At 41.6% G+C, this 129,293-nt stretch overlaps 4 protein-coding genes across 7 annotated transcripts; all 4 read right to left on the bottom strand.

Moving 5' to 3' along the window:
- Nucleotides 1-34,214: 34,214 nt before the first annotated feature.
- On the bottom strand, nt 34,215-36,855 carry socs3a (suppressor of cytokine signaling 3a). The gene is made up of 2 exons (XM_028599449.1): nt 36,660-36,855; nt 34,215-36,046 (listed from the first exon to the last, which is right to left on the bottom strand). Exon 2 carries the CDS (start codon nt 35,911-35,913, stop codon nt 35,296-35,298), a length of 618 nt encoding a protein of 205 aa, XP_028455250.1. The 5' UTR covers nt 35,914-36,046; nt 36,660-36,855; the 3' UTR covers nt 34,215-35,295.
- A 14,795-nt stretch (nt 36,856-51,650) lies between these two features.
- On the bottom strand, nt 51,651-95,923 carry cyth1a (cytohesin 1a). Of its 4 annotated transcripts, none has more exons than XM_028598859.1 (13): nt 95,623-95,923; nt 65,665-65,747; nt 63,373-63,437; nt 62,226-62,292; nt 62,011-62,129; nt 60,327-60,407; nt 59,690-59,802; nt 58,743-58,891; nt 58,533-58,645; nt 55,176-55,254; nt 55,000-55,068; nt 54,421-54,575; nt 51,651-53,684 (listed from the first exon to the last, which is right to left on the bottom strand). In XM_028598859.1, the coding sequence occupies exons 1-13, from the start codon at nt 95,639-95,641 to the stop codon at nt 53,606-53,608; spliced, it is 1,191 nt and encodes a 396-aa protein (XP_028454660.1). In that variant the 5' UTR covers nt 95,642-95,923; the 3' UTR covers nt 51,651-53,605. The 4 variants fall into 4 exon arrangements, with proteins under 4 accessions (XP_028454660.1, XP_028454658.1, XP_028454659.1 ...); XM_028598857.1 differs by lacking the exon at nt 95,623-95,923 and adding an exon at nt 89,810-90,179 and having other exon boundaries at nt 55,176-55,252; nt 58,534-58,645; XM_028598858.1 differs by lacking the exon at nt 95,623-95,923 and adding an exon at nt 79,388-79,648.
- Nucleotides 95,924-96,913: 990 nt separating this feature from the next.
- On the bottom strand, nt 96,914-118,875 carry usp36 (ubiquitin specific peptidase 36). The gene is made up of 20 exons (XM_028599510.1): nt 118,733-118,875; nt 114,734-114,999; nt 114,390-114,611; nt 113,229-113,339; nt 109,908-110,010; nt 109,222-109,289; nt 108,652-108,722; nt 108,457-108,539; nt 108,242-108,353; nt 108,008-108,148; nt 106,869-106,969; nt 106,639-106,777; nt 106,163-106,525; nt 101,638-101,862; nt 101,064-101,188; nt 100,276-100,956; nt 99,816-100,048; nt 99,383-99,571; nt 99,170-99,285; nt 96,914-99,066 (listed from the first exon to the last, which is right to left on the bottom strand). The coding sequence occupies exons 2-20, from the start codon at nt 114,984-114,986 to the stop codon at nt 98,935-98,937; spliced, it is 3,468 nt and encodes a 1,155-aa protein (XP_028455311.1). The 5' UTR covers nt 114,987-114,999; nt 118,733-118,875; the 3' UTR covers nt 96,914-98,934.
- Nucleotides 118,876-119,822: 947 nt separating this feature from the next.
- On the bottom strand, nt 119,823-128,089 carry LOC114570106 (metalloproteinase inhibitor 2). Its single transcript, XM_028600332.1, has 5 exons — nt 127,726-128,089; nt 121,944-122,044; nt 121,738-121,843; nt 121,315-121,439; nt 119,823-121,178 (listed from the first exon to the last, which is right to left on the bottom strand). The coding sequence occupies exons 1-5, from the start codon at nt 127,853-127,855 to the stop codon at nt 120,981-120,983; spliced, it is 660 nt and encodes a 219-aa protein (XP_028456133.1). The 5' UTR covers nt 127,856-128,089; the 3' UTR covers nt 119,823-120,980.
- Nucleotides 128,090-129,293: the final 1,204 nt, after the last annotated feature.

Genomic DNA, 129,293 nt, shown 5'->3' with positions numbered 1-129,293 from the left:
GAGCCTTTTATACATTGTCGTGTTTCTTTAGAAATAAACAATGGACAAATAGAGTCTTTAAATGCTTCAGATGTAAAGTTATTTGCGGTCAAGTGACGTAAAAAAAAAATGCTAGTGTAATGGTGTAATGGTGTAATTAAAGTGTAATAGTGTAATGCTAACAAGAGGTGATCGCTTTGTAGCAACAAAATGGCGCCATCAGAGGTTCGCGTTCTGAAGTGAAGCTTACCCCCTTGCCTCATACAGCAGCAAAGCAAGTGCATTCTGGGATTTGGTGTCTTTCATCCATATGAGCCAAAAAAACATTTTCTGTCTTATCTTGGCCTAGAATGCACCATTGTTTTCACATTTCTACTACATTAGTGACCCAATTTAAAGATATATTCAGCTTTCCAGCGGTGAAATTTCCCTTTAATTTAATACACCAAGATATATCAGCACTTCCTCTGCTATGTAAATTGAGCAAGTGTATTTCTAGTTAGAGCCATTTTGCAAGAGTGTACTGTACATTTTAGCATCTTTGTGCCGGGATATACGGCAAATGATGTGTGTAGCAATATTTTTTCCTGTTTTGAGCAATTTTTGTCATTTATTACAACAGCTCCAGTCTTTCTGTAGTTGCACTTCCCATACGATATTCATGACAACTAAGGATGGAGAACTCATTTGGGTATAAAGACAAACATGATAGCATGATTTTAGATAAGATAGATATTCAGGCAGGATGTGTGTGTGTGTGTGTGTGTGTGTGTGTGTGTGTGTGTTTGCGCAGATTATGGGAATAGTGATCCATTCCTTACAGTCACTGTGTGTACTTTGTGACTCAACCTCCAGGATACTAATAATCAACTTTATTCATTCTATGATTTTATGAGATATCTCGCCATGTTAAGACTGCAATAAATAATTACCAATTATAGTCACAGACCCATTAGAAGCCTTGATAATAGTGTCCTCAGGGAGCTATTTATTAACTACACCTCACACTCAATCCATGGTGTTTTGTGTAAGCTGTTCCCCAAGCTGATGGATGCTATTGTGGTAAATACACAGTGAGGTTTTGTTTGTCTAAGAAACAGGAAGACTGTGCACTTTATTCTTGTGACATACTGGTAAACCAGCTGGAACAACCACCAACACCACAACACAAACCAGCGGCAAGACAAGAAACAGCATTATGCCATAATGATAATTGCCTAAGTATAATGCCATGTAATAAATGAAGAAAGTTATCATTACACTGAGAAAGATTATTTTAAAAAGAGAGATATAAAGAGGGAGAGACGGTGTGTTAAATCCAAGTTTCCACATCTTCTAAATCTCCATATATTAAACATGTGAGTCAGCCCAGTGAAAATGAGTCTGCCTGCGTTCATCCTGTCCTCTTCTGACCTATGAGCTCATTTTTCTAAACTATGTTTACTTACCATCACCGCCGTGGAAATGGCATTCAGCAAAGTTTAAATATTCAACACGTATTGCTTGCTAAGTTCCATCCATGCTTTTATTTTCTCGAAGTATGTTACTAAACATTTCCTCCTGTAGGAGCAATATACCTCACTGCTATATTTTTACTTTAATATGAGGCTCACTTTCCTCTCCAGAAAAGACCAAATTCCTAGAAGCTTACACTCAACAAAGCCCTAAAAGCATTTCACAGAAATCTCAGCCCAGTTCATGCAAACCTTTCAGCAGCACAGTCACGCTGCAAATATTCCACCAGTACCCAAGGGAGCTCATTTTATGCTGGAGGCATGTCACTGACCCACCGACGGATTTATATTCACCGAGGTGGGACCCAGCACAGTCAATCGGACAACAGGGCCATGGATCACACCGTAAAACAAAGACCAGGAAGCGGGGGCGTAGAGGAGGTGTTCGTCTCAGGGTGAAAAGCCAATCACTCTCGTGCATTTCCCTGCCGTCTATCATTCTTTCCAAGATCCAGTCTCTGCGGAATAAAACTGATGAGCTTCAGGCGCAGACTCGTTACTCTCACAAGTTCAGAGATGCCTGTATTATTGCGCTTACGGAGACTTGGCTGTCGGATAGAGACTTAGACAGTGACCTAGGAATATGCGGGTTCGGGTCGCCCATTCGGTTGGACAGAGATGCAACAACTACCGGCAAGTCGACAGGTGGGGGGTGTGTGACTCTATGTGAATGAGCGCTGGTCCAAATTGGCCATTGTTAGAGATAAACTCTGCACTCCCGATGTTGAACTGCTCACGGTTTCACTCTGCCCTCACTACCTGCCCCGTGAGTTTCACCAGCTGTTCGTCACTCTTGTATACATCCATCCTAAGGCGAACAGTGACAATGCATGTGAACTTATATTTCAAGCAACTCAAAAGCTCCAAAAACGTTTTCCAGACGCCCCAATCATCATTCTTGGGGATATGAATAACTGTTCATTGTCCAAAACACTTAAATATTTTCACCAGTACGTCACATGCCCTACCAGGCACAGTGAAACTTTGGATCTGTGCTACTGCACAGTTAAAGAAGCATACAAGTCCATCCCTCTCCCACCATTAAGGTGCTTTTCCATTACATGGTACCTACTCGCCTCGCCTCGACTCTACTCGACTCTACTCGCCTCGACTCGCTGTGCGTCCGTTTTCCATTGCAGATTTTAGTATTGCGTCAGCGTGGCTGGTCGTCATAGCGACTGCCGTGGGCGTGGCTTAGTAGCTTGCTTTTCCCATTGACATCCCGCATATCCCCGACGCATTTCCTGGTTCTCCGTCTCCGTAAACAACATGATATCAAAGAGATAGTTAACGTTTACTGCTCCAGATTTCCCACCGTGGTCACATATATATGACTCTAGAGTCGCTATTCGCTTTGTTTCTCTCACATATATATGACTCTAGAGTCGCTACTCGCTGCGGAGATAATCGCCGTCACTCTCTCACTTCTCCCTCGCTCACTAGCTCCCCACACACACACATACGGCGACTCGACACACACACATCACACATGCACACACCAGCGCACCAGTATAACCATCAGGCCACTTGTATGCTACGGAGAAAGCTCTGCGTGGAGCCTCCGGCAGCAAAAAAACACCGCTGGCTAAACTATTTAAAAATGCCGTTTCTCGCTAGCAATGCAGTGATCAGTGACGCTTCTTTCCGACCAATCAGCAGCCTGCAAGGTTTCACGTCACCTTCTCGGCTCGCCTCAGCTCGCTTGGAACCTCGACTGAGGAGGTACTAAAAAAAGTACCTGTTAGCAGGTACCAGGTACTTTTTTTCGTAATGGAAAACCAAAAAAGGCAAGTAGAGTCGAGGCGAGGCGAGTAGGTACCATGTAATGGAAAAGCAACATTAGACTCATCTGACCACAATTGTGTACATCTCATCCCTTCATATCGCACTGCCCTTAAGAGGGGTAAAGTGCAGACTGTGCACGTAAAAGAATGGTCGGAGGACGCTTGCTTGGCTCTCCAGGGGTGTCTGGATTGCACGGAGTGGAATATGTTCAAGGAGTCGAGCTCTGATATTGATGAATTGACAGATGTTATCAGCAGTTGGATCTCATACGAGATCAATAATAAATAAAACTCATGTGAGAGTACTGTTATTCCAACTAAGGTTATCAAAGTATATGCAAACAGTAAACCATGGGTTACAAAGTCCCTGAAGATGTTATTGCATGAAAAGTATAGGGCTTTTAAGGAAGGAAACTTACAGATACTACAGATACCTTAGAGCAGGTAAACTTAAGTACAAAGATAAAATAGAAACACAGCTCAGGATGAATAACCTGGGCTCTGCCTGGGACAGTATGAAGACAATTGTGGGGCTTAAGGGACGGGGGAGGAGTAGGCTTGAACTAAATAGTTAAAAGTCTGACTCACTGCTGGCACAGGACCTTAACAGGTATTTATGTCAGATTTGACAATCATGACTTCAGCAATAAACATTCTGAACTCAGAAATAGTCTTCTGGCATCTTCCCCATTTATCCCTTCCTTCAATGAACGTAGTGTCATCAACTGCTTTAAACACTGCAGACCTAAGAAAAGTCCAGGCCCAGATAATATTAGCAGCGACCTGCTGAAAGTGTGTGCAGAGCAACTAGGTCCAGTATTCTATGATATATTCACCTTGTCACTCTCCCAGAGAGTGCCATCTCTAAGGAAAGGTTAGCCACCCCCAAACCCTTAATGATTTCAGGCCTTGACCTCCTTCGTCATAAAATCCTGCTAGGCGACTCTTTGTTGATTTCTCATCTGCTTTCAATACCATACAACCTCATTTGCTAGCGGAGAAATTTTTAACCTTGATCTGAGCTTGGTAGGCTTGATATTGGATTTTCTCACTCAGAGATGTCAGAGAGTGAGGGTGAACAGTGAGCTTTCCAGTGAGTTAATATCATCCACTGGATCCCCACAGGGATGTGTCCTGTCCCCTCTGTTGTACATCCTATACACCAACGACTGTTGTAGTCATCATGATAAAAGACACATTATTAAGTTTGCAGATGACTCGGTTATTGTTAGCCTTCTTAGTGCACATGAAAATGACCATGGACCAGTGATTGATGATTGTGTTGCCTGGTGTGAGAATGCTTTCCTTCATCTAAACATTACAAAAACTAAGGATATGTCCATTGATCTCAGACGTCATCCCAATGTTTCCTGTAGTAGTGTCATCAAGGGCCAGGACATAGACATGGTGCCATACTACAAATACCTGGGCACCTTGATTGACAACCACCTTAAATTCCAACTGAACACTGTGTGCAAGAGAGGCCAACAAAGACTCTTTGCACTCAGGAAATGTGCTAAATTCCAGGTGGATAAAACAATAATGACTTTGTTTAACTGGCGGTTTGGAACCAGACAGTTTGAAATCGAGCACAGGACGGATGCCCGGATCAGATTCTAGTGCTTCTCTTATCCTATCTTTTGGGATCGAACTGATTGTTGCAGAGGCTGTCTCACCTTCATCTGATACTGACCTAGATGCAGCTGAAAGTGACCAAGGTGCAACAGACTCTTTCTGTACCTCAACTGCTTTAATTGTGGCAGCAATGGTGTCTGGTGGAAGCTCCTCAGAACATTCTCTCATCAGTGACTCTACATCCAGTGGCATCCGCGACAAAGTATCTGCATCACTCTCTGCCTGGCCTGTACTTTATTGTAAAGTGGAAATCAGCCAATTCTGCAGCCCACCTGGAAGTGGTTTAGTGCTGCCACTAACAACTAATTTTCCAACGACTACTCTTTCGACAAATTTTTTGATTAGTCGACTAATCTAAACGATTTAAAAACAAATCAAGTGTTTGTTATTTCGTTGTGTCCATTTTATTTTGAACTCAACTGAAGGGCCAAAACATAAAATATCAACTGTGCCATAAACAATATAAATAACCTAAATATTACCAAATAAAAAATTGTGGGATGTTTTCCCTCTCCGTGAACCATCACCTTATCGTGGTGGAGAGGTTTGTGTGTCTCTGTGAACCTGAGGGCTGTGTTGTCTGGAGCTTTGTGCTCCTGGTAGGGTCTCCCAAGGCAAAGTGGTCTCAGGTGAGGGGCCAGACAAAGAATGGTTCAAAAACCCCAATGAAAAAGCTAAGCAGAGATGGAGTGACCCTGCCCGGAGGAAGCCCGGGGCCCCGTCTGGAGCCAGGCCCAGACGGTGGGCTCGTCGGCGAAGCGCCTGGTGGCGGGTTTGCCACGGAGCCGGCCGGGCACAGCCCGAACAAGCTACGTGGCAACTCCCTCTCCATCCCATGGGCCCACCACCTGTGGGAGGAACCGTTGGGGTCGGGTGCGATGCCACATGGGTGGCAGTGAAGGTCAGGGGCCTCGGACGGACCAGACCCGGGCAGCAGACGCTGGCTCTGGGGACGTGGAACGTCACCTCTGTGGGGAAGGAGCCGGAACTGGTGCGGGAGGTGGGCGCTACGGTTAGATCTGGTGGGGCTTACCTCTCACGCACAGTCTTGGTTCTGGAACCATACTCCTGGATAGGGGTTGGACTCTTTTTTCTTCCGGAGTTGCCCAGGGTGTGAGGCGCCGGGCGGGGGTGGGGATACTCACAAGTCCCCGGCTGAGCGCGCTGTGTTGGAGTTTACCCCAGTGGACGAGAGGGTCGCCTCCCCACGCCCTGCGGGTTGTGGGGGGAAAACTCTGACTGTTGTTTGTGCATATGCACCAAACAGGAGTTCGGAGTATTCGGCCTTCTTGGAGACCTTGACTGGAGTCCTGTATGGGGCTCCAGTGGGGGACTCCATTGTTCTGCTGGGGACTTCAACGCACGTGGGCAATGATGGAGACACCTGAGAGGCGTGATTGGGAGGAACGGCCTCCCTGATCTAAACCAGAGTGGTTGTTTGTTGTTGGACTTCTGTGCTAGTCATGGATTGTCTATAATCTAACACCATGTTCGAACATAGGGATGCTCATAAGTGTACCTGGTACCAGAGCACCCTAGGCCGAAGGTCAATGATCGATTTCATAATCGTTTCATCTGATCTGAGGCCGTATGTTTTGGACACTCGGGTGAAGAGAGGGGCAGAGCTGTCAACCGATCACCATCTGGTGGTGAGTTGGGTCAGAGGGTGGGGAAGACTCTGGACAGACCTGGTAAGCCCAAACGTGTAGTGCGGGTAAATTGGGAACGTCTGGAGGAGGCCCCTGTCCAACAGACTTTCAACTCACACCTCCGGGCGGAGCTTTTCGTGCATCCCTGTGGAGGCTGGGGGCATTGAACCCGAGTGGACAATGTTCAAAGTTTCCATTGCTGAAGCTGCAGCGAGGAGCTGTGGTCTTAGGGTCTTAGGTGCCTCAAGGGGCGGTAACCCACGAACACCGTGGTGGACAACGGTGGTCAGGGAAGCCGTCCGACTGAAGAAGGAGTCTTTCCGGGATATGTTATCCCGGAGGACTCGGAGGCAGTTGCAGGGTACCGAAGGGCCCGAAGGGCTGCAGCCTCTGCCGTGAAAGAGGCAAAGCAGCGGGTGTGGGAGAAGTTTGGAGAAGACATGGAGAAGGACTTTTCGGTCGGCACCAAAGTGCTTCTGGAAAACTGTTCGCCACCTCAGGAGGGGGGGGCGGGGAACCATCCAAGCTGTGTACAGTAAGGATGGGACACTGTTGACCTCAACTGAGGAGGTAATAGGGCGGTGGAAGGAGCACTTTGCAGAACTCCTGAATCCGACTAATACGCCCTCTATGTTAGAGGCAGAGCTGGAGGATAATGGGGGATTGTCGTCGATTTCCCAGGCGGAAGTCACTGATGTAGTCAAACAACTACACAGTGGCAAAGCCCCGGGATTGATGAGATCCGTCCAGAAATGCTCAAGGCTCTGGGTGTGGAGGGGCTGTCCTGGTTGACACGCCTTTTCAACATTGCGTGGAAGTCTGGGACGGTGCCAAAGGAGTGGCAGACTGGGGTGGTGGTTCCCCTTTTTAAAAAGGGGGACCAGAGGGTGTGTGCCAATTATAGGGGTATCACACTTCTCAGCCTCCCTGGTAAAGTCTACTCCAAGGTGCTGGAAAGGAGGGTTCGCCAATAGTCGAACCTCGGGTTGAGGAGGAACAATGCGGATTCCGTCCTGGTCGTGGAACAACGGACCAGCTCTTCACTCGCAAGGATCCTGGAGGGAGCCTGGGAGTATGCCCAACCGGTCTACATGTGTTTTGTGGATTTGGAGAAGGCGTATGACCGGGTCCCCGGGAGATACTGTGGGAGGTGCTGCGGGAGTATGGGGTGAGGGGGTCTCTTCTCAGGGCCATCCAATCTCTGTACAACCAAAGCGAGAGCTGTGTCCGGGTTCTCGGTAGTAAGTCGGACTCTTTTCAGGTGAGGGTTGGCCTCCGCCAGGGCTGCGCTTTGTCACCAATCCTGTTTGTAGTATTTATGGACAGGATATCGAGGCGTAGTCGGGGTGGGGGGGGTTGCAGTTTGGTGGGCTGGGGATCTCATCGCTGCTCTTTGCAGATGATGTGGTCCTGATGGCATCATCGGCCTGCGACCTTCAGCACTCACTGGATCGGGTTCGCAAACCGAGTGTGAAGCGGTTGGGATGAGGATCAGCACCTCTAAATCTGAGGCCATGGTTCTCAGCAGGAAACCGATGGAATGCCTTCTCCAGGTAGGGAATGAGTCCTTACCCCAAGTGAAGGAGTTCAAGTATCTTGGGGTTGTGTTCGCGAGTGAGGGGACAATGGAGCGGGAGATTGGTCGGAGAATCGGCGCAGCGGGTGCGGTATTGCATTCAATCTATCGCACCGTTAGACGAAAAAGAGAGCTTAGCCAGAAGGCAAAGCTCTCGATCTACCGGTCAGTTTTCGTTCCTACCCTCACCTATGGTCATGAAGGCTGGGTCATGACCGAAAGAACGAGATCCAGGGTACAAGCGGCTGAAATGGGTTTCCTCAGGAGGGTGGCTGGCGTCTCCCTTAGAGATAGGGTGAGAAGCTCACTCATCCGTGAGGAGCTCGGAGTAGAGCCGCTGCTCCTTTGCGTCGAAAGGAGCCAGTTGAGGTGGTTCGGGCATCTGGTAAGGATGCCCCCTGGGCGCCTCCCTAGGGAGGTGTTCCAGGCACGTCCAGCTGGGAGGAGGCCTCGGGGAAGACCCAGGACTAGGTGGAGGGATTATATCTCCAACCTGGCCTGGGAACGCCTCGGGATCCCCCAGTCGGAGCTGGTTAATGTTGCTCGGGAAAGGGAAGTTTGGGGTCCCCTGCTGGAGCTGCTCCCCCCGCGACCCGACACCGGATAAGCGGACGAAGATGGATGGATGGATGGATGGGATGTTTTCCACATTCCAAAACAAATATTGCACAAAGTTGCTATGTCAATGTAAAACAAAATACAATTTCCAGTGCAAAGTATTTGCTTAACAGTGCAAATATAAAAAATAACTCAAAATTAGAGAAAACATTAGTTTTTCAAGGTTTTCTGTTTTCAAAAACCCAGTTTAAAGCTGCTCCATGTCATGAGTAACAGAAAGTTGTAGGCTTAACTGAACACAGTCCATTACAGCCAAAATGGCAAGAAGAAAAAAAGAAAGTAAACTCATTACACTCTCCAAAGTGTAATTTTCCAGTCTTGTCTGACCGTTAGAATAAACTCAACTATGTGCAATCATGTAGAGTACAAGAGAGTATAGTGCCCAACTGTGGCCACTTCAAAATGTCCACATGGTCTAGACTTAAAGTGATGGTTCGGAGTAATTCACTCTAGGCTGCTTTGCAGCTTGACCGCGAGCCAAACAACCCCCAATCAGCTGTCTCCCCCTTCTTATTACGTTGGTCGAGTTAGCTTTATCAGCTAGTTAGCTTACTGTAGGCGCTAATGGACCCACGTTGGTTTGTCGTAAATAATAATAATAATAATGCCCGGATTGATACCAAACGGCTACACTAGTACAAATATGTTATGAATTTATAAAACGAGACATTACAAAGTTTGTAACTACACCGGAAGTATATTTAAATAACACTTGCCTGATAGATACTCCTCACGGCTGCTATAGCACGCGAGATCACGCACAGAGCACATATATTGCCGGAAGAGACGAATGGTAAAGAAGAATCAAGAAGCGAGTGAACAGCAGAAGCAGCTACTGCAGCGTGAGGCGATAGGACAAGATGCCACGCAGTTGTATATATCCTGGCTGCGGTTTAAAAGCTAAAAAGTTCAATCCAGAGACGTTCCATGATCTGCCGTTTCGATACAAAGATCCGGAGCTTCTACAACAGTGGCTTGTCGTTCAAAATGGACATCACAACGCCACTCGAGACGCTAAAAAAGAAGCGCTACCGTGTGTGTAGCAGACATTTCGATGATGACAACTTTTATCATCCTAGTAAAGTCAAGGAGCCCAAAAAGTCGACTACAGTACTTCTGAAAAGGAACGCTATTCCACGAGTGGGACCACCGGCAGCGGACATAGATGAGGTAAGTTAGTATTTTGCTGATAACGTGTTTGTGTAGAGGTAGATTGGGGGAGGGGGCATAATGAAATACCTGGTGTTTCTATGCAGTCACAAGTAACATATAAAATGTAGAAAGTTTTTGCATTACCATTTTCAAAATGTCCTCACAACTGTAGATTTGTCTCTTTTGAGTCATTGGAAAAATCGAGCAAGCTTATTTTGTTGTTCAGGAAAGTAGAACAACCCTGATCTGTTGTGTAAGCTCAGATGGTTGGGGGGTGGGGGTGAACGTGTGTGTTGGACATAAAGATATACTTTGTTGGCATAGCACAATAACTGTGTCCTGTCATACCACGTCAATTTTTTTTAATAGTTTTTATTTATAATACATTGCTGTGTAGAATGTCCTTCACATTTTAGGCTGGAGAGCAACAGTCTAGCCAGGTGGTAATTGACAAATCAGACATGATTGGACTGCCTCAATCTACCCCCACAAAGAGCCAGGACACCAGTGTGAGACAGTCCACATCTAAGAGCCTGTCCTTTGGCCTACCATTATCCCTGTTGAGTCCGGAACCAGCTGTAGTTAGACCACGTACCCAGCGTTCTCTGTCTGGCACATACATGGCCCGCCCTCCAACATGGAATCTTTCTGAGGTAATACAGGCTATCAAAGTAATACACTACACAAGCTTTGCATTGCAGGTTTTGTCACTGTAATTGATCACTGAATTTATTGTATGCTGAATTGGGGGGCTACATTAGCATCATGCCCTCCCCTTCATGCTGGTCCTGTAATCATTTCACAAGTGAGTGCATCATTTGCTTCTCTCTTCTCTCATTGTTAAAAGGTTGAAGTGGAACCTTACTTTTTTGTCATAACTCAACTATCTTTATCCCTGTCGTTCCATAGGAAGAAAAAGAGGATTCTCTTTAAGAAATGAGTACTAGTTTTGGAGAATGTCGATTAGACGACCCTAAGGACGACAGCTACAAGCCACCAAGTGACCCCTCCCCATCAGACTCAGGCTCGGCCTCTACATTCAGCCATGGCTCAATAAATGGATGGTCAGAGAGAAAGTGGATAGTGGATGAATCGAGCATAATGCAAATGTTTCAGACATGCTGCCTTTGTGGAATCTCCATGGCAGAGAGCAAATGGACCAAACACGGTAGCCAATTAAAAATACGCTGGACCTGCCTACAAGGACACAATGGTTTATGGCAATCATGCCCAGACCAGAGGAAGATGGGCAGAAATAGTTTACTCACCTCTGCCGCCATATTATTCACCGGAGCCACGTATACAGATATCAGAGACTGTGAATTTCTGCTAAACCTCCAAATCCCTGGCAAAACTCAGTTCTACTCTGTACAGTCAAAGTATCTCATTCCAGTCATCAACCATGCGTACAAAAATCAGCAGGACCAGGTAATTGAACGCCTGAAACAATTCGCTGACACAGAAGAAAAAATTGCCTTGGCTGGAGATGCGCGGTGTGACAGCCCTGGTAAGCATTTAGAGTAATGTGAGTAAACTTTAGAAAAACATTTATATTAATTTGCATTCATCTGTATTAATGTCAATACTTTTTTGTTATAGGTTTCAGTGCAAAGTATTCAACTTACTCCTTCATGGATGATGCCACAAAGGAGATTGTCCACTTTGAATTAGTTCAGGTAAACCAGCATACATCAATCATTTCCAAAATAATCCACAAAAAGGTGTGGGTATTTGATTGCTTCACAGCATTTATGGTCTGTCAAATATGAAAATTTTATTCCATAGGTTACGGAGGCTTCCAGTTCAGTAGCCATGGAGGCGATGGGATTCAAAAGAGGCCTCGATCACCTCCTGACCATGGGTGTGGATGTCGGTGTCATCACTACTGATAGAGCACCATCGATACGTAAAATTATGAGGGAGACCTACAATGGCATTCGGCACAAGTTTGATGCATGGCACGTCAACAAGAGTAAGTGTTATGCCTACCAGAAGAACTAACAATATCACACCATGTTTTCTAACTTGTGTGCATTTGGTAAAATGCTGATCGTAATAAATCCATCTTGTTTTTTTCATTTAGGTGTCAAGAAGAAGCTAGTCAATGCAGCAAACAAGAGGGAAAATAAAGACCTAATGACCTGACTGAAGTCTATAAGTAATCACTTATACTGGTCTTGTAGCTCCAGTCACGGAGATGGTGAGGATTCCCCAGCATCCCGAGCTTTAAAAAGTATAGTCCTGGAAAATAACCTACTGCGAGACTTGCAGATGGCACTGTTCAAACACACAGGTATGTCTACAAAATTTGTTTCCCCCTAAAATCTATTTTATTTTAGATCTATGACAAAAGTTATTTTGCAACACAAGCATTGCTGCACTTTCACTCTAAGACATTTAGGTACACAATGTAAAGAGGCTCCTGTAAATATCATTTTAAAAGTACGTTATCATGTTTATGGCTAATATTTGTATGGGGTTGCATTGCACCTACACAGGGTCCCTGGAAGTTTTTCATTCGTCAATGCTGAAGTATACTCAGAAAAGGCTTCACTTTTCATACGACGCAATGCTGGCCAGAACACAACTTGCGGTCATGGACCACAACGCCAATGTTGGCAAGGAGCAGGCCAAAACAAAAGAAGGTAAATGCCTACATCTTCTACTAAAATCACTGCTATCCTAAAATGATCTGAATAAGACCTGAAAGTGAAATTGAGTGAATTTTGGAATGTCAGCTATAGAAAAAAAATATATAAATCTGTTGTGCTTTGTGCAAATACTTGACCATATGTACACCTACACTGTTATTACCTAATTTGTTATTACATTTTGTTTTATAGGACAACCCCAATTTGCATTTGCATACTCAAAGGCCAGTCATCAGTGGATTGCTAGGCCCGTGTATGAGAGAGGTGCGCAACTATTCCGCCAAGACCTCATGGACCACACTCAGAAGATGAGGGATGAGATTAATCTTGAAGATTGGCCCCGTCCTCCGCCTCGCCGGAAAAGGCTTCTCTTCTAAGGAACGTTGCCCCTGTGCCTAGGCCTGACAAGTCAGAGCTGTTGAAACAATCCACATCGACACAAGTCTCTCAATCCATTGTTTTGATTTATTATTCCCATGTTTTTTGTAGTTCTGTATATAATTCTGTCAATAAACAAGTCTTTATACATCTTACCAACTACTTTTATTTATAACTTCAAAATTGACATTGACATCCTTCTAGGGTACAAATTTACATTATTTACATAACATTATTTGCAAAATCAGATAATTCTCAATAATTCCTCTGCTTCCTGAAAATCTCTGTAATCGCCGGTGGGGAACGGGTACTTGGTCCTAATTGTGGTCACCACACAACTAGGCATGACTCTCCTCTCCTTGTGCCCCAGACGCTCACCTTGTAATCCCCACTTCAAGACGATCCGATATGCCACCAATCTACACTGTCTAGGAGTGGAAATAAGAAAGCAAGAGCAATAAAGGGGCAGTCATATTCTGTAATTTGAGATTCACAAAAATTTATTAGAGCACTGACGAAAATAAGTAATTGTGTACTTTGCAGATAATTGTCCGTCGGGTCCCTCTGGAACAGGTCTTCTCTTCCAGTTGATTTTGGGTACGTTAAAAAATGTCTGTACAACAGCTGGGTTTATTAGTGCCGGAAAGTCATCCATTGCTGTGACACAGCATGCCATTTTCTTGATCTATTCTGCTGTTCTTTCGCTTCCTGCTTGGTAGTCGCTTCCGGCAATATATGTTGTGATCTCGCGTGATGTTGCGGGATCTCGCGCTATAGCAGCCGTGAGGAGTATCTATCAGGCAAGTGTTATATAAATATACTTCTGGTGTAGTTACAAACTTTGTAATGCCTCGTTTTATAAATTCATAACATATGTGTACTAGTGTAGCCGTTTGGTATCAATCCGGGCATTATTAGTGGGTTTATTTACGACATACAAACGTGGGTCCATTAGCGCCTGCAGTAAGCTAACTAGCTGATAAAGCTAACTCAACCAACGTAATAAGAAGGGGGAGACAGCTGATTGGGGGTTGTTTGGCTCGAGTGAATTACTCCGAACCATCACTTTAAGCTGGCTCTTTTCTTTGAAACTATGTTTCCAGCTGAGGAAAACAGGCGCTCAGAAGGTGTAGATGTGGCCGGTACACCTAAAAAAGACTTCGCAAGAGATGCCAGGCAAGGAAATCTAGACTGATTGGACTTCCGCCACTGCAAAGGATTTCTGTTTTTGGCTGAAGGCTGTTCCCCAATATATGTGAAAAAATCTTCTTTCACTGAATGCATGTCATCAGTTTCATCATCCTCACTGTCCATTTGGTGGGATGACCCCAGCAATGTCTCCAACATTGAAACAGGGGCCTTTTCACTTGTGTCATGCTGCTGTACTACAACATCAGACTTCTGCTTTTCTTCAAGTGCAAGATGTTGAATCTTCCATTGCATTCTCAAGATGCCATCTGCAGATAAGAATTTCAGCCTGCGGAATCTGGGATCGAGAGCAAAAGCAATTAGGCTATTTGGTGAATTGAAGCTCATTTTGTCACCTTTCGGTTATTTCATTTTCTGCATCTTTCTGAAATGCCAGTATGTGGGGATTCTCAAATGAATAAGTGGTCTGTGCACTTTTTAGAAGCCCTTTAATGAGTGGGGCTAGGCTACAGAGTGTCACATATGACTCCTCACTCAGGTACACTGTAGTACATTCGAAGGGTTTTAGAGCTCTCTCAAGCTCTTCCAGGAGGCTCCATTGTTCTGGTTTGAGGTCATGGTAATGCTTTGATCTATTTGTGACCCCTGGGTCCGACAGACATGCCGTTACAGGCCATCTTTGCTCCAGCAGACGTCTGATCATGTAGTACGTGCTGTTCCACCTGACACTTACATCTTGAATGAGGCTGCTTGCTGGCTGTCCTCACTCTTGTCAAAGTGCACCACCTTGCAGCTCCAATGGCCTTTTGAATATGGGTATTCTTCGTAGCATGGTTCACAATTAGCTGCAGAGTGTGACCAGAGCAGTGGACAGAAGAGATCCCACGTCTTTCTTCTAGGATTTTGAGGGTACATACAACGTTTGATGCATTGGCGTGAACTATGGCGAGTTTTTTAAGCAGAGGGATTTCAAATTTGGCAACTGCAGTTTCAATCCAAGTGTGTGTGTGTGTTGTTGGTTAGAATAACACTGGTAACACTTTACAGTAAGGGTACACAAATTAACATGAATTCATGCCTGAATTAATTGATGTATGCATTATTATGCATTATGTAATTAATGATTTATGTATTACTGCATTCCTTAATATCCCATGAATCATCAGGAATTGTCGTGAATTCATAGTCTGTCAATCGTGACTTCATACATGAACAACACAACTAAAGCATTAGATACATGGGCACATCATTATGAATATTGATTTATTAAGCATGAAACAAAATGTGGTCATCACTGCGCAAATTCTGATTTGAACACAACTTGTGCATAATGATGTACCCACCTTACCTAATGCTTTAGTTGATGTGTTGTTCATGCCTGAGGTCATGAATGAGAGGCTATGAACTCATGTCAATTCCTGATGATTCATAAGATATAAAGGAATGAAGTAATGCACAAATCATGAATTAATTCATGTACCCTTACCGTAAAGTGTTACCATAACTTTAGTTCAAGCCTGTAGCAGCAGTTCCAAATAATTTGTTTAGTGCCATGCAATAAAAAATACCTTTTCACAAAGTTTTTCACAAGTTCAGTGGGTGCATTTTGCAAAAGAATGCTTTAATTCTGAAAAATAAAGTTGATCCCACACAAAACTCACTAAATGTCTTTTAATATTATTTCTTAGATATGTTGGCTACATATCAAGACAATACATGAATATTAACTGAGATACCCTGTTATGTTTTAAGCTGTAGGCCTACGTGTGCAGTTGGCAAAATTGTGTCTAATCTGACCTGGGCTGGCACACGTTCACATTAAAAAGTGTGTGCATGCACGAGCACTACGGTCACACGCAAAGTATCCCGGTTTTAGTTCCGGGAAATCTGGTCACCCTATCTTTTCCTTTTCTGTGGGCGCATCTTGAACAACTCCTGTGTGTTTCCTTTTTAGGTGCTTGTGCATCGTGGTTGTGCTCCCGTGATAAGCAAGTGAAGTTTGACAGTGTACAGACCACTCTTTTACCAGATGGCCTGAAATACTTTCATACTTAGGAAGCTTTTGATCTAATTCTCGTACTTGATTCAGAGGACTCACGTGTCTCCGCAATTTTTCAAATCAAAGCAGTGAAGGCTGGGGGAGGGGGAAGAAAGAGGATAGCAGCAGATTAAACAGCAGGGCGCGCACAGTGCACAGACTGGTGTGGAGGTGAATTACAGTGAGCCGTTTGAGACGGGAAACCAAAAATAAATAGGGGGTCAATAGTAAAACAACACGTCGACTACAAAAATTGCCATTGACTTATTTTAATGGTGGATTACGTCCACTAAGTCGACTAATCGTGGCAGCACTAAAGTGGTTGTGTTCAGTTTTGCAGTAGACAGAATGTAGCTGAACGGGTTGTTATCGCTGTACACAGTGAAGGTTGGAGCATAGTACAAATAATCACGGAACTTATCAGTGATTGCCCATTTTAGAGCTAGAAAGTCTAGCTTGCCAGAGTGGTAGTGACGGTTCTTCTCAGCTGCTGTTAAGGTTTGAGAGCCATAAGCAATGACCCTAAGCTTCCCATCTTGCTTTTGATGCAGAACTGCTCCCAAGCCTTGGTGTGACGCATCAGTGTGTACAACAATTGGCTGAGTGAAATCAGAGAAACCTAAGACTGCTGGGTGAAGCAAACAGTCAATCAGCTGTTCAAGTGCCTGTTCATGCTGGTCAGGCCACAGGATTGGCTTGTTTGAGGGCACCACATGACTTACTTTCTTTTTTTGTTTTCCATGGGTGGTCAGGTACTTTCTCTGAATCTGCTTTCAGGAGGTCATACAGGTCATACACCCCAGCCTCTCCTCCTTCCTCCAGAAATCAGAACGAACACGTCTTTTAGATAATTTCTTAACATAAGGGAGTAAACCAAGCATTTTACTGAGCTGGCCCACAGTCTCTGGTCTGATTTCTTTCAATGCTCTTACTGCTTCAAAATCGGCTGGGTCAACGCTGCTGCCCTCTGCAGACGCACCTGGGGTTTAAAGAGATCACACTTAGGCCACGTCCACACGTACCAAAACAATCTTTTTTTCCCCCGTCTTCCCTGGCATCGTTCCAAGAATGTTTGGGTCCAAACGGATCCATTTGTAAATGACTCAATATGCTACTTCATATTCCAGGCCTAGGTGGTGGTGTTTCTGCTACAGAATTTCACCAAAACCAGAGAAGAAGAGGCAGAGCATGCGCATAAATTGCACGCTGTATACAAACAGACAGTAGAAGAAGAAACCAAACAGCCCTAGTAACCCTAATAGGCTTAATATCTTTTCCGGCAGGAACACAAGCATGTAGTCCACCGTTGTTGTTGTTATGAGACGTCGTTACGGGGTAAGAGGTCGAAGGCTCGAAGGCTAGAGGTCGAGGGGTGTGGCGATGACATCATCGATACGCAAGTATGCGGCTTCGCCGTCCAAACGAAAACTAGCCTACTGCTCCAAATAAGTGACAAAATAACGCCAACATGATCCTGTTTACATGTTGTGATTTGTATAGCCACAGGGTGTACAAATAACAAGGTCACTATGCTTTTACTATCTAGTAATTGTTGACTCTATTACTCCAACTCCAGGCAAAGTCTCTGCTCCTCGCCACAGGGCTTCAGGTGCTGCGAGCAAATCACTGCGCCCAAGTAGCAGAAGTAGCAGTGCTTCGTCTTTCTGAGAATATAGTTCCCAGTTTGTATACGATTAAAAAACGGCTGTGTCTCATATGACCTTGTTATTTGTACACCCTGTGACTACAAATCACAACATGTAAATAGGAACATGTTGGCGTTATTTTGTCACTTATTCAAAGCAGTAGGCTAGTTGGAACCAGTTACCTCCAGGATCTGTGCTAGGCTTAGCTAGCGCCGGGGGGCGTCAGACAGAGTTACAATACGCACGGAGATGAGAAGGGTATGTATCGACCTATCTGACCAGAAATTTTAAACTCTTTGCGCCAGTATGGGCTGGGCTGTGCACTGGGTGAGAGCTGCATGCTCCCCTGAAGATGTGCAGGGGGTTGGGGCTGGTGCAGATAATCACTGACTTTGGCTGCATTGACTGCAGGAATCTGCTCAGTTCCCACTCCTTGTTGTGGGGTCACAGGTCTCAGTTCCTCTATTCTGTGACGTGTTCCAGCTGTTTCAATATCATGGTCAGTTTGCCCGGTTTTGTTATCTATGCCACTGATCATCTCCGCCATTTTGTCTTTAAGTAGCAACAATTTCGACATACTGCCATCTTCCAGCTCTGCAACTTCCTCTCTTTCAAGGAACATCATTATGTGAGTCATCAATGATATGCAGGATTTGTCTTGAACATCTGTTCTCTGTTCACCTGATATGTCAAGGAAATCACATATCTCTAGTAACTTGTCTTTAGTCAGGGTGTGCAATTCTCTTACTACCTCTTTCTGTAGTTCTTCCAAGGCAGTTGTCATGTTGACAAGACAGGAGGAACTTTTACTGTGCAGGAGTTGTCTCTGAATTAGATGGTCTTTACTGTCTTTGATGGTCTCTTAATGGCTTCAATTGACACATACTTAACCACCAACTTCCAGCTCCCCTCAAACAGCAACACTTGCCTCACTGCAGCCTGCCTAGGTTGTGTTGTGGGGATTTAGCTGGCTCGGAATTCAGCGACCAGGATGTGGAAACCGGACATCTGAACAGCTATCCCAGCGCTGCTTCCAATAATGTTACGCCCCTGAAAAAGGGGAGAAATAATTCCGAGAGTGATACGGTTATGTTTCCTCACTGAGAACTTTAGTGTAATGAGAAAAAGACTGCGATTTCCCCGGGAACTTGGGGGGAGACCAAAGCAATCGATCTCAGGCTCATAAATTAAGCATTTAGTAGATCGCAGAACACTTTTACCCTTAAAGTAGGCACCACAACATAAAGTAATTAATATAACATTTACACATTCCTCTTACAGAACCATCGGAGGCCATGGTTCTCAGCAGGAAACTGATGGAATGCCTTCTCCAGGTAGGGAATGAGTCCTTACCCCAAGTGAAGGAGTTCAAGTACCTTGGGGTTTTGTTCGCGAGTGAGGGGACAATGGAGCGGGAGATTGGTCGGAGAATTGGCGCAGCGGGTGCGGTATTACATTCAATCTATCGCACCGTTGTGACGAAAAGAGAGCTGAGCCAGAAGGCAAAGGTCTCGATCTACCGGTCAGTTTTCGTTCCTACCCTCAACTATGGTCATGAAGGCTGGGTCATGACCGAAAGAATGAGATCCAGGGTACAAGCGGCCAAAATGGGTTTCCTCAGGAGGGTGACTGGCGTCTCCCTTAGAGATAGGGTGAGAAGCTCAGTCATCTGTGAGGAGCTCGGAGTAGAGCCGCTGCTCCTTTGCGTCGAAAGGAGCCAGTTGAGGTGGTTCGGGCAAGGATGCCCTCTGGGCACCTCCCTACGGAGGTGTTCCAGGCACGTCCAGCTGGGAGGAGGCCTCGGGGAAGACCCAGGACTAGGTGGAGGGATTATATCTCCAACCTGGCCTGGGAACGCCTCGCGATCCCCCAGTCGGAGCTGGTTAATGTTGCTTGGGAAAAGGAAGTTTGGGGTCCCCTGCTGGATTTGCTCCCCCCGCGACCCGACACCGGATAAGCGGACGAAGATGGATGGATGGATGGATGGATGGATGGATGGACATTCCTCTTACAATTTTTTGTAACAATTATTGCTACTTTATAATATTCTTCTATTATTTCAACTGCTATAATTATTTTTAGTGATATCCCTACTAGTATAGTTGGTAAAGTAATACTGTGGTTGCTTTGCATCTCTCTCTCTCTCTCTCTTTCTCTCTCTCTCTCTCACTCCAAAAAGTAAAGGCAGGCCGCCCACCTAGAGCCATGTGAGGTTTTTGCCTGTTAAAAGGAAGATTTTTCTTGCTGCCACCACACCAAGTGTTTTCTCATGGGAGAATGTTGGGTCTCTCTAATTATAGAGTTTGGTCCAGACTTTCTCTACATGAAAAGTGTCCTGAGATAACTTGATGATTTGACATTATAAAATAAAAGAAATGAATTGCTGTATTCCTTTCCTCTCATCAAATTTTGTGGTGCCACAAAAAGTACCACGGACTAGGTTTTTGTAATGGATAGCATCATTGCTATTAAACCTTTGCTACAGTAGTGTACATGAATACAACTTTACTTAACCCAGCACATCATGCACCAATGTTCAGAGTACCTTGAATCAAGTAAAGCTTAATTGGAAACTGAACCTCTTCACCTTGTCCGCATGCTTAACACTAAATTAAAGCCACAAACATGCAGTATGTGCACTGTACACTGTACTGTTTTTAAATGCATATCAGCATAAAATAAACCCTTTAGTGCTACTAAACCATTATGCTATAGAGCTCTACTTCAGCTGCACTTTTAATAAACAATAAAGCCATTTGTTTCTGAGATTCACAAATGCAGATAAAACTCCACTTTTCACAGCAAGTGTTTAAAGAGTAAATGGAATAATTTGTGAACTTATTGCCTTATTGGTACAATTACTGGTTAACATTTATATATTACTGGACACACTTTCAATCAAGAAAATAGCAGGGCCAATAATGGTGGCTTTTACTGTCATGGCAGTGGCATTTGAGGTTAAGGTTTGTTGTGTTGAGAGAGTCAGCATGCAGCGAGACGTGCTTTTGAGTTTGTGTGTGGGCTGTGTGAGGCCTGCTGGGACACAGTGAACAGTGTACAGTATCAGATTGTTCCCTGCTCGCTGTGCTGCATTTCCATGGAAGTGGTTTTCCTGTGACGTGAGAGGTCTGAGTGTCTTTAGCAGACATCTCAATGGCAGCTGGTTGTTGTTCCTGGGACTTCTTTCATGTCCTGACATAAAAAGAGAGCACAGGGATCTGCCTACATTTTTTTCTTAGTCTTGTGTTGGATTTTTCAAAAAGGATTAGTAATACAACACCAGTACATTTCGTCTTGTCTCTTTGGATAAGAAACCAGGCGGATTTCTCTGCAGATGCCTCTGTTGTGACTTATTGTGTGGATTACTTGTAATTGTGTTAAAAAGCTTGACAAATTACAAATTTTTGTAACCAAATGATTCCCAGATATTCTCAACTGAAAGCCCCACAAGTCTAAGTTTGTGTATTCCCAATGCTCATTGGGTAAATCTCCTGAGTTGCATAGAATGTTCAAAAAGTACCAGTGAGGACCTTGCCATAAAAAAGATATGTCAAAGGAAGTGATAAAACCTCAAATATAAAACAATATAAAACCCTAGACAGAGCGCACATCAAATCCCAAATTCCATGTACTGCAGGATTCCAGTTACAGAGCACTTCTCACACTGAAACTAAAATCAGAGTACACTAATGTTAAGCCATATGTTTTTTAACAATGTAATTTTATTGTTTTGAATGGACTACAGCACAACACTGCACAACACTGCTCAATATCTAAATACAGGCAAGAGCTGGGAATGATTTATAACAAGCATGCTTTTTCTTATGTTATACCACTGAAAATTCTCAACAGCTATAGGTGTTTCTTTGCAGTTCTAAATTAATGTGAAGGTAAAACTGTACTGATTTATTTAATGTAAATGCAAATATGACTTTTATGTGCTATACATCACTAATGGAATGTAACAAAGAACATTTACTCAAGTACTGTACCTAACTATAATTTATATGTACTTGTCTGTAATGTCTGTAATGTCTGTAATAAATTAATATAATTTCTCTGTATAGTGAGTACTTTTACTTGGTACTTTAAGTATGTTGATGCCCATACTTCTTCCAGTAAGTAAATGGCATTTTGAATGCAGGACCTTTCCTTGTAACAGAGTATTTCTACACAGTGGCATTACTATTTTTACCAGTAAAAGATCTGAGTTCTTCTTCCACCACTGCTGTCTGTCATATTAAAATCATGTAGTATAAATATGTGCAACTCATATGCTGCTGTATATAATGTATAAGAAAGTATAAAATTCATTGAATTTGTATGTTCATACACAAAATGGATCATCTGTAAACTTTTACAACAGTGATGGTGCTAGACTGCTATAACTCTTATCTTATGTGTTTTGTTTTTTGCTGGAGATCCATTTATTGGCTGCATTCTTTGCTGACACACCATCCCGGCACTCCTCAAGGGCATTCAGGATCATTTCTGGACACTGGATGACCTCTATTACAGGAAAGACCTGTTCACTCTACCTGACTGAGCTATGGTTTCTGGTTTTGATCTCTCATCGTAAAGTTCTTGCCTAATGTCAAAACGTGTGTAGAAGTCACACTACATACACACAGACACAGACACACACACACAGACACACATGCACACACACACACACACACACACACACACACACACACACACACACACACACACAGACAATTCCTTTCTTTATCTCTCTCTTTCTATCACACATGCACAGACACACAGCCACCGACACACAGCCACACACACACACACACACACACACACACACACACACACACGTGACTTCATGTATTGAATGGCTCAACTGTGTCAAATGATTAGACATTTCCAGTAAAGCTGATTCCTGCTTCTGGCTTATGATCCACACATGATCCAAGAATGTTGCTTTGGATCATTTTTTTTATTTTTTTTTCATTTCAAATGGCCAAGTGTGTTTAGTCACATCATGCATCCTCACATCAATTTCCGCATTTCAGAATCAGTAACATTGTCTGCCAGAAGAAAAAACACACAAACAGAACTCTGTGAGAAAAGGGTTTCTCTCAATCCCTCAATATGAGGCAGAAGGTTTACTTTTTGCACAACACTGAGACATCAGCAGGGGGATAAAGGTTTCTCACATGCATAAAAACACAGTGAATGAGCCCGACACAGTGTCCATATTACCAGTCTGCGATTTGTGAAGAAAGCAGAGGGCTGATGTTTTTGATCGTGCACAACCAAAAAAACATGCAATAAGTAAAGCCCTCTTTCAATACCATGGATATAGTGCCACGTACTATGCCAAAACACAAAATTTATGAACTTAAATAGCCAATGGAAAATAATCTCAAAATGAAATAGCACAATGTGGTGTCAACATAAAACAGTGTGTACTAGCCAGGGAGCAGAGTTCACTATATGGGGCGAAAACAAAATAATCGGTGTGTTTACAGTTTAAAAAACAAATATATATTCAGGTTAAGGCAATTAGCCTGATTTCTCAAACGCCATTACCCCAGTTAAAATTTGAGTTCTCATAATCCGGTTCATAGAGGTAGAGAACTTCTTTAGCAACCATTCCTTCATGTATAGTTACACCTTAACCGGGCTACGATCGGTTAAAGTGTCTGTTCATGCTTCAACTAGCGCCCTATATATCAACTAAAGGGCACTAATATCAACTAGTGCCCTTTATATAGAGAGTGTGGCCAACTAGGGAATCGAATGTTCTGAGCTATCCTGTTATGCGGTTGGTTCCGAGGTGGTCACATATTTCGTGGACTCCATGTTGGATACCAACATTCATCTGATTCCCATTGACACAGTGCATGGAATAGTGGAAAAATTTAATAAATTATTTAAAAAATGATATAAATCACTGAAGAAATGGCCAACTGTTTTGCGTTTGGCTGCAATGAAAGACAGGGAAGCGGCAAAAGATTTCATAAGTCCCCCCGTGAACCAAAGGCGAAAAGTATGGACCACTCCATGTACCTAAATGCTTGTGATCTTTCCACATTCATATGGATTTTGGTCTCGACTGAGTCAAGGTGTCTTTATTATGTTCATAATAATATTGGAGGGAAAGTGAAACACAGGTTGGACAGGGTTTGTGTTGTTTGGCAACAGCGTTAGCCTAGCCTGCTAGGTAAATATTACGACAGCCTTCAGCGTTTCCTATATCTGCGTACATGTTGACAACATAAGATCTGTGGCGTCAGTGCTCCTTTTGTGCCATAAGTTTATTGAATGAAAAGCTTCGCTCCTACAAGATGGGTGGGTTTTTGTTACGTTACACACAAAGCTAGCTAACTGGCTATAGTTAGCCTGTACGTATGCTAGCCGTTTATATACTGTCTATGAAGCTAGCGGACATTAGAAAGGTAAACACTACTCAGAGACTTACAGTATTAGGCAACTGGTCATTCACTACAATGGGCATTTTTTAGAGGCCCATTTACGATATAGAAGGTACATATACAGTGAAATATTGGCCTTTTACATATTGACAAACATTGATAATAACATGTATATGCCCGTTTATGGTGAAAATAAGCAATTTATTTCAAGATAGCATATTCACCCCATAGGGTTACACTGTAGAGTCATGTGACATTGGTCTCCAATATGGTGCCCATGATTTGAGTTGGCCACACTCTCTATATCTGCTTGAGTGGTTTTTGAACAGAAAATAATCCGTCAGCGCGCTGTGAGCATACGTACTCAGCCCAGTCTCATGCCAGGTCGTTATATAGTCACGTTATTGTAATCTATTAAGTCGTGGACAGGTCACGTAAATGCCGTTTTTTTTCATGTGGCGATTACGAAATTGAAAGCAATGCATTTTAATCGGAAGCATATTTCGTGATCCCAGAATGCTGACGGTAGCGAGTAGTTGATAAGGCGAAAGTCCGCATAGGGAGGTTGGTCGGGGTGGTGGAAAACACAGGACTTTCACCGCGGAGACCGGGGATCGCGCACCGCGTGTGGCAGTACCTTTGTCCCGCGTGTTGCAGTTCCTTTGTTGGCATGTCCCGCGTGTGATGGTTCCTTTCCCCGTTCTTTTTTTTTCCTAACCCCAACCGTCTCGTTATTGTGGCGTTTCGTTTCCCCGTTAATGTATGCCCCTGCGGCCGGGGATCGTGTCCTGCGAGTGGTGGCCCGCGAGTGGTGGCCCGCGAGTGGTGGCCCGCAAGTGGCGGCCCGTTCCGTTGTTTTGGCCGCCATGCGGCGTTTCATTTCCCCGTTTCATTTAATTTATGAATCAAAATAACGTGACTATTACACGACCTGGCGTGAGACCGGGTTGACGTACTACCGGCAATACGTCATCCGAGGAAAGGTAAAGCATAAACGACAAAGGAAATGTAACTCGCTCCAAACTTTTTCTTTAAACAAACCGCTTTAAATTAATAACTATGCCAAAAAGTTGCTGAGTAGTTTGTTGCACCAACAATACATTGAAAAACCCTGGTCTTCGATTTGCCCTCTTGCCATGTTCTACAATAGATCCTGATAGAGGGGCTTTGGCTGCGGACCAGACCGGCATCCCCGAGGCTCCCTATGACATCAGGAAAGAAACAGGAAAATGCTGAAAAAGCTGTTGTGTAGCGGGTTAATCGAGACTTCCACACTGATATAAAAGGCTCATACGAAACGTAAATATTCTCAGTCAGTGTGGTAAATGATGCTGGTGACAGTTACTACTGATGGATAGCTAACATTAGCTTTAGTGGGAGGCTGCTAACAATTTAGCAGCATCAGACTTTCGTCTCCAACTAAATCTCAGCTTATAGATCGAACAGTTGGTTAGTAATAACAGGTTGATTAATTACAGACGACACACTGCCTAACAATAGTGATTTAATCAGATATGTATTTCTACATAAGCAGTATGCGGCCACCGTGTTGGGCCATTGATCTGATACGGGGGAAGACTGAGGGGACACGACGGCGATCAACCTTAGTTTATTAAGGTTTTGTGAACGCTCAGGTTCAGGCAAAGTCACATAAACATTAGACGTATATAAAACAAACCATCTGTTTAACAAGAAAATAATTCACACACATTTGTCAATATTATGATCCACATGTCAAATTGTATTGACTTCTATGGGATCGTCTGTTTAGATGTCCGATGGTTAGCTAAACCGATTGTCCATCTCTGGGGCTGTCAATGCTGTGTCTTGGCAAGAAAGTGCTGGGACCGAGCAGCCCCCGTTGCGGCCGTTGGCTAACGTTAATGTTAATTAGCTAGCTAACCACGAAGTTCTTGCTAATTCCACCTGACACTGGTTACAAATAACGTTATAATGAGCCGAACAAGTTGTCAGTCATCTGGCGGGAACACTGTGCTGTCCTACGCTGTGACAAGAGTGTGTAATTGTTAAGGCTGCAGGAGAATGGTGGACCCAAAATGCAGAGACGAAACAGTGGTTTGTTTGAAGATTTAATATAATGGAAAAATAACAAAAGGAGTCCTGAAAATGCAAGCAAAAGTAATCCAACATGAAGCCTGAGACAAAATAGAAAAACAAAGCAACCAGGAACAATAAGCATAATAGGGAGGACTAAAACTCATGCAAAACAAACAGGAATACAATACACAATGATCTGACACAAGACAAGGGGAAACAAAGACTAAATACAGAGTGTAACAAGGGAACAAGAGGCAGGTGACACAAAGCCTGGGAAACATCAGGCAATCACAAGAGCGGGAAAAAGACTATACCCCGGGGTTAGCTATAGCGTTAGGTCAGCATGAAAGCCTGCGGACATATGCACATGTTTTTAAAGCCTTGACTTACAAGGATTTGCAGCTCACACCTTGTTCTTTGGAAAATGTTTGTTTCTATTGGCTGATAAGGCCAGGACAGCTACAGCTTGCAAATAAAAATCAGAAAGGTAGAAGACAAAAAGAAGAAACAAAAGACAAGAGTCTTTGCATAGCACTGTTGTAGTGTACTGTGATTTTAGTAATGTTTTTGAATGACTGTTTTGTGGAAGCAAATGTGTGTCTACATGTCACAGTAACTTTAATGGCTTTACAAATGTAGCATGTCACAACACACAGATCAGCACATCACATCTATACAACATCAGTGAGAACACAATGTAGATACACGTATCTGCTATCTATTACATGCCATATTGCATCTACAAAAAGTCAAACTTGAAGAAAAATTCTGAGAAACTACTAGTCAGACAGTTTTTATTTTCTGTTTAATATGGTACGCAACACAGCAGGACACCCAGTCAGAGGCAGTCGTTTTCTTTCTAACCATACTGATACCCAAGAAAGGTCAGAGGAAATCCCTGAATATTGATGGAAGTATGCTAAAAAACTGCAAAACTATGTTTCACAAAAAGAAGTTCCAATATTATTTTTGTTCCTCTATTTGATATGCAAAACTGCCGAGTTTTCACTTCTCTCTTTAAACATTAGAGAAGTACTGTTATTAAAATCAAATTCCAGTTGTTGTCAATGTGGGCAGCATGTACCCTTGAACTTTTACTGCGTCGATGGATACATCTTTACACATAGAGCATATAACACAATATTTGGTTTCCATGGTAATGACAACCTGTGCTGAACAATGAATGGGGACACTATTAGCGTCATTTACGTCACACTACAACCAGGATCAAGCGTCATGACAGACGCACCCTGTTCCAATACACACACACACACACACACACACACACACACACACAGTGATGTCATATTATAGACCAACACAAGACAAAAATGTATTAACATTGCGCAACAACACTGTTTATTAAAATAAAGATGCTCATGACTCAGAAGAAAGTTATGTTTTTATAACCCCACAGCTTTCCCAACATTTGGTACAACAGAGAAAAAAGGTTTCTGACCAACCAAAGATAGTCAACATATGCTGATTGTTTGAAGTATTTTCCATTCAGATAAGATGAGCAGGAAGTAAGTCAGGGTATCACCACAGCACTGCACAGCAACAAGCCTAAAAACATCAAAAACATTTTTTTTCTCTATTTTACAGTCTGTTCAGTGTTATTTGATATCTGATTGTATTTCTTGTGAAGCTTGTAAAAATTCCCAGCCGTGTATGTATGGGTTCCCTGTGTTTTCCCATGTTGTAACTTATGAAGGTTATGTTTGCACAGTGTATCAAAGTATCTCGTGCAGTAACCATCCACCAGAAAGACGTCATTTCGCTCTGTTTCAGATTACTGCTATTGCACTGTACCAGGCTGCTTTTTACAGCAGTGACTCAAAGGGTGTTTCCCGGCAGTGCAGAAGGACTGCTAGGGATTTCTCTTCAGCTGATATTGTTTACATTTAGCGACCGCTTGACAGTTACAAGCATTACATTATAATTTTAGTTTCAGGAAATGCAGAAAAGAAAGGAAAACTATCATCGTTTCACCCGAACTTGCAGTACTTAAATAACTTTATGGCTTTTATTAAATGAAAGCAAAACAAACAGCCTTATCTGGTCACCCACCACTCTTTTTCCAGTTTATTTTTGCCCTTTGCACTAGCTTAATGAATGGTTTGTACCCAGTGTAAATCTATAATGTGCTGAATGTGCCAACTATTGTTAGCTCATTGTGTAGGTGTGTTGAACCAAGCTGTGATGCAGCCTAATTGTGGCTCTTGTGTGATTCAAAGTGGGATTTTTTAACGTGGATCGAATTACCAAGGAAATTTAAATATTTCAAAGTGGCCTGTTGGTACTTGTGTGGCTTGTTTCAAGTAAAACTTTAGTTTTATACTATTACACTGTGATTACTCAAAGCATTTCTACATGATTACATCCTCAACTGAGCACTAAATTACTACTTTTGGATAAGTAAAATATACAGTACTGTATACACTTTATCAGGTACACCTGTATTGCAATCCAATGTCTTCATCTTAATCTTAAAATCCAAATACAACAGCTCAGCCATACACTCTACAGACAAAGATAATAATGTTCAGTTTTGATTGACACTGTTACAGAGGTATTAATTTAACTATGTGTAGTATTGAAGTTGTAGTTTGCAGTGGTGTTGAACTGAACTGTGTTATACTGCGAGGTGTTTCCGTTTACATTAACATGAGAGGGAAAGAATTTTAGATACACATTTCAATATAATGCAGTCCAGTACAGCACATCTACTACGGCCTCAGTAAAAAACTCAAACTGGAGTCCTAATATTGTTGTGTTCTTTGTGTATTGCTTTCTGGGATCTGTGAAAGACTGAAATAGCCAAGGTCATTTTGAGAACTGCCAGAAGAGCTCATGCACAATACCATCAGTGGTTTCTAATTTTGAAGCATTGCCTCATATTTATTCCTGCTTCATCTGTTTTTCCTCTCCTAGGCTTGAAGACCCCCCCGCCACCCCTCCTTTCTGAAGCAAAGCAGATCTAGTGATATAACAGTCCACACAAAGCTGCTGAAGTGGCTTCAGGCTCAGAGGATTCAGGCTCAAAGAAAACCTATGCAGATTTATAGTATAACATCCAGGCAGTGGATTCGAGCACAGGGAAGTGGAGTGCTAACAGTAAATCTAGAGGCCTGGAGGAGGAACAGGAGGAGCATGCCCGGAGAAGAGCCTCAGAGGGCGGGACTTGCGGGCCATGGTGACTCACTGCTACTCCCTGGTTGGCTCTCATATCTGGCATCTGGAGCTCATTGACAAATGACTCCATGGCAACTAGCAGTTGTGGAATTGTAAACAGACTGAGAGACTGGAAAGCTGGAAGCTGGCTTTCGCTTTTTCTCCACCACACGCTCAAGAGCTCCTGTCAGCTGTCTGCTGAGGTCAAAGGGAGCAAATGCAGTGAAATGACCAGACGCACATACAGATAAAGGCCTTCCCCCTTGCATAGTGTAATATGCAACTTAAATATTATAAATAGCTGTGATGCAGCCTAATTGTGGCTCTTGTGTGATTCAAAGTGGGATTTTTACATCAAGTCCATCCTCAAAAAGGACAAATTGTGTAAGGTGGATCGAATTACCAAGGAAATCTAAATATTTCAAAGTGGCCTGTTGGTACTTGTTTGGCTTGTTTCAAGTAAAACTTTAGTTTCATACTATTACACTGTGATTACTCAAAGCATTTCTACATGATTACATCCTCAACTGAGCACTAAATTACTATTTTTGGATAAGTAAAATATACAGTACTGTATACACTTTATCAGGTACACCTGTATTGCAATCCAAATTGGGGTGGCTGTAGCTCGGTCCGTAGGGACTTGGGAACGGAGGGTCTAGTCCCTATGCAGACCAAGTATGGAGTGTGGACCAATAGCTGGAGAGGTGCCAGTTCACCTCCTGGGAACTGCCAAGATGCCTTTGAGCGAGGCACGGCACCCCCAACAGGATGCGTGTCATGGGCAGCCCCCTCACGCTGACATCTCTTCATTAGTGCATGTATAGGTCCTGGGCATGTGTGTGTGTTTTGAGGGCCTGTGTGTAATGTGTGTAACTAACAACAGAGTGTAAAAATGTATGGGAAACCAGTGCAGGATCAATAAAGTATGTCTTCATCTTAATCTTAAAATCCAAATACAACAGCTCAGCCATACACTCTACATACAAAGATAATAATGTGTGCAGATGTATTGCACACTTGATCAAATTCCAATAATGTTTTAGAATATTTGAGACGTGAAAAATAAAAGATAATACATCCTACTTCCCCTACATTGCAGAAAACTGTACATTTTTATTTATTTAACTGGATGTCACTGTGTGACCTGTTGTACGTAGTATAGCTTCTGTAACATTCCTCATTTCAATACCTAGAATAAGTTGCAAGAATTACTAGACACCCTAGCAGTTCCCTGGGGAACTACAATTTCAATTTTTCTCAGTAGTTCCCATCCTCCCAAAACTACCAGTAACTGCATATGAAACCGCATCAGTGTCTCAGTGGCATTTTGAGTGAGAGAGTGAGAGGGGCTTGAAGTCAGTGTGGACGGTCAAAAAGCCTCTTACCTCTCTTACAAAAATAATTTCTGTTTTTAATATTTCTTTAAAAACTGACAGACTATCAGGAGAAGAAGCTTCCCCTGTTTTATGAGCTTCTATGATTTTTTGAAAATACTTTACTTTAGGACTCAATTTTAGCTCCCATGTGTCTTTGACAAATAGGCATCCTGTCAAAACCTCATGGGAGCAGATGATGCAGCAAAAGATGCTTGCTCAGCCCTCCAAAAAAAACTACTGTATGTCTATGTAAATTCCTCAATGCTGAATCAAAATGTAGCTGGAATTGTTTTGAATATAAACGGTTTATCGGACAATGCAAAATTATCTGACCATTTACCGTCCCTTCTGGGTTTGTTTGGGTTATTTTGAACTGTATGCTTTCTGATAAATACATGGACAAAGTTCAGTCCAACAGACCGACCTATGAGCTCTACTTTATTGATCAATGCTGCTGAGGGAAAAAGTACATAAATAGGATTACAAATATATCTAAGTAAGTGGGACAAAGGGCTTAAAAATGCATATACATTTGTACTAGTTTTAACTAGTTTTTTACTAGTTTAAAGGCAACAGTATTTTGTATTGCTTGTTTCAAGAAATCTCCTCTACAGCCAGATGTTTTTGCTTGATACCAGCGAACTTCAGCAGATTAAAGATTATTTATCTTGTAAGGGGACTTTTTTTTACATCTGTTTACTACAGTTTGAGTGTTTGACATATCACACAGCCACGTTTAAAATGTTTTTTTTATTTTAAAAAGTAAAAAAAAAACTAGCATGAATGAATAACGGCAGACGTGACACTACTCAGTTTTAACAAGTAGAGTTAATTACATTTGTGTATAATGAGTTTAATTGTTAAAAATGTGTATATTCTTGTGTGTCTCATTAAACTTTAAGAAAGGGAACCCTGCTTCTGTTCTGTGAGCGCTTGTCACTGCTTTCAGAGCCATAAACCGAAGCCAAGCCAGTAGATGATAGGAACCACAAAACAATCGTGATTGGATTGTTTCATAACACTATTGTTCGTCTATTACTCATCTTTCTGTTGTGTCAGCCATCTGAGGAAGTGTACACTTCAATGTATGATGTCAACCTGGAGATATGAAGTCTGTGTGTCTAATTTTGTATAGAGCCTAAGTCTCATTTTGTACAATCATTAACATCTAAAATACAAAGGTTATTCTTAGGACTTCCCAGGAAAAACTTGATGTGGGAGCTGTAATGGTTTCACATGCAGCAACTGTTTGTAGCCACAACGACAAATATATGGCTTGTGTGAGCGGTGCTCTGACTCTGCAGCACTTTTTCTCTAGAATCACTTGACCCAGTGACTACCAGAGAATTTCTTCTGAGCCACGCAAAAAGCCCACATGCTTTTAATAGTCCTAGACTGGTTTCATCTTTAAATGTCTTTCATGTCTTTCATGCATAAATGCCTTTGAAAGGTTATTGATATTTATATATCTGATAACAACACTGACAGCTGCTCCAAACCACTCAACACATAATAAATTGTACAGAATCATGCACGTGTTTTCTTGTGCTTCTCCTTCTATCTCTCTTGAGTGTTGTGTATACATGGAGCTCAGGCTTACTGGGAATCAAGAGTAATGGGATTTTTTTTATTTTTTATGCTCAGCAGTTTTGCAGCAGCCTGCACTTATTTGGTATTGTTACACACAAAGTGATGTATTTAGTCCGGCACTTATCTACTTAAAATGAATTTGATGGGAAAAGTGATTCATGATGTTTCCCAATATCCTCACATTGTTTAGTTCTGAGGAGGGGGGAGGGGGATTTTAATGTTTTACAATTAAAGAAATAATTTCCAAATTTTTTGCGGTTATCTCTGAGACAATAATTACATATTATTAAAAATAATATATGACACTAACTCTGTATTTCAGTAGAACCACGGTGGTTTGATATCAAGGCATTATTGAGAAAAATAATAAATTTTCTAGACCACTCACTGAGCACAAATTACCTCAGAGGCCCCTTATCTCTCTGAAAGCTCTTCACTGAGCTCTGTTGACTGAGAGGAAACAATAAAGTGCTGTGGAAGCAGGTAGAGCACAAGCTGATTCCTGTAATTATGTTGGATATGGAGGTTATTGCAGATTCCCGTTCATCCCAAATTTGAGCTGTTTTCCGTAAATGTGTTCCTGGCTATAGTCGGTGAGGGATCTGTGCTTTCAGGGGAGTTGCAATAAAGAAGCCACAAACAGACCCCAAACAGAAGTAATTCATAATTTTCTGTTGCATATTTCTGAAACATGCCATCATTGCAAAATTATGTTCATAAGTAATTGTCATAGAATTAGTTAAAGTCATGAAGTACAGTATCAAGGGACCAAACACAACATCAGGGTTAGAGAAACTGCCAAATTAAATCATTTCTTGATCCAAAGATTTGACAAAGAAAGTTTTTTTTTTTTGGAAGACTATAACATGAAGGCACTCATACACATACAGATGAAAACAAACTTTTTTTTACAAAGGAAGAGGGCCATGGAGCACAGGATGTGTTGTTCTAAAAATAATCCTAACAATAATTCTAACTGGTTGGAGGGGACTTGACATATTTCCTGATTAGCACACTGTGGTATAGCTGGTTTAAGTCAAACTGTGTGCAGGTGAACAGACAGTATGGCAGACACGTTGTTGTTTAGGAACATGTTGTTCCAGTGAGCAGGCAGCACTCAGCTTGATTACTGGATAAGGTGCAACACATGCAAGATTAAGTTGTCTTTGAATGTGTCATCTTCTTTCTATTTCTACCTTAGTGTGTATTTGTAGACACAGGGCGGGGACCATTTCTGAGTAGTACCTGTAAGAGGCATTTATATGGCATCATTATGCATGTGAGAGCGTGTTATGTCACGCTAACACCTACAGGGAATCCAATGAGTCACAGCAGAATAAAGTAGTCACTTCTCTAGAAGGCTGCTCTAGGCTTCTGGTGTATTTTGTCTGAAGCAGCTGCCCAACTTCTTTGTTAGAGGAAACGGTTATAAGCTCAGAAAACAAAATAATGTTTGCTCTGGTTGAAGCTGAAAATAATAAGTGTGTAGTGTCTTCTAGGAAACTTATCTTTAAAAGAGAAACTTTAAAGCTCTTCATATGATAAATTGATATCATATTGACATATGTTTGGGTTTAGTGCGTCTCTGAAAATGCAGCGTCACACGGAGTGGTGGTTTCCCATCACTCGGGTTGAGGTTAAGTAGGTGAAAAGGTGACACTTAAAAATTCATGAGAAAAATCACAAAAAACAGTGAACTTGTGCCCTGACCACTTTAGCAGGTTCACAAAACTCAAACTTATGTTATCCAAACCTTAAGACCCATGTACTGTATGTCATGTGTAGTGCATTTCACTATTAGTCATTCCCTGTGGAAATAATGTTGAAGTCATAAAACAAATCAAACAGTGAGATCTCATTTCATAGAAAAATAGTGCTCTTTTATTATAAATTAATGAAATGTTATCATACAAATATAAATAAGTGCAAAGTCGTATCAGTCTGCTTGCTTCGTTAAACAAATGTCTTCAAGCATTCACAGCCAGTGGTTTGGCTGGCAAAAATACATCTTTATAAAAGACAGCATAAAAACATCTTCACTCATGTAAACTCATGAAAATAAGATACATGTTGACTCTTCTCCTTATTGGTTGTTGTTTAATACATTCATTTGCAAGCAATGGCAATCCTGTAGTACTACCACATCTTTTCCCTCACCCCTGAAGCCATATTAAGCAGTGGTACTGTTCTCTCAAGTAAGATCCTCTAGGATTCAGTCATGTTCAGGCAAGTTTGGCGAAAAAAAATATCAGGACTACATCTTCTTTCCACATTTAACGGTCTTAAAAAAATCTTATAAGATTCAGAATTGTTTTCCCATCGTGGCTGGTGCTTATATACACCCAGAAGGCCATCGTTGCCCACTCATTTGTACTCTTAAGTTTCCACTGTCTGTGAATGTCCAGCGTGGTCAGAGACTCCACAATGCTGGGCAGACGTCTCTAATATGTCCAAGATTATCACCCGAGGTCAACAAAAAAAAGCCAGCCTGAATGTAAAAGCCGATCCAGCTTTAATGGATGGATGATTTTCTGAGGCTGATGTGTGCAAGCTCGACAGCCTCACAGCACATTTGGTTGGCAGCAGCAGCAGAAGGAACCTGTGTGTCATCAGACTGTAGACAGCTTCGGTTTTCAGTAAGTTGTATGTCATCAGTGAGGCAGAGGAGGTTCTGCCTCTTTCATACCACCAGATAACAGCAGTGCTCGCTTTCTCTTGGCCCTGTTAGTGGATTAGTCCATGTGGGACTTAAGAGACTGATGCCCACTTTTCTGCGAGACGTACACACATCTTGTCAGTACGATGAACTGCTCCTTTACACAAGCACGATCTTGGGCTTGACTCTTTTGCCTCTGCTTCATCGTTACTCCTCAGATAGAGCTGAAGCCATCCCGTTTCTTTCATGTCTTTGCCCCTTCAAGAGCATCAGTCCAACACCTTTAGATAGGAGCGTCATACTCCTGGAGAAACTCCTTCAAAGGGTGAGGAAGTTGGTCTCTTTGAGAAGAAATGTCCAAATGTCCATTGACTGTTTTTCTGCACAAGTGCTGCAAGGTGGATAAGATACAGGGTAGAGGTTTGATGAGCTCCAGAGGGATCTTCTCCCCTCCAGAGTAAATGTAGTAGGTATTCCCACTGCGAGTGTTCCCTTTGCTCTGAGGCATGTAGAAATGGACTAGCTTGAGGATGCAGTCAAAATGGGGAACAGATTGAATGTTCTTAGGGTCTGTTTGCAAGTAAAAAGAGGAAGCGTCACATTGGATACGCAGGTTCTTTGTGCCCGACGCCGTCTTCACACTGAGGGCGAACAGGTGTCGGTTGTCGGAGCTGTCCCTGATGAGAAACGTGCCGGTGGTCTCGGTTGCCAGCATGGCGTTGGCCTCCTTCCCAGTGATGGCGCCCCAGTAGAAGCCACTCTCCTGGAGCTTGTGTAGCGTGGCGAGGACCATCTGGTACTGCGTTTTGGAGGTGAAAGTCTTGTAACGCTGAGGCAGCAGCATACTGGAGTCCAAGAGGCTGCTGCTCATTGCGGAGTCAAACTTGCTGTAAGTTACCATGGCGCTGTGCCCACTCTCTAGATAGCCTGGGGAGCACCGGGCGCCACACAGACAAGAGAAGAAGAGGTCGGGTCAAAGAGAGGGTCAAAGGGTTGTTGCTGAGGGCATGAAGAGGTCAGTCTGTCTGAAACACCTGAGGAGACAAGAGAAGGGGATGTGAGTTTTGAGTTCATTGTGGAAAAGATGACACTAAACATAAAATGCAGTTTAAAAGTTTAACACTGCCATGACATAAAGTAATAGCAGTTCTGTTTTATTCATGTTTAGATCGGATTAGAATGGAACAGCTGCAGCAGCTCTACGGGAAACTATTTTTCCAGATGTGGAAGCTCTGTATATCATGTGTTTAAACATCCCTGGTGATGATGGGGAAATTGTTCCAGAGCGTCATTGCTTTGTTTTTTGTCATCATAAAACAAAACAATATAGACACAAACTGCATTAGTCCTGTCCTCTGTTTGAGAGGAGTTGTGGCTTTAACACTGTGTTCAGATCAAATGCTCCCATGTAAATTCTAGCCATTTCGGGGAAACTTTTTGTGCAATCTGCCCTCGGGACTCGGCCAATTCCAGTAAAGACAACGTAATCTAGATTGCGCAATTTACACGCCATAACCCGGCTTCAGTTAAAAAAAACCCTAGCCTTCCTCACTCAGACAAAAGAGCAACATTATTTATCCACATTTAGCCTAGATATGGAATACATAGATGAGAAGTAGTTTGCGAAAAAAAAAAAAAGATCCTCACCTTCTCGCTCGTTTAAAAATAAATCCAAGTGTGAGTCGCTGGATAGATAGATAGATAGATAGTCTGTTCACAGGCCAGCGTCTGTCAGGGTGACACAAATGTTTCGAAGTTCTTTTGGCAATAAACTTCAGACTTCTAAAGTAGTTTTCTCGGTGTCTATCCCTGCTGAGCTGCGAGTTACTAGCGGAGCAGGAGGAGAGGAGACATTATAACTTCGAGTAGACTCCGCCTCCCCCTTCCAGTAAGCCCCCCCCCGCTGTTGATGAAGGAGTTCCAAGCAGTACGTATTTACCTTTGGTAACCTAGTAGCCTACCGGTCTCTTTAGGGTATTCTAAACACTTCAAATAATGCAGTCTTTTGTGGATTTATTGTGTTGTTGCTGAGAATTTAAGAACCAGCAATAGAAGATACTTGATTAGGCTATATGACTGAATTAATGAATGATTGCATTTTTTTTGGTAGAAGTTCCGCTTTTGCGTCAAGTATGCGGTAATGATTCAGTCTGTAGTCGGTTTCTGAGAAATTCACAGTAGAGCTATATCGTAGCTCGTATGTTGAGCACCAGTTATCCACAGAGGGCGCCACATTTTGGGAAACTTCATACAGCACAATATAACTTTATTTCCCTATGGGGAAGGGGAAGCAGGTTATTACTTACTCATTGTTGCAAAGTTGTGTGTCTGTTTTTCCCTGCAGTCATTATGAGCATATTTTTACTGTACTGACAATCCTTTGTTGACGTGTCATTCGATATCTAAATAATTTAATATAGTACGTAATTAACTATGTTATAAACATACTTTTTTCAGCACTGAAACATTTCTCAGACAAGAACATAACTTGTGACATACAGGCTACATTACAGTGCAAACAAAAATCTTTATTTCCTGCTCCGAGCTCTATGAATAAAACCTGCCACACCTTCCTAAGACCTTTTAAGAAAAACTAACCATAATGTAGTCTAGTTGAAGGCAAATGTAAGTTTGTCAACTATAACTCCTCATATAGGCCTATAGGGCACACAAACAGTAAGTGGAGGCTGGTGTGTACACGGAGTGAATGGAAAAATACAGTTGTAATGATATAAAGTATGTCTTTATAGGAGAAATTACAATTTTTGAACATATACTTTACATTTAATAAACACAACACAAAATGTCCTCATAGGTGCTGACAATTACATTACAGTGTGTTATAAACCATTTATTAAACATTTATATAATGATTATGAATGCTAAATTATTGTTTCCTATAATAATCCAATCAGAATTAATTAGAAATTAAGGACATTTTACTAGAAAGTAAAAATAGGTTTAAAAAAAAGTAGTAGGCAAAATCCTATTTAGTGTATGATCTGTTAATGCTAATTTAGGGATAGTCCATTGCTGCTCTACTCTTACCGTCAGACTTTTTTTTTTTATCATCACTTTCTGATACTTTGTATATCAGCATTAGGTTGTCTAAAGGAATGCAATGTCATGTTTTCATGTAAAGACAGTCTAATCTTTGGCAACATGTGTGTGACTGATAGAGTGCTCATACTGACTCAGCAATGATCACCATCAGCCTCAGGTGGTTATTGTACTGCAGATTAACCCCAGGCTATGGTATCATGTCAGGCTTTGCCTTCCTTTAAACAGCTCACTCGTTGTACTTATCATGTAGAAGATAAGTGAAAATCAGTCAGCAAACAGCTCTGAAACTTCTCAGCACAGAGCATCTGTTTTGGCGTAAGTTTTACCAATCCTCGGCTGGGAGCTGGTCAGAGGGAGGGGGTTGACGGGGATTGACGCCACAGAGCCTGATGGGTTTTTGGTAAAGCCAGCTGTGTCCACAGAGGTGAGTCAGGTGTTGATTCAGACCACCAGCAGGGGGGGGGGGGGTGGGGTTGATCACTAGGATAGCCTCGTAACAGTTCACTTGTTTCCAGAAAGTCTATTGTGTCATCATTGTGAGGCATGCATTTAGCATCCATCCATTTCTGGGACTATAATACAAGTCAATGAAAGAAAGAAGAGAAACCTTCCAAAACCATGTTTTAGCTCACCACCTCTCCATGGAAACGACTATGCACATTAGCTATTATAACAGCATGCTGACTTGACTTCTTAGCATGTATTCTGTAATTTCCCCAAGTCAGTTACACTTTTGCTAGAGCCCACAGATGTCAAAGCTTGTAAAAGAAATACAAATAAACTGAAGACAGTTTGTACTTAACCAGAGGTCAACCCTCAAATGGTTGGTCAGTTGAGGCAGCTGACGAACCAAGTGACCTGGAGCTGCAACTGGGAGCTGAGAAAGCTCCGTTGCTCCAGCCAAAAACATCTGAGGCTCAGGGTGTAAGGCTTGGCAATGACAGATTGGGCCCTGTAGATGATGCGTGTGTGAGCCTTTCTGTGTTTTTTATTTCTGGAAAGTTTACACAATCTAAATAGAAAACCAAGAATACCCTTTTGTCCATGTTTCCTTAGCTTTCTAATTGTGTATCCTCTTAATAATCAAGGCATGGCACATACAGCAAAAGAGTTTCAATTCACACGTAAAGTCAATGCTTTTGAATGTAGTTTTGTGCATGAGACAAGCCCTCGCATGATAGCGTGTTGGTCTAAACCACTGTTTAGTGAAAAAGGCAGCTGTTTAGGTTTTCCCACACTGACTCAGAAATTTACTCTAGCTCATGGTTCCCGTAAACCAGCTGGGTACAAGGGGGGAAAAGTGGATCTCTCGACAGGAAAGAGGAGTGATGAACAGAAAAATGTTATTCAACAAAATATTTTGGAGCTGCTCGGTCAAGCAGATTTTGAAAGCTCTTGAATTCTATGAAATTGTTTGCGGTGTTTGCAACAACAAAGGCACAGCTTATGGTTTGCACAGCTGAATACAGTGAGCCCTTAATTCAGGTCTAAAACATCAGCATGTTATTTGTTGAATATCATCTGACATTTTGGAGGCTTAAATAAAGAATAAAAATCAGTGTTTTACTGAAACCTTTAAACGATACCGAATGAATGAAAGAGTTGTAAGAGGAAACACTGTTTTGTAAAATTCTAATCAGATACTGTGGAACTGTCACTGATGATCTGAGATATGCCAGGGAGGTTCCTGGCATATCAGTCTAATTCCTGTTAGCCCTGTTATCATTATGTACAGTAACTTCACTTCCTGCCTCCACCTGCATGTGTCTACTATTGAGCATTGCAATTTACAGCTGTATTACTGTAAAACTTCCTTGTTGGTTGAGCAAGACTTCTGTGTGATTACCAATCACCACATATTAATTTCCTGGTAACTCTCTCTCTCTCTCTCTCTCTCTCTCTCTCTCTCTCTCTCTCTCTCTCTTCTTTGTGTAATTTCTTTGAAACCCAAGTGGCAACACTGTTTTTCACAATTCATTCTTAACAAAATGTAAACTATGTCCTTTTGGTATTGGTATAAAATGTATTTATGTATTTTGTGTTGACTAGAAACATGTATAAATAGTGATCACTGCTATGTGGAGTGACGCCATAAATTCTCTAAAGAACGTTTTGTTCAGGAGTGTCAAAGATTCTTTCTTCTGCTGCTTGCGCAACTCTACTGTAGAGAATTACTGTCAATTTAGAGGAAAGAACACTTTGTAATTATTCCTGCCCATTATCATGAGCAGGAAGTGAAGTAAAAAAAAATAAAAATAGCACCGTAGTTAAGAATTAAAGAAAGAAAAGAAAAATATAAAAGAAAACAAATTATTTAGCTCACACAAAATCAAAGTATATTAACCAGCAGACAAGGTGAGATTCTACTTATGGTATTCATTATTTTTATTTATACCATGATATGGGTTAATCTTTATGGGTGGAAATCTTTATATTGATTTGGGGGTAATGACATGGCTGGATGGCTAGCTGTTTGTCTAATATGTTTGTTTTATTGACTTTGAATATCGCTAGCATAATTTTAGCTTTATGGCTCATAGCTGGTGTTCTATGAGCTGAACGGACCAGAAAGATCTCTCGGTGCCAAATCGTTTCTAAGGTTCAACCTATTTACTGGAGCGGTGACCAAAAATTTCCATTGCACATGAACCTTATGGGAGGGTAACAATTGTTCTAGGTATCTATTAGTCAAACCATCGGGTGTTATGAAAAACTTTAGATTTGTATTGCAAAACACATGAAAATATAAATGAATGGTCTTAATTCTTCTTCTTTGGCAAGTGACCTTGGTGTAAGTGGGATACTGCTCTTGTGAGGGGCGTAGCACAAACGTCTTGACCCTGTCCAGGGTCACTCATTATGGGCCCCTTCCCACTTCCATGGCTATTCATTCCAGTATCTTTGTGGGGTCCCCACACATGAGGGCCCTGTATACTCCCCTTTCTCCGCTAGTCCGACGGTTCTGGCCTGCCCGTCGTCCTTTACAATAATTCCTAATGGACACCTCTACGGGCATTATGCCGATATATCATGCATAGTACTTGTGCACTCTGTATAAACTCTCTCTATTGTGTCTCTGTCTGCATAGTCTATATCCACGACGTTCCACTTCCGGGATTGCTCCCTTGCCGCCGGAAATTCCGCCAGATGTTGCTCTTTTCGACCGGATGTCCGTTAAGCTTACGCTTTCTTTGTGTTGAATTTTAAACTCTGGTGAATTTATCAGGATTATGGTTAACTGCTCCTCAGATCTCTGCATGGTAAATCTTGACAGCTAGCTAGACTATCTGTCCAATCTGAGTTTTCTGTTGAATGACTAAAACAACCTTTGAACGTACACGCTCCACCAAAACAAGTTTCTTCCCGAGGCTATTTAGCAGCGTTACCGAGGCTCTGCTCGGTGCTTAGCACCGCTCAAGACAATTGTGATTGGTTGAAAGAAATGCCAATAAACCAGAGCACGTTTTTCTCCCATCCCGGAATGCTGTGTGTTCTAGCCAGACCCTCCTCCGCAGCGCTATGGAGAAAGGTCTGGCAAAGCAAGACTACTGTCTGCAGGGCTGAAAAAAACGGTATTCACCCTTCACCAGACATGGGTGTTTTCATCTTCTATCAATACACAGGTTACTTATGATTGGATGATTTCCATTTGATGATCTGAAAAGGTGGGAAAACTGTCAGTGAAAGTTGTCAGTAAAATCCCACGTGCAACAACATGCTGGGCACATGGAGCACTTGGCATTTCTCCCTGCACGTTATGGCTGGCCGAGAGTACCCTCACTGTCACAGCTGCCTTCTGGGAAGAGCTAAAAGCAGAACACAGAGCCAGTAATGTACCTTTCACACCCACAAAACTATTCATAATGATATTTGACAATTGCAACTATTCTAGGTAAGTTAGTTCCTCTTGTGCAACTTGTGTCTTTCATAAGAATTCTTGTTTTACTTATTCAAGAAATACATAGATTAGTATTCAAATAATTTACTTAAAGTTACAATCTCGAAGATCTCCATTTCTTTTTTTTCTGTGGCACCTATGGCAATGATTACTTTAAGTAAAAGTAATCCTTCATTAAAATTATTTTTTTTTAAGTATTAAAGACAAACTTAAAGTGGCTATTTATAACTTTCAGTTTGTGTTGATTCTAGCGGCCGCTTTGGACAAAAGCAGTAGTGTTTTTACCACACCTACTGTCGTAAAGATCTTTTCTTTACGCAACATGACATCATGACTTTGCGTAAACATACACGCCCACTTTCTTAAGCCAAGTGGCGTGTTATCTGTACGCATTTTAAGTTATCCACCTGTATGTCTATGCTGTATACAGCGGACGTAAACATACACATCATTTTCGCCAAGTGGCGTGTTATCTGTACACATTTTGACGGGTTGGGTTTAGTAAAAGAAGAAAGCGACAGTTGAGTTTAGGAAACGTGACACGCAGGACACAAAGGAAACGTGGCACGCGGGACACAAAGGAAACGTGGCACGCGGGACACAATCCCCGGTCTCCTGGGTGAAGGTCCTGTGTTTTACCCATCCACCACCCCGACCAATCTCCCTATGCGGATTTTCGCCCTTTCATACTACTACGGCGTAAATTCAGACGCAATCGCAAGCTAATGTAGGCTAAGTCAATGGAGGCCAAATGGCGTTGATAGACAAAAAATCATTAATTTACAATAAGAGAATACTTTACAGATGCATCGTTGCATTTCAAGTGTTGCTTACGGTAACTTAGTCTACTTTGGATGTATCGTGAGCTAAACCGGGTAACGTTATCACTGTGACTGCACCACGAGCCAAAGCATTAAGAGTTTGTTGTAACAAACAAACGTCATAATAACTTAGATTCAAATAGCACATTTCATGGAACCCACGGACGCTTTACACTATTACAGGGGGACAAGGGGAAAGAAAATGTAAGTAGGCCAACACAAACACGGACTAAAAAGAAATAAAAACTGGGCGCTAAATGTAAGGGGGACTTGATTTAATGTTGGGTATTGACGTACAACCACAACGCATCGTTATTTTATGAATGAAATAGACATAGTACACACCTGAGGGCCAATTTGGGGTGGGTTTGGAATCATTTACAATCCCGTAATTGTCTTCACTTTCCCTTTCCCTTTTAGCTTTTAGTTGTTCTTCATTTGATTTCCTGTGTTACAAAGAAATTGGTGAACCATCAGAATGTGTTGCTGTAGCGCCATCGACCTGCCGTAAATCATTCTGTGACTACGTGGAAAAAAATTAAACCCAAAGCAACGGCACTAATAAAAACTACGCAAAAATAGTGTTCTTTTCACTGTTAGTCTCGTTTGCTGTTACAGGTCATTTAAGATCATTAAATAAAAAATTACAGAGTTTCAGAAACACTAAAGTATCAAAAGTAGGCTACTTATTATGCAGAATGATACCAATCAGTTTTATAATATAATATAATTGAATGATTATTATTGATGTATGAATATAAGCGACACCTTGATGTTGTAGCTGGTCAAGGTGGAGCTAATTTTAACTACTTCATATAGTCTTTATTTTAATATGTGATAATACAGTATTTGTTTTGAGCTGATCATATCTTTGTGTGTAATATCTTAATCTGAAAAGTAACTATAGCTGTCATTTAAATGTGGTGGAGTAAAAAGTATAATGTTTTTGTCTGAAATGTTGGAGTGTGAATGTGGATGTAAATGTGGAGTAAAAGTATAAAGTATCATAAAACAGAAATACTCAAGTTAAATAGAAGTATCTCAAATTTGCACTGAAGGACAGTACTTGAGTAAATGTATTGTCCACCAGTGGCATAGATTATTATCCCTCAAAAATGTGTCCATCTATCTCACAACAGCTGTGAACCTTCTTAACAGTAGCCTATTACATTGCCGAGAATGGTCTTTGAATAAATTATTTGATTCCTGATTTTATGACGTACTTTCTGGCATTGTTTGTCGTCAGCCCTGCCAGAAAATATTTTAACTCTGGGCACCGTTCCAATATTTACATTTCACCACAATGTGGCCCATTGACAGGGCCAGTTCCAATTCTGCTTCCCTCAAGGTTAAAACGAAGAGGAGGAGGAGGAACAGGAGGAGAGGAGAAAAGTTTTTCATGTGATAACAGGAAAGCTGTGATAAACTTAAGAGCACTTTTGCAGAGCGTGTTGTCTTTCCTTCGCTTGAAATTTTCCTGGCATAAGCCATTGAGACAATAATAGGAACGTCTAGTTCTGTTGTGATAAATTGCAACTGGAAGATCACGTGGGTCTATTACCAACATTTCAGCCATGTGACAGTGAGCTGGGAACTTCAGCTGGCGCTATCATTGAGACAGAAATCACAGGACTAACTCCTGAGAGACCTGCGCTGGAATTTCAAAACCCTTTCTTTCCAAATCACATATAGCTGACACAATTGGGGCAGTCACTATTTTAATTTCATTTAGTGCTAACTTGTGAAAATAGATACAGGAAATGCACACTAGAGGAACGTGTGATTCAGTTCAGTTTGACTGTGCAGTCATGGTGTTGAGGAAGAAGTCAAAGAAAGAAGTGAATGTCACAAACGTCATCAGGGCCTGGCATCCAGTGTGTCATTATGCTAGATGTGGTTGCTAAGGAAATGGCACCTTAACATTTACTGGAAAGTTGAAGTCAAATGCCCAAGATTATAGTGTGTAAATCAGTTCATCCACAGTGCACCATGTTATGGAAAAACTCAAGAGCAGCACAACTCATATTCACATACGTGAAGAAGGTTTGAGACTTTGATGACTCACACAAAAGCATTTAATGAACTCTTGATCAAGGAGAATTAGGATTAGCAGTACAGTTAACCACATGAAGTGTCATTTAGTGCCATCCCAACTCTGAGTGAATGTGTATTTCCAAGAGAGCTTATATGTCTCGCTCAAGCTGTCAAGTTTGGCTGTCAAGATGCTCACCTAAATCTAATTCAGTCTATCTCTCTCTGGGAAGAAGGCTAAGATGCGTGTGAGGCCCCTTTTACTCTGTTTTCGGCTGACCTTTAAATGGAGACGGTCCCGGCACACAACATTCCATTTTGCAACTGCCTAGAATCCCTCAATCTCTAGAGAAACACATATTCATACTTGAATACGGGACAGTTTCAATAGATACTGTATTTTCCAGATGTTCTCGTCCCCTGACTTGTGACCTAGGAGTGACCTGATGTTACCTAAGTTTCCTCCTTGTCTCATCTTATCACAATATGGTGTTTCTGGAAATTTCATTACAGACCAAATCTCATTCTATCTTTGTTTAAAAGATAGAAAATTATTAGTATATGAGCTAGTCTAGTTTGACGTTTTGGGTAACACATTTATTTTCTGTCTTGCTGAGAGAGGAGAAAAATACAAACACCACTCTCATGTCTGTATGTTAAATATGTAGCTGAAGCCTGCAGCCAATAAGCGTAGCTTAGTTTAGCATAACATAGCATAAAAACTGGAAAAAGGGGGGAAACAGTTAGCCTGGCTTTGTCCAAAGGTCCACCTACTATCACCTCTAAAGCTCACTGATAAACAGGTTATATCATGCTTGATTAATCTTTACATTAGTGTAAAAGACACAATTTGCTGTTTTACTAGGGGTTATGCCCCAGACTATTTTTTGTTCCAGTTACCAGACTCCTGGAAGTTACTGGTCCCAACCAAAATAATTGTCTGGCACATAACACCTCAGCTCAGCAGAGCTTTCCATATGCTATGTCCCCCTGTTTCCAGTCTTTGTGCTAAGCTAAGCGAACCAGCTGCTGGTCGTAGCTTCATATTTACCATACAGGCATGAGAGTTGGATCGATCATTTCATCTAACTCTCAGCAAGAAAGTAAATAATGTTTCCCACAATGTCAAACTACTCCTTTAATGCATTTCACAATGTATGAGTCATGTGCAAACAAGAGGGAAACCTAAATAACACCCTGAAGGAAACCATCATGTGCAAGAGTGCAATCGGCACCTCTTTGATGTCTGCACTTACCAACTGAATTAAACATGTGAGGTCATACCATCATAGTGGTACGAGCTGCATCTGGAAAATGCACATCTGCCCAGTTCCCCGAAACGGCCAGTGTCCAGATCAACTGCTGCCTCAAACATTCAGATTGCATCATGGCAGATAATATGATTGATCTGACGCTGCCCGCCTATCTCGGCTCGCCTGCCTCCATCTGTTTACCTCCATCCGTTTATCAGTATCAAATGTTTGGAGACAAAGGGAGCCAATGACATAATCGGGATGTTCAAAATGGACTTTGATTCCCACAAACCCCAGAAATAGCTGGCTGATGTCATTGGGCAGATGGTAATATATCTGTCTACACTATGATAGCAGGTTGACTGAGAGATGCTGTTACATGCACACACCTTGTCTAAATGCACTCAAGAGGGTGCATACTGCCAAAAAATACAAATTCATTGAGCGTCTTGTGCATGCATACAGTTTTCATATGCAAATAGTATAATATGCTGGTTATCCATATGCGTATACACTCATGAACACATGCAAACGCAGACACACACACACTTCCTCCATAACACAGTAGTAACTTGATCCTAAGCTGTGCCAGTAAGTCTGACATTTCCGGATAGATTTAGTGTGTATGTGCAACCTTAACACATACCGGTTTTGTGGTTACTGACTAGATAAGAGTGTTGATAGCGGCCTGCGATGTTTGACACGCAGAGTGCAGCGACGTTTCAAAGGAACAGAGGGGATTTACCTAGAAGATGTCATCCTAGAGGAACCAGATCTTAATTGCAAGTTATCATTAACTATAAATCACATTTTATTTCATACTCCACATTGTGTAAAGGACTGACTCAGTCACAGATGTTTGAGGATACTACCCAGGATGCATTAGTCACCCAGAGGAAACCTTTGATCCTAGCTATTCCCTCAATTCCGCGTATGCATGACTGGGAATTTGATGACCTTACATGAAATGTCTTCATGGCAAGCAGACGCAATGAAGTCATATCAAGGGACTATAAACTGACTGCAAGCCATTGGGAGTTTAAATATACAGCCTATTGTTACTGGTGCAGGTGTGTTTCTGCTCAGAGTGAGTTACAGGAGGGCTCTTTCATCATCTCTTTTTATCTTCTCTATTGCCTCTATTAAAATTGCAGCTGCTTTATCGGTCAGTATATATAGCCATGTATTTCTCATTCTTACAGTTAAGTTCTCTTTGTTTCAGCTGCAATCCTCCCATTTTACATTAAATATGTATCACTCCTACACTTTGAGGTTTGTGACCTCTGCAAACAGCAACTCAGTGTCCCTGAGAGGTCTAACAGAGGGGGCCCTTGTCTCCATAGCCTCTCCTACATATTTTAGATATGTATTCTGATTGTAAGCATCACACAGAGAAGCTCAATGGGACTTTTTACTTTGACTCTGACCATCAATTGTGCGGTAAGCTTGTCCTGAATCAGAGATCACTCCCTCTCTTCTCAAGGCATTTCCTTTTGTCCGCTTATAACGGGGCACTCCCTGTAGACAGGAAATTCTTCTGGAGACGCCCCAAACCACGGCCTCCTTTTCCCTCTTTTACTAGAAATCTTGGAAGGAGGGAACAGTCTGTTCCAACCTCCGACCTGCATGTAAACAAACAATCTGCCCGTTCCAGAAATCGCTCCAGCTTATCCATCTACCAGCAGTTCTCATCTGAGATTTCTGCAATGCCTGTAATCATTGAGCTGCACAATATACTGCAATCAACATGACATAATATACGGGACGCTCCATTAAGACATGAGATAAATCGTAAAAGTCCCACAGGAAAAAAAAAAGTGCTTCTTTTCACACCACAGTGAAAAAGTTTCCGAGAATAAGAGCCACCCACAGTTCAATGAATGTGCAGAAAAAAAATCCCACAATACCATTTTCCCGCTGGGACAAACAACCTTCTGTCTTGTTCACACAGTGTTTCTGCACCCCTACATCAGCAAGTTCACTACCCAAAAAAGTGAATTCTTCTTTTCCAGTAAATCTAATTGTTGTGGCACTCAGACGCCGTCTATCTCTCATCTTAATTCTATTCAGTCAAATTCAATTCAGGAACAAATACCTAAGGTGGCTGCATCATTTCTCAGTTGTAGCCTCATCCAAGAATGCCAGTCACTGCTGTTAAATTACTTTTAGTACTTTTTATTAGCTTCACATTACACTGCTTATGTTTACAAATGGGTCATAAATCCCAGCACACTCCAGTTAAACCAGAAGGATTGTATCAGGCAGTCTGCTAGAATCTGTTTGTTTTCACACTCCTTTATTATCTTTACACTAATACACTAATCTTTACTCTTATATCTTGGTCACCTATGGACAGGTCCTCTTAGGGAAAGGGATAGATGTAATGTTCAGATGTAAGTCGCATAATTTAAAATAAAAACTTAAATGAGGCCATAGATCTTCATTTTTTTCTTCTGCTCCAGCTAGTTTAAATTAGATGTTTTGCAAGATTTTGTATGCGGGCGATTTTCAAACATACACAACTGCATGTTTGTGGAAAAATACTTTGAACTAAATCAATAAATTATATTGGCTAATCCACATTCCAGCAGTATTTTACTCGCTGCCATGAACACAGGCCAACGTTTTACTGCTTTTCACTATCATGTGCTATAACCTTACTCTCAGATGGCTAAAATGCTGTGATACACTGTAAATGTGGTGTTCGCATGGTTATATGAGTGTGTGTGAGTGTGTGTGAGAAGCAGAGGGCGAGAGAGAAACATAAGGAGAGGAAGGTGAGGGAGAAACTCCCTTTCTCAGAAATCCTGCCCTAGGATGAATTCAGTGCCCCTCGGTTTCCTAAAGTGATTTAAACAGGATTTTTTCTTCCAGTAAAGTAACGATGCATCAGTCAACACAGCACCTGAAGTGTGCATGCGCCTAAAACATTGTGATATACAGTAACTCAAAGTATGAGCTGCACTTGGCTCCATTCTGTCTGTGTCTAGTGTTTTTTTGGATTTGTATAAACATGACAGTAGTGTTAAGGGCGATCTGATGGGATGCTGTTTACTGAATCGGCATTGACAGCTTGTTATTGTCCAAGAACAATGATTGACACCATTTACTCTTAAAACATCAACTTCAAAGCATCATGCTTCTTAAATAACCTTGGTAATTGTATGCAAAACTGAAAACCGAGAAACCTGTTGAAGCAAATTTTATGCAGCTGTGAACTGGTTTAAAAACGTCCACCATGGCTGTGTTTCATTTACGCTTGCGTGACAGCGTTTGTGCGTGCACACGCCATTCTTTGCCTGCATGAGCCCAATACGAGAAAGGGCCCGTCTCATGCCAGCTGAGGTCAGGTCCTGACACTGTGGGGTGCACCATTCTCCCGCCGTGGTGGGCTGAGAGGCAGGGGGAGGCCTCAGGCGCTTCTGGGAAACAGTCTGGGCCTAATTGGAGACTGACTGGTCTCACATGTCTCCACTTACTGGAGGAGACAGAGAATCCTGCCTCCTGGCCTATGAGAGCTGCTGTAGGCCCAGACCTTTCCCCCTTCATCAGCATAACCACACAGCAGTGAATTCACCAAGCAGGCCTGACATGACAGCATGACTGAGTGCTGTGGTCTGGGGTGTTTTAGTCCAGTGAGATCAGGTAGGATATACTGAGCGTTATATTATCTTTTGAAGTATATCTGACCTTGATACAACCCCTTTTGGTACAGTTTGTTCCAAGGATCTCCTTTCTCCTACAGTACGTGCACTCTCCTCCTATTGTTATCTCTTACCTCATTCTGGGTCAGAACTAATGAAACTCCCCCTCCAACTGTACAGTATATCATGTTCCCCTTCTCACGCACACAAACCTCACCCTCACAACAAAGACGTACAAGTACACCGTCTTTCCTGCATATCCACAGTGAGAAATACGAGAAGTGAAGACTGAACTGCTCAGATGGCGAAAAACAAAGAGTTCCCTGCTGCCTCACCACCACCACACATTCTCTAACTTTTTTTTTTTTCCTTGCCGTGGCAACATGCCTCTCATTTCCCATCAGCCACGGTCACATCCTTGGCCCTGCGCTGTAATTCTCCAAAAAAACTTCACTATCACACTGTTTTACAGCAGCGCTGTGAAATATTGTTTGACTGCAGCTGTGCAAACATTAGCACGGTCAATTTCCAATCCACCAAAATTCTACTCATTTAATATCAGAACGCACAGATGCACAGCAGGAATTTCGTTTTGCAAATGCATTGCTATTATGACTTTTAAATGCACATCTGGTACAAATTGTTTCATAATTTGTTTCATAATTTGTACCCCAAACACTTCAGGCTATGGCCCAGAGGAAAATAAAGAAATAAGCACCTATTCATTTAGCCTCGAGTTAGGGGCATAATTTAGTTTTGCTGGTAAAAAAAGATATTTTAATCTTTCACAGATTAAAGGGCTTTCGCAAGCAATTCTCTATGCTCAAATAAACACGGCTCAACTCGAATAAACTCTACTATTCACAAGGCAGGATTGTTGTAGGTTTTACTTTACCGCTGTACTTACTACCTGCTCAACATTACCCAACATTACCCACGGGTCTCGGCAACTCCCCTATTAGAATGTATGGGTCAGTACAATTTAGCATTAACTGTGAATGTTCAATGGGGAATGAAGCTGACTTGTTTTTTCCAAACTGCTCTGATTACCAGTCTTCCCTTTCTGTAAGTTACACATTTGAGATGCTGAAAGGCAGATGTGTTTCACTGCAAATTTGTGCAGACTGCTCAACATTTCATTGAAAATAATGTCAAATGGCAGAATAAAAACATTTCAGTCACACTTTCAACTTTTTACAACTGACCTTTTGGCAACTGCTGCAACCTGGTTGTCCATGTCCATCCCTCGTTCACATTGTAATGTCAAAACAATGAGTGTTTTTTCGTGTCTCAATGGGGTATTAACTCTTTTTCCGTGGTACTGAAGGATGACAGTAAAAGTACACAATCACAACTCTACACAAGGTTAAGGTCATTTCTATTCATAAAATCATTTAAGATAAGTCATAATGAGTCAAGCTCAGTAGACCGTAACACAAATATAAAGATATGCATTTGTATTTTCAACTGCATTTGAGTCCTTTTCCTGCATGGTCGTTCCATTGAGAAAAAGTCATTTCTATTGATTGCTTTTCCAGGCATCATTTAATAGGATACATATTCACTTGTAAATATCGACCTTTCCCTGCTGCCCCGACATTTGTGTCATAAATACTTTAAAAGCAAGCTTGTGAAAAGATATGAAATTTTATGAAGCCGTAAATAAAGGCTGGCTTGAAACAGTACCAAAGATTGGTTTCTTTTTTTTTTTATAGAAGCATAATTCTATTTGTAATTGATTTGGCATGACCATTTTTCAGCTGTAATTAATAAGCAGCATAAAATAAAAAAATTAAAATACTTCCTTCTCTGCAGCAGAATGCCTCATCAGTTTCTATCACATACTGCCACCTGCTGGAGTTAATTTACCACTGTAACATGAGCTGATGTTGACATGCAGTTGCGTAAAAGACATTTCACAGCCAGCGTTGTGACAAATTTGTCTTTATTTCAGCTTGATTAAATGGCAAGTATACAAACCTCAAATCAAACATGATACAACCGAATAACAAAAGAAAATGGCACAATACGAAACAAAATGAAGACAAAATACCCACTATACATTTACGTATATACAACTTTGATAAATAAACCAATACTGTCTAGAATTATGATTGTTTTGCATTTTTCCTTATTTCTCTATGATTAGTGCACAGAGAGGAGTAGAGAAAGGAAGGGAACCAGGAAACAAAACAGACAGGGAGTGAAGCTAATGACCAGCAGGCACAGATGAGAGTAGAGACAACAGACAAGAGTAGAAAAGACAACCGCTCGTTGCACAAATCCGACCGCGTTTGCAAAATTGTACCTCAATGTAGTTTTTGCTATTTGACTAAATGACGTGTCACTGCCTCAGCATGACCAATCAGACATCCTGACCTCCATCTTTTGGTTCACCACAGTACATTCCTCATAAAAGTAGTAGTTTTGTATTGTTTCACATCACACTTTGGATCCTGAGACCGGGACAACCCATTCTTTTCCAGGCATAGCTTCAATGAACCACACATGTATTTGTGCCACTTTAAAGCCTCTACAACAATATGTCATATATTATGTATTATACATAAACAACCTGATGCACACAGTATTGTACAACGATCAGTGAGGTTGGGTTAAGTAACCCTCTACAAAAGAAAAGAACGTTAAAGGCAGGGAACAAAGATTAAATGTTGTTCGACTGGGAGAAGAAAACTGATTTACTGTCACTAACCAGCAGCTTTTCTCATAATAGTTCACCTAGATCGCCAGGCACTGTGCAACAGTAAAGCCATTTTCCTAACAATGAAATTAAGTAACAGAAAGTGGTGTGTTTGGGAAAAAAAAAAAAAAAAAAAAAAAAATGGGAGAAAAATGTATTGGAAGAGAAAATGAAAAAGTTCTAATTTCCAGACAACCTAAAAGCTCAAAAAGAAGCCCAGGGTGATTAACTCTAATCCCCAAGATGCATCTCCAGGACCTTCGGGAAATGAACAGCGAGAGCCAGATCCAACACTGAGAGCCTGTCCAGACAAGCACACACCCTCAACTGCAGTGGTCCGTCCCTGCACTGCAGCTTCACATTTACAAAAACACTTCAGTCTGGGACACAGATGAGGCTTTTATTCCTCACATGGCTGTCGTGTTGTAAACAGGATCCATGTAAACTCCGACATGGAAAGTTTCAGAACATCTAAACAATCTCCTGAGTGGCAACTATTTAATTTTTTTTTTATAAAATTATCAACAGTTAGCAAATCACACACACTCCCTTCCACACCCCCCCTCTGCAGTTTCTGTTGCAAACCTTGTTTTTTTATTATTACAAATGCAAACAAACTAAAAAGACTGAAGAGGAATTTACATTTAAAGCTGTAAAAATAGACACATATTACCCTAACATTTTAAAGCACATCCGAAAAAGTCTTTTTCTTTCACAAAGCGAGAAATATTTTGGTTAGAGTGCCACACTTGGTCAGACCTGCTGAGTTTAAAACGATGTGTGCTACGGGGGACTGCATGAGTGTATGCACGTTGTGTATGTGTGCAATGTTTATGGAAATTGTGTTTTTAAATAATCTTTGAATTGAACTGAGATTTTGCTGAGTTATACAGCAAGATTTCCTTACAGCCTCACAGACATAGAGCACAAACAAAGCTGAGAGAGAAAGAGACAGGAGGTTAAGGACCTATTGGCCCTGACTCTTATCTAGAAACTTCAGCATGCTTCCCGTTTTTCTGACCTGTAGAGTCCCAAAGTCAGACCTAGAATGTGTCCTAGAAAAATCCCCTGAAGAGGTCCGAAGCAGACCCCAACCGCGGCCTCTGCACCGACCCAGACAGGGCGAGTAGATACCTGGACCCCCTGCTCGGTCAAGTGCAACATCTGGAGCACTGAGAAGATCTAGTGCCTCTTCATGGACGACACCTTCTTTTTCCTGGCTGCCAGCATCTCGTAAAAGGGGTCCCTGCTAATGGCAGCTCTGTGGACACAGAGGAAAATGTCAGTGAGAGAAACATTATGGCATAAATGTGCAAATTGCTGGACTTAAATTCTTAGAATTTATGTGGACGTGTGAGATTGGAACAATAACATCCGCAATACCCGATTCACGATTAACTTTTTATTGTTTTCAACAAATACTTAGGAAGAACTGCTCAGCATATCCAGCACGTGTGCTTTTAGTCTTAACAGTAAACCGTAAAATAAAGTAACAGTACAATCTTCTAAACTGTGATGAAACAACTTGTGGAAGTGTGGGGATATAATAAAGTGAAAATCTGCTCCAAATGAAAAGAAATCATGTATTTTTTGGTGAAAAACATTACAACTCCAGAACTTGACAATCATAGTAATCTATTGATAGTTGTCTTTGTATCCATGTACATTGGGCGGACACCGAAATGGCTAATAGCTAATTCAGCACAGTTTTAATGATGGCAAAATGCAGAAATGTAAACAGCTACAGGGCTCAAGTTGTAGCCACAGCTAATTTACTGACTCCAACGCAACATTATACTTCCTGTTTAAGTTCCCCAAAGCCCCTGAATTATCGGGGCTTTAATAAACCTCAAAGCAGGATTATCCCTGAAAATCGAAGCAAGACAAATATAAATAACAGGAGTAAACTTTGAAAACCTCAGGCATGTAACAGCAGTGAGGCTTACATGCAAGTTACAAACACGCATTGTATCATACTATTAAAAAAAAACATTTACTTGATGCTGTTCATCCATTCCTCTTTTTCCTCAGCAGTGGGGGCAGAGATACGGTAGAAGGTGTGGTTTCCCTCCACAACGCGTCCGTCAGCCTCGGTCTTGCACGCTTTTATCACCTGGTCCTTGTTGTCAGGAATGAAAAGCTCAAAGCAGTTCTACAAAAATGAAGTGGCTGGAGGTTAGAAATTATAGAAAGTATCGGGATGTAAAGACAAAAACAACGGTTTATAAAAAATGCTATAATCTATTAGCTCATTTACCTACAGTTCAATATGTGTACACTGTGTAGATTTAGAAATCTGTCTGTATGACATACTGTTCACCTCTGTATACGGCTTCATACAATGTTGTGAGGACGTAACTGCCACTAAAAATGTCGTCCTCAAATGTCAAAACGGTGCATGGTACACAACACAGCTGTGGAAATTCAGCTAAAATAATCCCAGTTGTGAATGTTCTAAAAAGGGCAACACTGAGGAGTCCTTCTTTATTCTTCATTTAAAAAATGGGTAGTCATAAAATCTTAGTGCTGACTGTGTGTAATCACAGAAATGAACCATTAGAGGGAGCTGTACTTACAGGCTTCTTATCCTCCACCTCCTTGATGCTCAGGTTCTCTAATGGGATGATTCCTCTGGGCTCTTTGTCCTGGAGATAATATCAAATATGTGAGTGACAGAGTGCTGAACATAGGAAACAACAAGAATAGAGTGGGCAGATTCCTCACTGTGACTGAGAAACTGAGCTGTACTCACTGTGGTGTACTCAAAGTAGTACAGACAGTTGTCCGTGAGGATAAACCACCTCCTCTTCCAGGTTTTAACTCGTCCCCCTGTGGAGCAAACAGCAAGCGTTAGAGAGGCTCAGCAAGAGAAAAGAGAGAGAGAAACGAGCACCTAAGCACCGGGTCGAGCAGCAGCAGACAGGCAGACAGATGTATGGGCAGACAGACAGATGACAGCTCCACGGGACTCCTTTCACCCATAACATCCCGCTATTCACCCTGATCCACCATCACACCATGCGCTCCCCATCACCACAACTGCATGGCCTACACCTATTTATTTTTCTTGATTTTATAACTACTTATTCCTTTCCCCTTTTTATGTGTTGATTATAATTTCTCGCGATCTTCACACTATAGTACATTTGAATTACCACTTAACTGTTAAATCCCAAATAGTTGATGAATGCCATATTAAGGCTAATTGGAGTCGATGTAATGCTACACGATAAAGCTACATGTCTGTCTAGAAACTGCTCACTTGGCCCAGTTTCTTTTTCCTTAGCTGCTGACTTATGGGCGCGCCGTCTTTCTGAACATGACCTGATAAAGACCTAAGCCTAGTCTAGACTAGGCTTTTCCACCACCAATGTTAGTAAAAAGCTGCAATGTGAAACCTATCTACCAGGATAGAGGAGGCTTTGAGGATGTTTGCATACAGACATGTAGAACACACTTGTATTATCATATAACAGCAGTAGCACTGTATATGATATCCCATCATAGGTCAATGATAGGTGAAACACTTCAGTCTATACGTGTTATAATCTAAAGACGCCATCGACACACGCTTCACTCGACAGGCAGAGATGGAGAGCCCCTCGCCACATCTCGACTCGTCAGCGTGTTGCAACACAAAGCGGACAAACAGAAAACACAGACGCGATGGGCAGAATCACACAGCTGACGGCCTGAGAGCTGATTGGGTCAGTTGGAGGTTGGGATTGGTTTCATGGTCATGTCAGTTACTGTGACTCCCAAGAAAGAGAGATGACCTCCTCCCGTGCAAGAATGTCTGGGACGAGGCGGGACGTCCCAGCAGATTGTTGCAGAGATGGGTGCATGGGGCTGGACCGGAGTGGAGCTGAGTAGAGGGGGGCACCCATGCAAGACGGGGCTGTGGGAGGCTGGGCGAGTAAAGGTTCAGAGGGAACAGGTTTTCTTGTAAATCATATCTAGGTTCCTTTGGAAATGATTTATCTCAACAAAATAAATTAGCAACAGGTTCTCTTCTTACCTAAGGGCTCCTATTTTGTTATTAATAGGAAAGATGCATACATTAGAAGAATGCACAGTTAAACTACCAACCATGTGCACTGTAAGTGTATAATCATTAGAACCGTGCCTGAATCCCTTTCGACACGCTCCTCTGCCCACGCTTCTCTCCCACAGTTTGGTCCAGTCCGGTCTAGCACCACACCGGGCCGCAGCCACACGGTTACACTTCAGATCCATTTACAGCATAAGATAAGGAGAGCAGAGCCACATTGTTGAAAAGGTGCAGTATTCCCTTTTCATGCAACCAGAGAGCAAACAACAATAAGCCAATGGGTAAATGGGTTCATGATCAATTTGGAGAGTCGAGTAGAAATCCTTTGTTGTGCTCACTATATGAAGAAAAGGTATAATGCAGCTTTAAAAACAAAAATACAGAGATCAAAGAGAGTGACCACCACAGCGTACAGAGAAAAGAGGGTCAAACTGCTCAGTAGAGTGGTCACAAAGCATCAGCTCCCTGAGCCGAGCCCACAGAGGGGGGGGAGGGCAAATGAACCCGGCGAGTGCCCAGCAACCACCCACAGAGATAAAAGAGTGTGGACTAACCACCAGCTTAATGAGAGACTGTACAGACAAACATCTGAAGTTCAAATGAGTCAATGGAGAGACAAAAAAAATAAATAAAAAAATCTACAGACAAATAAACCCGTGTGAACCAAAAGCACCCGAGAGCTGAGAGATGGACTAGCGTTTGGGAAAAGCAGGTGTACATACCTCCTGAGGAAAGACAACAGCCAAAATCATGGAACAAACAAACGAAGAGGAAAAGAAAACAAAAAAAATCAAATTAAATGATAAGGAATTATTGCACCACAGTCCTGTTAATCTGGTTCTAGTGAGGCTTTGATGCACTGCTTTACAGCTTTACATTTTCATTTTCTCAATTTTGCAATGAGGTTGAACAGATTTTCCATATCTGTTGTTGTAATCAGGCCACAAGGGGGAGTTCTACTCAATGTCACAGCTGCAGTAAAGCACTTCATTAAATATTGCCTCCACTTGGGTCCATTTAGGTTATAGCCAGTAATTTGCCTTCCACCCGGATGGTTCTACTCAGATCTGCCAACTTTTTAGAGTCATTGGAGAAAGAGTAATTCTTTACTTTCTTGGTGTAGTCTGTTGTAAAGATTCACAGCGATTGGAAGATTCAATTTTACTTCGAACATTCATGCTTTTTTGTATTAAATTCATTGTGAATCTGTACAAGAGAGAAAGATCTCAGAAGAAAACAGAGGATGAAGAGTTCAGGGGTCCAGTGTTGTGCTTTTCTGCTTCTAAAGTGATTGTGACCAGTGTAGCAGCTGACATCCTGTAAAACATTTGTAAAAATAAAAAAGGTATGCGTCTAGTGCATGTGTATTTGTCCAAATATATGTCAAAGTCAGAAATTAGTAAAGCGGATAAGAAAAATCATTATAAACACTAAGACACACCCTTTATTATTAAAAAAATTCCAAGGCCTGCTGGGAGTTTCTACAATGGGACAAAGTATGCGCTTTAAATCTCCAATAAAATCAGGATCAAAATATCCACAGAAAAAGGAAAAACAATCTGATCAAAATAATAAAAAAAAAAAAAAAAAGCCCTCTCAAGTAAAATGTTCTAAACTTTGCATATGTACAGTATGTGTATGTTTGTGTGTGCATACACTTGATTTATAAGCTATAAAAGTCAGTTATTTGTGCTTGTGTGTGCATGTCAGTGTATGAATATGCCCCGTCTTAAATAATTCAAAGGCCTCGACATGTAGTGGTCTGATCTCAAGGCCACATTCATAATACATGAAAGCAGACATGTCTTCAGATGTCTCAGGTTGAGTGTGTACAAACCTATCCACACATCTCCCTCACACTTTGACACACATACACATAGGTTATTGACCTTAGGGAAGACATTGGTTATCACTTTATGCAGCCTTAAGATAATCTACCAATATGTGTTGCTGCTATGAAAACCCATCTATCGGCGCAGTCACATGGATTAGCACCATTAATTGTGCCGTTCATTATGTGCTCAAATAACTGTGTGCATGCATTTCCAGTGTCACTCACCCAGTTTAAGCAGCCAGCCCTCTCTGTCTGGGTTGAAGAAAGTGTGTGTGAGGTCATTGCCGTCATCCTCTGGGATTTTGAAAGGCTCATTCTTGATGCTGTCATACAGATTCTAAAATAATGATAGTTGACTATGAACACAGAGCAAAAAAAAAAAAAAAAAATCACTCATGAGAATGGAAATAACTGAGTTTTACAGCCATACTGACCCTGAGCAGGTCCTCAGGTAAGTCTCCTCCCTCGTTGATTCCTCTGTTCATGGAGATGAATCGTTCCACAGAAGGCTTGTCCTTCACATTCGGGTTGTGGAGGCTGGTGTTTAGCATGATGATGGCAAATGACAGGATGTAACAGGTGTCTGTAATACACACACAAACAAGAGAAAGATAAGCAATAGGTTGCAGTTTACCATAAAACTGCTGCCAGTGTTTAATTTAGTCTTTGAATATGAATGTAAATTAGCTGAGCTGAAAGGACTGCACTTAAGGGACCACAGCTCCACAGAGACGAACAAATAGACAAAGCTTCGTTAGCAAGGAGAGTGGGTGGGAGTGAAAGGCTGCAAGTGGGCAGCGAAGTATGCATGTGGGTTTCTGGATGTGCACTCTAATGTTTATGTTTGCTAAAAGACAACGTGGCCAGCACACGGCTGATGCAGCAGCACTTTATCTGGCCCGTTAGGCTGTTGATAAGTCCCATGCATTATTCACATCCATCTGTATCCATGTTAGAGGCAGGCAGCTGTCTGCATTATTTCCTAAAAGCCAGACACTCTTTCAGAGGACAGTTCACCTCAGCAGACTTTGTGTCTGCTAAACAAAGCAGTTTAGATATGTTCCACTGACATGCCATTAGATCTCAGTGCAATGTGGAATATTAAGTGCTTTAGGGAGACAAGTTTATCTGGTATAGTCCCTTAAAAGTTAAAATGTTGAGATTTAGAATGAGTATTATTGATGAGTTATTATCTGATAAGGAATTTGAATTAAAGTAACTGTATTTATCAATATTGCTGACAAAAGTTGCTATATTTTAGACAAAATTAACCAAAAACTGAAGTAATTTTGTCCTTTGTACTTTCAATGTGCACACATTCACAGCCCTTTGGCTTTTATGACAATACTAAAAGCCAGGCTGTATGGCATGACGGCGCTACCTGTGGACTGAAAAACGCCAGGGTTGCATTGGCAGTAGCGCTGAGCGAAGGCCTCCATCATGCGGTCGATCTTCTGAGCTTCTCCTGGTAGCCGAAAACTCCACAGGAACTGTCTGTCCGGGGACACAGCTCAGTAGTCAGCAACAAAAGGTGAAAAGGCTGAATAAGCTCTCTTAAGGCACAAGACTGAAACTGCCATCTGCATATTTCCAAATTGCAAATAAATAAATTTTATTTTTTTAACCTTTATTTATCCAGCTAAGTCGATTGAGAACAAATTCTCATTTGCAACGACGACCTGTCACATTCACGGTTACACATTCATATCTGGAAGCTGCCCAGTACAACCACGGTCTGATCTGCTGGCCACTGAGAAGCTCCACCTCAGTGGTGGTAATGAGGGAGGGACAAGCGCTGCTCTTTCACTTTCCCCATCCATATTTTATCCTGTTGGTCTGGGGATTGAACCTACGACCTCCTGGTCATAAGCTCGCTTCTTTAACCTTTAGGCCACCACTGCCAAATAATGGCCTGCATCTCACATGATTTACATAAAAAAGGGGACAAACCTATGAGGATCTAGTCAAGAACTGTAGCAGACCTCAGGATTCACGTTCCTGGGGAGATGTGGTCTTACCTGAGGGCCTGAACCAGGTTAAGGTCTGTGAACTCATGAAGCTCCACAAAGGCATGGAGGACTTGGATATTGAAGTCATCTCTACAGGAGACAAAACATAGTAAGCAAATGTATTACTGGTAAAAATGTAAGTTCTTTTCTGCATAACCAAGACAAAATTAATATACAAAAGATTAGAGCTATAACTAATGATTATATTTATTATCGATTTATCTGCCAATTATTTTCTCAAATAAACAACTTGGTCTTGTTGTTTGGTCTATAAAATGTCAAAAGAAATTGTGAATAATGCCCATCACAATCCCAAAATGACCAAAAGTAATTTCTAACTTTGTCCAACCCCAGTCTGAAAACCCAAAGATATAAAAGTTCCCATCACATAAGACAAAGAAAAGTAGCAAATCCTCACAATGACAATCTGGAAACAGGGAATGTTTGGCATTTTTGCTAGAAAAACAATTTTAAAAAGAGTAATACACCAATTCATACTGCACTCTAATAACATTGTCTGTCCAGACTTATGATGTGTAAAGTGAAAAAAAAATACACAAAATAAATGCAGTAATACTCCCCAAGAACCGTAAAAAGACTAATATGCATAAATTGGGGGCATTTTCCTTTAAAATTATTAATCAAACTACATAGTTAATAATAAATAAATGTTCTGTTGATGGACTAATCGACTAATCTGTGAAGCTCTAAAAAAAATAAATAACAAAAAAAGTCATTACCTACAAGCAAGTCCATAAAGTAAATTTTAAGGAGTGATTTGGTGGATGCTGAGGAAAACGTGGTTGTATTGTAGCTCTTCGTAAAAGTATGATCGCTGCCTCATTTGAAAAGTATTCCCCATCAGGAGCGTGTCTGAGGACTCAGCTCAGGGTGTGATCTGGCTCACATGGGCTTAAGAGGTCAGCGATACGCTGCATACTCCCATTAAACCCAATAGAAGAGGAGAAACACCCACCACATCCCTTTCATTTATCATCTAATCTCGACCATGACATCACTGCGACCTTCATGCCCTTCAGAGTAAATAATCTGCCCTGTGGGATCATGGGAAGGCTCTAAGGAGCTCTCGCTGACCGAGTCATATCACTCCCAGTGGTCAAGTGACCAATCGTGTGTCTCAAGGCTCTCACGCTGCTCCTGCCCCTCCTTCACAGAATCAAAAACACTTGGAGAGCTTGATAATAATCAAACTAAGAGCAATCATTTTCCTGTTCTGACCTCACAGAACACACCTTAACTGTAACCCTGCCTGCCCTATAGTCCCTGAACAGCACATACTGTACACCAGGCCCATTACTATTTCCTGTATTATGTGTTCACTCTAATGAGGATGTTCTCAGCTCTTGAGTGGAATCTGGAATTGCCTGCAAACATGTGCATTACAGAGTCGCGAGTCTCTTGATCATGTTACTTATTAACGTGTTAGATAATCATAGACAGATGGAGGCTATTAGGTAACAGTCATCGTTGAGAGGATGGTCTAAATGTGGGGCCAATAAACTAGAATGGATGGGTGTGTGCCTGACTAGGAAGAAGCAATACAGAAAGAATGCACTCGCTAGAGAGGATGCCATTATCCATCACATGGATGGGTGCTGGTGAGTCATGATAGAGTAGGAGAGGGAGATGGTTAGATAGAGGGAAAAAACAACAAGTCAATTTTCATCCTGACCTCTCTCCGAGGTAATCTCCGATGGCCGTTTTGTTGAGGCCCTCGCCCTTGTAGAGGAATTGAGCAATGTCGTCGCTAGTATTCTTCAGTAAGTCGTTCTCAATTAGGAACTGGATCCCCTAAGAAAGAGACAGGGCCCCAGGTTACTTTCTGCTTATGAGAACATATGGGACAAATCACATTTCTGAAGAATCACAACAGTTTCTTCCACCTACCTTTTTGGGGTCCATGTTAAATTTCTTACGGCCCATAGCCACCTGTTTATTCCTCTGCATATTTTTCCTGAAACATAAGATGGTGGGTTGTTGTTAGTTGTGACTCATGTAAACATAACTTTGTACATGAACAAATTGGTATATAAAAAAGATGCAACTAACATTTTCATTATCGATTAATCTGAGTTTATTTATTTTTTATTAAGCATTTGGTCTAAAAAATGTCAGAAAATGGTAAAAACAATTTCCACGAACACAAGTTAATGTCTTAAAATTGCTTGTTTAGTCCAACCAACAGTCTAAAACCCAAATACATTAAATATCACAGATAACGCATTTTTGACATTTTTGCTTGATAAAAAACTCAATCATCACTCTATCATGAATCCATTTAGATTTTTACCTTTTTTGCAAATTTCCATTTTGTATTTGCTTAATTTCCTGAAAGTGTCTTTTTTCCATTAACATTTTTCATTTCTTTGGCAGAGGCCGGCTTTTCCTCCCCCCTCCGTCTCATTTCTCAGGCCTCGAGTTATTAAGGGGTCAAAGTGCACTCAAAGAGTCTGCCGTCACCATGGTTACATCTCCATCTCCAACCGGTGAGAGGTCACCACTTCTTCCCACTGATTCACTCTTGCCAGAATTCCTTTGGCCCTTGTCTGCCAAAATCTAACACTCAACTAAACAGGCACTCCACGACAGCACAGACCATCATGTACTTTCTTCAATTAATTGGATCGAAGGAAACTTTGATCACAAGAAGGTGCTGTAACCCTTAATGGGTTTTAAACCCATGAAAGAGTGCTTTAGGATTATTCGGTAGCTGATGGGATCCCTATCCACTTGAGTAGACCAAACATCAGCATTCTCTCCCCTGGGACCATCCATTGTCTGCCTCTGCCCGTACACCCACTGCATTATTCAATGAGGCCTCCCATCATGAAGGTGTGCCTGATGAAACATTTAAACTGCCTTAAAAGCATAGCCAATTTGGAGAACGTATTTGGATCGCCTGACCTACCCATCAAACATTAATAATTGACAGCTTCATTTGGTAAGTTAATCGAAGGCAAACAACAAGCTAATTTAGGCAAAACAGAGAGGGAGATGTGTGTGTGTGTGTGGGGGGGGATCCCTTTTTTCTTACCTCTCCTCAGTGGAACCCAGGTTCTCGATCTCACTTGTCACTTCTGCTATCTCATCCTTCAGCCGCTGCAGAAAAGACATAAATGTTTGTCTTAAAACGTCATGACTATGAGGACAAATTCATCATCTGCCGACCAATTTCCCTGACACCAGGAGGCGTGGACGGGTGTGACCAATACAAACAACATGCAAATGTTTGTTTAGTAAATGGCTTTACTAAACAATGCCAAGGGAGAGGCCTTCCTCTCTGAATCACCTCTGTTTGTCTATAAGCCAGGTGGCCTTTTATCATATCCAGTAAATCCTCACATCACTCACTTTAACTTCACACACTGCTGCACATTCAGATCTTCTCAGGTCCCTTAAACTAAAAACAAACAGCAACATGTTTGCGCATGTGTGCTGTCCTAAACAATCCTTTCAATCTGAATTCGATTAGGCGGATAACCTCAATACAAATTGAGTAAGAAAACGTAAAAGTGGATTATATTTTGTGTAGCGTTTTAGTGATTAATGGCCTTAGAAGCAGATTTAGTCGATCAAGCCAAGACCGCTGGTGCCAGACTGGCGCAGTAAGGGCATTACAGAGGGTAGAGGATGGACAGGGTGAGCGTGATGAAAGTGTGGAATAATAGAGTGTAGCATAAGAGAAGTCCTGTATACAGAGAAAGCTATTGATCACGAGAGGCTGCAACTCTTTAAGTAAAATGTTCTAATCATCGAGTCTCTCCATTCATATCCAACTGCAGTGTTAGTTTATAATTGCATAATAACCAGCTCACTATAGACCAAACCACAAAGGGAACATCTGTGTTTTCAAGACCTGCGCAATCACAACACATTCCTGAGATGCTTTCCTCCACAAACAAAGGCCGTGCTCATACAGGAAAGTGGGTGGTTGTGGTGGGGTGGGCCTTGACACGCAGGACCAGCAGAGGAGGGTGTGGGAGTCAAGGAGGAGGAGAGAGGTCAGTGTGCAGAAAACAGAGGAGGAGAGGACGGTGGGGGGGAAAGCAATGGTGGGCCAGGCTCATATAAAAAAAAAAAAAAAAAAAAAAAAAAAAAAAAAAAGGGGGGGGGGGGTGTCGGATCATGCCTCCAATGTTTGTCTGTCAGGGCCAGTGGAAGCCGAGTCGCCCACTGGGACATCTGGAGGCCAGGGCGTGACAATTGTGTCACCCCTGTGTGTCATTTGCTTAGGGAGCTGGTTATTGAATGACAGAACGGACATGAGAAGCTCTGCTCTTGGGTCAAGACAACAGCCAAAAAATGATGTGCCGTGGACAGGAATCAAACAAACAAACAAACCACTTTAGGCAAATTCGGCCAAGCGGATTTGAATCCTGGCTCTTTCTGAAAATCAGAGAGTATATGAGGGATATTCGACTGACAGCATAAGAGCATAATCCTATTTTATCTGTATGCTTATTTTATTTTTATACTTGCGATGTATTCAAAACCTTTATTCACTTTTTGATAAAAATGCCAAAAAGAGATAACCTGTATCCATAAATAGAGGGCTTTGTTGATACAGTACTGTACATCTTCAAAACCTAAATGGCTAAAGGGTAAACATAAATAGTTTGCTAAGGAAGTGAGCACTTGGCAGGAAATACCTCACATTCCACTCGAGTGGAACTGGTTTAAGGACTCATTGGAGTAAATATTTAGTAAATATTTAACCAAAAAGCAGAGAAGTTGCAGTTGTAGCTGAAGGCAGCTGAAGTGAGCCAAATAGCTGGACGTTGTAGAGAGATTAAGAACTCCTGAAACAAGTACAATTAAATTTGAAAAATGTGTAATTGTCTAATTTTTCTACGCAAGATCAGTACACCTGAAAATGAGAGTAAATAATAGGGGTGGGGAAAAAAAAGAAATCGATACAGCATAGTATTGCGATATTTTTCGTGGCAATACTGTATCGATACACAGATGCCAAGTATTGATCTTTTATGATATATGTGTTGGTCAGTCTGTCTGCTTGACAATCCCACTTTGCAGCAATAAAATTGAAGTGAGATGAACAAACAGAGAAATGTATCTTTTTAGATAAAACAAACGTTGACAAAATATTCCTTTGGGGACATAATTTGAAATTGGGTTTAAAATATGTTTAAAATCGCAATAATATCGTATTGTGACATAGGTATTGTGATGATATCGTATCTTGAGGCCTCTGGTGATTCCCACCCCTAGTAATTAAGCTTAAAATGGACATTTTCTGCAGTCAAACATATAGAGTACATGCTTGTTTTTTGTGTACCTATCTAGTGTGTAAAGATTCCATTATTACCTGAATGTCCTCCTGCAGCTCCAGCTTGCGCCGGCGGATATTCTCCAGCTCCTGCTGCTCCTCTGGAGTGAGGTCGTCCGGCACTGGGAAAAAATGAGAGGTTGAAGGGTTAGGAGGACAGTAGTGCCCAAAATATAATGCACCTTAATCATTCTCTATGCATATCTATCCCCTGAGGCATGTCCCTGAGGGTACTTCAGTGCACAGAAATTACTTATTAGAATTTTCCTTGATATTAGAAGGTGACTGAAAACCCATGGCAAGAGGTGTGAAGTCTGCATCATGAAATGTAACTGTGGCAATGGCAATCTTGAAAGATGTTTCTCAGCAGCAACCGATATGTGGTCAGAGGAGAGGACAGGAGAAGGGGAAAGATCAGACAGCCAAGTGTGCAGCAGCCAGATGCACTTTGAAGAGGATTTAACTTCTGTGTGTAATCTGTTTGACTAAATAAACAGCTCAGGTCAGCCAGGCAGCAGTGAGAATCGGGCCGGAGTAGAACAAACGTGACTCCGGTCACTCACGCTATAGGCTGCTATAACTAGCTTTGTCTGTGGCAAGGAGTGAGGGGCGAGCAATGTGTCCTGAGTGATGGACAATGCATTTGTGTGCACAACCCCTACCTGCACTACAAGCAAAAAAGGGACACCACTAGTATCAGCACTCTAATCATAACAGCAGTCCAAGGACAATCTCTGTTGCCTTTACAACATTGTGCTGGAAGCATCTTCCCTTTACTCTTCCTCCGCTTTATGTCAGAATCTTAGCCTGACAGGCCAGACCCACATCAAGATGTTGGGAACTCACCATTGATGGAGCTCAACCCGAGGGGCGGGATAAACAGTTGGCTTTCAAATTCCCTCTGCACGCAGCAGGATAGCGCTACAACCAGGCAGAGCCAGGAAGAAGGTAGCGAAGCTAGTTGACAGATTAAACTTTTGCTGTATCCGGTCAGCAAAATTCCGAACACATCTTCCTTTTTTAAGAATGACTTCAGTGCCGTTCTTTATTCTTTTCTCAAAGAAAAGCTTAAATCCAAGTCTTCCAGAAGACCGCTATACCCAGCAGCAGCAGCAGCAGCAGCAGCCATAAGCCCGCCCACCGACTCTATACACGATGTGATTGGCCTGACCAGAGTTTGGTTTTTCCAGCTCGCAAGTCAACGGAGAGTGCCTAGACCCCCCGGGCTGCAAATTAAATTTGCTGCCGTTAGGGTGCGTCTACACTTCTAGGCTATCAGAACCTGTCTCTATTTGAAAACAAAGTTATTTTTGTATCCAAATGACTTGGTAATAACCCTTAAAAGAAGGCAATGATTACTTGCCTGAATCAAAATCTTTTTAATGGCAGGCAATTTTGAGTCAGTATACAATTAAAATGTAACTTTCTATGCATTTCTAAAAAACATTTGGGATGCCTAGAGGGAACGGATTTCATCCTCTTCATGTTTACAAAAACGTGTTTTCACTTGCTGAAGAAAAGCATGATGCAGGATCCAACATACAACAATGATCTCCTTTAGCAGATGCTACATTTTTGTTGAACTTCCTGTGAAATAAAACAAAAGCCTGTGTGAGAAATCCACTCTTTGGACGGCGGACGCTCTGCAGCAAAAAAGCTGCTGCAAAGTGTTGTTTGGTAGACACTGTAGCAGTATTACAAGACTAGAGATACTTAGCATGAGTGGCAATTAACCCTGCTGAACCCTGACAGTGGCATAAGCTGCTCAAGTCACAGCAGTTGTGTTGGGAGATCATCTCTCACTCTTTCTCGGATTCCCCAAGTGGACAAGCCCCTCCTGCTCCCCTCATTACCTCAGCAGCAAGATTCAAAGGTTGAAGAGGTCGAGGTGGATCTCTACAAACGGTTAACAAGTTAATGGTTATAGAGTAATGGAAGCTTAGGACAGAGGAATAAATGGTTTTATAATACTCATTTCACAACTCTCTAGGATACTAACAATGACCTGAAAAAACTCTCCTTTTTCTTTACTCTGCTATTTCAAAAAACATGAAATCACACACACACACACACACACACACACACACACACACACACACACACACACACACACACACACACACACACACACACACACACACACACACACACACACACACACACACACACACACACACACACACACACACACACACACACACACTTTACCGTAACGATTTTATCAAAGCGTAAAATGCTAAATAAATGATATCCTAAAGAGAAAATATATGCTGCATAATAGAGTTATTATTATTATACACTTATTTTAATAACAGGTATGCGGACCTAAACATCTTGAAGCAAATACCCATGACACTTAATGGAATGTATGCTAATATTTAACATGGAGATAATAGACAATGGAAGGGCATGCAAGAGCCTTATAGCGGGCTGTTAAGGAGCTCCAAAACAAAGCCATGTTGTCTTCCCGTCTTGTTTTCAGACAACTGGGGGAGCAGGGCAGTCCGCACAAGACTGACCTTTCACACATACCTCACAGCCTACAGTATCCCTGGCAAACTGTATTCATCCCAAATGTTCAGGGTATCCATGGAAACCATGGTTAGCTCTACACAACTATTCTCACTTACAAGGGGAGCGGACACCAAAATAAATAGTTGCACAACTTTTGTTTTTGGTTAGACAGCTCCCTCGAGAGTAGGGCTGGACGATTCATTGAAAAGTAACCAAAACTCAGAACCTCTAATCAGTATAATTTTCGCATATCAGTTTTATTTTTTTATTTTTTTAAATCCTGTTAATACTCTGCCAACTGCGCATGTTCAGCATGTACTTTACCCTTAAGAACATACTACCGCATGTGTAGTCACATGACTCTGCCCCATCTAGTCTGTGGACTGTAAGCAACATGGAGGAGAACTCAAATAATGAGTTAACTGAGCAACAGCTTATACCAACAACAAAAAAATGCTGTGTACGTCATTTGGACACATTTTGGCTTCAGTAAAGACGACACAATGGGAAGTTTAGCCGACAAAAGGTGAGTGAGAGCCGCTTACCGATCACCATGAGGTCCCGGTCGTTTCAGCGGCCACTCAGTTAAGTTTAGCAGACAAAATGAGAATGGTGCAGCGACGAAAGACGAAAGTCGCTCCCTCCCCTTGACAGCCTTGTGTTTTACTTCTGATATGGCAATATGTATAATAATTTATTTTGTTTGCAAAAATTGCAAGTTATGTATTTTTTACTTTTATTTTTAGGAAACTAGCTTCTTTTTTTTTTTTTTTTTAAGTAACTGAAAACTTGTAATGAAACAAAGTGCTGACAGGTTTGAGAATGTGTGTTTTTCTTGCATTCAATGACCCTATCGACTAGACAAGCAGGCCGTGCGTTCAACAACAGAAACAAGGGTAACAGAGAGGACCAGGCTAAAACAGAAAGTCCATTCCCTTTCTGGAAATATGATGTCAGGTTGGGCATCTGGCAGTTGCTGAAGGGAGCCACGCCACACAAACAAGACAGCTGGCCCAACACAACCACAGCATTTCTGTCTTAAAGGAGGACCACAAAGTAAAGGACGGACAGAAGAGAAGAGCTGCAGAGGACTATAATTAAAAAAGAAACTGAGCAAAGGAACGTTATTATTTGAGGATGGTAATCATCGGTTCACTTGCCTCCTTCAAGAGAATTGGAGGAGCTTGTAGGAAATCAGTATCTTAGCCAATCTGCAGAGCATGTGCATGATGACACCCTGGTATAAGGATTAAAGGGCAGGATTTCTACCCTGCCACCCCACATGTCATCAGGTTGTCACCCACACGATCAGACTTAATCAAGGAGCCAATCAGGACTTACATCACTGCCATCATGACGCCGCCTAAAAAAGATCGCGCCACATCAGGGAAGGGAAAGGCCCCACTCATGTATTTGCCAGAGGTGGGCAACAAGTGCGTGTCAATACCCAGAATGCAGCAGATGAGGGGGGAACCCATCCACTTAAGTAAATGCTGAGTGCTGCTTGGCTGTCATTCAGAAAACTTCTGCACTGGTAAGGCCAATGAAAAGAGACGGTCATCAGAAACAGACAGGAAATGACAAAGACAGAAGACCGACAGGGTGGATAGGGTCAAGAAAGAGTGATGGGGAGAATCGGTTTCTAAAACCTAATATCTCAATAAGATAGATTTAAAAAGTTTAAAGAGTAAATGATATGAAAGGAAAAGTCAGGGTTTTCTCCTCAATGTTCACAACATGCACTACTCCTCATCTGCCTTGTTTATATCCGACTCCTGGAGTCTCTCAGAAGCAGAGGGCCCCTAAAGAACTCTATGTAGTGATTTCCACAGGCTGAAGGAGAAACACGGGACGCCCACATCTTTACTCCTTTGGGGACTCACGCTGCGTGGAAAGCAGGTCATTCACAGGAATCACATTCACTTGGAGGCGTGCGTGGAAGGAGTGCAGTCACGCACATAGACAGGGTACACTACAGTCACATACATGCGCGCACACACACACACACACACACACACACACACACACACACACACACACACACACACACACACACACACACACACACACACACACACACACACACACACACACACACACACACACACACACACACACACACACACACACACACACACACACACACACACACACACACACACACACCGCTGTGTCAGCGCTCAGTAACTTGCTTTTTGTTTTAACTTCCAACACTAACACCAGCTGACTGGAACTGTGCAGAGTGATATTCAGACTAAACCCATTACTGCCTTGCAAAAATGTTTCAAATAGATTGTTAACCAAAGTCAGTATCAGGAAATAACGCAGGACATTTATAGGAGCAATAAAATGGTACTCGTACTGAAATTACATCTGCACATTAGCTTTTTTGAAAGAATAACAATACCTACATCAAGTCTTGATGTAGCCTATACTAGGTTAAATAACTTGCCAACACGAAGGTGGTACAAAGTGCTTTGGAAACATGCAAGTGGAGAGCAAAATATGACAATATAAGGTACAGACACAAGTGCCCTTTTGCCTAGACAGTATAATCTGAGATTTGGCCTGCCGTGTCTTGGCTCCCCATTACTACGTAGTGCTTTTTAATCTAAATTTATAAAACACTCAATACGTTTCCTTTGAGTATAATCATGGTGCCCACTGAATTGCTGCATCCCTATCCCCTATTACAACTGCATTTTGTTTTACATAAACCCTTCTTGCAAAACTCGTGTGCCTTTAATATTTTTTAACCCACCACAATGCTTCATTTGAGCCCTAAATCCATTTTCACAGTCTGACAGTGTATGTCCTTATCCTTTGCTTTTAGAGCATCTGCAGAGTTCCTAGATGGGCGAAGTAGTTTTTAGTGAGGGCTGGGTCAGCGGAGAGCACTGGGGAGGTGACATCAGGGGAGAGACCAATTATAGCTCTCTCTCTCCCACAGCGGCAGAGTCCACTAATACACATCCTGATTGCCATCCTGGCAGAAGAGGCGGACGTCTTATTTCCAACCAGATCACTGAAGAACTCTCCTTGGAAAATAAGGAAATTAGAATTCTTGAGTGCTTGTAGGATCTCTCAGCCCCCCTTCCCTGCAGATGTGACCCAATTTAGGGAGCTCCTCTTAGCTCACAAGGACTCCAAATTTTTTTAAATAAGCTCCTCCCCTAGGCTGCCCCCAGTGACACAGCTACTGAACAGGGTCACAAGATACACATATAGGTGAACTTAAAAAGACATGTTGAAATAACACAGGTTAGTAGGACACTGGATCTATTCCATCTATATCTACTGGACTAGATGGAGACATCAATGAATATATTTATGCTACAACGCTGCCTATGATCTGCTGACTGAAGGAATACGCAAAGAGATACACACCATTTCTGCAGCAACGTGTCTGTGTGCCTGTACATAATTACATTTTGATGAAGTGCATGCACTGATCGAGGCAGATGGATGATGCCGATAGCAGAAATTGCACCCTGCAAAAGGTGCTTCATCTTCTTTCCTCAATATCTTTGCGAAGGAAACAGTAGGCTATCCATCTGGTCCTCACACACTTTACATTATGCTTATTCTTTTTTCTCTATCATTTCTCCTCTCATCTACTCCTTTATACACCCCTCTTTCTGTTCTAGCTAATCTTATCCATTTTTTCCAGCCCTTCTCCACCTCCTCCCTCTGTTCCTTAAGGCTGATGTTGCTGCTGTACTGCCTTTGTCCTTATAGTTTTAGAAATAGTTCCCTTTAAACTGCAAAATGCACCCTCTACCCCTCCAAAGTCCCTGTAGTCTCCAATCAATCGACCCCTAGCCTAAACCAAGAGCGTCAGCTGAAGTCTACTTTATGATGGACTTTAATGCATTCAGCAAAAAACACATGCACACAAACGTTCGATTATGTGAGCTAGTATGGGCAAAAACACACAAGAGTACACCAAGATCTGTTAAAATGATTCCAAGCTTTCTGATCTTTCCTAATACTCCTGCTTGAACAATAAAGGATGATTTAAAACATGAACATTGGGAGCCGTCTCATCCACTGATCTTTGATCTGAATCTCATTACTACAGTAAACCCCAACGGGATTCTCCCTCATATGTAAAACCACACACACACCCCTTCATCTTCTGAACCAGACAGCTTGTACCAAGGCGGAGCAGGGGCTGTAAAGGAATGCCAGTCTTTAATATGGGCACCGGGCCGAAATAAGTTGTTCATCTCTAACCTCCAGATCTATTGCTGCCAAACACAAAAACAGAACTTGAAATAGTACGAGATGGACCACCAGTTATGGATCAAAAAGCCACAAAGCGTTGAACCTGACCTGGCCTGAGGGTGGGAGGGGGTGCATGGGGGACTGAGCGATAAGAGATGACAGGAGAAGGAGCCCTGTGTTTGGCCGGGGAGGCGTGGGATGGCGTAAGGCAGGGGAACACAGAGACCGTAGAAAAGAGCAGTGGGACGATCACAGCTTTCCCTTTGTGTCTGCAAGTGGCCTCTTAGGACATTCCTCAACAAGGCCCAGGCAGGGGGACTGATGGCCTCAGCATCCTTGGCTTTACTTGTGTCCAGGCTCTACATTTATTTATTGGTCATCCCAGCTTCCTTTTGTGCCACTGAGTTCCATAATAAAGTAAAATCGCAGTCTGACTTCTGCAGCCGTACTAAAGCTTTGCCTCTGGTTGCACTTTTACTGCTCAGACATATGATCCTAGAGATAAATATACACCTTCATACCATCCCTGCCAATTCATACAGACACGCCTCTGCTCACCCACACTGACAGCACTGCCCATTCATTGGCCTGCTGCACCAGTACTCAATCTTCTCAAATGTCACAGTCAGAAGAAGAAACAATTTTATTATTCGTCACATACAATCATACAGCACAATGTAGTGAAATTCAATCTCTGCACTTAACCCATCCTAAGCATTAGGAGCAGTGGACAACAACATACAGCATCTGGGGAGCAACTTGGGGTTCAGTGTCTTGCTTAAGGACACTTTGACATGTTCCCAGACTGGGATCGAACCACCAATCTTCTGGTTGAGGGACGACCCGCTCTACCTCTGATCTACCTTAATCAAAACACAACAAAACGGACTGGAGAATGACAGGATAGCCCAGCAAATGAAAAGTCAAACCACTTGTACTTTAAATAATTCTCATCCTAGCTGGTTATATCTGGGTAACATGCATTACGCCCAGCTTTGCTGATTTCATTTTAAATTCTACTCAAAGCGTGGATGGGGGTGGACACAGAGTCGATAAAAACTGATCCACATGACAGCAAAGTACCAGCAATCACAAGCTACACAAACAGACCTGTGGAAAACAACACAAGATCAATTTAATAAATAAAAACATGAGCGTCAGCAAATTTATGTGCTAACCTTTGAGAGAAATCCTCCAAAGTGTAGATTTTGTGTCTGTTCAGAGAGCTGCTCTTCTTTCTCTACTCCACCTTATCTCTCTTCCTTGATACAAAAAAAGACCCAGCAGTCCCCTTTTCTGTCAGCTCCTGTGGCTTAACGCAGGAGAGCCGGACTTCCACATGACAAGTGGCAGAGAGAAGGAGCCTGCTCCTCCTCCAGTCAGGGAGAGAGATACTGCAGGGTTTCCTCAACTGCACAGCACAGCTATCAGCTCCCAGCATGCTCACAGCACACTGACATAGTCCATTTGGGGAAGGAGCCTTACTCACTACCTCGCTCCCTCCTCTCCCTCCACTGGTCTCTTCTTTCTCTTTTGCTGTCACTACCATTAACATGAAGGCTCCACCCACTGGTCTTTCCTTTCTCTGCCGCCTACACACACATGTAATAAAAATAAAAAAGGTCTATATCACAATATCCACACAAATTTAATTCAATAAAATCTGTGTGGATATTGTGATATAGACCTTTTATTTTTATAGATAGTTGTGGTTACAGGAATTGTATTCATGAAATGAAGACAAATACGATTACGAATATAAATATTGATGTTTGACCCCAGCCCTAATGATAGGATTACAATGATTAACAAAATGAGATTAACGAGCCCACATTGCTTTTAAAAAAAAAAAAAAAAACTACACAAACGGTGTTTTGGAGGTTAAGATGGTATATCATACGACTCAGAACCAGCAGCCAAAAAGAGAAAACAAAGGTCATATTTTCCATAAAAGATACATTTAAAAGTCAAATGTAGCTAATGTTATATCTTTGTAGTGACTCCAGATATAACATCAAGAAAAAAAGTCATACAAAGACCAATAGTACTGAACTTGATGGTGAACAGTATATGTACGTATGTATTCATTCTTCTTTGGACACATCCGGTCACCACAGTGAGGAAGCCATGAGCTGTATGAGTCACCACTTTAAGCCAGGTCCTTTCCCCACTGATCAGTCATGCGACCAGGCATGCTATCATTATCACCTCCAAACTCCAGTTAAACAATGGAGTCTCTCCTGAAGATAATTGTGTATGTTTTTGTTGAGACTAGTGCATGAGCATTACCCCAATGCTAAGGATGCATGCCAAAAGATTGCACAAGATTCCCAGCATTCCTCCTTGTCATGTCTCGAGTTTTTACAGCATGAGTGTTTACTTGCCCTGGGTATGTCTGCATCCCAGAGCAGATGTGAGCTCTTGCCTCATGTCTGTAGGTCTCTATGAGTCAACCTGGAGCCCTCTGCTGTCCCGTCTGCTCTCTGCAGTCCCACAGTGACAGAGTTTCTTCTGACAAGGGCCAGTATGGGATCCATGTGTTGTGTAGTAGGGTTATACCCAGTTCTGACAAGTGATGATTTATATCTTGGATTAGACTTATAAAAAGTCCATAATGCAATGTGACAGAAAAAAAACTTCACTTGGTCATGATATCACTATCAGTATTGTTAATTACTCTTTTAAAAACATATATTTCATAAAACGCAGCTCACGATCAGACACTTTGTCTCTGGGTTGTAGGAAATCAAGTAAAGTATAAGTACATATGCCAGATAGAGAATGTAAATAAACATGTATGGAGCCCATATTTACTACTGTACACTAGTGGTTCCCAATCGTTTTGGCTGGTGACCTTTTAAAATGAAGCAATGTGTTCTCATTACAGGTTACAGCCTTAGTACGAACATGAGCTGTGAGCAATACATACACAGAGGGATTTCTTCTTCTCAGGTTGTTCAATTTGAAGAATCAAATAAAAGAAAAATCTAAAAGTTTACTCAACAGATATACGTCTATTTTCTTCGTCTATATCTCTATAATCATCGTGTGACCTTGTAGATTAATCTAGGGACCCCTTGTGGGCTATGGACCCTCAGGTTTGGAACCACTACACCGCGCGGTCAAAACCATCCCAAATTTCGGAGCCTCGTCTGTCCCACAAAAACAACCTGGCATTGTTGCATTTATATGAGTCAGGTCAGGTGTATGCCACACTATGGAGCCACGGGATTCATGGGACTGTTGCTCCCCCGAGAGAACATGACAATCTCTCAGAAACAGTTCACAGTCCGTCTGCTGGCTGTGTTGAGGCTGCTGTGAAGGAATGCTGGGACCAGGGGATGTGACTGGGTGGAAGCTGGAGAGCATCCCCTACACACAGCTTCAGTGTAAAGCAAACATACAGAGGACTCCACAGCATAAACATCCTGCAGCTGCACGCAGACACAGACATCCAATCCGTCACTATGAACACAAAAGATAAGCTTTGTTAAATAATCTCCATACTGTTTTATTGGTATTTATCAACGTTAATTGTTTTGATAGGACAATGTGAACCCTTTTCAATGTTTTTCCTCAAAGGCGGACGTGCTATTTCTACCCACAATGCATGCCTTTGTCCTCCGATGCTGCTGGCCTTGATTCTTATCGGGGCTGTCCTACTATCAACATCCTCTCTCGCCAGTAAAACACACACACACACACACACACACACACACACACACGCACAGAAAACACATGATGGGAAAGCTGGAAGAGCCACTAATCTTTCTTTAATTCTATTTCTGTAGCAAAGAAGTGTCGAATTTTTAACCCACACACAAACCGTGGGATGTCATTTCCTTTCAAGCATATTGTCAAACTCTCGGTTTCCTGTTTGTGAGCCGTTTTCATACTTCAGGGGAGGAGTGAAAGCTATGACTAAACCCACCCATCCTGTGGGAAATTTAATGAAATAGCCATTCTTCCTTCATTACTTTCATCCTTCAGCCATATTACAGCATGAGGGCATGCATGTTCAACTGTTATCTGAAGAGTGCACAACAACCAAAAGGACTCCAACTACTCAGCATGCATTGTTTATCTCTTTGAGAAAGTTTCTATGGTGCTAGATCCTTTTCAATGCATCCTTTGCATTTTCAAAAAGAGACAACACACACACACCATACAAATAGTAAATCATTTGTCAAATCAACAAGTCAGGTCAGGAGCAAAGCATAGAATGTGATGTACTGATGTTTTTAGCTTAGCATTACTTTACTGCAGCCAAAAAAAAAATACACAAATAATGCTGAGCAGACTATGCAAGCACAACCAGACCATAAACAAAAGCCTGACCTGCACCAAAGCTGTGTTCGGTAGGCAAGTAAGCACATTGCTTTGCTTTTGCTATGGAGCACCTGCCAGGTGCCATTTTGAATTTCTGGGCCCTATCAACAGGACTAATCACAGAGTTTTGGCCTGTATGAGGAAAATGAATCCATGCGTGTCTAGACCTGCTGCAAAGAAACCTGAAAGTCAATCAAATCAGTGCTGGGAGAGGAGAGAGAAGAATGAACTGCAGGAGAAAATGTGCAAGACAGATAGAAAAAGGCAGAAGTAGAAATGAAAAATTAAATGATTTCTGGAGAAACAAAACCTGTGTGTGTGTGTGTGTGTGTGTGTGTGTGTGTGTGTGTGTGTCTCAGCATTTTTTTGACTGAGAGAAAAAGAAATGTGGCAAAGCTCATTGGAACAAAAACAGCTCCCATGCAAATCAGCCATAACTGTCAATGGTGTCAACAGCTAAATGTAGTGACCTTACGAGCCTATCAGGTAAAGCCTCCTGTTATTCTGACAGGCAGCATTGTGTAAAAATAGTGAAACACACACAAACACAACCTCCCAGAGCCCAAGGTGACGCAGTGAAATTGATTTTGTCTGACTAACACTTTACATTCAAAGATATTAAACTGACAATCGTATAAAAGAGAGGAGAACAGTAAAATTTCATATTTGAGAGACTTGAACCAGCAAATATTTGGAATGTGTTCCTGATAAATGACTTAAACAATTACTAAATTATCAAAAATGTTGGGATTGTTTTTTTCCATTCGATTAATCAATTTATTGTTTTGGCTAAAATTTAGACTTGGACAGAGCTGCATGATTTTGGCTAATATAATCGTAGCTTTACTTTCCTTGTTTATATTGCTATAAAATCAAAAAAAATAATTGGCTGCTAATGAAACTAAAGCTTTCTTAAAAATATTTTTTGGCACTGGCAACCTGTGCTGGACCCTTCTTATTTTTGACTTGTTGTAAGCCAAGTGATTATTTAATTAATTGAAAAACTTAAACAATAAAAAATACCTATTGATTGCCGCTCTACATCTAGCCAAACATTACTGCGACAGGATGCAGTGGTTAAAATACTGTATACCATTGTTTTTCTGCCTCTTTCTGCCATAAAACATGTCAGCAATGCAGCCTACTGTGTGTTGCTGAGCTACCAAACATGAGACCAAAAACCTTACTGCACTGTATAGTAAATACACATTTGTCCAAATTGCATTATGGTAGTAACTATGCAGAATAAAACACTGGCATGAGAGGAGAGGAGGGCTGCATCTGATACAGAAAGAAGGCTAAAATATGATTATGTGGAGAAAATGACGGTTATCAAACCACTGGGGCATTAATGCCAGGCAGGGCACATTGTACTGGAGCCCCATTAGAGCTCTCGGATCCGCTCATTAAGGAACCATTACTGACAACTACTTTAACTTCCCAGACCACCCACCTTTAAAAGGCAGAGACAAATGGACTCAAAGAGAATTGACTGTTTCCATCTCAGCTCTCATCCCTGTAAACACAATGCAGCGGTGTGCCAGCCAGACTCAGCCATGGGGCCACTGAGTGTGTAAGTTCTTCTCCCTCTCCATCAGCAGAACAAAAAAGCAGCAGCATATTAATAGGATCGGTCAGTCAGATGTTCACTGTTCTCTAACACGATTAACAGTGACGCAAGTCGAGGGTGCTAATTAATGCTGCCAGGCTAACCAAGCCAAAGAGATGAAAGAGTCATGCTCAGCAACAAAGGATTTCTGTCTTCAAAGGCTGCACACTCATTTATTTCTATATAGTTATTCACTCTGTGGTAATAAAAAAATAATAACCGCATGTAAAGGAATGGCAACTACATACTAGGGCTGTTGGAATAGGCTTCTATGAGGATAATATACTGATTTTAACTAAGAAACTCTACTCAAAGGCAGGAAAAATAAAGAAAACTTGAATGTTTAGCGGCCATGCTGCTGACATTGGAGGAGTAACTGTCTGCTCTAGCACCTGTTGCTGCTTATAGCTCAGCAGTCACTGAAAAATGACACTGAAGATGTTCTCCCCAAGGGAAAAGCTGGTGAATTGTGTTCTGCACCAAGGGCCAACATATTAAACGTGTAAATGTTTCAAAGTGTGGTTAAGAAAACCCACACAGTGCTAAAATTGCTATCTGCAAAGACTGGCAAATAAACTGTAGCAATTTCCCTAATACCATTTAACAACAACAACAAAAAGTATAGTGATCCAAGAGGGTCTTTTTTTATTTATTTATCTGACTTAAAATTATGGGTTTTTTTTTTTAATTAATTTGTACTTTGTAAATCTCCAATTGCGGACTGACACCATCAATTACAATAAGACTATATATTATTTTATTACGCTGTTTAATTTAATTAACAATTATTTTTTTTAGGTAAGGCACGTAATAAAGTTCAGCCCACAGGAGTTAATAAGGTAAGACGCACAAAGTTGGCTCAGAAAAATCAATCTAGTACAAACAGCAGAGTAACCACTGTAAACAAGGCCAGACGATCCAGCACTCACGTCACACATTTTGTTCCTGAGATTTACCTGAAAACGTTCACCCATAAACACAGTTTATACGTCTGAATAACATGTTTTCAACTAAAGACACTGCTGTGAAGACATTTAAACGATATTTAGACGAAGAAAACTGTTCCTTGACTGTTTCACTCACCGACTCCGTCTTCTGATTTTAGCACCATGCTTTCTCCGGCTGGCAGGTCCGAGTTCAGAAAGTTTCAAGTGGTTTCCGAGCGTTAAAACTTTGACCAGACAGTAGTGTAGATAAATATACTGAGCTTTTTACACGTTTTCTACCGAGTTAACAAACATACTTCGGAACGGTTCTCGGTAAGTGAAGGGTGGCTCTGTCGACAGCTCAAGGGAGTGGTTTGACGAGACGAAGGACTTTAGCCAACCAATCTTCCCTGCGCGCGATGCTCTGTCAGGACACGCTAAATAAAATCAACGAGACTCCGGTCAGGACTTTCATAATAAAACCATCATGAACGAATCAAAATGTCATGCTTTCACCAGGCACACATGTTTTCTCCTGGCTGCAGTGCCAGTGAGGACTGGAAAAAAATTGGTGAGCTTAACACATTTGAATAACTATTGAATATTGACATAATTTTCTCTTTTTTTTTTTGCACGTTTGACTGGGCCTACAAGTTAGATAGCTAGGTTATTAATTTGCATCAAGGAAGCAGAACTACTCAACGTATTAATTAAAAGTGATATAAATAAATAATAATATAATTTAAATAATATACATTTAAATAAGGATTCAAATAAAATACTCAAATGGCCCAGATTTCCTCTTTCGTTGCATTACATTTTGACTTAGATTAAAGAAAATGCATACGCCCCCTCAGCAAATTGGAAATAAAGATAAAAATATAAACCTACTAGTTTACAACTTAATTTAATATTAGCATATGTGATTATAGTTTTAGACTCTTATTTTTAAGGAAGGTCTGATCCCTATCCGGTAACTCCAGTCTCTGCTGACTTGACGTTACTAAAGGTGCAGCAAATGGGCCAGATGACGCGTCTGCGTTTGCACCCTGTTGCCTTGGGCAATGCCCTTTCTCTCTCACACACACACACACACACACACACACACACACACACACACACACACACACACACACACACACACACACACACACACACACACACACACACACACACACACACACAGAGAGAGAACTGTTTTTGCGATAGGGAATGAGTGGGGGCAGGGAGAGAAACGTGATTGACACACACAGACAGCAGTTCATTGCAGCTGATCTTGCGCTTGCGTTTGATTCACCACATCCGCTGAGAACAGAGTATACGTGTCTTCTACCTCGGAAACAAATGTAAACCATTCTTTAGAAAATAGCAACAACACCTGTCTGTGGCTGGCATAAAACTTAGCCTACAAACCTGTTGAATATTGAAATAAAATCACAGTGGGCCTATCCCATGAATCTGAAATCAACACAAAAAAACTAACGTTTTAACTGGCCTTACAACACTTTGTGGTATTTTGTATTATTCCCTATTCATTTCCACTTTCAATTAGCCTACATAGAAATTTTGACAGCCACCCTAAAAGCTAAATAGAAATACTGCAGCTCGGTTGTTGTTTCCCTGGTTCATGTAAAGAGTTGCTTGCCATTACACTGTAATTATTACACAACTGTGTTGAATCACTCCAACAAGACTACAACCATGTACATGCAGATGTGTCATTATTGGTGAAACTTGTTCTGCCAAAAATCCTGGTGAGACTGAGCAGCATTTTTCATGTCTGATTCAACTTGCCAGATACCAGCATCTGCTCGGAAATAAAAGTTTCATCTTTTATATATATATATATATATATATATATATATAACTTCAACGTTTCATCCTGGCCCATCAACACACAGATATGCTGTTTGTGATCAAAGGTGCATCTGATGGCTGCCCCAGAAAGGAGACATTTCTTGGCAGCATATTTTAGGGAAAACTGTAAGGGCAGACAGCATAGCTACCCAGCTTTCCGTCCTCTTGTTAAAAGTGAATAAATCAGCCTGCTGTTTGTATAACACCTGCTCGACTGTGCTGCTGTCAGATGGGCCGAGCCTGTCCCTGCCTGTTGATGAATACAGGAGAGCCAAGAGGAATGCTGCACTCACAGCCAATGAAAGAAGCCAGGCGATTACACCTCCTCTCTGTGTTGAGTAACCATCATCAAATCAGGACCAAATACTGTGATTCACCCCTTTTTCTGAAGACCATATTGGCTCAAATAGTACAATCATCATAAATGCATAAACCCACCCTTAAAGGGCCCTAGTCTGCATGGCCACTTCATTGAGGGGCTCAGCTTCAAGCTGCGGCTCATGAATGCCTCAGTTGTGCTGCCCAAACTCAACAACTGACAATGTAGTCTGTGTGAAGTGAACCCTGTTCACACAAAGTTTCATTGTTAAGAGTTCATCAATTCCCCAGAGCACTGCTGTGAATCTGTGCTAAAGAACCCAGAACAAGTAAAACCAGAGAGCCGTTTGACCTTTAAATGAAAAAATCATCAGTTGATATCAACACATTGTCTGCAACTTCCTGATCAACACAAAGCCATGTAGAACTGATCCTAGAGTGTTTATGCAAACCTCAAAGCAGCGTCATACTAGATTATGAAGAGTAAAGAGGGTTTTGTTCTTGCATGTTAAAAGATGCAGCTGATAATTAGTTTCAACGAGATGGATACATTCCTCAAAATGACAAAGTTTCCTTCTGTATTCATCTCAGTTGTTCATAGGGTTTTAGTTCACACTTTTCAGGATCCTTCAGTTTGAAAACAACAGGAACACCTGACAACTGAAGGTAATACGATACAGGTTACAAAAATATGCATCAGCACCTTTCAGACATACTTTGGACATACATTATAAGACTAGATTGGATAATACTGGCAAGTGATACTATTATTTTGCCCTTATTTGTGATATTTTTCCTTAAGGACTATTATGCTCTGTTTGCAGTGAAGAAACGTTAGATTTAGTTAGACAATCAAGACAGAGCTTCTATTGACAACGTTACAGCAGCTAAATCTGTATAAGCCTAAAGTAGCTCATAAACAGATTTTAACCTCCCACAAGCCTTGGTCACATTATGAAATAGCGGTTATTCGGACTTAGCATACTTTGTTAAGCCTTTTGGATTACAGTGTTGCTGAAAGGGACGGAGCCAATTCTCAGGAGCAATCGTGGCTCTCATGTTTGAAAGGTGTTCCATCTTTCTCTGTCTACGGGCTGACCATCTAATCAGACCAATTTTCGTTAAACAGCAAATCAGCATGAGAGAACGTGTACTATGTTTTCTCCATGCAGGTCAATGTTTCACAGTATTGTATTTACAGAGAGTTTACAGGTCAGGTAGACACCCCTGGCTTTAAATTCTGAAATATACTAGATTCAGCACTTTATGGGATTGTCCTGCCAAGTTGGGGTACTTGAGGTGAAATTAACGGTCAAAACTGATGCAGCAAAGGCCAAGTTATCCTAACTTTTAGTCTCTAGTATGAGCCAAGCTCCAAAAACACTGGATCCCACACTTCCCAAAATGCAATTTGATAGTCTCTGTTAGTTTTTCCATGTTTGTTAAATACCCATGTCTTTCAAACTCCAGGCTCCTATAATGCAAACTTACTATTAGTTATTTTCTCAAACTTTAGAAAACACCATGTAAAAACGGCAATACATTATAATACAAATGAACTGATGTTGATGTTTAAAACCAGTGGAACGACCCTGTAATGGGTATTTTGCCTGAAGGGTTATTGTGACGGGTTCCAGCTGTATGTGCCTGCAATAAAGTGGCCAACTCTCCACAAAAGTAACTACACAACGGTGGTTATTCCTGAAACCCCAAGGCTCTATTATTAGCCATACGGATAATAGTTGCAGTCAGCACCTGAAGTTGCAATAGTAAATCTGTGTTGAAATAGATTAAATTAGATGGGGAAAGTGAGAAAATAAACGTTTAACCATCCTATGAGAAGAGATGCCAAGAGTGACCCCTGCTGATCATCTGCAGTAATTACAGTCAAGTCAAGGGCGTGTAGAGAAATTTTATTTAACTGCGTTCCATAAACAATATATTGATACACATCTCTAAAAGTAACTCTGAATAATAAAATGACTTGCAAAGGCAAAGGCATATTGAGAAATAGGAGGTTTAGGGGTGGCAGTGCTCAGTCTGTAGGGAGTTGGGTTGGGAACCGGAGGGTTGCTGGTTCAAGACCCTGTACAGAGTGTGGACTGGTAGCTCCCCCCCCCCCCCACCCCCACCCCCCCTCCAGCATAAGCTGTGCCTGGAGTTTTGTTGCTCCATCATATCTCATAGCACAAGCTGATTCTGAAACCACGGCTTTCTTTTTATGGGTGCAGTCGAAGGTAATGAGACCTTTGCATCAATCCATCCTGTAATTTCCCGAATGAGAGGGTGTGTGCAGACCTACCTGAGTGATTAATTACTGACATGAGTCATAATATAAATACAAGAATATCTAGCTCTCGTGTCACTTTTCTCATATGGGTGTGAGAGAAAAACACTCTGTGGGCGGCCAATCACTTTAAAAATGCAAAGATAAAGCTGTATTTTTATATTGCTCTCCACATATCCTCAACAGCAAGACTTTCTAATCTTTTTCTGTGTAGCAGCACCCAGCAGACCTCACCTACACTTACATGAATATGCATACAGAAATACTGCTGTCAGGAGATGTGACTTTGCAAATCAGTTTTAGTAAGAGAGTGTGAAATGCAGAGAGCTCCTGCTGAAGTATGACAGCCTGTCCAGAAGTCACTCTTCCTCAGGCTAGATTCGTTGCACTGCATGCATTTCTACAGTTGACATCACCCCAACAAGCGTTGGTAGACTACCGGCTGACAGAGCATTTGTTCATCTGTAATTTATTATGCACAAGTCTGACCCCTTCTGTTCATAGATGGATTGTGTCTGCAATCATTGAAGCTTGATGAGTTGTTCAAAGGCCAGCATGTCCACACATTTATAGTACAACAATATGAGTTACATTATGTCACAAATGCCCAAGATAGCACGTTATTTTCCAGTTCACCAGCGAACGTGCTACCACACCTGTTCATTTCATGCCATTTAAAAAAAAAACAAGAACCCAGAAAAAAACAAATCCTCCAATGCAACCAGAATGAACCTATTTGGCTTACAGAGCTGTGTGGATTTCATCTGCCTCTGTTGTGATTCCCACCACTGACTCTTTGAAGCAGCTCGCCAGCAGAGCCTGTCTCGTTCAGCATCCAAAACATGTCAAACTGTATTACCAAGTGAAGATATCTTTTTTCATGTAAATGTACACAGGAGCTTACTGATCAGCTAGGCCTTATAATCAGTGTGTATTACTTTATCACCATACAAAGTTAGAGGTTTGCATCCCATAACCCAATGGTTTACAACTTTGGGGTGGAAAAAAACCAATAAGTTGCAAGGAAAATGATCACAAGATGGGTAGAAGAAGAAAAACATTTTCTGATACACAAATTAGGTTGATTTGACAGCTTGTTATGTGAATCCAATGTCCTTGGGCTAACTCTTGTCTATGGAATCTTGTGGTTTTCTGATTTTTAATCAATATTGATGTCCAATGTAACAATTTCTTCCAGTGAAAAACCTCAAAGGCAATTCGCTGACAGCCTTCATTAGAAGTGTGCTTAGCTCACTGCATAGCTGTGTACCTACAAAGATAGTGATGGCAGAATATATCAATTATAGCTACATGGACATATTCTTTGTTGGCAAAAACATGCAAACCATGTTTTACAGCTGGACTGTCTGAGACCCCAAACCGAGGTATTTTTTGTTCAAGTTTTCAGTTCAATATCCAGGCCCAGGCTCTCCAGGACCCCAAACAGAAAATTAAGGTTAAAGGGTCCACAAGCCAGACAGGTTGGGAACCACTACCATAATCACGTTAGCATCATCACCCACTGTCACTGCAGCGAGATGTATAGTAACGAAATAGAACTACTTCACTACTGTACTTAAGTACTAAATTACAATTATAAAAATGTTCTGAATCATTCCAAACCCACATTATCACTGCCAGAGCGGTAGATGGCTCTGTCACCAGGTTTGATGAAGCTGGCTCATCACTGAGCGAATCAAGCGATCATGCTGTCTTATAGAAGGCTGTGCGGGCCCCCGTTCTGCTGCCTGCCTGCATTGAGAACACTTGAGCTTTGTTTCGAGATGGAAGAACCAGAAACGCCACCTTCAACACCTTCATCACCGCCAAGTGATTGTGGCGGTGAGGGTAAGGAAGGAGACCACCCCTGGCCCTACTTAGAGTCTGTGTTTTCATTTGTCGGAGTGAAAGACAATTCATATAGAATGAAGTGCCTACACCGCCCCCCGAAAGATTGCGAAATAATGGCCTTCAAAAATTCACCGTTGAATTTGGAGAAACATATCAAGGTAATCCCTGTCCTTGTACTGCTGCTACAGCCAAAGGAATTGTGAGTGTCCTTTAGGCTAAACATTTGAAATAATATAAACAATATGATATTCAAACTTTTGACTGCTTTCTTTAATAACTACATGACACAATACTTGTACTTTTACTTTCAGTACTTGGAATGGAAATGGAAATGGAAATTGATTTATTTCAAACAGGGACAATACACAAATAAACATTAAACTTGTTAAACAAGAGAATATGTCTTTGGCCAGGTTATAGCAACAATTGCTAATTTCCACCTGTAGTCCCTGGGCAGGTATGACAACCATGTAAATTGAGTAGTACACTTTAAAATAAACTACTTGCAATACTTAAGTACAAACAATGTTGAATACTTTAGTACTTCCACTTAATTGTGGTGCTTAAAGAGCACTTCAACTTCTACTCAAGTCACTTTTTTGATAGAGCACTTGTACTTTTACTCAAGTCTGGGTCTCTAGTACTTTATACATGTCTGACCATACCATCCTTTACAACCAGCTGATTTGGCAAATATTCTAAATACTGGCTGCTGCTGATGGGCTTGTTTGTGCTCCCAAAGACATCACGTTGTCTTAAGTCAGTTCCATGACAGAAAAGCAAGGCAAAGCCACAGGCACACCTGCCTCACAGCACAGACGGCCCTCGTAATCGCACTGATATTAATCAGCTAAATTACTATCACGTCTGCTTTGGGCAATACATTGCCCGCTATCAGTCCCAGCCTGTGCCCTGTGAAGGTGAATTGGGCATGTTGAGTCACACTTACAGTGACTGTGAAAGTTAGACTCACAGTAACATTTACAGTTTGAAAGGGCACTGCCATTCCACTGTAGTGGTTAATTCATTTAGATGCAAAGGGAGAGTGGCTAAGAAGACTGAAGCAATCAATTTGTGTCCCCTGAGAAACATAAAGACTTTGGGAAATAACACGTCACTACATGAGGTCAGCCAGTGAGGCAGCCAAGTGATTTATTTATTCATTTTTTTAACTTATCTCTCATGTTTGCAGTAGTTTTTTCATGTCAAACAGCATTTGGCTATATTTCAGCAGTGATTTAATAGTGCTGCTGATACAATGTAAACTCGCTGGATGACCATTCGATGAGTCACACATGAATCACTTGCAGATTCACGATTATAAACAGAAACGCCAACACTCTCAGAACACTACCCAATCTCTTCCCACCACAAGGCGTCCGAAATGTAATGGCTGTCATCATGACATGAATGTTTTTAATACAGTTTAATCAAAAAAACTGACACTTGCAGGTGGGTGACAGCTGGAATCAAGCCTTTGGAAATGCTTTTACTGGAGGCTGAATATTCAAATGGAAAATCAGTGTCATATCTAACTAGAACTTTTTCCTCAATTTTACCCAATATGTTAAAGTCATTTTTGTTAGCTTGACGAAAATCTGTAAAACATTGCTGTCACCATGTTCTTGATACCAGGACAATCCAGGGGTCCGTTCCAGGAAGGAAGTTTAACAAACTTTGAGTGTAACCCTGATGTCTGAGTTCATTTACCCTGAAATGGGAAACTCTGAGTTTTCGGTTCCAGAACAGCTGATATGAGCTGGTTCAATCAACTCAGAGTATGTTCACGCGCGTGCACAACCACAATAAAAAGGCAGCATGAATGGAGCCATGATACTACGATTCACCATGGTAACAACTACAAACAAACGGGTCAGCAGAAATACTCATGCGCACATACAAGTTTGAACGTGCATTTTGTTAAAAAAGCAAGACAGCGGCTGCTGCTGCAACAGAGAGAGAATTGGTGTGCTCGAGTCAATGCGTAAGCATTAACAGTGTATTAATTTCATATTTAATCACAGTTAACTTATAATATTACGTTTAAAAAAACGTTTCAGAGCGAGTCACACTTTTCTGACAGCTCAGCATACAGTGGCTTTACTATTACAGTATGATCCGTATACACACCAATAAAGAAAACTGCCGTTTGCGAAAAAACTTAATGCGACACAAAGAATCTGCTGGGATGTTAAAGCCTGTCCACGATGGTGGATTTTAGTGATATGAGGATGGATAAGGTATCTACCATGGGCGATTTTAGACCCTTTTTAGGGGGGCTCAAGCCCCCCTTAATTTATTCTCAGCCCCCCTAAAAATTACAATAATAATATCCTGTGTCGCTGTCACCAATGCTATGAACCTGTAACCTGGTCAAGGAAAGGGTCAACAGAAACGTAGTGTTGGCCAATCGGAGGTGGTTGTGCCAGACTCCCGCCTTTGGCTGAGTCTTGTTCTATCTAATCTGTCAGAGGGAGAGCAGGAGTGCGGTTGTGAAGTTTAACGTTGGTAGTCCCCAGAGAAGAAATTGGTAATTTCAAGTCGCAGATTAGAACCCAAACTGAAATGTAAGCAATTAAATTTGCTGAATGTTAGAACATTGTGTCAAATTAGTTGTTATTACTGTGACTTATAAAGTGTCAGGTTTAGTTAAAAACATTAGCTGACGTTGTTGTTCAGTAGCTAGCTCAGAGATTATCGGCTAACAAAATTACTGATTTAGCAGGGGGTTAACACTTGCATGGCACTGTATCCTTGTCACATTCTCATTAGGGGCTTAGCCCCCCTAAATGTCTGCTCCTAGAATTGCCCCTGGTATCTACATATCTGATGGACTGCGAAAAAATGTGGAAATGAAAATACATTTAGTCGAGAGTTAATATCATCTCCCGACGTAAACTCTCTGTGAAGTAATAACAATACATTTTTTTATTCATGCAGATAACAAACTGCATTAAAATGTGCCTGATACAGACTGAATGAATAAATGAGGAAATGAGAGAGAAACTTGAGGTTTCTTGAAGAAAACCTGCTCACGGCCAGGTTAGGTTCACAGGCTCAGTTACCATAGTAACTGACTCTGTGGTTAAGTTCCCTCTCTTTTTGAAACGGAAAAACCCAGAGTTTCTCTCATCTCAGGGTTAACAAACTCAAGAGTTTTGACTAAACCTGCTTTCTGAAACGGACCCCAGATTACTTCTGCCTTGAATATCCCAAACTAAAATGAAGTCCCCTCTTTTAGCGCTGGTCCGTGGTGCTGATTCAGGTTGTTTTGAAATCACTGAGGCAGCACCATTTCCTCTTGCTACGCACTCAGTCAGCTGATTCACCACAAGCCAGCGAAGCCGCTTTAGTCACGTCAACACTGTCTGCCTGTCTGCACAGTTTCAAACACTCCCAATGGGAACCTGTGCACCACCCAGCAGTGTAGTGTAATGCAGTTGCAACACTTAACAACAAAAACTAAACAAACATTAGCTCCATCACAATTCAGATCCTATTTTTAACTACAGGATAAATCTCAGCACAGATGGTGAGAATAAAGGCCAACGTCTTAGCCAGCTCCACCTCTGGTCCATCTGTAATTAAACTGGGAAGCACTGAAAGTTGTTTATCTGGGTTCAGGAGGTGATCTCAAGTAAACCTAACCCCCGTTATCAAAGGACTACTAGTAACAGCAAGGGACAAGAAGAGACATTTTCATTTTTTCATTTTCACAGCCGAGCGGGGTATTGTAGGAGCATAGTCACTCTGTGTGGCTGCGTTTCAATGTTGCTAATGCAATATGTGGATCTGCTACATATGGGTGAACATTAGTATGTGAAGTCATCATGAGCAGTTCAATTCAGTTTGGCGGTGGATAGTGTGTGAGACCTGCTGGTGATTAGATCTTCTCAGTAAGTAATAACATTAGCTCGCTCCATCTCTCAGTGTGTTTGTGCACACCAAGGTTTAAGTAGTGCTTAATGAGAGAGCCTCCTTAGCGACAAGAAGCTCCCTCTATTTCCATCCAAATGTTATCATCTCTGGTGTGACCAGTGGTCACCAGTGGTCACTGGTCACACAAGTACACATACACCATCAATCAACAGGTTTTTATCGACAGTGAGAAGTCTTTAAAATACTAATGGTGATGATGGTTTAAAATGTTCTTATTTTAAGCTATCTTACATACTGGACCTATGCTACAACACATTCCAACGAGCAACCAAAACAGACTACAACACAACACAGTATGCATTATAAGGCCTACAGTTGTGACTTTACCTGGAGCTTGGTGGAGCGGCTTCATAGCTGGACACAAGAATGTCTGAAGGCTGGACACACAAAGTTCACTCACTGACCCCATAGCTTCAGTGTGTAATGTATGTGTGTGTGTGTGTGTGTGTGTGTGTGTGTGTGTGTGTGTGTGTGTGTGTGTGTGTGTGTGTGTGTGTGTGCGTGAAGGTACGTCTCCGTTAGTGGCTGTGGGAATGCTCCCTCCTGACGATTCAGATTAAGGAAAAAGGGAAGTTGGGGAGGCCCAGGTAACCAGCTGTGGCTGCTGAGAGTCCCTCCGAGCTCCCAGCCATTCAGTCCATGCAGAGACTTTGTTAGGTCCTGCGCTCTCTGTCACTCTGCTTTACCTAATCCCCTGGCTGGATGAGTCCTCCTCTCCCCAGCCAATCTCTTACACTCACACACTTTCTCTTCCGCTTTGAATAGAATGTGCAACTTGCCAGGATGCTGAAATCATTTCTGCTTTCTCCTAGTTTCCCTTTTGTGCTGGTGTCTCAGCTCCTCTATCCTCCTCCTCTCTCTCTCTCTCTCTCTCTCTCTCTCTTTTCTCTCTCTCTCTCTCTCTTTCTCACCCACTTGCACTCTCTGGCTACTTTCCATACTAATTCAAGTAGATATTCTTAGACACAACAGATTGCACACACACATGGAAAAGTCAGGTTGTATTTTAATGCATATATTAATGTACCTTAAGGACAGATATCTGCTTTCTATTACTTTTTGTTTTTGCTGCAACCAAGTTTGCCTGATGAAATGTAGAAACAAAGGGAAAATCATTTAAAGTGCTCATATTATGCTTTTTGGCGTCTTCCCTTTCCTTTTCTTTTATTGTGTTATATATCTTTTTTGGTATGTAATAGGCTTCCAAAGTGAAAAAACCCAAAGTCCACCCCAAAGGGACTTAATATCTCCAACAGAAAACACTGTTCACAAACTGCTCCAAACAGCTCTGTTGTAGTCCAGCCTTTACTTCCGTGACGAACATGTGTCACTTTGTAACACGTTATAATGCTCGCCTAGCTGCTAGTGTGGCACGCCCTCATACTCTGCTTCTGACTGGCTAGTAGTCCTTACCTAGCTACTGCGCATGTGCGACTCCCAACAAAGATGGAACAGAAGTGAGATGTCTCACTCTGTAGCTAAAACAGAGAGCTCAACACACAGGGTGAAAAGAGGAGCTGCAGTAATGTGTAACAAAAATATGGTGTTTTTTGAAAATTAAACCATGTAAACCTATTCTGATATAACCTCTAAATACAATTATGAACCTGAAAATGAGCATAATATGAGCACTTTAAAGAAACAATTAAGAAGAAAGTTTTACTGTGCATTACAATCATGGCGACCTATCAGCAGCACGTTGCTCTGTTTTGTGCGGTGCAGTGTTTGAGTTCCATCTCTACCCTCTGTTGCTTTTTAGCTTCTAGTCACTCTATCATTTTTGGCTTCAAAAGCCTTGTACATAAAATCAAGATTTCATTGTTGCTTGGCAACGGGGTGGAGAAATCATTTGCTCCTGGGCAAAACACTGTGAGGTTTTTGTTTTGATTAGATTATATCTTCACACACCTATTGAGGTTTTTCACCACGACACAGACACATTTTAGGGGTCTTGAAGCCACATAACACACATGGGGCTTATACACATACACATACACACACACACACACACACACACACACACACACACAAAATAAACTGGTCTGGTTCTGCCAAAGATGTGCTCATAATCAACACCAATTTATTTGGTTTGGATTTTCACATCCTCTTGTGGAGCAAAGCAGGAATGTTTACCTCCACTCTTGGCTACTGCCACTCTAAATTTGCCTATACCTGCCCATCGCACAAAGTGTCTCTCACTCTTTAATAACAGCCCATCTCATTCAGTGTCAGTCATTAATTATTTTTTCAACTCTGCCCTCCCTGTCATTAGGGGCACGCATGTCAGCAACTCAGGCTAGGTGGCAATTACAGAACGCGACAAGGTAGATCTGACACATGCTGCATTTCTACAGTCTGCATGGCGATGACATCACTTCTGATTTAACAATCATTTCCCAGTTCATTGCCGGAGGGCAGATTGCCTCAGAGGGACCCCTGCATGAACTGCAAAGTCAGTCCTGACCACCTAAAAATGCTGCAGCTGCACATCGCCCAGAGGAGCAGCTCTGTCACAAGAGGATCAGCGGCACGGCAAAGTCAGCACAAATGTTTTCCTCTCATTTTTAGTATGCATATTCTGCTCCTTCCGCTAGGCTCCACGTTACCTATCTGAATAAGAGTGTGTTGTCAGCAGTCAGCACCTCGCTCTGCACCTGCAGAGTATTAATAAGTAAACAGATAGACAGATATATATATATATATATATATATATATAGGGAGAGAGAGAGAGAGAGAGAGAGAGAGAGAGATACTAATAGCAGTCACTGACAGCCTGGACATCCCTTAAAGGTTCCCAGTGGAGTTTTTGACATCTAGTAGCTCCATGAAGCAGGAGTGGTTCTCCCTTTTGTTTATTGCGTGTAACATTAATATTTAATATTTAAAGTTATAGACTAAGAATTTTTGGTCCACAAATATTCACATGCATGCTCAGTTCAATTAACTGTGAATACTTAACAGTCTGCAGTCAAGGGGGAAACACGTTGCCCACTATAATAGCATAATATATAAAACCACACCAATCCACAATAACATATTTCTAATTGAGCAGTAATCCTGTATAATCAAGATATTACAGTTTTACAGCTGTTCTGTAGCTGATCCTTCAATCTCTACCTCCAGGTAGGTAGAGGCTATTAATTAAAAAATAGAGCTTCCTAATAGCAATCAATACATGTTTGCATTACAACAATATCTGGTGCAGCCACATCTAAGTAGATCATGAGGCAAACATCTTCATTTAGCACATACAGTGGCTGCTGAGATGTTGTTTCCTCTGCACAGTGCTGCATACTGTATGTAGTTTAGCCTTGGCCTTGAACTGGAACCACATCAACACTTTAGTTGAGCTGTTACGCATACATGCCACCAGGTGGACATAGCATGTAACAACACCTTTATTCTTAGTTCACTAAACAGGCCAGAAGGATTCGCTCACACACCAAGTGCAGTTTACCTTGCAGCAGATTGAATTGGAACTGTACGTAGGTTGAACAACTCATGTACAAACACTGTAGGCAGAAAACTGCAAGCAGTCTACAGGAGATTCTAAAGAAAATCACTCATATTTTGGCTTCAAACAGTCATATAGGCAGGCAAGTTTTCTATGTGATGAAAGTGTTTCCCCATTTGGGTAAAAAAAACCTACAGAGAGCTTGCTGGTCTGTGTTGGTGGAACTCCTACATAGCAGTACACTGTTAGCATCACCTCCAGTGAATAAGAACTGGCTAACAGCAGAATAAGCACCTATGCTGGAACAACTGAATACTCACCAGAATAAAGCTTAACAGGCTAAATATGGATTGAATGTGTTAAGTAACATCATCCGGCACCCTAGCCCACTTTTTGTTTTAGCCGTCTCAAAGCTTTAACATCCTCCTTTTGTGTGCTTCTCTTTATCTAAAACTCTTTGTATGGGTGCAGATTTAATGATGGAAAACAAAGGGATGATGTTGAATTATTTCTAGACTGGTATCTTACATGGTTACGTAAGAACAACTGCAACACAAGTGCAGGTTTGAATTGACTGTGAAGTGACAGATTTAAACTTCTTATCATTTTTATCTTTTGATTTTCATGACACTTTTTTTTTTTTTTTTTTTAACCAGGAATAGCCTACTATATGTCTGCATAAGTCCACTGAGATTTTGCTGCTGCTGCTGCTTTGACAGCTTTTTCTAAGAGTGTGCTTTGAACGAGAGAGGAGCTTAAACCTGGAGTAAACCTGTCAGATAACATGGCTGAGAGTGACAGTATACAGTAGAAAACAACACATTACAGGCCAGCAGCAGCGTCAACTCTTTTTCAAACTGAGAGGAGAGATGACACCCATAACCACAGCAACCACATGTACCTGTCACTATAGCGCACCACGCCTATTAACCAGCACACAGTTTCCTTTGTGTGCACAAATTTCATTATGCAAAGGAGAACAGATCTGCACTGACAGGTGCAGGTGGGGCAAAAGAGCACGAAAAGAAAAAAAACGATAAAACAGTTGCCTTTGAAGTGAGTCTTGAAACAGAATGCAGCCAACGAATCCCAAGATAGCTGGTTTAGGGCACCAGCACCTAGCAACATCACAGGAACAGAGTGCAAAAACACAGTATGGTAACCCTGTCTTAATTTTTAGAAGGTGATGCTAGATATGACATTGCAAAGCTGTAAAATACAGAGATTGTCCTCAGACACACTGCAAATGCATACGTCTACTTAAATAATAAAATAGAGGAAACACAGCTGTGCCAAAATAAAATGAAGTCTGTTGGCGTTAAGTCTTGACAGTGGATGGATTGATTTTTTTATCCTCTCTCCTTCTCAGACTTCAATTATGCTGAACAGACATGGTTGCGCAGGGACAGAAGAGATGACTTATACTTACTCATTCAGATCCACAAGCCACTGACTCGACTAAGTAGGTGTCAGGGACGGAGAGAGTTTTATTTGAATGCACTGGGAGCTTTGGCATGTCCTTCCTCTTGTGCCTCACACTTGTGCAGATAATTACATAACTGTCAACTCTTCTTGCAAATAGGAAAAAACTGACAAGGGAAGACGACTGCAAATAAATATGACAAGCCAAGAGCAAAAACGCTGTATGCAAGAAGTCACTTCTGGACCCTGTGTGCCTTGTGTCTTATAAAAGATTGGTAAGCGAAGCATTAGTACAATTGTACAATCTTTTACTTAGATACATTTTCGTTCGTTTTTCAATCCCTAATATCAATCAATCAATTGTTTTTGTAACATGAAATAGTACCAGGTACAATTCTAGTAAAATGTTATTTCATTCTATACTGTTATCTTACACGGGTACATTTATGGGACTCACAGAAAGCAATGTGGGGTACCAGCCCTCCCTTCTTTCTACAGAGCATCAGTTTTGCAATGAGGCCATTGCTGGTGGTTCTATTTTGAGATGCATTAAGATCCCAGAAAAACTAAACTGCTAAATAATTGAGATGAAGCCTCTATCATAGCCTAAGCTGAGCCATCAGCTAGCTCATCATGGCCTGACATCATCATGGGGCACATGATGTCAGGACATTGAACTTCCTGTATCATCCTGTGTCATCTGAGGTATAAATAAATCTGTTTGCAACTTAATTCCCATAAGAGCTGGAACTTTTCTATCTTTCACTGCATTAACTCTACTGTGTAGGCTAAATATGTGGATTTCTACACTGTCCACCATGCAGTCACAGCTGCAGTGTGATATGTAATAATTCATCATACAGATCATTTTATATCCTTTTGGCATTGGCAGTGAATACTACAAAGGAACACCTGTTTTTAAGATGGCTTATAAAACCCCAACATGGTGGGCTACTTCATATCTGATGAATACATTTCAAATAAATCAACATGAGTAATGAGTCCCTTTACGACTTTAGGAAATTATACAAGTGCACAGTAGTCTGTCATATGCTGTCATTCTAACAGTCCCACCAGACTGGCAGCATTATGAACATCTATGCTTAGTAGAGTGCATGCCATTTCTGTACACTAGGCACAGCAAAGCAGGAACACCGTGGTAAGCAATGCTGAAAAAAAAATACATGTACACTGCACACTGTCAGGGGCTCAAAGCGTCCACAAAATGCCAAACAGTCTATGTAAGAGTGGAATGAAGACTAACCGTGATTCTCCTCCTCCATTCTGGTGGTCCTGATGCTGCTGAAGGAGTCCCAGAGCGGGGATGTCTCTAGACAAGCGCCCGCAGCAATCCGGATACCTTCTTCCTTTCCTTTCCGGTCTCTTCTTAGCTCTCCCTCCGCTCACCTCCCAGGTTTTAACTTAACGGCATGCTCTCTAAATATGCTATCTCACTCTAAAGTGCTACTTTTTTTTTTTTTTTAGCTTGTTGCTGTTTTGTTTGTCCTTAGTTGCCGTTTAGTGAGTGTGTCTGCCGATGTTGGCGGACTGTTGTTATGCATTCAGAGAAGCCGGTGCACGTTAGCCCCGCCCATCCCAGATGTGATGTCACGCTAACTTATCTTTAACCAACTACACTGGAATGATGTAAGAAATGAACTGTCTAGAGTAGAGACATTGCCCATGCAAGCACTATTACAATGGTACAACATACTATATATATATAAAATATTGTATTTATGTTTAAGGTGGGAACAACTTTTCACAAGCTTTAAGTCTAAAACATATAGCCTAAGCCTTAGATTTTTGTTTTTAACAAAGTTAAAAAACAAACAATTTTTACCCTCAGTCCACAATAAATGGTAAAAAAGGTCAGGAAACTGCTGGTGCGTTGCTCTTTCAAACTGCAATAACTCTTTCAGCCACTTAAGGGTAGCATACATGTAAGTTTTGAACACAACATATCATTAACAGTACTGTTTTTGGCCACTGGTGACTTAAACTCAAATATTCACGCTCTTTTAGCTCTACCATATGGTCTGGGAGAGAGCTGGGCAATTTGGCAAAAATCTCCCATCCCAATATAGTTCATATATCTAAATTTAGAGCTTTTTCACAGAAAAGAGCTGCCTGCTCAGGTCAAAAATGACCCTATGAGAGCAGAAAGAGTGAACCAAAACAGTAAAGTTTTTGGACAGACAGGTAAACAATGAGCTAAAACGCACAATAATGCATAGGAGAGGAGCTGCAGGTCCAGCTGATAATTCTCTGTGGGTGCTTTTTTCACCTTTTGATCACGCTGATCACCTTTTACATTGTGAGACATTATAAAGTATTAAATGTAGCTGCTTTAAAGTTTCAGAATCTCTTCGCCGCTGGCTAATCAGTGATGTCAGTAGGTGCTTGGCCTCAGCTTTCAAAGACAAAATACCAGTTAAACATCACTGAATGTGGCATGGTCAGAAGTGTAAGAAGCCCTCAGAATTACATATCAAATTACAAGCAAAAAAAGCATTCATTCAAAGCAGTAGAAGACAAAAAAAGACACAATCAGCTCACAAAAGTCACAACTTTATTGCACCTTCATAACTATAGTGTGGTAAGAGCCACTTTCATTATGAAAGGTCTCTTCCCTGGTCAGAAAAGGTGGTGCAAAATATAGAGCCATCAATGCAAACATTGGACCGTCCATTCACATTGGCAAATGTTCCTCGGTGTCAGTTTGAGAGTCACGCCCTCTGTTGATTTCACAGCCGACAGACGCGTCCTATGAAAATTAGACTGTCGTAGTCCACCGTGTACTGTACACACTACAGTGACATAGGGAAGGTCTTGCATGAAGACAGACAACTCTTAGACACAAATGAGCACATTTGCAGATTCATTCTCAAGTTAACATCCACCAACTGATCTGAGTAGTACATTAAAGATCGATGTCTTTTCTTCTTTAAATTATATATTTATAACATTAAATCCTTTTTTTTTTTTATAGCCAATTCAAGGCAACATCTCTAGAATGAAAAGAAATGCATGGGCAAATCTTTACAGCGTTAATGGGAAACGGGTAGCACAAGATGGACTGTACAGGCTTCTATGCTGGCAAAGCATTTTGTTATAACGTTAGTTTCTCTACGCATCTGTGCCCGGATTGGTGCAAGATGATCCCATGGTTTCCAAACCTGAAATACTTTGTATAAAACAGTTTCTACAGGATGCAAAATGGAGAGCGACTACTCTTGATATGAAAAAGGGGAGTCTGATCAGATATGAAGATGGGATACAGGATGTCTGGGTTCCTGAGTCTTAGCCCAGTTTCTAGGTGACCAGCATGAGCATCAGAAAATTGCATAGAGATATAAGATACAAGGGGGAAATAAATTATTAGCATGTGGCAGTCCCATTCTAACAGTGCCTTAAGTATAAAATGTAACCCCTTTATTTCAGTACACTGGTGGAGAACAGTTTGTGAAAGCTCAAATCTCCACATTGAAAGCCTCTGAACGCCGGACTGATGAGATGAGCTACATAGTTAAATAGCTGCACAGTAGAAAACAATTATTCCTCCAACAAGCCCAACTTCTACTCTGCAAATGCACTATGAGTCAGAAAACAATGTCCAGGTAAACATATAGATATGATGAAACTTATAAAGCCCATGTACTGTTCATTGATGTAAACCCTTCCACAAACCGTTAAACTGTTGATACAATTCGGCAGAGCATTCTTTTGAGATCTAAAATGTATCCCCATTTAATCTGAAATTAAATTAACTTTGTTAAGGACCAAAAATGACACGACCAAAAGATAGCACAACTAAAAATAAAATTCACCTTAGTAAAATGTTACCAATTTCAACATGCATATTCAGAAAAGAGTGGCAATTTCAAGCTCAATTTTACCAACAATATGCAGGCAAAATGTGGTCCTTAAAAACAAGCCACGTGGCACAGACACTGCAGCAAAATAAAATGTTGGTGGATAAAGGTATAAAATAGGAAAATCATACAGAAATCTAAAATAATATACACTAATGTATGAATAATTTTGGATCTTTGTAATTTTGTATAGAATAATTTCAAGATGTTAAAACAACTCCAATTAACGGAGCTCTTTCTAAAACAAGACAGCCAAAGTGTTGCACATATACTCTTATTCTTAGCCTACCCATCTCAAATATGGTAAACCGTGCTCAATTTTATAGTAGCTCAAGATTGTTGGGGCATTAACCAAGGCTCAAAGAAGGGCAACATATAGTTATTAATTTGACATTGAGGTGTGGGGGTTTCTGTTAAATACTGCAATATTAAAAAGGTGGATGTGAGTTTTTAATACTGAAGCCAACATTTCATGTTTGTTTACAATTGAGATAGATGGGGCTGGCAGTCAGACTGTCCATGTAGTCTGTGCTGCTTTGAAATGGACTCAGAATTAAGGACTTTGTGTCTCAACATGACATAAGACAGAGGTTTAAAAATAAAAAAATGAAATAGAAGTGAGAAAAAGGTACAGAAGTTTGGTATACAGTATTGTTGTCTCGATTTCCAGTCAGCTATGACCTCAACAGCAATCTGGACTCTCAGCGACGGACTCCAAAAACTCTTTTCCCTCCAGGTGTTACAGACCACTTGCTCCGCCTGTCCTGGATCTTCTGGAAGATGCTGCTGCCACTTCTCCACTTCTCTCTCTTATAGTTTTTCATTTTCTTCACCTGTTCATTTGTACAAAAATGGGGAAAAGTTGAAGTCTAGGGACAGCGACAATGGGACAAGATTAGCTGACCTAAATAGAATAAAAATGTCCTTCTTCTTTACCTTTCCCCTGTCAAAGTCTTCATCCCACTCGTCGATCACAGTGTCAAACCTGGCGTGACGGACATCTTCAGCAGCATCTCTACTAATAGCAGAAACCTCTCCATCCCAACTGAGGACTAGATAAGACCAAAAAGAAAAATAAATGCATTTAAAATCATTTTTTTCTACAAATTATTGCCATATAAAGATTTAGATCTATACTCTGCGTCTCACCGTTTGCTCCGTAGGCCTTATCTGTGGCATTCCTGAGCAGCTCCTCTACCACCCCACTTGTCTTTTTCCCATCCCAGGCTACAGGAGCAGCACGGCTCGGGGTGTCTCCTAACTCACTTCCATCAGCCGCTAGTGCCTGGCTGCGCTTGTAGCCGTCCTTCGCTTGGCTGTCCCAAAATACCACTGTGGCTGGATTTGAACAATCAGCAAAAAAGTGATTAAATCTGGCATTCTCAAAATGTAGCGAGTCATGCTCTCTTAGTATAATTGTGAAATGACTGGTCAAATAAATGAGGCTGTAGTGTTTTTTTCGGCAAATGGCTCTAATCAAGACAGAGCAGTATTATACGTTCTGTGTTGGCACTGAGAGAGAAAGCATTACTATAAATGCATGTGTATTTTTTGCCTGTACGGTGTGTGCACGCTCACATACCTGTGCTTTGTTTACTAATTTTGCCGTTCTCCATGGTGTTCTTTTTGGAAGGTGGTTCCACTGCTTCAGGCTCATCGTTCTGCCCATCGGAGCATCGCCTGCTCTCCTCCCACAGTCTCACCTCTTCTTTTAGCCTCTTCTTCTTCTTCTTCTTCTTCACCTTTAATTTACTTTTTAACATGATCAAATCTTCCGTATCATTCTGAACGACTGCTGCCTTCATCTCAGAAGTGCTGTTGGGAAAAAGTAAGTTCATTAAGTTTATTGCATGCAGGCGGCATTGTGGGAGTTTCTAGAAGTCATCTGGTTGTTATAGAAACACAAATATGTGCCTCGACTTCCTAATTATGAGCACAAAATTTACTCAAGGCAGTAGGGTTTGAACAGAAGGGGGGGGTGGGAGAGACATAATAAGAATCATATATAAACATAAATAAAAGAATCATAAACTTCAACCCACGTCTCTGATGCAGAGCATGCTGAAGTGTCCTGCAGAGCTTCCACCAGTTGACTCTTCTTCTTTTTCTTCTTCTTCAGCTTCACAGAGTCCCTTCCCTGTTCTTTCTGATTTGACTCACACTGCGTTGGGGTTGTGGCAGCTAACGGAGACTTTTGCTTAGACTGTTCTGTATCTGGATGGGATGTTAGACTCCATATGCCACCCTGACACCAATCCTCCTCATGGTGCGATGTCTCCAGGTGTGACGGGACACATTCCCTCTCCGATACTTTCTCTCCATCTTCACGCTCCTTCTTTCGCTTTTTCCTTTTCTTCTTCCGCTTCTTCTCGCTGGCTGATTCCACAGGGTTGGCCGGTGTCACTGTAGCTGCGGATGTCATCGGCTCTGCGTCGGCCTCTACCTCAGAATGCCGCCGCTTCTTTTTCTTCTTCTTCTTTTGGTTGACCTCATGACCTGGAGTGCTGTTGAGGTCTGGTTCTTGGACCACGGAGCTGAGGTTGTTGGAAGACTTGGGGCTCTTTGGGCCGGCACTGTGGAGCCCGTTGGTTTTAGGAGAAAGGCTGGCGTTTGGTTTTTGTGTGGTGAGAAGGGACTGTTTCTGAGGGCTCTGCTGTTTGAAGGATTCACTTGAGTGGGCAAAAGGCGATGACTGGACTTTGGGTGAATGGAATGGAACAGCTCTGGGAAGAGAACAAGAGAAAACATCTGGATTTAATATGCCATTTTCATTTGAGACCCATTTTTTTTGTTATAGTGTCTTATGTGATGTGGGCTTCAGAGTTCATACCTGAGTGAGTGAGTAGGTGAGGCAAAGGTGAGGGGGTTAAGTTGATTTTTATGCGTGGGGTCACTGGACTGCTGGCGTGGCAAAGAGGGCAGAGCATCAATGCTGCTCGGTCTCCGGCTGCGAGCCTGCAGTTATCGACATAAATAAAAACTTGGTGGTCTAAAAAAAAATAGCCATGAATGTGACAAAAATAAGGAAGAGAATCAAATATGGAAGAGGAAGATTAAATGGATGGCAGGAAAATATGGAGGGAGGAAAACAAAGAGGAAAGGGTATGGCAGAGAAGAATTAGAAATGGTTAGAAAAAAAGAACAAACTAAGGAAAGAAAGACAAACTCTAAACATGTGCTACCTTGTGGTTGATTAGACAGGCACACTGGAGAAATAACAGTACATAGACCAGAAAATAAACTAGAAAATGAGAGCGTTTACTTGCCTTAATAAAACTACTAATTGAAATCAATGGTCAAATTTGGGATAGCAGTGTAGATTGAGGCAACAGGAAACCAAGGTATCATGAGCTTTCACTAAGACAGGAGGAGGTGCTGCTGCTGTGGATGGGAATGAAGTTCACCTTCTTGGCTGACAGGGCCAGTTTCTTGGCAGGTGGAGGGGACATGGTGCTGGTGGCTTCAGAAGTGATGTTGTTGAGGGCCGGGGGTTTAATTTTCACTGTCTTCTGCTCCTCTGTGCTCTGAGAGCGCTCCACGCTCTTGGCTGGAGACGCCAGGCCATTAGAGCCTTTCCGTGGGGTGGAGGGAGTCTCTCCTACTGGTGCACTTTTGGTACCCACCGAGTCCTGGCCAAAACAAAGGCAATCACATGCTGTGGTTATGCTTCTGTACAGCTACGCTTGGCCTTAAACGGCTGTTATGCATCTCCTTAAACCCCATCATACAAATCGGTGTACAAACTACTGCAAATACAGTTTGCAGTATGCATCGCATACTCAAAATAAAAATGTTACGTTCAAGGTGGCTACATGATGTTGTATGCACAGTCGCACATTATAAACATAATATATCAAATTTGCATTTCATTGATTAATCCATTGCAAAATCGGACAAAGAAAAATATTTGGCAACTATTTTGATGATCATTTCAGTCATTTTCTCTAAAAAAAACAAATCCAAACATTCCCAATTTGCAAATTCCAGATGTGAGAATATGCCTCTTTTCTTTGTTTTATGTTATTGTAAACTGAATATCTTTGGGTTTTGAACATTTTCAAATTGCTTGGACAAACAAGCAATTTTAAGATTGCACATCTGACTTAAGGAAATTGTGAACAGCATTTTTCACTATTTTCTAACGTTTTGTAGATCCTACAATTAATCAATTACTTGATTTGATTAATCGATCATCAAAAGTAATCGCAGCTCTAATTTGTGTGTGAACTTGGCACAGACGTTTTCTTAGTGTGCGATATAAACAGGACAGTTTGTGTCAGCATTACTGTTTTTCTATTCGCTATATTGCTTCTCCGTGAACCATCACCTTATCGTGGTGGAGAGGTTTGTGTGTCTCTGTGAACCTGAGGGCTGTGTTGTCTGGAGCTTTGTGCTCCTGGTAGGGTCTCCCAAGGCAAAGTGGTCTCAGGTGAGGGGCCAGACAAAGAATGGTTCAAAAACCCCAATGAAGAAGCAAGGTAGAGATGGAGTGACCCTGCCCGGAGGAAGCCGGGGCCCCGTCTGGAGCCAGGCCCAGACGGCGGGCTCGTCGGGCGAGCGCCTGGTGGCGGGTTTGCCACGGAGCCCGGCCGGGCACAGCCCGAACAAGCTACGTGGCTCCCATCTCTCCAGCCCATGGGCCCACCACCTGTGGGAGGAACCGTTGGGGTCGGGTGCGATGCCACATGGGTGGCAGTGAAGGTCAGGGGCCTCGGACGGACCAGACCCGGGCGGCAGACGCTGGCTCTGGGGACGTGGAACGTCACCTCTCTGTGGGGAAGGAGCCGGAACTGGTGCGGGGAGGTGGGCGCTACCGGTTAGATCTGGTGGGGCTTACCTCTCACGCACAGTCTCGGTTCTGGAACCATACTCCTGGATAGGGGTTGGACTCTTTCTTTCTCGGAGTTGCCCAGGGTGTGAGGCGCCCGGGCGGGTGTGGGGATACTCACAAGCCCCGGCTGGCGCCCGCTGTGTTGGAGTTTACCCGGTGGACGAGAGGGTCGCCTCCCACGCCTGCGGGTTGTGGGGGGAAAACTCTGACTGTTGTTTGTGCATATGCACCAAACAGGAGTTCGGAGTATTCGGCCTTCTTGGAGACCTTGACTGGAGTCCTGCATGGGGCTCCAGTGGGGACTCCATTGTTCTGCTGGGGGACTTCAACGCACACGTGGGCAATGATGGAGACACCTGGAGAGGCGTGATTGGGAGGAACGGCCTCCCTGATCTAAACCAGAGTGGTTGTTTGTTGTTGGACTTCTGTGCTAGTCATGGATTGTCTATAATTGAACACCATGTTCGGAACATAGGGATGCTCATAAGTGTACCTGGTACCAGAGCACCCTAGGCCGAAGGTCAATGATCGATTTCATAATCGTTTCATCTGATCTGAGGCCGTATGTTTTGGACACTCGGGTGAAGAGAGGGGCAGAGCTGTCAACCGATCACCATCTGGTGGTGAGTTGGGTCAGGGGGTGGGGAAGACTCTGGACAGACCTGGTAAGCCCAAAGCGTGTAGTGCGGGTAAATTGGGAACGTCTGGAGGAGGCCCTGTCCGACAGACTTTCAACTCACACCTCCGGGCGGAGCTTTTTCGTGCATCCCTGTGGAGGCTGGGGGCATTGAACCCAGTGGACAATGTTCAAAGTTTCCATTGCTGAAGCTGCGGCGAGGAGCTGTGGTCTTAGGATCTTAGGTGCCTCAAGGGGCGGTAACCCACGAACACCGTGGTGGACACCAGTGGTCAGGGAAGCCGTCCGACTGAAGAAGGAGTCCTTCCGGGATATGTTATCTCGGAGGACTCCGGAGGCGGTTGCAGGGCACCGAAGGGGCCCGAAGGGCTGCAGCCTCTGCCGTGAAAGAGGCAAAGCAGCGGGTGTGGGAGAAGTTTGGAGAAGACATGGAGAAGGACTTTCGGTCGGCACCAAAGTGTTTCTGGAAAACTGTTCGCCACCTCAGGAGGGGAAGCGGGGAACCATCCAAGCTGTGTACAGTAAGGATGGGACACTGTTGACCTCCACTGAGGAGGTAATAGGGCGGTGGAAGGAGCACTTTGAGGAACTCCTGAATCCGACTAATACGCCCTCTATGTTAGAGGCAGAGCTGGAGGATAACGGGGATTGTCGTCGATTTCCCAGGCGGAAGTCACTGATGTAGTCAAACAACTACACAGTGGCAAAGCCCCGGGATTGATGAGATCCGTCCAGAAATGCTCAAGGCTCTGGGTGTGGAGGGGCTGTCCTGGTTGACACGCCTCTTCAACATTGCGTGGAAGTCTGGGACGGTGCCAAAGGGTGGCAGACTGGGGTGGTGGTTCCTCTTTTTAAAAAGGGGGACCAGAGGGTGTGTGCCAATTATAGGGGTATCACACTTCTCAGCCTCCCTGGTAAAGTCTACTCCAAGGTGCTGGAAAGGAGGGTTCGGCCGATAGTCGAACCTCGGGTTGAGGAGGAACAATGCGGATTCCGTCCTGGTCGTGGAACAACGGACCAGCTCTTCACTCTCGCAAGGATCCTGGAGGGAGCCTGGGAGTATGCCCAACCGGTCTACATGTGTTTTGTGGATTTGGAGAAGGCGTATGACCGGGTCCCCGGGAGATACTGTGGGAGGTGCTGCGGGAGTATGGGGTGAGGGGGGTCTCTACTCAGGGTCATCCAATCTCTGTATGACCAAAGTGAGAGCTGTGTCCGGGTTCTCGGTAGTAAGTCGGACTCGTTTCAGGTGAGGGTTGGCCTCCGCCAGGGCTGCGCTTTGTCACCAATCCTGTTTGTAATATTTATGGACAGGATATCGAGGCGTAGTCGGGGTGGGGAGGGGTTGCAGTTTGGTGGGCTGGGGATCTCATCGCTGCTCTTTGCAGATGATGTGGTCCTGATGGCATCATCGGCCTGCGACCTTCAGCACTCACTGGATCGGTTCGCAACCGAGTGTGAAGCGGTTGGGATGAGGATCAGCACCTCTAAATCGGAGGCCATGGTTCTCAGCAGGAAACCGATGGAATGCCTTCTCCAGGTAGGGAATGAGTCCTTACCCCAAGTGAAGGAGTTCAAGTACCTTGGGGTTTTGTTCGCGAGTGAGGGGACAATGGAGCGGGAGATTGGTCGGAGAATCGGCGCAGCGGGTGCGGTATTGCATTCAATCTATCGCACCGTTGTGACTAAAAAGAGAGCTGAGCCAGAAGGCAAAGCTCTCGATCTACCGGTCAGTTTTCGTTCCTACCCTCACCTATGGTCATGAAGGCTGGGTCATGACCGAAAGAACGAGATCCAGGGTACAAGCGGCGAAATGGGTTTCCTCAGGAGGGTGGCTGGCGTCTCCCTTAGAGATAGGGTGAGAAGCTCAGTCATCCGTGAGGAGCTCGGAGAGAGCCGCTGCTCCCTGCGTCCGAAGGAGCCAGTTGAGGTGGTTCGGGCATCTGGTAAGGATGCCCCTGGGCGCCTCCCTAGGGAGGTGTTCAGGCACGCCCAGCTGGGAGGAGGCCTCGGGGAAGACCCAGGACTAGGTGGAGGGATTATATCTCCAACCTGGCCTGGGGCGCCTCGGGATCCCCAGTCGGAGCTGGTTAATGTTGCTCGGGAAAGGGAAGTTTGGGGTCCCCTGCTGGAGCTGCTCCCCCCGCGACCCGACACCGGATAAGCGGACGAAGATGGATGGATGGATGGATGGATGGATGGATGGATGGATATTCGCTATATTGTGAAATAGCTTTTATGCATTTTGTGTATGTTTTTACATCACAATGACAGTCTCAACACTTTCACATCTAGGTTAGATGATAATACTCTTTGCACATTACGGTGCACCAAGGCTTATCTAATTGATGTTATCGGATGATAAAAAAAAAAAATCCAGCCTTTGAAAGCCTCAAAGGCATGATCCAGCCTTTGAAAGAGATTTGTGTTTTTGTCTGTGCTTTTTCGGGGGAAATATTACCTTCGAGTCAGTGGTGTCGGCAGAGGAAGAGTCGGACAAAGACTTAAATGAGGTAGACGCTGACATGCCTCTGCCCTCGCCACCTTGCTTTTTATCTCCCTCAGTCCTGCTAAACCCGTTGTTGGAATGGGTCGGAGTGCAGCTGCGGTACTGCACTTGGCTCTGGGGAGACGGCTTCTTCAGCTTCTTGAAAGGCTCCTCGATAACCGTGGGTCCACCTGGCAGCTTTGGTGGACCATTGGAGTATGACGTCCAGTTGGAAAGTCTGGGCTGTGGCTGAGAGCTCACACCATTTCTGGAAATGGGCAGGCCCAAACCACCATCCATGGACTGGATCTTACGCAGTTGTGCAGGCTCAAGTTTCTGAAAAGGGGAGTATTGTATTTAGAACTTGAATTAAAAAACTGCACATATACCTTCAGCCCACATACTGTCCACATGTCTAACAGTAAGCTGGATGTCATCTTGTCTCATACCTTTGTGACCTGCGGGGAGGAGAGAGGCCCGTTCAGGTTGGCCCTCTTTATCTGTTCAGAAGACACACTGTTCTTCCCGGGATGCAACATCCCCTGCTTGGTGGCCTGCCCATCTGCATTCCTCTTGGTTTCAGGGATCCTTCAATATACAAATAAAGACTCTGGTTTATTTATTGATATATCCAGAAAACACCTTGTTTGATCTCTTGCAGCACTCCACAGTGTCTTACCTCAGGTAGAAAAGCACGTAAGCCTGCTGGTTCAAGACTACTTTGATGTTACTAGAGTGCACCATTGAATCATTCATTTGGTACCATTGTCCATTGCTTGCCTAAGAGAAAACCAAAAAGAAGTAAAACTTTAAAATGAAGCCAGCTGGGAAATGTATTAATTGAACTTGTATTATTTTCTTTACATTTAAAAATAAAAAAAAAAAAAAAAAGTTCAAAAACGGACAAAAAAGAAATGCAGGCTCAGTTAAAGCAGATTCAGGCAGATAAACAGCCCGGATTCATTTGAGATCAGATTAGAGTATAAAATACCACCACAGGTATAAATATTTAGACACCATGACAGTTGTTGATAGGACGATATATACTATGAGACAATAGGAATTTGTTAACCGTCAGACTTTGCTATACAGTTTATTTCCCGAGTTAGTTATCCTTTTAATTTCTCTGGCTGCATAAGGCCATTGTGGGCAAAGTTGCAGTTGTGCATTAATAAGAAGGACTGCTTTGTGGAAATATTGGATTTATAGGATTGCAACTACGTGATATCTCCATGTTACGGTTTATCAATTGAATTCCAAAGAAATATATTATATTTGGTTATATCTTGATAATGTGGTATAAAATAAATGACATAAAATGACATATACCATGATAGAAGATTCTTTAGAGCTAGAATAAAAAAGAAAGGTTTAGGTACAAAGTTATGCAACTGAAGTTATACAATATTAGAAAGAAATACTAATGTTACAACTAAATGTTACTTCTCTGATAAGCTCTGCTGTTCTTGAACAGCAGCTTCAAACTAAACAAGTTGCTAAACCATTAAAGTGTTGGCCTTATGGCAATTACATCTTTACAGCCATTTCACTATTTCTATTCATGATTCTACATGTTTTAGTATCATTCCTGTAACATCAATCCACCAGGTATGATGGAATATAAGTAGAAAACATTTACTTTGAGCCTTTTTTTCCTTCCTTTGTTTTTATTTTATTATGTTAATGTCTTGTTTTATTTTACCTTATAGTCTGTTAATGTCATGTTTCTGACCCTGAAAAAACAAGGTGGCTCATCTCAAGGTGTTTATGCTCAGAATTTGACATAATTAAAAAAGGATGTGCATCCACTCATCTTACCTTGACATAGCAGTAGTAGTGGCCAGCATGACAACTGTAGCCAGAGTGCACCAGAACAGCATAGAGGCCATACATAACAGGATCACCTGAGCTCTGAGACATGTAGGGGCGGATGTTCAGAAATTCTGGGTAACCAACATCCTGAAGAAAAAAAGAAAACACAGCAATATGAGATCACTGACAAATTAGACAGCGCTTTCAAAACAGCCAATGGTGTGAGAATTCTTTGTTAACCTTTGTTATTTTTCCTCCGCTAAAGTTGGCGAACCTCTTTAGTGAAAGGGTCAGTACATTAGATGTTCGATGGACTGTGAAGCGCTTGGTTGCTGGCACTTTCTTTTTGCACCTGGAGAGAAAAAATAAAGTCATGTTACAAAAAAAGATGTCCAATGTGAATAAACACACACATTTTTTTTTTATGCCCTGCAGATGTAAAATTGTGCACTTACTTTGCACACATGTAGGCATTCTCTCCGCTTAGTACATCTGGTTTAACAAACAGTTCCAGGGCTCGCACAATGTTTCCTGCTTGCTGACAGACAAAAACACAGACACGTGGTGTTGCTGAGGACATTTTTTGAAAATACTATGGATAGAATATTTCCATGTAAATAAACGTTATATTGAGATCTTGTGCAACATACCCGAATCTCCACAGCGATGTCAAGGTAAGGGTCATATGTGTCTGACACACTTTTACAAATAGAGCATTTCACTGAAAGACAGAATTTGAAAAAAGCATGACTCACTTGGGGCTACTTTCTTTTTTAAGAAATACAATCTGTTAATGTAACAGGGTGATCAGTGATGACTGGAATGATTCACACAAGCCTCTGTTCCACTTCCTGTAAACAGAAGACTAGCAAGAACATCAACCCATCTGACTCTCAGATCATTAAGGGGAAATGACTTTACATGTAGCACACTTTACATTCAGATCATAATTACTAGATACTAGACCAAACTCACACCTGCAGAAAATGTTTTTAATGCTGCATCATAAAAACGGCATGTGTGAATGCAGCGTAAAGAGTATTGAACTACATCAAGCTGTTTTGGCAATATATATTTTTGTTGACACAGACATTAGTCTAGTCTGCTGGGTAATGGATCAATAACGTAATACTAAAAGCCACAAATGTGGAAATTCATAAACGTGCACAGCTCTAGAGCCATTTTTTTTCTACAATTCTGTATGTGAAAAAAGTTAATACCTCTTGACCTGAGGTAACCTCCAAAGATCTGGTGAACCAGAGTTGTGGCTTGGGTCTGTCTGTCAAGCCTACAGACAAGAAAAAAAAAAAAAATCATCAAAACAACATTCATATAAAACCAGGCATCAATCCATTTTTTTTGCCACTTCTCCTGGACCAAGCCATGGTTGCAGCAGGCTAAGCAGGGTCTCCCGGGCAGTGTTTTCCAGTTCCTCCTTAGGAATCGATCCCCAGGTGTTCCCAGGCCAGATGGGACACTTCTCCAGCGTGTTCTGGGTCTAACCTCCAAATGGAGGTACCCAAGAGGCATCCTGATCAGATGCCAGAACCACCTCAACTAGCTATGATGTAAAAGCTGAGCTCCTTACCCTATGTCTAAGGTGAGTCCAGCCACCCTGTGGAGGAAACTCATTTTGTCCACTCATTCTTTCAGTCACCACCCAAAGCTCATGACCATAGGGTTGGTTTGACTGGTAAAGCAAAAGCTTTGCCTTCAGGCTCTGCTCCTTTTTCACCACGATGGTCCAGTACAATGCCCGCATCACGGTACTGCAATGCCCTGGCCAACGCTTGACAGCGAGCTTCCCTCCCAGGCCTGGCTCCACGTGGGACCCCGTAAAACCAGGCAGTTTTTAATTTTATACTCATACGTTTAACCCTTTCAAGAAACAATAATAAAGCCTTACTTAGGGTAGCCATTGAGACAAGCTTTCTGCATGGCATCGATGGTGTACCGCAAAAACTCATGGGCGTCCTCTTGGCTTCCAAAGCGAAAATGCCTGGCAATTTCTGTGGGAGACAAAAGAGCACGTAAGCTTTGTGCTACCTGAATGTTTCCCACCTTGAATGCATCAACAAAATGAAGTGCTTCATGACAATTATTCATGATTTAGCCACACCACTTACTGAAAGTGTTCAGAAATATGTGTTGCAATTATATTTAACATTTAAGTTTAAAAATAAGGTTGAGCCTGTGTATTAGTCACTGCACAGAATGTTTATTGCATAAATGTTAAACTATTGAAAGCCCAAATTTTTTATATCTGAATTATGTCAGAGACAATCCACAGACACTCTGACAGCAAAGAAGACAGAGCAGCTAGAGAAAAATTGTTAATCCTTTGTTCTGCCAACATTTGTATTCCTTAAAAATAGGAATATGCGAAACAGAGAAAAAAGGCTAATAAAAGACAAGTGCTCTAATTCCTAACCTGACAATGTCCTGTCAGAATTAAAAGGATGAAAAAGGGTTTATTTATGGCAACACTGGTCATTATTTCTAAAACCATTCATAGTATTATAGAGTAGGAGGTTATAATGTGGTTTTAACTATTCAAGATGTTTACACATGGCAATTAAGGATATGTACATATAAAGGAATAACCAGTGAAGATAATGTATGTTTCAGAGTTTAAAGAGTACACTTTACTGGGTACTTAGAGCTAGTTCTTCATATATCTCAGACATGCAGCTCAATGACCATGACCTCATGAGCAGGTTACCGACTTCAACAGACTAACGTTTCATCTAAAAGTGTCACATTAGAAATAATGTAGTTCTAAACCCTATGCCTCTACTGTTATTTCCTAATGGAAAAAGGGGAACACGTAAGCTGGTAGAATGATGTGGTCATCACCACATTCCCAGCATAGCATCCCTGCACATTTACGACAATGAGTCACCCCTTAGTGGGAAAGAGGAATAAGACACCATGCTCTAATGACCTGTTCAGGGCACGTTTTAGGGAAGTGGGAGACAACATCTTGAAGATATGAACTCTGTGGGCGTGGTTGTGTTTTTTTTTTTTTTTTTTTAGAGTAAGCTCTTTCAATTTTAGTGTGATGACATTGCACTGTATTAAAAAAAATAAAAAAACAAGTGTGTTGGGGGGGGGGGCGAGGTTGTGCTGAGCAAGAGGCACAGATGTAGAGCTGCAAAGATTAATTTCTTATTAGCTTCTTAAATGTGAAAATGTCCTAGTTTCTTTAATACTCTATGACAGTAAACTGATTATCTTTTATTTGAGGACATAACACATAGATGGTGTCACCTTGAGCCTTAGGAAACACTGATTGAACATTTCCCCCCATTTTCTGACATTTTATAGACTAAAAACTAATCAATTAGTTGAGAAAATAATCGACAGATTAATCAACAATAAAAATAAACCTTAATTGCAACCCTACACAGACGTTTCATTTTCATTGTATGCATTTATATTGTTCTAGCTGTGGAGGGGCATTTCTAACTGCGAGGTGGCCACCAGCTAGATGAATTTAAAAGGCAAACCATAGAAACACATACAGTACATCTCCAAGTTCTGGTTGAAAAAGAGGGGAAAAGGTGAAGTGTACATTTTTGTGCTTAAGCTGCTTTTCTCAGCCCGCAGTCACAAGGAGACAGAGAGGGCATTGGGGAAGGAGGGGGGTGAAAGGGGGAGGGAGAGATAGAAAAAAGAAAAAAAGGTGCAGGACGGGGAGACATGATTGCAGCAGCACATAAGTAGCAGGCAGGTTGGGGGGGTGCTTCTGTGAGACTACAGCACAGTACCTCATCTCACACATCTCTACTCTCTACATGGTGTTCATTCACAGTCCGCAGTCTCACCGCTCCACTTTTACACTGCAGCTACTGGCGGTTGTCACATGGGACACTTTGGCTGGTGTTGCGTCATCACGCCTCTGGCAGAATTCAACCAAAGATCAGGTGCCTGTGACTCCTGACTAGGGCTGCACAATTAATCGCAATTGTATCGAAATCGAAATATGGACTAGTGCAATATCCAAATCGCAGGGGGGCGAAATAGTCGTTAATGGCAAAATACGTCTCAAACTATTCTGAATTAAGTATTGTGGTGCTGCAGAGATGTCCCGGCCTACAAATCGTATCCTACAGACTAAAGAAAAAAATATTTGTTTGGGACAGATCCTCACACTCAGGGTTTCCCGCAGCACTGTGCAGCTAAGGTTGCCACCTTAAATACGTCGTCAAAATTGAAAAATTATTTATCTTTCAGTGCCAAATTTCGGTTCCAAAAGCGCCTGAGCGCGTAAGCGCAACCTTATCTGTCCTCTCTGCATATTGACAGAGTGGATCTCCGACACAGACACACACGTGCAGAGGTGCGGGCAAACTACGTCGGCTCTGCAATTTTGTTGAAGTCACAGTGGTGACAAAGTGGTTTCAAGTGTGGTTACAGCGTTTGATATGATGTTAATGGAGAGGCGAAAGCGGTTGCTGTTGACATTTCACTTCCTCTGAGACAAGCAGGTCCAACAGTGGTTTCTATGCCCTGGTGAATGACTGACAGGCTGAGGTTGTAAGGCAACTTTATTTCTACAGCACCTTTCAGCAACAAGGCAATTCAATGACATTCCTTTGCACTTAAGTTAGTTCTCCATTAGTTCAATGATGACAACAGGGCAGTCACCAAGTTTAGTGTTAAAGGTTTGTGTCATCATGCAGTTTACACCAAAAGGTCTTTGTCGTTTACATTCCTTTGCATTTTTGTTAGTTCAATATTAGCCTGTACACAACGTCATTTGTTTATTTAAATATAATATATTATATGTTCATGTTGTGGCAAAAAGGTTTCCCTTTTTTTGTTAATTTTTAAAGTTCGGATTGATACCAATCCTGAGTATCTGACACACCCCTATCCAAAAGCACAACCAGTTTTATTAATGTTACTCTGAGTGAGCAGTGTTAAACACTCCCGGCAAACCCCACCCCACCACCTTAACTAACACATTTTCTGAGGGAAACCCTGACACTATTACCATTTTTATTTCTTTCAATGTTAATAATTTTCAATGAAAATGAGAATAATTATACAAAAACGATCATTCCCTCCAATATCGTGAATCATATCGCAATCGCAATATCAGTCAAAATAATCACAATTAGATATTTTCCTCATATGGTGCAGCCCTACTCCTGACACAACCTACATTCAAACACTGAACTAGACACGTTCACACCGCGTTGAAGGAAGCTGGTGGTCTTACTTTTCAGATCTCTGATGAAGGAGACAGGCTTGATGGCATTGCCTGTGTTGGCAAAGGCTTGGATGATATGGTTCTGCATTACACAGATCATACAAAAGCCTGACTGGTGACCTGAAACACAGACAACAACAACAATAATAATCAGAGCCACTCACAAAAGTAGAGTACAGAAATGTGTTATGACAGTATTCAGGTTCAGATTATTGTTCATAACGAATGCAATGTAAAACATTATCTAATGTAAAACTCTTACTGTTCATCACAACACAATGGTTAGCACAGTGGTCTTTGATGTGGCTCCTTCATACAGTAAGTAAAAAAAACTCACATTGAACAGAGTAAAAACATATTGGATTAAAAATCAATGTCAGAATTAGGGTGATGGTATTCACAGAAATACTTATTAAAAGTATAGTAAAACAAGCAACATGCTGATCATTTTCTGATTTTATTTTTTCCAAAAAATATTCAGAAATTGTATTTGAAAGTGTAAATCAGATTAAATAAAAAAATAATGATTTGGGATATTTTTCAATCAATTTGAAGGACTTATTTTGCCTTTACTGCATTTACTAAAAAGTTGGGTGACAATCAGTTCAAACTTATCTTTAAAAAAAAAAATATTCAGTGAGTTTGGCTAATGAACATTATATTTATCAAGCAGATTGACCCTCATTACAAATATGGGCAAATTAATTTGTGCGGTTTTACAGCCTTAATCATGGCATCTTAGCGCCTTCTTCACCTGTAATACCACAACCTACCCCTAAGTCTACCTACCTAAGTCTTGGTTCCACTGGTCTGGACCAAAGTACTATTTAGGGTGCTTACTATTTTTCCAATTTAACTTACAGCACTGAAACTTCAGGTCAGCGATTTATTGTTTTCTTTTTTGTCAGTAAATCATAGACTGCTAAATGTTTCAGAGCCTGAATAAAACTTAGTGGCAAAAAACTGGCCAACTGAAGCAGCGTTTTTTGTTTTTCTTCTTCAGCTGCTTTGGCTTGCATTCCACAGTGACATTCAGACAAATGTGTCTGCACAAGTAGCGGGGTTAAAGTAATTTCCAAAACGGAAAACTACGTGGATGTAAATATAAGTGAATGAGAGTGTAAATGCTGAGAGTCTGGCAGTATTAAAGAGCATGATTTAAATACTCACAGGCACGGCTGTGCTCCTTTGAGAGTAAGTAGTTGGCAAGTGGCGGCGTGTAGGTGAGACACTGCACTGTGGAGTTGAGGAAGCAGGTGTTCCCTAGGTTGTGGAGACCGGCTCCCACCCTGTACACACGCTCCCATTTAAGGGTAAGCTTGTTCCCTGGAAAGAGCATCTTCTGTGGGGAAGGGATCCCATCACTCTGGCCCCCGACTACATTCTCTGAGACTGAAAGAGGAGCGCAGTCATATTTATGACATTATTACAACTGTAATACAGAAACTGGCTTTAATGGCTGGTACCAATGGATAAAAAGATGAATATGGAAAATGTTCAATTTGAGAGCTTACCTTGCCTCTTTATTTGGGCAGGCTCTGTTGCCTTGTGGCCCGTAGCGCCCTCATTCCGGGGATTGAGTATCACATACTTGTTCTTCAGGCTGTCCAGTTGATAGGAGAAACCCTTGCTGGCAGGCTCAAACTCTATCTTCTGCAAGAGGACCTTCTTGGCAGAAGAGGCCAACAGTTTGTTGAGGTCACCCTCATCACCCGTCTCCTTCCGACCAGGTTTTAATGCCTCCTTGAGTTTATCCACAATCGGCATTGTTGGAACATCACTGCAAGGAAAGTTGGATTGTCAGTGTCATAAATTGTTCACTTCACTAGGCCCTAGGGCTGGGCGATATGGAGAAAATCAATTATCACTATATTTTTAACCAAATACCTCGATATTGATACCGCCACGATATTGTAGTGTTGACTAATGTTGCTTTCACAAAATAGTTACACAATGAGATTTTTGATAAATAATCATCAGTAATGTGGACATAATGACTAAGTGGGTAAAGGCAAATAATAGAACAGCTACAACAGTCTGGTAAGTTCAGAAAATGACATCACTTTACTGCAATGCAGCCTTTAAAACCAGGAAAAGACAACACTTGTGTCATATCACAATATCCAAAATCTAAGATGATATCTAGTCTCATATCACGATATCGATATAATATCGATATATTGCCCAGCTCTACTAGGCCCACATGAAGCTATGAAGCTGCACAAAACAAATGGCACTCATTTCCCAAAAGGACATGTCAGCTCATGTCCTGAGAAGTGTGCAATAACTCAGTGTTCTGCATTTTTTATTTCTGTGTGTATGTAGCCTATGTGTACGTTTTTTTTACCTTCTATTTGTATTTCTTTTTATGTGCATTTATTGTCTGTAATGGCAGCTACTACTACTATGCACCCTTGAGTCCATGACAAATTTCCCCTAGGGGACAATAAAGTATATTCTATTAGGTCCCCACCCTATTCAAAAGCATCTCACAGTATGACTATCTTTTTCTATGACATGGTTAATGTGTAGGGATTTTAAACGTACTGTGGCAGTTTTAATGGTCCTCTGAGCTGAAGAGAACCAAAATCAAACCTTAAGTTGATCAAATAAATGTTAAATTTATCTCTCAGATAATCACTTAAGTGCCCAATGACACCCTCCCCAAGCCATGTATCCTGACGTGGCTCCACAAGAGATATAAAGACTGAATGCATCTGAGGAGCCAGCTGGGTCTTGGCAGCTGTCCCCACAGTTATGCAAGACAGCAGACGTTGGTAACATCGGGTGGCGAAGAGTGTATGAAATAAGGAGAGGACGATCATTTAGAGCACATGAGGTGTTAACAGTTGCTCTTAATTGCCAGGTCAAATTCTTATTTATTTTGCCTGCATCAATGTTTGTATTGTTACCCTCCACAAATTGGCATGCTTCTTCAGTAAAGCTGTATATCATCAAATTAAAACATTGTCAGTCTGCCGTCCCTTTAAATACAGTGTAGCTGAGTGCACTAAAAAGGACCATTACAGTGTAGATAACAACAATCGTCTGCCAGAGTCAGCCCAGTGAATGACTTCTGACGTGTTATTTTCTACAAAAGGCAGCAGGCTGGCAAAATGTGTTCAATGCTGACCGAAGAGTGAGTAAACAAATCATTCAGTCTCCTATCGCCTCACTTTACTCAGGATGTAGCTGAGGTGCCCCAAACACAACAAGCCCTCCTAAAAGTAAAAGCATTACATCATGTAGATGTAATAGTAAGACGCTAAAATGCCAAAGGCATGGAGCACCACAACAGTGGTGTTCATCAGAGTGGGCAGTGACGTCGTGCAGAGGGAAGGAGGTCTGAACATGCATTGAATGCACAAGGGCACGCTGACCTTCACTGACACGAGTATTAAACCAAACAGCACACAGGGACGCAGCTAACTGCAGGAGCAGGGAGCGACATGGATACACTGACCACAACACAGGTGTTTAATCAGAATTCTATGTTTCGACAACTAGTCATTTTATCTGATGTAGCCCAAAGAAACTTTCGAATGTTAAGGTTTGCATTTGGACTGTCTTAGCAGTGACGAGGAGCAACAATGAGCAAGTATCTGAAACAGTGTCATTAAAAAGGGGTAGTTCTGATTTTTCTGATGCTGTAAGGTGATATGAGCCATTCACAAATAGTGATATATGCATGGATATTAGCTGAGGCTCCAAGTGCCAATATCCATGCATAGATAGAGTATATGGTCAACTGTCAACTCCAGCTTACATACAGTATGAAATTACATCGGGTAACATGAGACGGATAGTCGCCGCCTGGCGTGAGATCTTGAGAGCGGAATCACGCGTGGGAAATCACGAAATATGTCACCTTCAGATGTGGATGGTTAAAACATTATTATTTACATTACACCTAGCTCGGCACCTTCTGTTGGATAATTTTTTGTCTGGCAAGCCTGGACTTACTGCCTCTTCTGTGCATGTTTGAATACCACCACCACCAAAGAGGATGTCAAATCACTGTATGTCCCAAAAATACAGACATTTTAAGAGTTTTGCATTCAGGTATAGCCATACTCTCCTGTTAAGCTATTTCAAGCAATGGCTGTGTGTAAGATGTAATGACCTCTCAATATGAAAACAAGTCTCACTTTTATGTCCTCTAGTGACATAATGACTAACTTTTGTTTAAACAATGTCACAGCTCTCTGTCCATCACATGTATTTGTCTTTTTAATATCATTTATCGTTACTATAATCAGCTTGTCTCATATTTTGCAGATATGCCTCACACCAACATGCTTAGATACATCAGTGGAGGTGGTGTCAATGTTTTCTTCAACTTGTAGAAGTACATGCAATTATTTAATCACAGGCCAAATATCAGCAAGAAAACCAAACCAAAGCATTTTCCTAGGTTTTGGCAAAGATGCATTAGCATTTCATATTAGGACCAATACAGTACGCCTACGTTTTCCGAGAGATACAATATAGTTAAGTGGCCCATCCAAAAAGAAGTCGGCGAATATCCAAGATTTTTTTCTATTTTTTAAGAATTGTTTCCTCCATTCATTTCAAGCCCATGTATTTGTGGGCAAACCAATAGACTAGAAAAAAAGAATGCCTAATTAGAAGTTATCTTGTAAATGCTGTGTTGCAGCAACAACAGGGGACGATAAAACACAATGTGTCGACAGGGAGACAACAGCTACCAGTAAATTAGACCGAACCGATTAACCTATAATACTTTCTACCATCATCCTAAAGCATAGAGATAATTATTTTATTTCGGCAAATTATTTAATTAACGCAATTGTGCTGATACAAATAAAGCGGCTGGGCCAGTTAATGTTGAAATGACAACAACCAAATCGCGGACTATTTAGATACCAATAAGCACCTACAATCACAATTATCACTCGTAGACTAAAAAGGCAAACGATGGACTTTATAGGGAGCACCTGAAGGAAGCACAGCTATTGCGGTCACTTCATCCCTTCGTTGTTATTGCCTGATTAGACAACTGCTTAGCTGCCTGATTTGACAGTTTTTCAGTTCCCTGGTTCGTAATTATCGTTATCGACTCCACTAGCCGGGCAGCCGCTGTACACCAGCTAGAGTCTACTCTTTAGGGCCACTCATCATAGCTTCAATGCTATGTTGCTAACATCGACCACAGCTAACGTTAATGTCGACCTGAACTGTCTCAAGTTTGAGGACAAAACGTCGTTATTACCTCGATATATACCTCGGTCCTTCTATGTTTAATTATTGGTCATGTACGCTGTATCGTTTCTGTCTTTTTAAGCTTGACAGTAGCAACAGCAAATTAGCCAGCGAGCTAACTTAACGTGGCGAGAGCCTCTAGCCTCCCTCAGTGTTGCAATGTGGGTTAGCATCTCGGCGTCCAGGTGGCTAACAATCCCTAGCCGCCACATCCTGTCTGTTTTTTTAACTAACGTTACATCATGCTGATGCTAACAAATAGTACGTCCAAACGGCGTTTGTTCGCTCACCTTTCCTTCAATTGCCCAAAAACGTTTACAGTAGAGGGGTCCGTTTCCTCAGCTGTAGCTCTTGGGTCTGGTATTTTCGCCCATGCTGCATTATCAAAGGGCGGCGACAACAATGATTGACAGTGATGAAAGGCCAATCGGAGATCAGGTCACGCCGTAGCTGAAAGGTTAAGCCAATCAGCGTTTAAACTAACGCTGTTGGGAGAGAACCGCACGTGACTTCCAGCCAGCGCTGTTTACCATTGATGCTATCGGCGCGATACATTGTTAACAATTTTTTTATGTAACATCAAAGAGGGCCGATAAATCCTCGATTGTATGCTGCAGTTATGTTAGGCGAAGCTGCTCTCGCTCACATTAAACTCCCTCGAGGAATTAAATTGCAGTTCTTTCGTGTCAATTTCCCTATTGATTTGACCAAATATTTGGTTATAATAAAATGCCCGCAGATTTATGTAGACTCGAGTGAACTAAAACTAGAATAGCGCAGAAGTCACTCCTCTTACAGTAGAATCAAAGAAAAGATTGCGGTTGCATTTAAACCTTGACCAGATTACAATAACTATCTATCAATATATATAATTATTTAATATAGGCCTAGTGAAATCCTGAGAGTATAATTTTCTAATTGCACATTTTAGCACATGGATATAGGCTCGTACAAGGTCTGTGAATGTTGCATGCTGTTGTCTCCACCAAGCGGCAGCAGATCGCTGTTGAAGTGTAGCAAAGCAGTTAGGCTACTGTAACTACTATCCATGCCTCTATTAAGTCTATTAAATATTGATTCAATAAAAAAATAAAATTATACTTAAGTTTTGTTTTTGCTGTTGTCTGCTGTATGGCTCTCTTGAACAAAAGTAGGCCTAGTACTGTTCTCTCTGCAGCATGTTAGTGTTTGGACTAAAATGAGTTCAGTGTCAGTCACTTAAAACCAAAATTGGTGTATTGTAAGTACACAACTATTAAACAAAGCCACCCTGATTCTTTGATTAATTGAAATCCTTTGGAATTAGTGATAAAAACTGAATGCTGGAGTCTTGTTAATCTGCACACATTGATGTCAAAATAACCAGTACAAACATCAAAACAGGGTTTGGCATTTAATATAATAGTCAAATGTACAGTATTGTTTCAGCTGGACATGCATGCAAAATCATCTCAAAAGTCTCATGTGAAACCAGCACAAGACATCATACTTGACTACAGTTTCAAATAAGGAATCTTTTTACACTTTTATATTAATCATTAAAGTCATATTTCATATCAAAGGCTCTGCATGTAGCGTAAATGCAGGATTGGTTACAATATGTTCTTTAACCACTGACTGTCCTAAAGGACGAGCCAGTCAGACAGTTAACATTTAGGCTTACAATTTGACCTGAACATAAAATGTGTGTATTTTTATAAAACTGTTAAAATAGTTGGTCTTCTCTTTATACAATACCAATGTTGTCACTAGTCACAAAAAAGTATCAAAATGTGGTCTATTTTCAATAGAATATGGTGGATCATATAACCTTAAATTAAATATGTTCTTACACTAAAGCATTACAAAGAGAAGAGCAGTAATATAAAAAAAAAAATACAAATTGGAGGATTCAATCCTCTTTTCAGATATTTTTCATAAGACACAAAATAGGACTGCTGTGGCAATTGTGTTCAAAGTGCTTTCTTGTCTATTCAGGATTATTTAAAGAAAACAAATAGCAAAAGCACAGATTGTGCTTAAGTGAAACAGGTTTGCCACACCTTTAAGAAAACAGGGGGGGAAGAGTTTTGCATACTTAGTACAAGAAAGAATCTTATGCAGGACAGGCAACAGGTGGCACTAGTTCCTGGATAGCTCTGCTGTCACAAATCAAGGCCTCGATTGCCAGCTAATGTTACTAATGAACACATAGATTCACAGAATTGTTACACTTTGAGTTATAGCTGTGTATGTGTTGCATTATAGAATTATAGTTCACTCTAAACAATACCTTTGGTTCAAAAGGTAAATCAATAGCTGAAAAAAAAAGCTGAGGAAGAAGTGGTTTATGAGGAAGTGCTTTGGATTTAGGGGTAGAAGTGTCTAAAAGTGCTTGATTAAAAACCTACTAAATCCTGCAAATAAAAACAATCTCACCACAGAGCACACACATTATGACTAAAACAAAATAAGAATTTGACTCGTGTATTTATTTGTGTTTTTGGTATTTGTATCTTAGTATCTAAGACATCCTCAGACTTCTGGACAGTGGTTGAGTTAAGGGTCTTCGATGTCCAGGAAATCCCTTTTAGGTTGTGCTTCCCCTCTGTACCAGGCACAAGAGTCATCACTCCTCTTGATACAAGCAAAGTGTTTGGCCTGCCCTCCATTGTATGTCTTCTCAATCACCCAGTCCGTCCACAGGCACTCCGCCGGGCTGTGGATGATGCAGGGTATGAAGCGGCAGCGGGTGATCTTAGGGTCGGAGAAGAGAACCAGTTGGGGATTAAATTTACAAAAAACAATGCAATTTTCAAGATTATTTTAGTTTGTGGTACTTCAGCAGTGGGGAATTCTACTTTAACTATTGTATATGCATCAACATTTCTACCTTGCAATCACAGCCCATTTCATAGCGCTGAGTCAGGCTCTTCTTCTGGGTGGCACTCGTGGCCTCCCACGGCTTAATGAAGTCACACAGTGTGATATGCATCGTCCCGTCAGCCTCCAGTTTGCCTGTAGATGAAGGAAAGTGCATTAAATGACATGAAAACAAATTTTTTTAAAGATTATTTCTTTGGGCTTTTCCGCCTTTCATTTTTTTTTGACAGGACAGCTGAGAAAGGGGGAGAGTCAGAGGGGGAAAGTCATGCAGGAAATCGTCACAGGTCGAATTCAAACCCTGGACCTTTGCGTCGAGGCATAAACCTCTCAGCATATTCTCTACCCATGGAGTCAACCTGGCCACATGAAAACTAATTTAATTTGTTATGTTATTTATAATGTGTGATTTGTAATGTGGTAAAAGTTGTACCTGTGATAAGATACTCCGTGCCATTATTCACCAGAGTCACTCCACACACGGCTGAGGTGGGAGCAGTGTAGATAGCATCGAAAACACGGGTGGGACCTTTGAACATCTGACAATTCAAACACAGGAAAGAACATTTAGATTCATTTTGGGAATTAAGTGTATACCCAAACATGAAAACGATTATTTTTAATTTGTATCCCACATACCTTGATTTGTTTGATGTCATACTTGATACGCTTGATGGAGTTTCCATAGATGTCATTGCCAGCATCAACCAACTGCTCTCCAACTACCTTTGCCCTGATAACTGGAAAGAGACAAAAACAACCCACATTTACATGCATTCGGTTTAAAAAAGGCAAAGTTTCAAATTCAAACACTTTTGTCATGTTAAAACTGAACAGGATTTGGGCCTGTCTATATCTGATCTAAGCCTAGCCCAGGTTTGGCATCCTGGAGTTGGCCACAACACATTGCTGTGGCTTGGATCTGAGGAGTTTGCATGTGCCAGGTGCTGGGAAGACAGAGGCAACATGAGTGTTTCATCAGCTGCAATCAGAGAGAGGAATGTGTGCTGCCTGCTCCCAGGCTCCTGGGCCGACACAGGAGGAAGCCAGTCAGCAATCTCTGAAAAGCTGAACTAGAATGCTCCCCTTCGCCAGGTCTCTCTGCCGGCCTGCCTCTCTGTCTGGATAGAGGTGCTGAAATGCAAATCAACCTCTGCCTTCCCCCTTCTCTCTCTCCCTCTCTCTCTCTCGCACTCTGAAGTTCCAGATTCAGAGAGGTTTGGACGGAGAAAAAAAATCTAACAGTTCAAGTGGAAAAATTTCATCAAAGCCACACGAAGAAGCCCAAGCTCAAATTGTGAGCATTCAACAAAAAATGATGACTCGTCTTTCACAATCACTGCCTCTGTCATGTGAATCCAAGTACTGAAGTACAGTTTATTATTATTTATATGCCAGTCGTAGATAAATACCTGTGGATTACTGGAATCATGCAGTGCACATTCAAATGACTACTACACTTACAAAATCATATTCAAAATCAAGCTGTTAAGCGAAGGAGACTAGCGACAGAGTTAGTGTTAACCAGATGTTCTCTCTGAAGTCAGAGTTCAAGTCCTTGCTTTCTCTAGGTGGCAGCTTCTGAATGCCTCAGACCATCAGCAGCCCGCTTCCTTACCAAATAAGTTTAAGCCTTTTCATTTGCTTTTTATATGACAAAGGTATGAAGCTGCGGGCCATGTGCCCTAATTCAATGACAATAGAGGCTTAGAGAATATCTCCTTTTAAGGGTCTAAAGAGTCAACCCTTAAAGAGCAGGGGAACAGAGGAGAGAACGGGACAGGAATAGCAGTCACATTGCAGAGGTAGCCTGTGTCTTGTGTACAGGGAGAAGACAGCCCTTCAAAGCAATACTATCACAAACATACAAGTTGACAGGGAGAAGAGGAGGTAGAGAGCACAACGGAGAGGGGGAGGATTTAGTTTGTAGCCAGGAAAATGTGCAAAACACTGAGTATGCAAGCTGTGTGTTTTTTTCTGTGTGCTGCAGGGCTGCTGTGAAGTAGCAGATATACTGACAAATAAGCTGTACAATGCAGGCATGATTTAGAATGACAAACTGCACCGAGTGATTCTCTACAACAGTGAAGATGGTTTACAAATCACAAAACGCTTTGAGCGAGTAGTGCAAAGAAACTCTCCAACTTCTTTGGCTACAAAGTGGATTAGTGGTAATCCCCTTCTCCTGAGTGTGCAGAATCCCACACAGATCACTTCTCCTTCTACTAGTATAAAGTAGGGCAGGTGAAAATATGCACAATATTTTAAAAAACAAAAGAAAGAAAGAACATTTTTTGAGGGCGAGGGTAAGCTCTTTAAATTCCATTCAGCATGCTTAAAATAGACAAATTCTAAAAAGATATTTTCTTCCATTCATTATTTGCAAAACATCCACATTCCAGCTATTTAAGTCATAAACAATAATAAAAAAAAGAAAAATCTGATGCCTATTCCTAATCAAGACCTAATTTCCTGTACTGATTTACAGTGTATACCTAATTCTCACAGGACATGAAGAGGTTTTCTGGAACAGGCTGACCAAGCCTTACAAAAATCACAAGTTTCAGAAAGCTGGCAACTAAGGGAACCATCTAATTTTCTAGTAACTCAAACAATAAACACATCATTTTGTATGAAGTATTGTGGTCATGGGAGTTTAAAGTTTTAGTTTAGAAAAAAAGAAGAAAGCAAAGGCATGTCATGTAATTGCAGGGCCTGTACATCCATTTCTCTCTCTGAGAAGCCACAAAGTAGTCAGACTTTGAACAAGAAAAACTAAACTACAAATTCAAACTGACTCATGGTAACACTCTCCAAGCATACATGGGTTTACCCACCATTGTCTATTTATTTACTATACTTAAAAATGAAATTAGTTTAAAACCTCATTGTTGAAATATGGCAATAGTTTGTCTTTCTGGCATGACATTTTTACGGTTTATTTGCCATTTGAATGTTTACTCTTTCTCTGCCCACATCCCAACAGGTGAGTTTCTCTGCATAAAATTATGAAATCAAAGAGCACATTAAGTGAACCTGCCGGACAGATTGATGCAATGCATTATCCACCCTGGAGTTTAAAGCGGCCATTGAGAGAGCATGGACACATTCAGTCTGGTTTTAATGGCAACTATGTTTGCTGCGCAGGGGCTGTGATTGTACCAGAAGTCGTGTTAGAAAGCTGGCTTTCTTTCATAATCTCAAATGATTCACTTTCCTTGTTCACAAAAGTGGTACACTCTAGAATCACAGAGAATTGTGAAATAAACTGCAAATACATAAAGACGCAGCATATGATCGCCCGTGTATTCCTTTGCCTAAGCCAAGAACCCAAAGGGATGGAGTTCCATTAATGAGGAAAGATTTCATATGGAACTACTGTACATGTTTGCAACTATAGCTGGCATTTTGTTTACTCTAGTATATGAAGAGAGAAATAGGCCAGGCTTTATTAAAATACAGTTAGCTGAGGTCAACTAGGGGCAGAGGTGGAAACTAACCAGTTAAAATCTACAGTTTGCTTTGATCAGACTTTTAAATGAATGGTTTTACACTGCAATCTACTTATAATTTACATTAGGATTTGTACTTTTACCTCTATTCTTAACTGTATCATGACTTTGTCTTCCACAACAACTATACTTTACGAAATAGATCATCTTTAAAGCTGACATTGCAAATCGCAATTTCTGCAAACTTTCACTGACTCTTCTTATTTTTCAGAGTTCCACTTAGTAACACTAAGTTTGCAAGTTACACGTTTTTGAGTAATTTTCTCTTAGACACTTTGACTAACTCTACGTCCGTGCAATTTAAGTACTTTCACTTCAGTAAACTTTTTGACAGTAAGGGTTCCTCAAGGCAATGTCTTACTGTGCATTAACAGCATGCAAATATCATACAAATTATTGTCTACATACTAATAGACCAGAAGCTAGAAGGGGAAGCCTGCAGAGTAAAGCCAGAGCTATGGTAGATAATGACTTTCCTTTTGAATGTGCCAGCTCAACGTAGCAACTCATAATTTCGCAAAGTTGGCCACGCATATATTTTCTATGGAGCCACCAGTGACTTTGCATGCCAATAACATCACAAATGAACACATTTTGGTATCAAGAACCTTTTGGCCATTGGTGGTAATGGTGGTTTATGTTACATAAGTAGAAGGGTCTATCCATGGTGCTGAAGCAGGAGCAGGGGTGTTAAAGTCATGTTAGGAACTGACCTTACTGATGAAATTAATTAGTCTGGAAGTTCCGATGACTATCAGCACCTTAGGTTTAAATCAATCCACAGATAAATCCTTATGCCCTCTACCTGAACAAATAATTAAAACCCTGCATCTAGAATGGAATTTAAAAAAATGTCTGTATGTGTACTGTGGAGAAAAGGAAAAAAAAACAAACACTTAAAGTGTTAATAATAATAATAATAATAATAATAATAATAATAATAAGAAGAAGAAGAAGAAGAAGAAGAAGAATTAGAAAAATAATGTTATTTTCATGCCAAAGGTTAGACATTGTCCCAATGTGTTGAAATAAGAGAGTTGATTTAGTGTATTTACTATCATGTTCAAGAAAACTGAAAATATATATCATATGTCATCAGTCTGTTTCAATACAAAAGTAAGACTATTGGAATAAATGCACTTAGTTAGTAGTAGTAGTAGTAGTAGTAGTAGTAGTCTATACTATATCCTATACCCTTTGATACTGTGATATTTGTAACAAGAAGTAGTTAAACCTAAGTTAAATGTCATCTTAGCTAACTTCCTTCACTCTCTTCAAGTGTCTTACATGAGCTACCTGGCTGCATTTGAGAAGTAGCAACATTTTAAATTATCTCAACGAAAAGGGTAAAAGGAACTGCTGAGAAATCAAGACTTTCCTTTACAGTAAACTCTTCAGCAGGATAATGTGGTTTCTTCACCCTCCAGAGGCATGGAATCCAATGGTAAAGAGAAACCTTTGAATAAGTCAGCTTCTGTATACATACCACACACTCAGCCAGCTCACAACCAAGAAAAAAGACCCTCAGCAAACCACCAATTTAAATAGCGACACAAGCTGCTCAGTGTTGGGACTCCCGTTAGCTTAAGGCCTGTGTTGAAGGCAGCAACAAGCAGTGTTTTGTAATAGTTGAAAAATAAGAGGGAAAAGATCCACATGACCTTTGAGAAAGAGCTAATTAAATAGCCATTTAGTAGTCATTAAGGAAGTGCACCGAAAACCTCTCAACCATTGAGTTGAGGATGGGAGGAGTTATTTTGTTTGCATCATCATGATGAGCATTAGGCTACTTGATCCATAGTTTACTCACCAGGATGAGATACTATCATGTCTGTGCTGTCCTCTTCTCTGAAACATACACTCCACACAGTTACTCTGATCAGCCTCAACAGGCAATTATGTGGCACAAGTGCTTATGTAAGAAATCTTGTATTAAGAATTTGGTTTTACCAATACATATGATGCTTTTGGATTAATATTACTTCTGCATTAATGTGTATCTTGCATTTTATTGCTGTAGATGTTTAAGGTTGTGCTGATTCTAACTACTTTATATACTGTCGGGTAGCTTTATCTAAAGCAAGGCATCATATTCTATAAATTAATCATATGTTTGCCCTGTGAGAACCACATATATCTAAAATAAATAAATAAAAGTCAACACTTCATGGTGTCCGCTCTGTCATGCTCTGTTTTCAGCTTTGTGATGATGCATTTTCCATCTGATCCAGGAAGATTTATAAATAGTTTATTTAGCTTAAGAAGAAGGAGAATTTTCTCAACACATAAAGGAACACTTCATTCTTCTTTAGCTTATCACAAACATTCAAAATCAACACTGGAGATGCATGGTTTTAACTGGACAGGAATGGTGTGATAAATTGTAATCTAAAAAGTAACTAAAGCTTTCAGATAAATCTAGTAGAGTAAAAAGTACAATATTTGTCTCTAAGATGTACTGTTGTGAAGTAGAATACAAAGTAAGATAAAATAGATATACTCAAGTAAAGTATCTTGAATTAATACTTAAATACAGTAGTTGAGTAAATGTATTTGGTTACATTCCACCACTACAAATGAGATAAAAGTACATTTCTGTCAGTATCAAGACTAAGAGAATTGCAACAGATGATTAGAGAGAGAGAGAGAGAGAGAGAGAGAGAGAGAGAGAGAGAGAGAGAGAGAGAGAGAGAGAGAGAGAGGAAAAAGACAGGAGGGCAGTGGAAAGAAAGATTGAGAGACAGAAAATTCCATCCTCCTCCCCCTGTAATTGTAAACACAAGAGTAGGGGAAGTTTCCCTCTCAGCATTTACAGATTCTTTGTCAGAAATAACTCAAACGAACCTATATTCAAACATATATTCACCAAATACTTACATGCATTCATTTCACTCACTAAATCAACTTACCGACATCTGAATTGCAAAACGCCTGCTGAGGATGCACTGGGGCGCAGCTGCAGGCTTCTGCTATTTCTTCCACTCGCCACAGAAACAGAATGGTCAGAGTGACAAAACAACTGTTTGCCGTCCAAGTCATCTTAGAAAACTATTTAATTTAAAGAGGTGAGGGTAAAAAAAAGGAACAGTTGAGCAGTCCGGCAAGCCTAAAAGAGATGACTCAGAAATGTCCCCTGCAACTTAAATGAATTACAGACGGTCCACTTGTCAAAATATGAGATGCACAAGGCACGAGAGGGAGTTCTTTCCTGTTGAAGACCTGAGTCAGGCACACAGACTTCCTCTTCCAAATCTGTTTTCCACTACCGTCAGGAGCAGCCGCGTTTTATTAGTGCAGACTGGCGGCAGACTCCTCCCCCGCTGGGGGCTTCAGCCAGTGAGCTGCAGCAGCGGAGCCCAGGGGCTCCAAACGTTTTCACTTCCCGTCACGTTCTGTCACAATATCGTCGCATGAAGAGGTGGATGACTGTGTGATACATGCAACATCCTTTACTGTAATACAGCCTCAGTCACACACACACACACACACACACACACACACACACACACACACACACACACACACACACACACACACACTTCTCTTTGTGTTACCCGTTTCCTTAAATCATCACCTCAACTTTTTCCCCAAATCTAGAAGCCCCCATTATAACAAGATTTAGCTTTATCTAACATCAACTTAACTTATAACCTAACCATCGGCAAAGAAAAAATAACCTAAAATAAGCTTAGAAAACACGGGACATTATGAGTTTATGTGTGAGGTATTTCCTTATCTTAATATATGCTTACATTCAGAAAAATACATCAGACAGCTATTTTGTGGTTTTGCCATTCCAACATAGCCTAGAAGGGGAAAATCATCATATTATACTAAAGGATCCTCTGGGGAGCATGGGTGTGCTCAGTGAAAATCATGGAAAACTGGTCATGGATGTAGTGTGTGTGTGTGTGTGTGTGTGTGTGTGTGTGTGTGTGTGTGTGTGTGTGTGTGTGTGTGTGTGTGTGTGTGTGTGTGTGTGTGTGTACCAGAGGTAATTTTGGCCTGATGACGGAACTAAAGGTTCACTAGGATTAATTTTCTGGAAGCCATGAACTTTAACAGTAAAGTTTAAGAAATACTTTGACATTTTGGAAATACTTATAAAGGTCCCATATTATAAGAAGTGAAATTGCCATGTCTTTTTTATTATCACAAACCATGCCAAGGTGCTATATAAATATTGTATATATAAATACTGTGAAAGTAGTAAAAAGCTTATGTGTCGGACTGTTTCCCAGAGGCTCTGCTGGTTGCCTGGCAACTCCTCAGAGGCAAGACATAGTCCACCACCCCAACCCAAAGATAACTGGCTGCTTGTGGTAGCTTTTATTTAACACATAGACATCAAAGTGGTATCAATCTTCTCAATTCTCTCTAATTATTTCTTTAACAGAAGTTTGACTAGTAGCTGTGAGGGTCATGGCTCTGGACTGACCTCCATCTGACCTCCAACCTTAGGTCACACTAAGGTCTG

This window comes from Perca flavescens, chromosome 15, assembly GCF_004354835.1.
Source record: "Perca flavescens isolate YP-PL-M2 chromosome 15, PFLA_1.0, whole genome shotgun sequence".
Classification (NCBI taxonomy): Eukaryota; Metazoa; Chordata; class Actinopteri; order Perciformes; family Percidae; genus Perca; species Perca flavescens.
Note: the sequence above shows the minus strand (reverse complement) of the source record. Positions and strands in the feature narration are given on the sequence as shown.

Bases quoted from the DNA above. Each gene is read 5' to 3' on its own strand.
- cyth1a (XM_028598857.1), bottom strand. From the start codon at position 89,891: ATGGGGTCAGTGAGTGAACTTTGTGTGTCCAGCCTTCAGACATTCTTG. The intron at 58,892-59,689 runs GTAGCGCCGTCA...TGTGTATTACAG, and splicing joins TGGCGTTTTTCAGTCCACAG to ACACCTGTTACATCCTGTCA. The intron at 53,685-54,420 runs GTAAATGTTTTT...CTGTGTCCACAG, and splicing joins GAATGGATGAACAGCATCAA to AGCTGCCATTAGCAGGGACC.
- usp36 (XM_028599510.1), bottom strand. From the start codon at position 114,986: ATGCCGATTGTGGATAAACTCAAGGAGGCATTAAAACCTGGTCGGAAG. The intron at 108,354-108,456 runs GTAAGTGCACAA...TTTTCTCTCCAG, and splicing joins AATGCCTACATGTGTGCAAA to GTGCAAAAAGAAAGTGCCAG. The intron at 99,286-99,382 runs GTGAGACGCAGA...GGTCTTATCTAG, and splicing joins TAAGGCCTACGGAGCAAACG to TCCTCAGTTGGGATGGAGAG.
- socs3a (XM_028599449.1), bottom strand. From the start codon at position 35,913: ATGGTAACTTACAGCAAGTTTGACTCCGCAATGAGCAGCAGCCTCTTG.
- LOC114570106 (XM_028600332.1), bottom strand. From the start codon at position 127,855: ATGACTTGGACGGCAAACAGTTGTTTTGTCACTCTGACCATTCTGTTT. The intron at 121,440-121,737 runs GTACAACTTTTA...CTTCATCTACAG, and splicing joins CACGGAGTATCTTATCACAG to GCAAACTGGAGGCTGACGGG. The intron at 121,179-121,314 runs GTAGAAATGTTG...TCCGACCCTAAG, and splicing joins AAATGGGCTGTGATTGCAAG to ATCACCCGCTGCCGCTTCAT.